Source organism: Saimiri boliviensis, chromosome X (genome assembly GCF_048565385.1).
Source record: "Saimiri boliviensis isolate mSaiBol1 chromosome X, mSaiBol1.pri, whole genome shotgun sequence".
In the NCBI taxonomy this organism is placed as follows: domain Eukaryota; kingdom Metazoa; phylum Chordata; class Mammalia; order Primates; family Cebidae; genus Saimiri; species Saimiri boliviensis.
Window position 1 is genome coordinate 82,688,700 of NC_133470.1, and position 109,998 is coordinate 82,798,697.

The window sequence follows — 109,998 nt, forward strand, 5'->3', positions numbered from 1 at the left end:
CTGTGTATTTTTACTAGAGACAGGGTTTCATGGGCAACATGGTGAAAACTCCATTTCTACAAAAACAAAAATACAAAAATTAGCTTGGTATCATAGTGAAACCCGTCTCTACTAAAAATACACACACATACACACACACAAATTAGCTGGGCATGGTGGTATGCGCCTGTAATCTCAGCTACTCAGGAGGCTGTGGCAGGACAATGGCTTGAACCCAGGAGGTGGAGGTTGCAGTGAGCAGAGATGGTGAGACAACCCTGAATAGAGTGGGCCACAGGAAAAAGGGAGGTCCAAATCCCTCAGAGACATCTCAGGGATCTCATAGTCCCTTATCTAAACCCAGCATGGGTCCAATTCATTCTTCAATTCATTCCTACTTGCCCTTGGGTTGCAGTGTTAAAAACTGACCTCATTTTAACCCACAAACTCTCAAAAAGAAGTGTATAATTTTTTTTTTTTTTTTTTTGTATTTAGAGGTCCTGTATGTTCAGGCCTTTTTGGCTTTATCCCAAAACCAAAAATTACATAAAAATTATCGTGTGCCTGTAATCTCAGCACTTTGGGAGGCTGAGGCAGGCGGATCACCTGAGGTCAGGAGTTCAAGACCAGCCTGGCCAACATGGTGAAACCCTGTCTTTAAAAAGAAAAAAATTATCATGTATGCTTCCAAGGAACTTTCTCGTTCTCTGATTCTGATATCTTAGATGATCCTTCCTTTTGCCTATCACACTCTCCTCAGCCTGCTCCTGCTTTACCCACACCCTCTCCATCTGCCTCATCCCCCAGTTAACCCCACCCCCCATATCCAGATAGTTTATGCCCCTCACATACTCACTTGGGAGTCACATATGCAACTCTTAGATTCCCCCCAAAATTCCAAAAAGGCATTGGCACAGTATTTTTTGTTAGCTAATAAACCCAAGACTCATCCTTATAATATTAACAGAATGGGAGCCTGTCATCACTGCAGGAATCCAGTACTCTGGAGTAGAGAATGTCTCAAACCTCTGCATTACAAGCCACTCCCAGGATCGTTTCCTCATTGCAAACAAGAGGGTCATTAGAAGAGTAAGTGTTCCTCTCTCTCTCATGGTTGTGGGGGCAGCTCTTCCTTCTAGGCTGTTACAGGCACAACTTCACCAACTTATCTGACAAGGGGGTCTTACAGGACAAGGATAAGGGCAAGGGCAAGGACAAGCACCTCTAACTCTATTTCTGGATTATAATCAAGCCTCTGAAAGTCATCCTCTAGATGACTGATAGAGCATTAAGGTCATCGGGGGTCCTATCTTTTCAGTCTCTATGGATGAGCCTCAGGCAAATGTGATTGTGACTGAACCAGAGATAATGTTCCTTATTGATATGGGGCCCAGTTATTCAGCTTTAAATGTTTATTAAGGCCCACAGTCCTCCATTTTCAAGGTATTGCATTAGTCCATTTTCCCACTGCTATAAAGAATTACCTGAGGCTGGGTAATTTAAAAAGAAGAGGTTTAATGGACACACCATTCCACATGGCTGGGGAAGCCTCAGGAAACTTGCAGTCGTGGTGAAAGGTGAAGGGAAAGCAAGGCACATCTCGCACGGTGGCAGGAAAAAGAGCAAATGGGGAACCGCTCTTTAAACTATTAGATCTTGTGAGAACTCATTCACTATCACAAAAACAGCATGGAGATCATCCGCTTCCACGATCCAATCATCTCCCACCAGGTCCCTCCCCTGACATGTGGGGATTACAGTTCGACATGAGATTTGCGTGGGGACAGAGCCAAATCATATCGTTCCTCCCTGGCCCCTTCCAAATTCCATGTCCTTCTCACATTTCAAAATCAATCATGCCTTCCCAATAGTCACCTAAAGTCTTAACTTATTTCAGCATTAGCTAAAAAATCCACAGTCCAAAGTCTCATCTGAGACAAAGTAAGTCCCTTTTTACCTATGAGCCTGTAAAATAAAAAAACAAATTAGTTACTTCCAAGATACAATGGGGGTACAGGCATTGGGTAAATGTTCCCATTTCAAATGGGAGAGGTTAGCCAAAACAAAGGGGCTACAGGCCCCATTTCTGAAACCCAGCAGGGCAGTCATTAAATCTTAAAGCTCCACAATGATCTCTTTTGACTCCATGTCTCACATCTAGGATACACTCATGCAAAGCATGGGCTCCCAAGGCCTTGTGCAGCTCTGGCCCTGAGGTTCTGCAGGGTACAGCCCCAAAGCTGCTTTCATGGGCTGGTGTTGAGTGCCTGCAGCTTTTCCAGGTGCATGGTGCAAGCCCTCAGCAGATCTACCATTATGAGGTTTGGAGAATGGTGGCTCTCTTCTCACAGCTCCACCAGGCAGTGCACCACTGGGGACTCTGTGTGGGGATTCTAATCCCACATTTCCCCTCCACAATGCCATAGTAGAGGTTCTCCATGAGGGCTCCATCCCTGCAGCAGATTTCTGCCTGGACATTCAGGTGTTTCCACACATCTTCTGAAATCTAGATGGAGGCTTCCATGCCTCAACTTTTGCCTTTTACATACCTGCAGGCCCCACACCATGTGGAAGCCACCAAGGCTTGGGACTTTCACCTCTGAAGCAATGGCCCAAGCTGTACCCTGGTCCCTTTTGGCCATGGCTGAAGCTGTGGCAGCTGGGATGCAGGGTACCATGCCTTGAAGCTGCACAGATCAGCAGGGCCCTAGGCCCAGCCCACAAAATGCCCTGGAGACATTTTTTCCCATTATCTTGGCTATTAACATTTGTTACTTACACAAATGTTACTTACTCCTTGTTACTTACACAAATTTCTGGAGCCAGCTTGAATTTCTCCCCAGAAAATGGGATTTTCTTTTCTACCACGTGGCTAAGCGGCAAATTTTCCAAACTTTTATGCTCTGATTCCCTTTTAAGCATAAGTTCCAATTTCAGACCATCTCTTTGTGAATGCATATGACTGTGTGCCATTAGTAGCAGCCAGGCAGTATCTTGAATGCTTTGCTGCATAGAAATTTCTTCCACCAGATATCCTAAATCATCTCTCTCAAGTTCAAAGCTCCATGGATCCCTTAGAGCAGGGGCACAATGCCACCAATCTTTTTGCTAAAGCATACAAAGAGTGACTTGCATCAGTTCTCAGTAAGTTCCTCATATCCATCTGAGACCACCTCAGCCTGAACTTCATTGTCCATATCACTATCAGCATTTTGGTCAAAACCATTCAACAAATCTATAGAAAGTTCCAAACTTTCCCTCATCTTCCTGTACTCTTCTGAGCCCTCCAAACTGTTTCAACCTCTGCCTGTTACCCAGTCCCAAAGTCACTTTCACATTTTCAGGTATCTGATGGTTTTCTTATGATAGTGAGTTTTCTCATGCCCCACATTCCTGGTACCAATTTTCTGTATTAGTTCATTTTGATACTGCTACAAAGAACTACCTGAGGCTAGGTCATTTATAAAGAAAAATGGTTTAATTGGCTCACAGTTCTACATGGCTGGGGAAACCTCCGGAAACTTACAATTATGACAGAAGGCATCTTACATGGTGGCAGGAGAGAGATAGGGTGAACAGGGTAGTGCCACACTTTTCAACCATCAGATATCATGAGAACTCACTACCATGAGAAACCCATCAGATATTATAAGAACTCACTATCATGAGAAAAGCAACACCATGATCCAATCACCTCTCAATAGGTCGCTCCTCTGACATGTGGGGATTACAATCTGACATGAGATTAAGGTAGGGACACAGAGCCAAACCATATGAGGTATTGATGGAAAACACAAACGAGGCTGTTTTACACCATCAATCTCTTGTAAAAGGGAAGGCTATGTCTTTAGCCACTCCTTTTTAGTCTTGCCAAGTTCTCCTGTTCAATTATTAGGTCGTGACTTACTCAAAAAATTACAAGATAATTTATAGCTAAGGCCCTACCTTCTAACTATGAACTCACACTTCACTAAAAGAGCTGCTACAGTCTATAGACCCTCACATTCTAAAACAAGTGCCATGTGAGATTTGCAATAATTCTATTTCTGGCCATTCAATATCAGCTTCTCCCATTATCATTCAGCTTAAAAGTCCCAATAAGTTCCCAAGAACCACCAATACCCCCTGAAACCAGAAGCCCAAAAAGGTTAGAGCCCCTAATACTAAAATGTTTAACTCATGGATTATTGTGCCCATGCAACTCACAACCCACATTGCAACACTCGCATTTTTGCTGCAAATAAACCGGATGGCCCTTATCTACTAGTAGAGGACCTTAGATTTATTAATGAAGATGTTATTCCTATTCATCTTATTGTCACCAACGCTTATGCTCTTTTGGACAAATTCCCTCCACCACATCTTGGTTTACCGTACTTGATCTTAAGGATACCTTTTTCTGCATTCTGTGCAGTAAGATAGCCAATTTGTGTTTGCTTTTGAATAGCAAAACCCAGATACTCATATAACTTAATAATTAACTTGCACCATTCTGTCCCAGGAATTCAGAGATAGCCCCCAACTTTTTGGACACGGCTTAGCTAAAGAACTCTCCATCCTGCAGCTTTTCCTAGATAGCACTCTACTTCAGTATGTGGGTGGCCTGCTAATCTGTAGTCCCAACAAGGCTGTTTGAGAGAAAAATACAGTACTAGTACTGAACGAACTTGCTGATAGTTGATATGAGGTATCTCCTTTCTTTTTGAGATGGAGTGTTGCTGTTGCCATGCTGGAGTGCAGTGATGCGATCTTGGCTCACTGCAACCTTGGCCTCTCAGGGTTCAAGTGATTCTTCTGCCTCAGCTTTCCAAGTAGCTGGGACTACAGGTGTGTGCCACCACACCCAGCTAATTTCTGTATTTTTAGTAGATATGGGGTTTCACCATGTTGGCCAGGATGGTCTTGATCTCCTGACCTCATGATCTGCCCACCTTGGCCTCCCAAAGTGCTGGGATTACAGGCATGAGCCACCACACCCGGCCATGAAGTATCGCTTTCTAAGGCACAAATGTGCACATAAAGGGTTCAATTTGGGGGTATTTTAACCTCTAGTACAGAGAGCCTCTCTAGCACTAGTAAAGATCTTATTTAAACATGACAACTCCAGTAAATAAATAACAGCTCCAGTCCTTTTTTGGGTAGGGCCAGGTTTTGCAGAATATGGATTCCTTTCTTCAGATCAACAGCAAAACCTTTATATGAAGCCCTAAAGGGTTCTTATAATCCTAACCCTACTAATACTAACTCTAACCCCTAACCAAATCCCAACCCTAAACCCTGTAAGCCCAGAATATTTGAGACAGGTCTCAGTTAATTTAGAAATTTTATTTTCCCAGGGTAGAGGACATGGGCCCCTGACACAGCCTCAGGAATTCCTGAAGACATGTACTCAAGGTGGTCGGAGCACAGCTTGCTTTTATACATTTTAGGGAGACATGAGACATCATTCAATATACGTAAGAAGTATGCTGGTTCCGTAGGAAAGCCAGGGACAACTTGAAGCAGGGAAAGACTTCTAGGCCACAGGTAGGTGACAGAAAAAAAAAAAAAGATTGCATTCTCTTGAGTTTCTGATAAGCCTTCCCAAATGAGACAATCAGAATATGCATCTATCTCAGTAGGAAAACGGATGGCTTTGAAAAGAATGGGAGGCAGATTTGTCCTGAGCAGTTCCCAGCTTTACTTATTCCTTAACTTAGTAATTTTGGGACCCAAGATATTTTCCTTTCACAACCCTAACCCTTAACTTTAGCCCTAACCCTAATCATAATCCCTAACTCTGACCCTCACCCTAACCCTAATCTTTGTTTTGACATTCTAACTCTTTAACCCTAATCCCCAACGTCTATCCTATCCTTATCCTTAACTCATAATCCTTCAAAAATTCTCTCTCTCTTTTTTTTTGGTATAACCTCTAACCCATAATACCCTAAATAGTACATCAAGCCATACCTTTTTCTAATCCCAGTCAAGTACTGAATCAAACATACAATGTCACCAGGACAAAAAACTAAACGTTAATAAATCTTATAATTATGGACTTAACGACGTTTAACCAAATCGTAGTAAGTGGAATTTGGTACATAGCGAAAACATTATACACCAAAAAGAGGTACTTTTTTTCAGAAAATCAAAGGTTTTTCAACATACTAAAGCCATTAATCTTCCACATACTATATAATTAAAACGATGGAAAACCACCACGTGTTTATCTCAACTGTTACAGAAAGTGCTTAAAGATAATCAACATATTTAATAAAAACAGCTAGTAACCTAGAGATTCAAATTTTCTTCACATGATAAAACACCTTTATGCCAAATCCATAACAATCATCATCTGAATTGTTGGGACCCAAAGTTTTAAGATCAGGAACACAGCACTGATGCTTATGAAAAAATATATTTCTGTACACTAGCAATAAATGATAGAAAATGAAATTAAGACTACAATTTCATTTCTGAAAAATAAAAGGCTGGAATACCTCCAACTGCCCTGGAACCCATAGGGGCAGGCAGTTGGGGGTGGGGGATGGCCTTGGAGTAGGGGCTGTGGTGCTCCATGGGGACTTCTTCGCAGCAGTGGCTGTGGGGCTAACAAGAAACAACTAAAGTTCCTGGAGAATCAAAGTCGAATTCCTTAAGAACATAATGGATAAAGAGAAGAAAACCTATGGTGGCTGTGAAAGTCCTGATGCAACGATGTCAAATGGATATCTTCTGAGTCATAAATATGTTGTAAAAAGAGAACATGTCCAAACATCAGGAACAATGAAACCCATGTTTAGTGGCCCAGGTCATTTTGCAGAGAATGAAACCAATGAGGTTAATTAGAGAGAGCATGCACGCATTCTGACTAGTTTCGCTATACCTACAGTGCCACAGAGATTCCTACATTCCCATTTCACCTGAAATGACACTAGAACTGCTGAGGCTGTGAACTTCCTAGATTGTTAATAAAATAAATTATAATAAACTGTTAACTCTTTCAGTGTTTAAGACCTGTACTTGGGTTACTATTTTTTTCATGAATAGCACATTCCCTGTAAGGAGCGGGACTATTTTATTGCAAAGAAGATTGTCTTCTGTTTTTTGCATGACAGAGTTGACATTTGTTTGCAACATCAACAAAATAAGGACATTTTCACAAACCAAGAAATAAACAAATATGCCAATTCATAGCTGGTTTTGCCTTATCTTTTGGATATGACTTTTAAAATCAGAGCAATGACGACATAGTAAATGCTGAAAATTAGGCATATATGAACGTGTTCTACAAGTAAATAATGGAGATAAGTGTTTTTATTTATTTAGCATTTTTTTTTTCAGAAAACTGTTTCCATCTTGAAATTTCTTACGTCCTTTGATAAACTTCAGTATTGTTTAAATGTGTTCTGTCATTTTTATTGCCACATTTTAAGAAGTTTATTTAAAAACAATTTTGGAAAGTTATTAGGTACAACTTTTGAAAAAGTAACTGAACTATAGCCAGATGGTAAATAAGTCAACCATACAACTTAGAGTTCTTTTGCATTATGCCTCTTTTGGGCAATTCAAAGTACTATCTTTTCATTGACTATAAAGCATCTTTTGCAATTTCCAAAACAGAAAGCAAAACAAACAAACAAAAAAACAAAACAAAACAAAAAAACCAAGCTGGGTGTCGTAGCTTACACCTGTAATCTCAGTACTGGGGGAGGCCAAGGTGGGAGGATTGCTGGAGACACATTGCCACCTGGGCAACAGAATAAGGCCCTGTCTCCAACAACAACAACAACAACAACAACAACAACAAATCATTACGTTTTTTATGAATAAATTTAACTAAGGTGCAAGACTTAGACATGGAAAATTACAAAATATTGCTGAAATAAATTCAAGAAACCCTAAATAAATGTAAAGTAACAAGCGTTGGCAAGGACTGAGAGAAATTATAGCCCTTAAATACTGTGTGTGGAATATGCAGTGGTACAGGCTATTTGCAACATATTTGATGATTCCTCAAAATTTTAAAAATAAAATTACCATATGATGACAATTTGTTTCATCAGTGTCATTTCGTTACAACACTGATGAGGGGTGACAATCAATTTGTGGCCAGGACCACTGTTTGTGTGGAGTTTGCATGTTCTCCCCACATCTATGTGAATTTTCTCTAGGTACTCTGGTTTCCTCCCACACCCCAAAGACGTGCATATTAGGTGAAGTGCTGTGTCTACATTGCTCCAGTCTGAGTGTGTGTGTGTGTGCATGCTTCCTTACCAAGGTTGGTTCCTGTCTTGCACCATAAGCTGCTGGAACTCAGCAGAGTTCTGGCCACCTGTGACCATAAACTGGATAAATAAATCATGTTACTTGTTTTTATTAATTCTTCTTAAATGGATGTATAGTGTATGTAAATATCAATGTTTGGCTGGGCATAGTGGCTCACACCTTTAATCCAAGCACTTTGGAGGCCAAGGCGGGTGGATCACCTGAGGTCGGGAGTTCAAGACCAGCCTGACCAACATGGTGAAACTCTGTCTTTAAAAAAAAAAGAAAAAAGAAAAAAAAGAAAAAAAGAATATCAATGTCTAACATTAAAAATGTTTCAATCTTTATTTAGCAATTTGGTGATGTTTCTTTGCCCAGAAATATGGAAAGAACTTAACTCTTGCTTATATCAATTATCCTATGGTAAAATTGGTTTTATTCTGTCATTTCACTTTAAGTAACAGTTTCCAAGGACCTATTGACAATGTTAAGTGGAAACTTACTGTATTTCCAAAAAGTTAAAAATGGGTGTCTAAACAAAATTTTGTACAAAAATAGTCACAGCACCATTATTCACTATAGCCAAAAACTGGTAGCAACCCAAGTTTCCATCAAGAGATGAATGGATAAACAGAATGTGATATATCAAATTGACAGCTGGGCATTGTGGCTCATGCCTATAATTCCAGCACTTAGGGAAGCCAAGGTAGGTGGATCGCCTGATGTCAGGAGTTCGAAACCAGCCTGGCCAACATGGTGAAACCCCATCTCCACTAAAAATACACACACACACACAAATTAGCTGGGTGTGGTGGCGTGTGACTGTAGTCCCAGCTACACAGGAGACTGAGGCAGAATTGCCTGAACCCAGGAGGCAGAGGCTGCAGTGAGCTGAGATTGTGCCACTGCACTCCAGCCTGGGCAACAGAGCGAGTCTCTTTCTCAAAATAAAATAAAAAAATAAATTGAGATATCATTCATCCAAAAAGAGGAAAGCAAAATGGTGCAGCCACTGTGTAAATTAAACATGGAGTTAACATATGACCCAGCAATTTCATTTCTGGATATCTACTCAAAGGAATTCAAAGTAGGTACTCAAACACATGTTTGTAGATCCATGTTCATAGCAGCATGATTCACAATAGCCAAAAGCAGAAAGCCATACAAGTGTCCATCAACAGAAGAATAAACAAACACAAGATGGTCCATCCATACAATGGAATATTATGTTATGTATATTTACATTTAATCACAAAGAAAAAAGAATAGAAGTACTGATGTATGTTACAACTTGAGTGGACTTTGAAAATAGCATGCTTTAGGGAAAGAAGCTGGACACAAAAGATCACATATTGTATAACTCTATCTATAATACCCCAAACTGGCAAATCCATAGACACAGAAAGTTGATGAGTGACTGCCAAGCGTGGGGAGTGCCTTCTTAATGGGAACTGAGTTTTCTTTTTCTTTTCTTTTTTTTTAGATGGAGTTTCGCTTTTCGCTCTTGTTACCCAGACTGGAGTGCAATGGCGCGATCTTGGCTCACTGCAACCTCCGCCTCCTGGGTTCAGGCAATTCTCCTGCCTCAGCCTCCCGAGTAGCTGGGATTACAGGCACGTGCCACCACGCCCAGCTTTTTTTTTTTTTTTTTTTTTTTTTTTTTGTATTTTCAGTAGAGATGGGGTTTCACCATGTTGACCAGGATGGTCTCGATCTCTTGACCTTGTGATCCACCCGCCTCGGCCTCCCAAAGTGCTGGGATTACAGGTTTGAGCCACCGTGCCCGGCCGGGAACTGAGTTTTCTTTTGAGGTAATGAAAATGCTCTGGAGCTAGCTAGATGGTTGCACAACACTTCAAATGCACTAAATTCCACTGAATTATATACTTACAAATGGTTATAATGGTAACTTTTTATCAAATAAATTTACCTCAGTAATAAACTTGCGTTTTTTAAAAATTCTCAGTGCCTTGGACTTGTCCCTCAAAGAACATGGAGCCAAATTGCAGCTTTCGTGAGCCCTGGTTAATCCACTTTATATCTGGGACCAAAGCCCAAGGTCATTAGAGAAATAGGTCTTTCTTATAAACCAGGGGCTTTCGCATTTCAACAGCAAAGCACCAAATGGAACCTTGAACTTCACCTCAGAGATAATCACCAAATGTGCGATAGGTTTTGATCCCTAATGCTCTTCCCTCAAAAAATACATGCATGTTATAGCCTCTGTATTTTCAGGTTTGCAGAGTTCATCTCACTTATTCATAAAGCCCTTGGACAGTTTATCCTGTGTTAGAAACAAATAATATAACACTAGGTGAGGCCATGACCCAAGAGCACAGAGTGATTGCAGGAGTAGCCGGGATCTGAACTAAGATACTGCTGAGTTCCCATCGCATTTGTAGAACATGATTAGGGACTCTTGATTTCAAGTTTTAAGGTGAGGCTGGCATTTCAGTTGACATTTATATATATTCCCATGTAAATATATGTATGAGCATTTTTAATACACAGATTTCATTTGCTAAGGGTTTCAGCTAGTCACTTATTCCTGTCTAACTCCACCTGAGGCATGGCCAGGTTGACAGTACTGCTGAGGAGCAGGTTTCCTTGGATAAGAAAAGGAAATACCTGCTAAGAAATGATATTCTGATATGAGGGTTTCCTTGCCAGACTAGAGTTTTGGATAAAGGTGACTCAGTTTGTCCCTGTCTCCATGGGTTTAGAATTTGCCATCCAGCAGGAAGTGATGGAGGAAGCAATTGGGTTCATGGGGTACATGAATATATGCTTGCCCCAAGTCCCATACAGGAGCTCTGACATAATTACACTAGCTCATTGCATTTCAATACTTAAATATTAATAATTTATCTGCTTAAATATCTAAGCTCACTTTACTAATTGTCCATCGTATAGACAAAGATGTTTGCAAATATTTCTATAGGTTTTCAAGATACAGGCTAGGCCTTTTGTCAGTTAACTGTATCTATTGATTACATAAACATAAGTGTTTCAACCTGAAATCCCTTGCAACTGCTGGCATGGGGCTAGGGAATACAAGGTAATAGTCTGTCCTGTAAATTCTTATAAAACTGCAATAATCAGTTGTTCCATTTGTATTCCCTTCAGCACTGAAGTTTTATTTTTCTTTATAAATCACCCCTAACATGGACTTTGATTCCATTTAACTATTTCCCTGATTTATAAATTGAGGATATTTCTCACAGATGATCTAACAAATAATGAAATTTTTTATCTTTAGAAAAAACACACGATCAACTTTTCTACCGCTGTGACTTTACAGAATTAGCTGGACCAAGTCTTAAAAAATTTCATAAGGTTGGGCACTGGGTGCATGGGTTAAGAGAACATGCATAAAATTCCTGAGACACCCATGAGCCTGCTGTGTCCCTGTAATTGAAAGCAAACTGGACTGCAGGTAACTGGGGCTTACTGAATGGGAGAGGGCAGCAGGGAGGAGCATTCATGGGCCAGGAGACCATGGAAAGCCATATGGACCTTGTTCTAAGGCCAGTGGAAATCCATTGGCAACATTAAATCAGGAGAGTAATGAGATGAGATTTTTGTTTCTAAATGAGCATTTTGCCATTATCAAGGTGAGATCACCTGTGGTGTGTGGGTGTATCTGAGTTCCTCCTGGTGGGCTGCACTGAGGAGTGCAGTGTTTGCAACTGCTCAGGAGGAAATGGGGCAGAAGTGAGAAAGGAGAAAGGAAAAAAAAAACCTGGGCAGGCAGGCAGTTAGGGTGGGTCTTCAGACGAATCCTTTTTTTTTTTTTTTACTTTAAGAAGATGAATTTATTACAAAGTTTTACCAAAAATCACTAACTTACAGATATATATGATTATATATACATTTTTTAAATTGCATTTTAGGTTTTGGGGTACATGTGAAGAACATGCAAGATTGTTGCATAGATACACACATGGCAGCGTTATTTGCTGCCTTCCTCCCCATCACCTATATCTGGCATTTCTCCCCATGCTATCTCTCCCCAACTCCCCACCCCCCGCTGTCCCTCCCCCATTTCCCCCCAACGGACCCCAGTGTGTAGTGCTCCCCTCCCTGTGTCCATGTGTTCTCATTGTTCAACACCCGCCTATGAGTGAGAACATGTGGTGGTTGATTGTCTGCTCTTGTGTCACTTTGCTGAGAATGATGGTTTCCAGGCTCATCCATGTCCCTGGACGAACGACACAAACTCATTGTTTTTGATGGCTGCATAATAATCCATGGTGTACGAATCCTTTCAAACAAAAGAACAGCCTCCAGGCACAGATACGGGAAGGTGCACAAGGGGACTTGCCTAAGACATACACACAGCCACACAGATAAGAAAGCCTACACAGGTGACTTGGCCAGACATTCCCACAATGGAAAATTCCATCCCATGACACATGCACAGTAAGGGGAACAAAGCAATATGGAGTAACTCAGGCTAATGGCCAGCAGGTGCACTAGGAAGTTGGGGTGGAGCCACCAGAAATTCATACCTTATGCAAATGAGACACCCAGTCCTCATAGGTTTTTTATAAAAGCCTTTGCATTCAACTGTAAAAACTGCAACCCTTTTCTGGATCCTCTCTTCATAGTGGAGAGCTTTCTTCTTTCGCTTATTAAACTTTCACTCCAATCTCACCCTTGGTTTCTGCGCTCCTTAACTTTCTTGGTCATGAGACAAAGAACTCCAGGTAATACCTCAGGCAATGAGAAACATCTATGTTGTGGTTCATTGGCAAAACTATAACAGAAGCAGTTTGGATTCATCTCTATTCTTTAGATCTGCCAAGGTTATGAAACTGAGAGATAGTCACAGGAACAGTTCCAGGAAAAGAAAACTGGATCCAAAGGGAAAGAGACATTTTTCTCACAGTTGGCAGAGGCAGTAAAGTGAACTAGGTTGGTAGATTGGATTGTCAGGTAGAAACCATGTTGATTTCCTGATTTGGGGGTTATATGGTGGTTACTTGGGAGAGTGTCCCAACTTTGAGTAAAATACAGCAGAGTATTTTGTGTGAAATTGCAAATCTGGTACAGGAATAACCACTGGGGAATCTGAGAGAATAGGTATTTGGAGAAAGGTATTTTGTACTGTGATTATGTTTCCTGCAAGTATAAATTTACTGGAAATAAAATTACTTTATAAAAAAAACCATATCAATACCATACCAGGAAAACAGAGATGACATCAAACTTCATTATAGAGGCTCCATTTCAGCCAAAGCTGTGAAACCAATCACCCTCAAAAGAGTGTGAATTTCATTAGCCGCCACTGTGTGGCCATGATGCCATCAGTAATAGGGGCCAATGAGTGGATATTAACTACTACAGGCCATTGTGTGAATATATATTGGATGTTAAGAATGATCTCAGGGTGCAATGGCAACAGTGGAATTTTAGGGGTATATATTTCTACATGAACCCTTCCTCTGCAGAATACTCTGAAGACTGTCTCCACTATACTCCAACTCGTGGACAGGAAGGTTTTAATTCACCACTGAACAGCATCAAGTTAAGATCTCCCTCCTGGCCAGGCGCAGTGGCTCGCACCTGTAATCCCAGCACTTTGGGAGGCTGAGGTGGGTGGATCACCTGAGGTCAGGAGTTCAAGATCAGCCTGATCAATATGGTGAAACCCCATCTAAAAAAATTTAAAAAATAAAAAAAAATCTCCCTCCTGGAGCCTTGAGGAAAATGAAGTTCTTGTCTCCCGCCTCCCACCATCTGAGGGAAGATGGGTCAGAAAAGGTGGGTTCACCTGCCATCTGGTGGCCGTCAGGACTCAGCACAGGACGCTCTTGCTCACAGTTTATCGGAGGATGTGCGCCCCCTCCTGGCTCTCCTGAGAAATCAATTACATTCAGTATTCGTTTATACAGTGCCATCATTTTGGAAATTCACTATCCCGTGTATTTTTCAAAAATAGTGATGGAACAATTATTTGGAAACCATATAGAATAAAAATTATATACATACAAACTAAAATTTACACAAAATTTCACTCGCAAGAGTCCATAGGCTGAAATTTGAAATGTAAAACTACAAACATTCTAAAAGAAAGCCTGCATGACCTTGGATTTGGCGCTGACGTTTAACACATAATACCAAAAGCCAAATCACAAAAGAAAAAATACTGATAACCGAGACTTTGTAAAACTAAATTTTCAGGCCGGGCGCGGTGGCTCAAGCCTGTAATCCCAGCACTTTGGGAGGCTGAGGCGGGTGGATCACGAGGTCAAGAGATCGAGACCATCCTGGTCAACATGGTGAAACCCCGTCTCTACTAAAAATACAAAAAATTAGCTGGGCATGGTGTCGCATGCCTGTAATCCCAGCTACTCGGGAGGCTGAGGCAGGAGAATTGCCTGAACCCAGGAGGCGGAGGTTGCGGTGAGCCGAGATCGCGCCATTGCACTCCAGCCTGGGTAACAAGAGGGAAACTCCGTCTCAAAAACAAAAACAAAAACAAAAACAAAAACAAAAATCTACATTTTCAACTCTGTGAAAGAGCCTTTTCAGACAACAAAGACAAGACACAGACTGGGAGAAAGTATTTGCAAAATACATATCTAGTGAAAACAATTGTATTAAAAATACAAAAAGAAGTTGGGTTGGGTGGCTTATGCCTATAATCCCAGTTACTCAGGAGGCTGAGGTGAGAGGATTGCTTGAATCTAGGAGTTTGAGATCGGCCTGAGCAATATAACAACACTTTGTCTCTAAAAATAATAACACAGAAAGAACTCTTAAAAAGAAGCAATAAGATAACTGAAAACCCGATTAAAATAAGTAAATATCTAAATGGACACTTAGCCAAATAAAATATAAGGATAGCAAATAATCATACAAAAGAATGCTCAAGATATCATTAGGAAATTGTAAATTAAGCAACAATGAGATAGCTGCACATCCTTTAGAATTGTTGAACTCTAAAAGAGTGCTGACAAACCAGTCGTTGGAGGCTGAAGAATAGGAGCTGTCATTCATTGCTGGTAGAATGCATAATGGTACAGTCACTTTGGAACACACTTTTGCAGTTTTGTTTCCAAAGCTGAACAACTCTCACCTTATAATCTAACAATTGCACCCCTAAATTGCCTGTATTTAGACAATTGCTTTGAAAAGTTATGTTCAAACATATACCAGCATGCAATTATGGATAGCAGTTCTATTCATAACGGTCAAAATGTAATCAGAATTTCCTTCAGTAGCTGAATGCATAATGAAATCGGGATACATCTATGCAATGGATAGAAATAGAAAGGAATAAACTATCTATACATGCAAAGACATGGGTAAATCTTGCATGTATACTGCTAAGTGAAGGAAGTGAGTCTGAAGAGGTTACCCACCATTTCACCCCATTTTATATGATATTTTGGAAAAGGCAAAATTACACAGATAAATGAATCAGTGGTTACATAGGGTGGGAGTTTGAAGTATTCTGTATGGTACTTTAATGGTGGATACCTGACACTATGCATTTTATAAAAAGGATAGAATTTTACGGCCCAAGAAATAAATCACAAGCTATACAAATTAAATCAAACTATTTAGGGTATAGTAGTATCCAATGATAAAATATAGAATGGGACCAAGAATCTCACTGTATTACAAATTTATGGAAAAGTTCACTGCAGGTGATGAGCAGAAAGTGCTAACCTAAGTCACTTTGGAAGTGAGTAGAACCTATAGACTAAAAGCAGAATAGACTGCATATAAATAGTGAACTCTATTTTATAAAGTTCTTTCCCACAGGGGTAATAGTCAATTTTGAAACCACTATATCTGTAAAAAGAAAAAAAAAATGCTGTTTTTCATCTATACTCTCAATACCTCACTTCTGACACCAAATATATGAGGGGTTTTTCCATACCGACCAATTCTCCAATTTTCTGGACACCAGCTGGGTGTCCTATAATTCAATTATGACACGAGTTTATTGGAGTTGTTACATACCTAATAGTTTAAGGGTTGTCCCGCACTTCACATGCTAATCACAAGTAGTAAATCCCCAGTTCACTCACACTTCTGCATGGCTTGGCTGCAAACTGAACAGTCCTACACCTCCTCCTCAGGATTGATAATTTGCTATGATGGCTCATAGAACTCAGGGAAACACTTACTTATGTTTACTGGGTAATATGATCTCAGTATTTGAGTCCCCCCAAATTCAAACCTAACATCTAAAAGGATGGTTTTAACAGGTAATTCATCGTCAAGGCTCTGCCCTCATGAATGGGACAAGTGCCAGTATAAAACAGTCTGTAAGGAGCCTGTTTCTCCATTCTGCCATATAAGGACATGGCAAGAAGGTACTTTCTCTAAGGGATAAGCCCTCACCAGACATGGAATCTTCCAGTGACTAGATCTTGGATTTTTCCAGGCTCCAGAATTATATGCAACAAATTTATGTTGTTTAAAAGTTACCCAGTCTACAATATTTTGTTACAGCAACCTGAAGGACCCCAGTTTATTATAAAGGATATGGTAAAGAAAACACATGAACAGCCAGATAAGGGGTACACAAAACAAGGTTTGAAAGGGTCTCAAGTGTGGAAGCTCTGTCCTCATGGGGTTGGGGTTTCCGTGATCCCTGCACATGGATGTATTTATCAATTTAGAAGCTCTTTAAACCCCATCTTTTAGGATTTTTTAAGAGACAAAGTCTTGCTCTGTCCCCCAGCCTGGAGTGCAGGGGTGCAATTATAGCTTACTGCAGCCTTGAACTCCTGGCCTCAAGGAATCCTTCTGCCTTAGTTTCCTAAGTAGCTGGGACTACGTGTGTACACTACCACACCCAACCGTCTTATTTTCTGTAGAGATGGAGTCTTACTGTGTCGTTCAGGCTGGCCATAATCTCCTGGCCTCAAGTGATCCTCCCACCTCTTTCAGGGATTTATATGGAGGCTTTATCACTGAAGATTGATTATTAACTCAATCTTCAGCCCCCTTTCCCCTCAGAGGTTAGGATATGAAGCTGAAAATTACAAGCTTCTAATCATGGCTTGGTATTTCTGGTGACTGTGCCCCATCCTGAAGCCATCCAGGAGCCCACCAAGAGTCCTTAGCAGAACAAAAGACTTCCTAGCACCAGAGAGATTTTCAAGGCATTTAGGAACTCTGTGTCAGAAACCAGGATCAAAGATCAAATATGAGAACAAAATATGCTCTTAGCACCCTTATCACTCAAGAAATTGTAAGGGTTTTGAGAGCTCTGCACCAGGAAATAGAGACCAAACATATATTTATTATTAAATCACAGCCTATAATTTGGATGAACAACAAGAAATTTAATGTTTATACTAGAACAAGGGATTAAATAAATGGCAGATGGTGGAAGCCAATTCCTTGCTGTTGGAGTCAGAATTTACAGACAAGAAAGGCAGGGGAGGCTAGAATAATTCCTGTGATAATGGATCAGAGTCCATGGATTAGAGACAGCAGTATAAACTCACATGTAGCTTAATATATACACAGAGGATCCACATAGAAATCTTTATAATTAGGGGTGTGTATGTAGGTTAGAACATACACATATATATTTTCTTGCATTGTCAGCTGTGAGGGAGAAGATGCAATAAGTATATTTACCTGCCAGATATAAGCACTTGAAACTATTCTCTAATGAGGGAAATCAGTGCTTTTTGAAGAAATAGCTAAAACTCGGGCCAAGACAGTAAATATATGAGCCAGGATACTCTTGAAGTGTCAGAAAGAAATTGTTAAACAAAACAAGACAAAACATTCAGTTGTCTCAAAGGAAAACAGAAGCCAATGGAAAAAGCTCCCAATGGCCACAGGTAGGAAATCAAAGCAACAAAATACTGTACAATTGGATAATAACCAAACGATTGAAGTAACTATCTGGTTGTCCATACTGGTATAAATAAATGATTAAGTAAATACACAAATGGGTCAAATAGAAATATCTTATACAGATGAATTCCAAATACCGGATGTAGACACTCAGCCATCAAGGAGGTAGAGCTAACTCCCCACTCCTTAAGTGTGGGCTCTGCAGGTTTATTTCCTTCAAAAGAATACATACAGTATGGACATGGGGAAAAAGTAACTTCACAGTGAGAAAAGTGAGAAACCTAAAAACACTACCTCAGCCAGGTGATCAAAATTAACATTAATGGTGACAATGTATCTTAAGACCATGAAGAGACTAGAATAGCACTACAAATCTGATCTGCTTCCCCCAAACCCATAACCCCAGCCTAATTATGAGAAAAACACAAAGTAAACCACAATGAGAGATATTTTACACAATACCTGACCAATCTTTCTTACACTGTCAAGGCTATCAGAAGGAACATCTGAGAAACTGTCACAAGCAAGAAGAGCCAGACATGACAACTAAATGTCCTGTAGGATCCTACATGGGATCCCAGAATAGAAAAAGATAGAAATGAGGGAAACCAAATAAAATGTGGGCTTATTTAATGAAAACATATCAACATCTGGTCATTAATTGTAACAAGTGATGTTAGATGTTAAGAAGACATCTGATACATTTTTCTTCCTAATTCACTTTATTCAAAACATTGTAATATTTTTTCAAACATCTGTTTATTTGTACTAATAATTAAGACTCTACTTTCAGAAATCATTTCTATAGTTAGCTAATTATTTGTAGTAAAAATCATAGTAGTAACTGACACTAACTAGTCCTACATTTAAAAAATAAGAACATTCATGATTCTGTCAAGTATATAATGTGGAGTAATATATAATCCCAGATAAATGCCTCTTTTGCATTTTAATGTTAAAAGAACACATTTGTGTACACTTAGTAATCATTTTTTTTGTGTGTGTGAGTGGTATGGTTCTGTCCTGGGTTCACTCCCTAGAAATCTGGTCAGCTTAGATCAGGGGAAAATTCACATTTTTGAGGCTATTTCAATTCTTGGCTGAACATTTTCAAAAGTAAAACTTTAAAAAAAGTGTGTGTTGGGGGGAGCTGAGTGCAGTTGCTCATGTCTGTAATCCCAGCACTTTGGGAGTCCTAGGCAGGCAGATCACAAGGTCGAGAGATCGAGACTAGCCTGGCCAACATGGTGAAACCTCGTCTCTACTAAAAATACAAAAATTAGCCAGATGTGGTAGCAGGTGCCTATAATCCCAGTTACTCAGGAGGCTGAGGCAGGAGAATTGCCTAAACCTGGGAGGTGGAGGTTGCAGTGAGCCCCGATGGTGCCACTGTACTCTAGCCTGGGCGACAGAGCAACACTCTGTCTTGAAGAAAGAAAAGGTTCAAATGGCAAATTAATTTATTGTTACTGGATCAGTTATTGTAATAAATCTTTGTCTTTATTTTGTTTCCAAACATTCCTTTTAACAGTAATACAACAGAAACAAATATTTGTCCCTGCAAAAAATATTCAGAGAAAGGAAATACGTGAACAGATTTTGTGACCGCCATCATTCAATGTTTTCTTGTGATGTTTTCTAAAATAGAAGAGTTTTTTAAAAATTTTTTTATTTCATTTTAGGTTTTGGGGTACATGTGAAGAACATGCAAGATTGTTGCATAGGTACACACATGGCAGTGCGATGTGCTACCTTCCTCCCCTTCACCTATATCTGGCATTTCTCCCCATGCTATCTCTCCCCAACTCCCCACTCCACACAGTCCCTCCCCTATTTCCCCCCAACAGACCCCAGTGTGTGATGCTCCCCTCCCTGTGTCCATGTGTTCTCTGTTCAACACCCACCTATGAGTGAGAAGAGTTTAAAGGGATATTCAAAGTCAATTTCCTCAGTGATGCTTTAGAGAAATTGATGAAAATACATAAACAAAAGTGGCAGGACATTGTATGAGTGATTTTAGATATTGCTATGTCTTGAGGAAAAATGTAATTTACCTTTTAAGGGATCACAAATAATTATTAGAAGCTCAAGCTGCGACGTGGTAAAAGCCCCATAAAACTGCATACCTAGACCATACCTCGGCTTTCTGTTGAAACTGCTCTCTGTAACCCTAATGTGACAGGTAAGCAGTCCAAACCCAGGCCATCTTGGCCCCTGCGACTTATAATAAGTAACTAAGGTTTGTAATTTCCACCCACACCCAGACAATGTGTAAACTAATGCTTATCTTGACTTCTGTAAACCACTTAAGTAACGATCGGAATATCCAAAGTCCCCTGGCCGTGGGAATGTCTGAAACCCTTCACCCCCACCCTGCCTCTCATCCTCACTCCCAAGGTGCTTTTACGGGTATAAAGGGTCTTGACACCCTCCTTTCGGGGCCACAGGTTGGAGAGACATGAGTCCTCCGTGGCCGCAGGCAATAAAGACCCTGCAATTTGGCATACTTTTGTCTTGGTGTTCACTTTCTGTGCTCGCTCCAGTACAACAAAACTCTGCAATGTTTCTAAATTCAGTTGAAATGATGTCAATATATCTAGTAATGAAGGTAATGATAAAATGGGATCTATGCCTTATTTGTGTAATAAAATCCAAAAGGAGTATTTAATGCTCCTAGGAAAACATGTTAGACTAGAAATACAGTTAATAATATCAAAAGCAAAATATACTTCCATAAACCAAAAATAAAATTCTAAGCACCCCCCCAACCTTCTAAATGGACTTCCTCCTCAGCCAGGGCTGTTTAAAATTTAATCTGAGAGACTGCTTCAGGCCGTGACGGGAAGTGAGGGTCGGATATGCCTCATTATGCCTCTCTGACATTAACATCAACACAGACTTTAGGTCTGATAAGAAACATTTTAAAACATATTCTCTGTGAAGCCTACTGTCTGAAGACTTCCTCTGCAAATAAGAATTTGGGTGTCCACAATCCTTTATATTAATCCAGACATTGCTTTCTATTGATCCCAGGTCTCTAGATAAACTCAACCAATTGTTAACCAGAAAAATGTTAAATCTATCTGTAAACTGGAAGCCCCCCACCCCACTTCAAGCTGTCCTGCCATTCTAGATCAAACCGATGTATTTCTTAAATGTATGTGATTGAAGTGTCATGTCTCCCTAAAATGTATAATACCAAGCTGCACCCTGACCACCTTGGGTAGATGTTCTCAGGACCTCCTGAGGGCTGTGTCTGAGCCATGGTCACTCATATTTGGCTCAGATTAAATCTCTTCAAAGATTTTACAGAGTCTGACTCTTCATTGACACTGCCTTACATTTGATTGTACAACAGAAGTAGCTCATCAGGATCAAATGTACCATGTTAAAGTATACTCATATTGTTGACCTAAAGGAAGAAGATGAGGCACAAAACAGAATTTTAGAGTTTACTTGAGCCAAGATAAAGACACCCACCCAGAAGACACAGAACTAAATATCTGTAGATACGAGCTCCATTCAACTTCTGTTACAAGCAGGTTTTTAAAGCAAAAAGAAGGACAAGAAGTGGGCTGATACAAAGTTGTTTGCCAGGAATTCTCACTGGTTTCAGAAATAATATTGATTAGTGATTGGCTACACACTGTTGAACTATAGAGTATGCTTAAGAGACAAAGTGGTGAAGTATGACCTTCTGGGGATACTCCATCAGAAAAAAGAAGAAAGTCTAGATGGGCATACATACAACTTCCTAAACAGACTGTAAGTGCTCACTGCACATGTGGGCAGCCCACACAAAGGGAAGAATTATGGGAAAGAGGTGAGCCTATAAAGTCCTAGGATCAAGGTTCAATGCTGTATTTGAACTTCAGATGCCATCTTGGGTCTCTTCCAAGAGAATTTTCCTTTCTTTCCTGTTCTAAAGCCTTTTAAAAATAAATTTGCACTCCTCCTCTGAAACTCACCTTGGTTTCTTCTTCCACCTTATGTCTCTCAGTGGAATTCTTTCTCCTGAGGAGGCAAGAACTGAAGTTGCTGCAGATACATATGGATTCACTGTTGGTAACTCAGGGTAACTTGGATAGCTGCCACTGGTAAGAATAACCGAAGAAAGTTTTAATGACTTTACTGAAATGACGTGTTGAGACCAGAAACCAAAATGATGGCAACTGAGAATACTACTAATGTCCAGTGTTTGGGTCACACTCTCACCTAGGTGAGAACCTAACCAAAAGGGGAGAATTATTAAACAAATTATGGCAGGCCATTGTTCTGGACTGGGCTCCTGCAGTAGGTCACAACAGAGCAGGCCAAACCAGAATGGAGTCAGTGATGCTAAATGCCACGCAACCAAACTGAAGCTTTAAGGAAGCAGATAAATTTCCAAACAGGTCACCTTTTCCTGAAAAAGACGACATTCCAGTCTACCTGAGTTAGCACAAGGAAGTCCCCTCTGCTTTAACCCTTACGCCAAAAGTAACCTGAAGTAACCTGATATTAACTGTGAACCCAAAATATCTGAGACTGGTCTCAGTCAAATTAGAAAGTTTATTTTGGTAAGGTTAAGGACACACCCGTGACACAGCCTCAGGAGGTCCTGATAACAGTTGCTCAAGTTGGTCAGGGTACAGCTTGCTTTATACGTTTTAGGGAGACATAATACATCAATCAATACATGTAAGATTTATGCTGGTTTGATCTGGAAAGGTGGAAAAACTCAAGGGGTGGGAGCTTCCAGGTCATAGGTAGATTTAAAAATTTTTGGATTGGCAATCAGTTGAAAGAGTTATCATCTGTAGAAACGAATGTCTGGGTGGATAAAGGGTTGAGGGGATGTAGGTTTTATTATACAGATGAAGCCTTGAAGTAGCAGGCTTCAGAGAAAAAAAGATTATAAACGTTTCTTATCAGACTTAGGTCTGTGTCGATGTGAATGATGGAGGAGTATAATGAGGCATGTCCAGCCCCCTTTTTCATAATGGCCTGAACTACATTTTCAGGTTAACTCTGGAATCCCCTTGGCTGAAAGAAGGTGGGTGGGGGCCTTAGAATTTTATTTTTGGTTTACATAACCAATCAGCTGTTATTTTCCATTGTTCTGTTTCCTTCTTCCCATCTTACAAAACTCACTATTCTGCTATTGCACAGTGAGAACTGAGACCAAATAAGGACTTCTGAACTTTATACTGAGACCAAGTAAATCCATTTACAATGATGACAGAGAGTAGTCTCATGGTGTCAATGCCCAAAGTTTTGGTCACTTTCTCAAAATGGAAAGGCTGACCAAAAGTGGGGAGTTGTTAAATTTGGGCTTATGAAGCCTCCCAAAGAGTTTTTGTAAAGAACTACAACCTAACTTGGCATATAAACAAACTGAAAATCTGACTTAGAAATCTGTCTTTTTAACAAATAGCTGAGGCCCAACCAACCACAGCCACCAAGCGTCAGCCAATGTTAGGCTGCCAACTGTTCAAACTAGGTTCCATAAAGGCAAATCCAGGCTGTAACCAATGGAGCTGTCTCTGTATTCCACTTCTGTTTTTTCTATGTCACTTTCTTTTCTGTGGTTATAAACATAACCTACACATGTCATGTGGCAGAGCATTCTGCACCATTTTTGTTCCAGATTGCTGCCTGATTCTAGAATCTCAAACAAAAGCCAATTAAGATCTGCAAACCTAGATGTGTTGTAATTTTGTCTTTTAAAAGTTGGGTCCTGAAAAAGATAGCCTATTAAGCTGAAGTTAATTAACAATTATTTAAGATCATCATTGGGTCATGAGAAATTATCAAACAGGACAATCCTTCCATTAAGAAAAGCTAAAAAATATATTTTAAAAAATTGTTGCTCATAAAAAGAGAGTGCAAAAGTATATAGAATCAAGAATTCTGTATAAAACTAGTAAGAGAGGAGAAATCAAAGGTCAAATAAGAAACCAACTGTAGGCCGGGCGCGGTGGCTCAAGCCTGTAATCCCAGCACTTTGGGAGGCCGAGGCGGGTGGATCACGAGGTCAAGAGATCGAGACCATCCTGGTCAACATGGTGAAACCCCGTCTCTACTAAAAATACAAAAAATTAGCTGGGCATGGTGGCGTGTGCCTGTAATCCCAGCTACTCAGGAGGCTGAGGCAGGAGAATTGCTTGAACCCAGGAGGCGGAAGTTGCGGTGAGCCGAGATCGCGCCATTGCACTCCAGCCTGGGTAACAAGAGCGAAACTCCGTCTCAAAAAAAAAAAAAAAAAAAAAAGAAACCAACTGTATCAAACTGGAAACCTAGAAGAAACAGGTGATTTCCTAGTAAAAATACACATTAACAAAATGGACTCTAAAATAAGGAAACTATGAATATTAGCATAGAACAGCTTGGAACAGTGCTTAAAGATCTCCCAATGGAAAAGACCCGAGGACCATCTGAGTTCACAGCTTAATGTAAGCTGATGTTTTTAATTAATTCTGATGTTATGGTCACACACCACATACATAGGTGGTGGTCCTATGAGATTATATGGAGCTTAAAAATTTCTGCCTAGCCATCATGGCTCAAAGCATTCTTTTATATGTTTAAATCGATATACGAATACTTCCCATTGTAGTAAAAACTGCATATATTATTTGGTACAGTACCATGCTACACAGGTTTGTACCCTAGGAGCAACAGGCTATGCCATATAGCCTAGGTGTGGCTAGGTGTAGGCTATACCAACCGGGTTTGTGCAAGTACACTCCATAATATTTGCACAATGATAAAAGCACCTAACAACACATTTCTCAGAAAGCAGCCCCTCCTCAAGCGACAGTTGAGTGTATTTTAAATGGCCAAAGCCTAGGAGAAAAGTGAGAACTCAATTCGTGTTACAGTTTAATAACAAGCTTAATAGAGTTAACATATTTCATCTAATCTAAGATACCAGTGATTGTAAGACACATGTTCTTTTACGTAACACTACAAATATGCTGCCAATTAAACTGGCTTTGTGAATAACAACAAAAATGTTGTGAGTTTACTTCTGTTAATGCCAGGAAAGTAAAATGAAAATGAATTATGGTTTTGACATGTTAAAGCAAATAAGGAGGAGGTCATTACACTAAGGTCTTCCCTAAGCAAACACAAACTTAACCTGGATGCATTTCTAGTAACTCACTTTTAAAAAATTAACAAACCAACTGAAGTCAATCACAAAGAGCCCAGCAGTTGGTTGGCTATATGGCTAGGGATACCCACGGAACCATTCTCCAAATCAGGCAGTCATCTAGCTGGAGCCAATCGGGCCATTTCTTCACTTAGCTTCTACCTCTAAAAGCTCTGCTCACTCTGCGAGTGTGCAGCCCAAAACATGTTTTCTGTTTCGGTGCTTCTCAATTCATGAATCATTCTTTTGTACAAATAAACTGTGTTTAAATTTATTTTGCCTAAAGTTCTTTTCACAGACAAAAGTATACTATTTATACTTAAAATAATGTTGTGAGTTTTAAGATACTTACTCTTCAATATTTTCAAGCAGTTTAATACTGTAAGAATAAGCCAATGAGACACAAATAAAAGCAAGTCTGTAGAGTGTGTGTCCTGGGGGCCCTGAGGGGACTCCCTGTGTTGCGCTCAGGGTTTCCCTTTTCTCTGTACCAAGATTTCCCCCAGAAGCAAATCCAAATCTGGAAAAACACACTTGGGCTTGCTGTGATGATGAATATCAAACCCTCAATGAAGGGACACTTTTGTAAAATAAAATAAACGTAACATTGATGGCAGCATCAGGCTGTGCCCTGTGTCCCCTGTGCCCTGAGTCCCAGAGGCAGCCAAACGTGCTGCCCCCAACCTCTTGTGGCTGGGTGGGACCTTCTTCCAGGCCCAGAGACTGCTGCTCCAGACCCTAGCCCTGTGTTGGGGCTCTCGCCCAACACCACTGTGGAGAGGGCGCAGGGAGGAGGCAGAGCTGGGCCTGGGGCAGTGCTGTACTCCATGGAGCCAGCAGGAGCCAGGGACAAGCCAGAGCCCCCCTGGATCCCACTGTCCTGGGAGCTGCCACGATGGGGCTGGGCTGAGCTGCCTGCTGTCAGGGGAGCAGCACTGTCGGGCATGAAGGGGCAGGCAAAGAGGGGCCCAGCGAGGACCTGTAGCCCTCACCCGAAGCTGCAAAGAGGTGCAGTTGGGACTGCCTGTACACTCCATAGAGTGAGTGGGAGCCAGACTCTCCAAGCACAGGACCTGGTCATCTCTGCATTCTGCACCCTCAGGGGCCTGGGAGGGGTGTCCTGCCTGCCCCCAGAGGCTTGGGGGTGTCTGCTCCCACTACCTGGCTTCTGGCTCTCAGCACCTGCTGTAATCTGCATGGGGGTTTGGGGCTGAGCCCAGGTGCTATCACAGCCTGCCTAGGTGTGCATATGCTAGGGGCAGAACTTCCATGCCAGCCCCCTGCCACCTTGGCTCCCTCTGCACTTTGGGCACAGACAAGTGCTGGGGAGAGGCTGAGGGGTGGGCTGAGGGTGGCTTGGTGCTGGCCTGTAGGTGTCCCTTACCAAAAGCAGGGTGCCACGGATGGCAGCAGGAGTCAGAAAGGCTCCTGGGCAGAAGGGGGTAGGTCCCTGGTGAGGTCCCACCTTCAGGCCAGGGAGGGCCTGACGGATGTAGGCTGGGCTGTCAGTTATGCTGGGAACTTGTGGTGCCCATTCCAGGCCTGCCCATGGCCACACACAGACCAACTGGCATCCACTTCCAGCCCTCTGAGGCCCATAAAAGCCCCAGGCTCAGCCAGAGCAGAGCAGACAATGGGATGACCAGCTGCAGAGAGGAGCTACCCTCTCAGCTAGGAGCTTAACACTCTTCAAGACCCCCTAGCTGTGGAAAGGAGTTACCTGCTGTGGGTCTCCTCTGAGCTGTTCTATCACTCATGAAAGCTTCTCTTTGTCTTGCTCACCCTCTTGTCTGTGTACTTCATTCTTCCTCATTGCAGAACAAGAACTTGGAATCCACCAGTGGCAAGGATAAAAGACCGATAACACAAACAGGGCTGAGAAGTGCCCCTTGCTTGCCACATTGTGAGTGAAGAGAAGGAGAGAAGAGCTGCAGTCCTTTGGGGAGCACCAACCTGGGAGCTACCCCAGCCAAGGCTGTGACTTCTCCTTTGGGGCCCTGCAGTTCCTGTCACCTCCAAGCTTCTGGGTGCCACCGTATTCCCTGGTGCCAGCTGTGGAAGTTGCCTGTGGTGTGTCTGGTCCAGCCACAGCCTTGCAGAGAGCCAGCACCCATGCCAGCACCTGGAGCTGCCTGCCCCACTGCAGCAGCTGGTGTGTCTGACTGTGCAGTGACAAGACCCTACACTTGCTCACCCACCCCTCACCATTTCATGCCTGACTTGCCCTTGGCAGGCATGAGCTCCAGGCCGGTAGCATGAGCCAAGTGCAGCCTACCAGGCCAACTGGGCAGAACAAATTCAGCGGGCCAGAGCAAACTCAGGCAAAGGTGCCACTAGCCAGAGAGGTTTCCTGCCAGAAAAATGACACCCCAAGAAGCCTTAACAACATGAGAAAGTAAAACATATGGCAGTGCTCCCTCCTCTGCACTCAGGGCATCTACAGGAAGCTTTTTCCTTACCTTCTGGTGTCCTGAAGCTGCACCAGCATGGCCCCCAGGTGTTCCTTAGCCACAGAGGGGTCTCCCAGGTGGGTCCTGAGGAGAAGGAGATTTGGGTCCTACTTGGGCATGGCCCCCAGGTGTCCTGTAGCCATAGTGGCACCTCCTGGATGAAACCTGAGGAGAACAAAGCTTAATCCTCACTGTGGAGGTGCCAGATATCTGTGTGGGGAACATGGGGGGAAGGTCCAAAAAGGTGGTTTTTTTTTTTTTTTTTTACTGCATTTTAGGTTTTGGGGTACATGTGAAGAACATGCAAGATTGTTGCATAGATACACACATGGCAGTGTGATTTGCTGCCTTCCTCCCCATTACCTATATCTGGCATTTCTCCCCATGCCATCTCTCCCCAACTCCCCACCCCCCACTGTGTCTTCCCTATTTCCCCCCAACAGACCCCAGTGTGTAATGTTCCCCTCCCTGTGTCCATGTGTTCTCATTGTTCAACACCTGCCTATGAGTGAGAACATGCGGTGTTTGATTTTCTGCTCTTGTGTCAGTTTGCTGAGAATGATGGTTTCCAGGTTCATCCATGTCCCTACAAAGGACACGAACTCATGATTTTTGATGGCTGCATAATATTCCATGGTGTATATGTGCCACATTTTCCCTGTCCAGTCTATCATTGATGGGCATTTGGGTTGGTTCCAGGTCTTTGCTATTGTAAACTGTGCTGCAATGAACATTTGTGTGCATGTGTCCTTATAGAATGATTTATAATCCTTTAAGGTTTTGTGTGCCCCCTACAGGCTGTTGGGGGCAGCACAGGATGCTCAAGTGCTCGCTGTATAGTGGTGCCCATGGACCTCTCCTGTGGTCCCTGTGAATCTCTGAAATCCATTGTTCTGATAATCCCATGCCATGATTTTGAAAGTTAAAACTGAAAGAGTCTACCATCCCATGCCTTGACCAGAATGGACAGAGATAAAAACAAAGTCGATGGCCGATGGACAAAAGTCAATTGATGTCCTGTGTATCAGCAATTATGTATGGATACAAGTGGAATTTGAAAACTGGAATATGGTATTTAAAAATATCTATATCATTTGTAAAGTGTCTGTTCATATCCTTTGCCCACTTTTGAATGGGATTGTTTGTTTCTTTCTTGTAAATCTGTTTTAGTTCTTTGTAAATTCTGGATATCAGCCCTTTGTCAGATGCGTAAACTGTAAAAAAAAAAAAAAAAAAAAAAAAGATGAGTTCATGTCCTTTGTAGGGACATGGATGAACCTGGAAACCATCATTCTCAGCAAACTGACACAGAGCAGAAAATCAAACACTGCATGTCCTCACTCATAGGTGAGGGTTGAACAATGAGAACACATGGACACAGGGAGGGGAGCACTACACACTGGGGTCTGTTGGGGGGAAATAGGGGAGGGACAGTGGGGGGTGGGTAGTTGGGGTGGATAGCATGGGGAGAAATGCCAGACATAGGTCATGGGGAGGAAGGGAGCAAATCACACTGTCATGTGTGTTCCTATGCAACAATCTTGCATGTTCTTCACATGTACCCCAAAACCTAAAATGCATTAAAAAATAATAATAAAGAAAAAAATCTATATCATTTACAATGACAGGCCTAAAAATTAAAGTTCTTAAGTATACATTTTTTAAAAAAGGTACACATATGCATTCATACCACCTGGAAACACAGTTGAAAGAAACAAAATGTAAATAAATGGAGAGATATTCCTTATTTACCATTAGTAGACTAGACATAGTTAAGATAAAAATTCTTTCAAAGTTGATTTATATGTTGAGTGTAATCTCAATCAAATTCCCAGCAAACTGTTTCTAAACCTATAATAGACAACATTGTATAAACACAAACTTGAAGAACTCACACATCTGTACCCCAACACTTATTACAAAGCTAAAGTCATGAGGAAAATGTGATAATGATCCTTATCCCAACACTGATCCAGAACCTAATCCTAACTCCTAAACTTAACCCTATGTTGACACTGACCCTGATCAAACCCTGACCTCGATCCCAATCCAAACCATAACCCAGACCCAGATGCCAGCCCCAACCCACATTTCTAACCCCAACCCTGACCCTGACTCAATCTTTAATCCTGACCTTTAACCTGACTCTGACCTCTGACTCTAAACCTAACCCAATTTTCCCCAGTTCAACTCGAGTGTACCTCTTACCTTATTCTTAGCACTAGCTAAGCCTAAGTCTAAATCCAAAAACATAATCAAAACTCAATATTATCCTGAAGTGAAACTCAGCATCAATTTCACCCTAACCTTAGTGGTAACACCTACCATAAGTCCTAAACCAGAATTTTAGCCTGTACCATGAAATTATAACTGACCCCAAGTTCAGCTGCTTGCTACTTGAGACAAAACTCAAGATACAGGAGTTGGTGAGAGGAAAAGCAGGTTTATTAAGAAAGCCAGCAAACCTAGAAGATGACATGCTAACATCCTAAAGTACCATCTCAAGTCACCACAAATTTTAGGTTCCTTTTATGTTAAAGACAAGGGGTAGAGGAAAGAGTTGGGATCCAGAAGGGCCCAACAACTTCAGGTATCTGGGTGCCAGTGAGGGCCCAAGGAGTTTGGGAAATTCTTAGTCCTTGGTCAGGTCAAAATGCTCCTATATATCTTTAACAAAACAGTTAGTTGTTTACATGCGTTTTCTTTAATTCCAGAGTTCCTTTTAAAAGCTACGTGATTGCTGTTTTTCCGTATTATCTCAGTGCTCTAAAATTATCCTAGCCTATGGGCTGGAATGCGTAAAGGCCCCTTAAACAAAAATAGGATTAGTTACATTATTTTTATTTTTATTTTTTTCTGTTTCACTGTTACAAAACCATTCCCGTACCTGAACCCAAATCCAGAAATCTTGACACTTAATCCAAATGTAAACTAGGATCCAACTGTAACCTCTAAAACCTATCCTGAGCCTAAGCCCAAGTCCCAACCACAATCCTAAACTCTTCATGCGACCTATTTGTCAATCATAACCTTGACTCGAATACAAAACCACAAATCCTGTCCACATCTGAACCCTAGTCCTAAACACTAAACCCTAACCCAATTGAGGCCAAAGTCCTATACCCTAAAAACCCAGCCCAAGTCAGAGTCTAATCCCAAACCCCAACCAGATTCCAATCAGACACTGACACCAAAACTGATCCCAACCATAACACCAAGGTTCAACCTGAACTTGAACCAGAAGGTGAACTATGAACATGAACCAAAATCCTGATTCAAACTCCTAAACTCGGAAGTCAAGCTTCAGTCAGAGCCTATGCATAGGCCAGGACATAAACTGTAATCCAAATCTGAATGAAATTCCAACTCCAATTCCAACCCTAACCCTTACCATAAACCTTGACCACAAACTTGAACCCAAACCCAAACTCTGAATTCCAAACACATTATGACCTGACCCCTGACCCCTATACAAATCCAAAATCCTTAACCAGAATTGAACACAAACTCAAACTTTAAAACAAATGTAACCTGACCCAAAACCTAAGCTCTAAACCCAAGTTAAACCTGAAGCCAAACATTGAAGCTGAATAAAACCCTAGTACAAACTCCTAGACTTTAAAACCAAGCTTAAGTCAGGACCCAAACCCAGTCACCTGGACCATACCTTGCCCCAAACTCAAATCCAAACCCAGCCCTAACTCCAATTACAATCATTACTGTACCCCTAATCTTAACCACAAACACTAATCCCAAACTAACCCAAAATCAAGCCCTTAACCATAAAAATGACATCTGGGCCTGTGGCTCTGCTCTCTGGGGGAATGGCTCCTTCTTTTGCTCCCAGCTTCACCCACTGCTCCTCCATCTAAGGATGAAACTCCTCATTCTGGGCCTGAAGCTCAGGCCTTTGCCTATGCTCATGTGGCTCAGCCTTTTGTTTCCACAACTTTGCCACATGGGTCCAGGCTCTTTCCTGTAACTCCAGGGCAGCACCAGCCTTTAAGCTCAGGACTCTTGCCCCCTGTGCTCTGACGTCTGCCCTACTCTGGGCTAAATCTGCCCCCTACCACTGTGATCTTGGCTCTGGCATCTGAAACACTAAACCTGAACAAGCACACTAACTCCCCTCTGCATTGAAACTGAGCATAAGTAAGAGACCAAGTTCAAGCCCAAACACGAGCCCCAATCAAATCCAAACGTGAACCCCATCAAAATCCCAGAACATTACACTTACATGTGAACCAGAAAATGTACTTGAAGCCCTAAACCCTAAAACTAAGCCCTAGAACCCCAATTCTAACCTCGACTTGACAAACAAGCCAAACCCCAAGCCCATCCTAATACTAACTCTAATACCAAATCCCAACTAAAAGTCAAACACTGAATATAAGTCAGAACCTGAATCTGAACATTTGAACCCTAAAACCAAGCCAACGTCAGAGCCCAAGCCTGAACCAGAACACAAGTCCATATCAAGGCCAATGCTCTTCCCAAGTTTGACCTCATGCCACCCTAATCCAACTGTAATCAGGCCCCTTGAGATTTCAGCATCCCAGCATTCTAGTGATTGAAATAATGAAAATTCTGATCAGACTATTGCTTACACATGTTAACTATTCACTTTTCTGCCCATTATTTCTTGTTTCCACAGTCTAATTATAAACTGCTGACATATTACTGTAGCACAGCTAGCCTAAAGTTAGAACCTGAGCAATGCCATTTTATAAAGGAAAAAGCTATTTTTAAAATAAGTTGTAAAGGCTGCCCCATTTTCCTCACAATAACGGCGGGACTTGGCCTCTGTAAATGCAACTGCTAGTTTACTTTGCAAAATGCAAAAGGTAAAGCCGCTTATCAGTAACTGCCAGAGTTACTAGTCTTTGCTTACCGGCAATAAGAAGAATAAGCATCCCCATCTAATTCCATCCTGGCTCCTGCAGCTTGTAATAAGTGACTAAGATATGTTATTTCTACCTTAACTCAGACAATGTGCAAACTAACGCTTATCTTGACTTCCGTAAGCTACTTAGGTAACAATTGAAGTGACAAGTCTTCTAGCCCTCAGAATGTCTGGAGACCCATACCCTCCTCCCTGCCCGGGAAGTGATTTATGGAATCCCCTGGCCCTCAGAACGTCTGAATACTTTCACCTCTACCCCCCACCCCACACTATCACCTCCACTCCCAAGGTGGCTTTTCGGGTATAAAAAGTATTAGCATCCTCCTTTTCCCCGGCCACGGGTTGGAGAGATGTGAGTCCTCTGTGGCCGTCAGCAACAATAAACCCTGCAATTTGGCATACTTTTGTCTTGGTGTTGACTCTCTATGCTCGGTTCAGTACAACATTACTTCTTTGTCAAGCAGGAGGAGATAACTTCAGGGCCACCAAAAAAAAAAAAAAAAAAATGGCAGACAGAACGGATGTTTAGAAGGACTTTGGGACCAGCTGCTGATGCCCAGAAGTCTGGTTGTTCGTGTTACCTGAGATTGAAGAAACATAGACTTACCCTTCAGTTTTCTGGAACACCCCCTCCCTTATTCCCTAGCTGCATAAAAACTCCTTGTTGCATCTTTTTGTTAAGGCAGATTTGACAGATCTTGTTCTCTCGTCTTCTTGCTTTGGCAAAATCTAATAAACCTTTCTCTGTCTCCAAGAACTGGTGTCTCAGTGTTTGGCCTCAGCTGTGCATTGGGTACATGAGTTTGAATTTGGGGTTCCAGGACATAGTCACAATAATCCAAAGCAGCCCCAACTCAATTCTAGCCCAAGTTTCAGTCAAAACCAGCACCCAAACCCTAACCCTAACTGAACCCAAGCCAAGCCCTAGCCTCAGCCCTGGCATAAATCTGAGCATGAACCTAGACATTACAACAAAAACAACCCTGATCACAAGACCAACCCTAAACTTTAAAATCGTACTTGACTCCTACTCAGACCTCACATCTAAACCCTAAAGACAAATCCAGAAAAGAACACAAACATGAACCTTAAACTATAAAGCCAACTCAAATCCAAAGGCAAACTCTCAACCAGAATCTGAACCTGAACTTTAACCCTAAAACTTAATCCTAAACATGAACCAGGAGCCAAACTCTAAACTTGAACAAAACCAAGCCTGAATCACAGCTTGAGCTGAATCCTGATCAATATTCCTGCTGGAATTCCAACCCCAAACTTTGCCCTCAACCACAACCCTAATCCAACCACAATCAGAAACAAGACCCTACTCACAACCTGAACCCTATCCCCAATCCAGGCTAAGCCTTAGCCCCAGTCCATTCACAGAACAGGCCAAGTCCCAGCCCCAGCTCCAGTCCATGCCAAGCCCTAGCCTGAGGACTGAGTCCAAACCCTTACCCCAATTCCTAAATCGATCCTGACTCAAACTCTGTCCCCAACTACAAACCTGAACTAGAACTGAACTCAAATTTCTAAAGCCTGAACCCAAGCTGGAATCCCTAAACCCTAAAACCAAGCCAAGTCAGAACTCAAGCCTGAGCATCATAACAAACCCAATTCAAATCCTGACCCCAACCCCAAACCTAACCCTCACACCCCACATCCACACTTGACATCAACCTCAGCCCCAGCACTAGTCAGAGCTTCAGCCTCCAAGCTAGAGATAAGCCTGAGCTTGAGCCAAAGCCAAATCCCAGAACCCATTCTGAACCAAACAACAACCTGAATCCCAACCACAATGCTGACTTCAACCTGGGACCAAACCTGCCTGTGTTCCAAACCCTGTTCCCAACCACAACTACACCAAACTAAAGTCCTAAACATGAAATATGACCTAAATCCAAACTCTGAAATTAAAGTATAACTTGTTCAAACTCTAAACATTAAAGCCTAACTCAAACTTAAAGATAAAACCTGAACCCCAGTCAAAATCCTAATCCAAAGCCCTTAGCCATAATATTGAAATGGAGTCAGAGACCAAGTCTGGGCATGAATGTGAACTGCAATCCAAACTCTGAACCTGAAACTAAAATTGAACTCCTAAATCCTGAACCTAACTGGAACCTAACTACACTCCAGTCCAAGCCTGAATCCTAAAACCAAACCAAAACCTCAACCCTATGCACGAGCTACACCTGATCTCAAAAGGCCCCCAAAAGGCCTAAGCATGAACCCAAACTCAAACTGGTACTCTAACCCTAAACTCAAACTGCAAACATAACTAGAACACTGCACCTGACCACTAACCTGAATTCAAAACCCAAACCCTGAAACCAGGACTGAGGCTAGACCCAGGAAGAGGGATCATATCATGACTTTATTCCAAACCTGGACTTGATCCTTTACCCAAATCCTGATCCCAACGCTAACCTCAACTTCAACCTTTCCCATGGTCCCAAACTCAAACCCAGCCTCAACACCAGCCCAAACCCCATCCCCATCCACGGCACCAACTCCAGTCTAAGTAGAGCACTAGCCCAAACCTAAGCCCAAAACTCCAAGCTGAACCACATTCTAAACCCAGACACAACCATAAATTAGAACCAAAATTGTTCTCAGCCCAGACCCCTAGATCCAAACTTGAACCAAAGTGAACCCCTGCATCCAAACAGGACTACACCCAAACCTGGAGCTCCATTCCAATCATATACCCAATACCTGACCCATGCCCTGAGTCTGACCTGCAGCCAAATAGAGATTCTAACCTGAATTCGTACCCAAGCCTAAATCCCTAAACATAAAACTATTGCCAGAGTCTGAGTCCAAGCCCATGCCCAAACTATAAATCCAATCTAAACTTAAACTGAAACCAAATCCAATCTAAACTTAAACTGAAACCACAACTTAAACCCTGAACTCAACCCTGACACTAACTGTAATCTGAAACCAAACTCCAATCAAATTTGCACTTGAACTCTGATACTGAATGACAGTGAAACCACAGGCATAACATTTAAAACTTACATGAGTGAGAGCTCACGCCCAAATGTGAATCACTCCAGCACTGACTTCAAACCTGAATCATAATCCTGAACCCAAACCCTAAATTGTAAATCTGCATTCAGAACTGATCATTGAACCCAAACCACTAAACTCCAAACCCAAGTCAGCGCCTGAACCTGAACATGAAAACCCTAAATCCAAATCTGAACCTGAACTAGAATCCAAACCCAGCTAATCCCAATCCTATTACCATTTTCAGCCCACGCCATAAGCTAGTATAAAGCAGGTTCACTGTGCACTGCTTACCAGCTTGTCTGGGTCTGGTGACACAAGTTATATGAAGCAAATTTATTAATTATAAATAGGCAGCAAGGGAAAACAGAAGCCTAGGATTTACTGTGAGCCAGTCCCCCAAGGCTCAGGAAAGCTGCTCAGGACAAATAGATAGAGTCCTGCCTGTGTATGCCTCACTTGCACTGCAACTGAAGGATCCTGGAAAGCTGTCTGCTCTGGAGTTTATACCCGGGGAGTACAGGAACTACTTGTTTAAAGCGTTGTATGACATCCTGTTCTGGGTGAGGGGCACTGGAACAGAGCCTGGGCTGTTCCAATTGGTTCTTCTTATCTCAGGGTGTTGCAGTCCCAGACATTTTACAATTATTCTTGAGAATTATGAGAAAAGAGGAGAACTGGGATGGTCCAAGGATATCTGGAGAACTATCCTGCACCTAGCTCCATCCTAAGCCTCTGCCCTAACCTCGATCTCAGTCAGAGCCCAAGCTCTAGCCCAAACTGAGCTCTGTCTGGTCAGAGCCCCATCATGAACTGGATTCAGAGCCTGAGCTTCAACGCAGACCTCAAACTGAACCAAACCCCAACCTGAAATCCCAGCCTCAGCTCTAGCCCAGAACCAAACCTCATTTCAATCATGTCCCTTCACCCAACCCCAAATCCTAAACCCAAATACAAATCCAAACTCTGAACCTGAACCAGAATGCAAGTGTGCATCCATAAACCCTAAAATCAAATTCAAGTCAGAGTACAAGCCTGAGCCCAAACCAAATTTCAAATTAAGCCCAAAACTCAGTCTCAACATCCACACTAACCCTAACCCAAACCTTATACCGTAAACTCTAACCATAAATATAAACTTTAATTCCAAACTCAAAATCTAACCCAGACTTGAACCCAAATTCTTAAGCCATAAAACTGAGCTAGAGTCTTAACCTGAAATGGAACCCCTACACTCCAGGCCTAAACTCAAACCTGAGCCAGAATCTTACCAAAACCCCTAAACCTGAACCCATGCCTGTAACCCAACCAATCCTAAACCTAACCTATACCCTGACTATGACTTCAATCCTAAATTTGAACTTGATTCCAATTCAAAACCTTTAATCTGGCTGGGTGCGGTGGCTCATGTCTATAACCCCAGCACTTTGGAAGGTCAAGGTGGGTGGATCACTTGAGGTCAGGAGTTCGAGGCCAGCCTGGCCAAGATGGTGATACCCCATCTCCACTAAAAATACAAAAATTAGCTGGGAATGGTGGTGCGTGAGGTTGAGACAGAAGTGCTTGAATCCGGGAGGTGGAGGTTGTGGTGAGCCAAGATCATGCCACTGCACTCCAGCCTGGGCAACAGAGCAAGACTCCATCTAAAAACAAACAAACAAATAAAAACCTTCAATCCGAGCATGAATCCAAACCCCAACAATAATCCCAACCCAATCCCTGATGTCGGTACTAATTCTAAAACAGATGCTCAAGCTTAACTCGAACCCTAACCTGAACTAAATTTCCCAATCCCAAACCTGACACCTGAACCTGAACCTTAGGAAATAAAACACTAAAATTGTTTTACAGCACTGAGTTTTGAGGTTAGGATTATTTTGCACTGGGGTTCAAGTTCTGGGCAAGATGGAGAAAGCATCTTGTCTCTCCCACAACTATAAATCCTAGAATGTATGGAGCAGCTGATTCGAAGACTAAAAATGTGTGTTAACAGGCAGACTGAAGATCAGAATCTGAAGTACCGCCAAGCCTGAAGTATTTCATTTCTTTTTCTTCTGACACCATGTAGACTCCAGAGGAAGCCCAAAACTTAACTCCTAGATTCTCAACTGCTAATCCTAATCCCCAACTTTAAACCCTAAAAACCCTGACACCTGATGAATTTACTCATTTATCATTATGAAACAATCTTCTCACCGGGCACAGTGGATCACACCTGTAATCCCAGCATTTTGGGAGGCCGAGGCGGGCAAATCATGAGGTCAGGCCTTCAAACCAGCCTGGCCAATATGGTTAAACACTGTCTCTACTAAAAACACAAAAAAATTTAGCCAGGTGTGGTGGTGTGTGCCTGTAATCCCAGCTACTTGGGAGACTGAGGCAAAAGAATTGCTTGAAACAGTGAGGCAGAAGTTGCAGTGAGCCGAGATCGTGCCACTGCACTCCAGCCTGGGTGACAGAGTGAGATTCCGTCTCAAAAAAACAAAAAGGAAAGAATCTTCTCTATCCCTGGCAATATCCTTTGCTCTGACATCTACTGCAGTTTTCTCTTTATTACTGTCTGCATGCTATATTTTCCCTCCCATGGATTTACTTTGAGCCTATTTGTATATTAACAGTTAAAGTGAGTTTCTTAAAGATAAGAGTTGACTCTTTCTAAAAATACGTGTTGACATTTAACACTTTATCTTTTAATTGATGTATTTCATTTGGAGAGTTTCTACTGCTTAGTCTTCAAGGTCAGTAATTTCTACTTCTGCAATGTCTACTAGGTCATTAACTCAATCCTGTATATTTTACATCTCAGAAATCCTAGTCTTAATCTCTAGGAATTAAATGGACCTTTTTATTCCATGTTTCTGTTTACCTTTTAGAACATATGGAATACAATGTTAATAGCTGTTTCTATGTCTTTGCTAACATGTCAGTTCTCCATTTATTTGAATGGATACGTTTTTCTTCTTTATCATTGGTCATATTTTCCTGCTTCTTTGTGTGATTGGTAATTTTTGATTTGCTGCCTGACATGGTGAGTTTTTTTTTTTTTTAATTTATTATACTTTAAGTTTTGGGGTACATGTGCAGATTGTGCAGGTTTGTTAACGCAGGTATACACGTGCCATAGCGGTGTCTTGCTGCATCCATTGTGCCGTCATCTACATTAGGTATTTCTCGTAATGCTATCCCTCCCCAATCTCCCCACCCCTGCTATTCCTCCCCTACCCCCCCACATCCCCAGGCCCCAGTGTGTGATATTCCCCTCCCTGTGTCCGTGTGTTCTCATTGTTCAACACCAACTTATGAGAAGATGCTGTGTTTGGTTTTCTGTTCTTGTTAGTTTGCTAAGAATGATAGTTTCTAGTTTCATCCATTTCCCTGCAAAGGACATGACTTCATCATTTTTATGGCTGTGTAGTATTTCATGGTGTATATGTGCCACATTTTCTTTATCTAGTCTATCATTGATGGGCATTTGGGTTGGTTCCAAGTCTTTGCTATTGTGAACAGTGCCACAATAAACATATGTGTGCATGTGTCTTTATAATAGAATGATTTATATTCCCTTGGGTATATACCCAGTAATGGGATTGCTGGGTCAAATGATATTTCTATTTCTAGATCCTTGAGGAATCACCACACTGTCTTCCACAATGGTTGAATTAATATATACTCCCACCAACAGTGTAAAAGTGTTCCTATTTCTCCATATCCTCTCCAGCATCTGTTGTCTCCTGATTTCTTTAATGATCACCATTCTAACTGGCGTGAGGTGGTATCTCAATGTGGTTTTGATTTGCATTTCTCTAATGACCTGTGATTATGACCTTTTTTTCATATGTTTGTTGGCTGCATAAATGTCTCCTTTTGAAACATGTCTGTTCATATCCTTTGCCCACTTTTGGATGGGTTTTTTTTTTCTTGTAAATTTAAGTTCTCCATAGATTCTGGATGTTAGCCCTTTGTCAGATGGGTAGATCGCAAAATTTTTTCCCATTCTGTTGGTTGCTGGCTCACTGTATTGATAGTTTTTTTTGCTGTGCAGAAGCTCTTAAGTTTAATTAGATCCCATTTTCTATTTTGGCTTTTGTTGCCAATGCTTTTGGTGTTTTAGTCATGAAGTCCTTGCCCATGCCTATGTCCTGAATGGTATTGCCTAGGTTTTCTTCTAGAGTTTTTATGGTGTTAGGCCTCATGTTTAAATTCTTAATCCATCTAGAGTTAATTATTGTATAAGATGTAAGAAAGGGATCCAGTTTCAGCTTTCTGCATATGGCTAGCCAGTTTTCCCAACACCATTTATTAAATAGGGAATCCTTTCCCTAATCCTTGTTTTTGTCAGGTTTGTCAAAGATCAGATAGTTGTAGTTGTGTGGCGTTTTCTCTGAGGCCCTGTTCTCTTCCATTGGTCTATATCTCTGTTTCGGTACCAGTACCATGCTGTTTTGATTACGGTAGCCTTATAATATAGCTTGAAGTCAGGTAGCGTGATGCCTCCAGCTTTTTTTTTTTTTTTTTTTTGCGTAGGATTGTCTTGGCTATGTGGGCTCTGTTTTGGTTCCATATGAAGTTTAGGTTTTTTTTTTTTTTTTTTTTTTTTTTCAGTTCTGTGAAGAAAGTCATTGGTAGCTTGATGGGGATAGCATTGAATGTATAAATTACTTTGGGCAGTATGGTCATTTTCACAATATTGATTCTTCCTAACCATGAGCATGAAATGTTTTTCTGTTTGTGTCCTCTCTTATTTCCTTGAGCAGTGGTTTGTAGTTCTCCTTGAAGAGGTCCTTCACATCCCTTGTTAGTTGTATTCCTAGGTATTTTATTCTCTTTGTAGCTACTGTGAATGGGAGTTCACTCATGATTTGGCTCTCTATTATTGGTGTATAGGAATGCCTGTGATTTTTGCACATTGATTTTGTATCCTGAGACTTTGCTGAAGCTGCTTACCAGCTTACGGAGATTTTTGGCTGAGATGATGAGGTTTTCTAAATATACAATCATGTCATCTGCAGACAGGGACAACTTGACACCGTCTCTTCCTATTCAAATAGTCTTTATTTCTTTCTCTTGCCTGATGGCCCTAGCCAGTTTTTGCCCATTCACTATGATATTGGCTGTGGGATTGTCATAAATACCTCTTATTATTTTCAGATACGTTCCATCAATTCCTTTTTAGCATAAAGGCTGGTGAATTTTGTCAAAGGGCTTCTCTGCATCTATTGAGATAATCATGTGGTTTTGTCTTTGGCTCTGTTTATATGATAGATTACGTTTATAGATTTGTGGATGTTGAACCAGCCATGCATCCCTGGGGTGAAGCCAACTTGATTGTGATTTTTGATGTGCTGTTGGATTTGGTTTGCCAGTATTTTATTGAAGATTTTTGCATCAATGTTCATCATGGATATTGGCCTGAAATTTGTTTTTTAGTTGTGTCTCTGCCAGGTTTTGTTACCAGGATGATGTTGGTTTCATAAAATGAGTTATGGAGGATTCCCTCTTTTGGTATTGTTTGGAATAGTTCCAGAAGGAATGGTATCAGCTCTTCTTTGTACATCTGGTAGAATTTGGCTGTGAACCTGTCTGGTCCTGGACTTTCTCTGGTTGGTAGGCTATTAATTATTGCCTCAACTTCAGACCTTGTTATTGGTCTATTCAGGAATTCAACTTCTTCCTGGTTTAGTCTTGGGAGGGTGTAAGTATTCAGGAATTTATCCATTTCTTCTAGAATTACTGGTTTATTTTCAGAGAGGTGTTTGTAGTAATCTCTGATGGTAGTTTGTATTTCTGTGGGATCGGTGGTGATATCCCCTTTATCATTTTTCAATTGCATCTATTTTAGTCTTCTCTATTTTCTTATTAGTCTGGCTATTGGCCTATTTTGTTGATCTTTTTAAAAAACCAGCTCCTGGATTTACTGATTTTTTTTTTTTGAAGGCTTTTTTTTTGGTCTCTCTCTCTTTCAGTTCTGCTTTGATCTTAGTTATTTCTTGCCTTCTGCTAGCTTTTGAATTTGTTTGATCTTGTTCCTCTAGTTCTTTTCATCAGGACGTTAGGGTGTTGATTTTATATCCTTCCTCGCTTCTCTGGTGGGCATTCAATGCTATAAATTTCCCTCTAGACACTGCTTTAAGTGTGTTCTAGAGATTCTGGTATGTTGTGTCTTCGTTCTCATTGGTTTCAAAGAACATCTTTATTTCTGCCTTCATTTCATTATTTATCCAGTAGTCATTCAGGAGCAGGTTGTTTAGCTTCTATATAGTTGTGCAGTTTTGAGTGAGTTTCTTAACCCTGAATTCAAATTCGGTTGCACTTCCCAGTGAGTTTTAATTTGTGTGCTGTGTTGTATTTCCATAAAGTTACCTGGAGTTTGATCCTCTCAGGTCTTACTTTTAAAATTTATCAAGCTGGATGACAGCTGTGTTTAGCCTAGAGCAGTGGTTCTCAATCAGGGGCAATTTTGTCCTCCCAATTTTGTGAAAACGTTCAGGACATTTTTGGTTGTCAAAACTGGGAAGACAGTGCACTGGCATCTAGTAGATTGATGGCCAGGGATGCTGGCAAAATACTGTAACACAATGCACAGGACAGCCCCACATGACAAAAAATATCTGGCTCCAGATGTCAAAGTGCCAAGGTTGAGAAGCTCTGGCCTAGGGCTATTTATTCTCTACTACTGAGGTAAGACATTTCTGGAAACTCTATCAAATACTCTGTGAATCATGAAGTTTTGAATGCATATACAGACACTACTTCTGGTCCTGTGTGAGTGCAGGAAACTCTTCCCTCTAATCTTTTTTTGGGTGGTTCTCTCCCTGCCAATAACTAGTTTCCTCAGATCTAACGTCCTTTCTGTGTAGCTCTCTCCTCTCCAGTACTCTATCCTGCAAAGACATCTGTCTTGATCTCCTTGGAAATCACAGGTCATGTCTCAACCCAGGGAATCTGCCAGGCTCTGCCTGGGTTCCTCTTCATTGTATTATGACCTAGATACTCTCTCAACAGAATAAGTTGGTACAATTGTAGAATTCAACTCTTTGAAATATCGCTGTCCTTTTTTGCCTAGTGTCCAGTGTCTTGAAAATTGTTGCTTCTTTGTCTGTCTGGGGTGTTATTTCAGGCCAGTGGGTAAATGCCGTCTCTGTTACTCCATCTTGGCCAGCAGTGAAAGTCTAAGTTGCAGTCTTGAATTTAATATTCTCTGAGACTTTTTAAAGTTTTCTTTGTGCTTTTCTAAACTTGGAATGGAGATTTAAAAAGAAAAATCACGGTGTCAGCCTGTGCATGTTAGTTTTCTTATACAGAATATTGTCATGATTTTCCTTCTCTTTGGAAAAGAGATGTAAAAAGTCACAGCATATTTTGGATTTAGATTGTTTGGGTTTATTAAACAGCATGAACCCAAAATAATCTTCTACAGCGTATTCTGACCAGAAGAATGCTTTAACTTACCAAAATTGTCTTGATAAAGCAGTAGAGCCAATCCTACGAATGAGTCTAGGAGAAACTGGGTTATACTAGCCTGGCACCATTGCTCTTGCCAGAAGCTGAGAATTTCACAGAATCCCCTTACCCTAAACTGTTTTAGGGTTAGCTTTTCTCAGTGAGATGAACTTATATGAGACTTGGAAAGCAGAACAAAAGTGGAGGCCAGTACCCTCCAAGGTACACAAAGATGCTTAGGTGCCTGGTGTGTCCCAGCTTTTCCTCAATCTTCTCCATTCCATATCCAACTCATTCTGTGGACTGCTATTCATGCTGATCAAGTGGGGCTACAAGTCTGTTACTTGGTACCTGCATCAGATCTACTGAGGCTGTGGCTTCCATAAACCTTTCTGTATGTCTCTCTTCACACACAAACTTTGGCAAGTGCTTTTATGAGTCTGCTCTCACACTACTATACAGATACTACCCAAGATTGGGTAGTTTATAAAGGAAAGAGGTTTAATTGACTCACAGTTTCACATGGCTGGGGAGGCTTTCAGGAAAGTTACAATCTTGGTGGAAGGGGAAGCAGTCACCTTCTTCACAAGGTGGCACAAGTGAGTGTGTGAAGGAGGAACCGTCAAACACTTATAAAACCATCAGATCTCATAAATACTCCCTCACTATCATGAGAACAGCATGACAGCATGTGGGAAATTGCCCCCATGGTCCAATCACCTCCCACTGAGTCCCTCCCTCAACATTTGGGGATTATAGGGATTAGAACTCAAAGTGAGATTTGGGTGGGGACACAGTAAAACCATTATCAGCACACAGACATACAGGGATTCTCAGGTTTTCCAGCAAGCTCTGACCTGTCCACCTGTGTCAACGCCTCAAGTGAAAGCACTCAGGACTGTTCTTCTGGTACCTGCCTTCCAGACCTTCACTTCCCAGTCTGTCATACATTTGTGTAAGCTCAAATCCTATATTAAACTCCTTGTTTTCATAGCACTTATCTTGGCTCTGCTGTCTTCACTGGATTCACACTGATAGACATGCCAACTGTAACCACTACTTTACCCTGTTAATTATACTTGAGAAAATGGCATTGCAAAAAATAGACTTGCTTCTAATGTAGAATACTTTTGTAGGGTCTAGGGCGCTGCTGTTACTGTTTATATTCATTTCCATCAAGATACCCTGGGAAGCAACCCAATATCTTTGTCTATTCTGAGGCCAGAAAAGATAGATACCAACAGAGTCAAGTAAGAAAAAACCATTATCTAAAGGCACACACATTCACTATTAAGGAAACTTTTGGATTGTGACAGTATTTGACTTTTTGCCAAGGGTTAGAAGTAAAGAGAAATAGCTGGTGTCACTTCTTCCTTTATTCATAACAACCAAATAAATAACCATCTCTTCTTTCTCTCTGTTAGAGAATGGATACTTCAGTTGAAACCTGAATGAGCCTTGGGAGAACTTAAATAGGCTGTTTTTAAGTTACTGCAGCCTGTACAAAAACATATTCTATACCTGACTTTAGTCACCTCACATTCAGAGGTCCCAATTATGATTATTTTGTGACTTGTGTATTTTTTACCTGTTTTTCTTTTATTTCTCTTTAGCTAACTCTGTTTGCTATAATGAATTATTCCCTCCCACTGTTATGCCTTTGCTTTGAGTCATCTTTTTCAGAACCAGTCATTTAACTTTAGATAGAAAGATTTTTCAGAATTGTGCTAAACTGGATGAAAATCTCTCGGGTTCTTTTTTAGTTCTGTCTAAATCATGGGCTCAGGATGACAGTTGTGAAGGCTGTGTCATCATTTCAGAATCTTTCATTGGTTTCAGTATGGGCTATATATTTTTAAAGTTCATTTGTGTTTTTTGGTTTTGAAGAAATTCTACACACCTGAGATTATGCTATTGATTTTTTAATGGAAAGGCTCCAGGTAACACTTCTTAATATATTTTCAGCATAAGTAAAATATTTTTGTTCTGTACACAACGGCAAATGTCATCAGAAGAAATTAGGTTCCAGAAAGAACTTTTAAAACAAACAAATCATTGTATTACTCTTACATTTTATTAATGTCCTCAGTTTGTGCATCATTTAAAATGAGACATGTGCTTTAAAAAGCATTCTTATACATAAATAGACCAAGGAACAGTTAGGTAATTGATCCCTAAAACATGCACATCAATTTTATTCAGGTGTGTATAAGAAAGGGAAATAAGCTTTAAACCTTTTTCTTTGGATTAAAAACATTTGGAAATTATTCAGGAATGCCAAATGTTTTTCTGGAACAGATGTATTTTCCAATAGGAAATGCTGATGCAATTAAGAGGCATTAGTGTTGATAAAGAATACTGGAAAAACATTTGTGCTATGCTAGATAAACAAGAAAAGAGTTCAAGTGGGCCTAAGATACATGTCCAATAAGTGAATCAGGTAGCATGAATTGAAAGGTTTGGATGGAAGAACAGGTACGATGAGTGAGATTATGGGACACATATATGTTCAAGGCACATGACTAGGCTAAACAGGTGGCTAGATTCTACAGACTAATTTGTTCATTCATTGCGAAAGTGTAAAATGTAATATAATTTCAATTTAATGGCACTTATTGATAAATAAATGCTATTGGATCTAGGGTAGAAAATGTCTTCCTTTCAGATACACACCGAAAACACATACTAGGTAACAGATGCCAGTAGCCGTATGATTACAGTCCAATTTTCTTACACTGCAGTTAAATGGTTGTTAAACTGTTCTGTCATACTGTCTATTCTCTTTAAAGTTTCACAAAAGAATTCATCAACACTAGGCAGATTTAAGAATTTATTAAACCATAAAGAATGCTCAAACTATTTTTCGACAGGAGTCAAGCCCAAGCCCTGGAGTTGACTGCTGACCGTATTCAGTTTGGGCTTTTCCCAGAATGGTAACATTTCCCCCCACACTACCTCCTTTTGCACAGCTAAAATGCTAGTACATCCACTGTGGTTCTCTTCTTTTTCTTTGGCAAGTCAGAGGAATTTACCTCCCCACCCCCTCTACTACACATTCTATTAGTGACACAATTGCCCCAAATATTCACAGAAGAAAAAGGAATATATTAAAAAAAAAAAAAAACTGCAACCTTCAACAATATTTAAACCTTCATCTTCTCAAATCAACAGCAATGGGAAAACAGAAGATATCAAGCTATCTGTATTGTAAATGATCAGCACACTGAACTTTATTCCTGAAAGTGAATACTAGGGGGACAAGGATAATTCTGTGTGCTTCTAATGGGCTAGCAAAATGTTCCCCATCTAACTGAAATAAGAATGTTTCATACTTTACTTGTTTGAGTTCTTAGAAGCAAGCAGCACCAACATCATTACAATTCCCCAAATAACAACTATCATCCATTTGTATTGTTTTGAAGCACCTAAAACTTCTCAATAACAGAAGACATTAAGATGAGATGTTAGCAATACTATCTCTTGAATACTTTTGTGTGCACATACAAAGTTTCTCCATAGTTTTAGTAGATAGCTCATAAGACTAGTGGCGACAGTTTTGTGCAATTAAAAACAAAAATGTTTCTCTAAATAGATGACACTAGTTAATAAACAAAAAAAATAAACAAAAGCCTTTTTAAGGCTACTGCTGCAATGAATGGTTCAATCTGAAGTTTACAGGAATAAACTGGTTGATAGATAAGACAAAGATAAACCTGGAGGCATAGAACAAGATTTTAAAAAGTGAGAAGAGGGCTGAAGAGACTGGCAGATACCATCTGTCAGTATGTGAAAGGCTTGAGTCACATGGATTGCTTTTAACTCCTTGTTCTCTTATATCCTTAGTTAATGTTAACTTTTTCTTTCTTATTTCTTCACACAGCTTGGCCATGTAAATCCACCACAGAGAGGTGAGACAATGATATAGATGAACACCTGGAGGGAGGAGGCGGGCAATTTTATTTTCTTGAATCATATTCTTCTAAATAACATATATAAGAAAGTAGAATCTTATTAAGAAATGCTTCTGATTCCATTAGAGAAGAAGTTATATAGTAATGAAACACACTAATCATGTATTCTCCAAGACAGAAAGTGTAGTTAGAATTGTCCTTTTTGGTATAACTCACACCCACTTGAATTCTAGCGTTTTCTTCAATGGGAGAGAAAGCAGTGGGGTTGTTGCTCTTCAGTGGTAACTCGGCAGAATCAAGGCTCATTGAGCAACTCTTACTGATGTGCCAGTAACAAGTCATAAAACATCACAAATAACCATAATTCTCCCGAAGTATGATTTCATTAACTATATTTTTAGGTTTTGCACATGAATTTTTGATTAATATGATGATATAATTTTTAATTAATATGATAATATTTTAGAAGCCTGAGTAGAAGGCTTTCATCTGTATCACTTATTGAGCAAGAACATTGCTACAAGCTCTTCAGTGGATAACGATACAATAATTACGATGACCAAATCAAAGAAAAGGAGATGATGCAAGTAACACCATAAAAATGCTGGTGCTATTACAGATGTGTTTGCTTTTTACTTCTAGAATTATAATTTTAAATTATGATATGAAATAGTCACTACTTGTTCATATGATTACAAAAAATAGATTTTAAACATTAGGTTCACTACATTAGTCACTTTATTTTGATTTTTTGATTATTTTTGTAGAGATAGGGTGTCACTATGTTGACCAGGCTGGTTTGAAACTCCTGGCCTCAAGCAATCCTCCCACCTCAGCTTCCCAAAGTGTTGGGATTATAGGCATAAGCCACTGTGTCTGGCTTTGTTTTGCTTTAAATTACAACTTTTTGAGATCTTAAAGTGACTGATTTCATTAATTGCAAGCTTGGAAAAAGATGCATTTATGAATTGCATGCCCTTCACTCTAAAAGTGAGCAAAGCATTGTGCCTTGTAGGGAACTATAAATATTGCCAGGGCTGGGGCAGATTACAGTAGATTCTGTTTATTAATGAAGAGGCCAAACTTCTGACATCATATTCACACACACTCACACATACATATGCCACAAATGTAAAATTTACCAACTTGATACAAAATTGACTATTTGTCACAGCTGTAATATAAGGATTTTTCCAGCTGAAGTTCATCTAGTTAGGTGACAATACCTTTTGGCAAAGATTGATATTGCATTTAGAGCTGTGCTCTGCATGTACTAAGTAATCAGTAAATATATTCTGAAATTAACAATAATTCAGCTGTACAAATCAACCTAAATTTCCAGACCAAATAATAAGAAGCTAAGCTCAGGAGCCTAAAATGTGCTATTAGAAAGAAGAGCCTGAGCAAGGAACCATTCAAGGCCATGACAATTACTTCCGGTATCAAATCTATAGATTTATAACTGTTCTTCTCTTTTAGATAAATCCAGCTGTCTAAGGCAGAGGACCCTCGAGCTGTGGTCAAGGAGGAGGAGGGTCAGAGGTATCTGCTTGGAGGTAAACTCTGGGCTTCTGGACATGACTGGATGATGGGGAGGAAAGGCAACTTTATCCGGCCATGAACTAACACAGAGTAAAGCACCCCCCATCTGTTAGTCATAGTTCTTTAATTTGTGGTTTAGGACCTCTTTACACACTCAAAAATTACTGAGGACTCCAAACAGTTCTTGTTTAAGGGGGATTATAATTATCAGCATTTGCCATATTAGAAATTAAAACTTTAAAAATACACAATTAATTTAAAAATGACAATAAACCTATTACATATAAACAGAAATGTCTTTATTTAAAATAACTACATTTCTGTGAGGTCAGTTTTACGTGTCTCTTTATATATACTAATTCTCAATAGGAAGAAGGGGTTTAAGTAGAGATATTTCTTTTTTTTTTTTTTTTTTTTTTTTTGAGACGGAGTTTTCGCTCTTGTTACCCAGGCTGGGGTGCAATGGCGCGATCTCGGCTCACCGCAACCTCCGCCTCCTGGGTTCAGGCAATTCTCCTGCCTCAGCCTCCTGAGTAGCTGGGATTACAGGCACGCACCACCATGCCCAGCTAATTTTTTTTTTGTATTTTTAGTAGAGACGGGGTTTCACCATGTTGACCAGGTTGGTCTCGATCTCTCGACCTTGTGATCCACCCGCCTCAGCCTCCCAAAGCGCTGGGATTACAGGCTTGAGCCACCGCGCCCGGCTAAGTAGAGATATTTCATAGTGACTTCATAGGAAAGCCACTGCCTGGTCATCTGTTTCACTATTAAAAGACATATGTGGCTCATTTCAGAGTGTTAATCACTGAGAAAGAACTCTAGAACCTACTTTCTTAGAGAGACTAAAAAATAAAGCCATACACTAAAAGGACAAAAACTTACAATTGATACGATGATAATGATGATAGTGAGCTTGAGGTTCTTCATACACATGGCTCGGGCAAGATTTCTGCTAGTAGTTTTGAAGGTGACAGACTAGAAAAGAAGCAAGAATTGTTTTAACCCTGGCACTAACTACATGACTGATTTGCAGTAACAGCATTTTACTTCCATTAATTCTGTTGAAGTACAATGATCTCTCTTTACAAGTAGAGACTGGCCATTTATACTCAATAGTTGCCAAAAGCAACACTCTGCCAGGTCTATCATAAGTAGTATAAGCCTAATGGAAAGGCTTCCCTCTTTTTCTTCTCTAATGCAGCGACATACATGATGCTGGGCACCAGAAGTGGTTCTTCCCTCTAGTGGAAAAGCATTTTCCTCTCTATACTTCCAATAATAAAGGCTCCTTTAAAGTCAGCTGACTGCAAGCACATTCTCCTATTCTGTCCAGTATAATTCTGGGACTTTGAGCCATAAAAACCTGTTTGATTTCCATAGGAAGATATGTATTTACTTTTGTGAGAGCCAAAACCCATAGAACTTCATTCCTTCTGCTATCCATTTTCTTTTGCATAATCAATTTCTCAATATCTACTGAACGATTCCCACCAGGACACAAGGAATTTAAAACAAAAAGGCAACCAACCAACCAACCAACCAACCAACAAAACTCCCTAATAATCCAGCAATTCCACTCTAGGTATGTTCCCAACAAATGTATGCACAAATTCACCAAAAGACATAGAAAAATGTTTTGGACAGCACTACTTTTCGTATCTTAAACTGGAAACCACCCAAATGCCTATCAATTGTATAATGCATAAATAAATTGTAGGAGAGTCATACCACGGAATACAATGAGAAATCACAATCTACGACTACATTTACACATTTACAATCTACATGTCAAAGATAAATCTCACAAACATCATTTTGAGCAATAGAAACTTGACATAAACAGAATACTTGCTATATTTTATTTATTTATAAATTTTTTGAGACAGGGTCTTGCTCTGTTGCCCAAGCTGGAGTGCAGTGGCACAATTACGACTCACTGCAGTCTCGACCTCCTGGGCTCAAACAATACTCCCACCTTAGCCTCCTAAGGAGCTGGGGCTATAGGTGTATGCCACCACTCTCAGCTCCTGCCATATTTTATTAATCTATATGGAGAAATCAGGATAGTGGTCACCTTTGGAGGGGAGTAGTGACGAGAAGAAGGCAGAAGGGAGCTTCTGGGGTACTGTTCATACTCTAGTTCTTAATGTGGGTGTTGGTTCTACATGGTATGTTCACTTTGTGAAAATACAACAAGTCGTATGCTTACAGTTGATGTATTTATGTATATTACACTTCAACATACTGGTTTTTAAAAATCCACATCCTTAACCATACATTCCTCTCCAACCACATTCTCCACAAACTCTCTGCGGTAGAACAACTGACAGCGGCACCAGCCTTTGGGTTTCACTTGAAGAAGACTGCACAGGATGCCACCCAGAGGCACAGACCAAAACTGATTACATCTAGAACTAAATATGTATGTTGAATAGAATATATGCATTAGTCTTCTGAGAAGAACCAGTGGTTAAAGTGAGGAGACAAAAAAAGCAATGGGGTCAAACAGTCCTTAATGGAACTAATAAAAAACTTCTAATAAGTGTCCTCAGAAACAAGACACAATTGCACTAATTTTAAACAAAGTCATCAGAGGACATGAAAAATTAAATAATATTCAAAAAACTGTATTTCAATAAAATGACTGGCATAATTTTTTTAATGCAGAACATAAATGACCAAAAACAGCTTCTGCACTAACAACTCAAAAAATTTGCTCTGAAAACAGGGCAAAATGTCTAAGTTGTAAATTATGAAAGATACAAGATACATGGAAAACTGATCAAGCAAATCCAGGATCAATTTATACAACCAACAGATATTTAACATTTATTATGTGCCTGGTACTGATTTAGGCACCTATTAGCAGTCACAGGAGAGAATACAGCCAAAAGAGACGGATCAATAATCCAGGGACTAACCGAAGAAAATATCCCCGAACTAAGACAGACTTGATTCTTCAGACTAAAAGGCCCTACCTACCATGTGGTAAGAATATTGAAAAAAGTCAAATGTTACACTTTTAGTAACATTTCAGAACTCCAAGCTTTTATTTCTACTATACTTTTATTTTTTTCTGCCTTGAAGTATAATTGGTAAATAAAAATGGTATATATTCAAGGTATACAATGTGATATTATGATATATGTATACATCATGAAGTGATTACCACAATCAAGTTAAGTAAAATATCACCTCACATAGTTACTTTTTTGGGTGTGTGGTGAGAATGCTTAAGATCTATTTATATAACATATTTCAAATATTCATTATTAACTACAGTTGCCATGTTGTATGTCAGATATCCAGAATTTATTCATCTTAGAACTGCAAGTTCATAGACGCTAACGAACAACTCTCCATGTCTCCCACCCCCAGCAACCACTGTTCTACTCTTTGCTTTTATGAACTTGACATTTTTTTTGGTTCCATATATAAGTGAAATTATACAGTATTATCTATCTGTGTCTGGTATATTTCACTTAATATAATGTCCTCTAGTTTCATTCACATTTCAGAATATTTTTTTCCTATTCTTTGAAAAATGCTCTTGGAATATCAATAGGGATTGTGTTGAATCTGTGTACTGCTTTGGGCAGTATGGACATTTTAATATTGATTCTTCTAATCCAAAAACACAGGGTTATCTTTCCATTGATTTGTGTCTTTTTCAATTTCTTTCATCAATGTTTCATAGTTTTCATTGTACACATTTTTTATATCCTTGGCTAAATTTATTCCTATTTTACTCTTTTTGATGCTATCATAAATGGGATTTAAAAATTTTTCCTTTTTTGTTTTTTGAAATGGAGGTCACCCCTCTGTCACCCAGGCTGGAGTGCAGTGGTGTGATCATAGCTCTCTACAGCTCTGAATTCCTGGGTTCAAGCAATTCTCCATCTTCAGCCTCCCAAGTAACTAGGACTACAGGCATACCCCATCACGCCTATTTTTTTTTTTTTTTTTTTTTTTTTTTGGTTTTGTAGAGATAAGGTCTCAATTTGTTGCCCAGGGTCATCTTGAACTTCTGGATTCTAGAGATCTTTCGGCTTTGGCCTCTCAAAGTATTAGGACTATAGGTATGAGCCACCATGCACAGCCTTGATTTCCTTTTCTAATAGATTGCTATCTAGATATTAACAGTGTGACTTAGGGTAGGGGAAAGTCACCCCAGGAAAAAAAAAATAAGTGATTCAGGAGACTTTGGATCACATCCAGTAGAGCTGGAGACTGAGATCAAGCCAGAGGGCAGTCAGTCAATAACGCCTACATAATAAATAAAACCCCAATAAAAACTCTGAACACTAAGGCTTGGGTAAGTTTCCCTGTTGGGCAGTGCTCTGTACATGTTGTCACGTTGATACCAGGAGAGTAATGTGTCCTGACGCCATGGGGAGAGGACAACAGAAGCTCTACATTTGGTATCTTCCCAAACTCCACCCTACGCACTTTTTCCCTTGGCTGATCTTACTATGTATAATTTGCCTATAATAAACCGTAACTGTGCCGGGTGTGGTGGCTCAAGCCTGTAATCCCAGCACTTTGGGAGGCCGAGGCAGGTGGATCACGAGGTCGAGAGATCGAGACCATCCTGGTCAACATGGTGAAACCCTGTGTCTACTAAAAATACAAAACATTAGCTGGGCATGGTGGCGCATTCCTGTAATCCCAGCTACTCAGGAGGTTGAGGCAGGAGAATTGCCTGAACCCAGGAGGCGGAGGTTGCAGTGAGCCGAGATTGCGCCATTGCACTCCAGCCTGGGTAACAAGAGCAAAACTCCGCCTCAAAAAAAAAAAAAAAAAAAAATCCATTAACTGTGAGTATAATAGTATTCATGAAGTACTATAAATCCTTTTAATGAACTATCAAACCTGAGGGTGGTTTGGGGAATCCTCCAAATTTGCTCTGCCCCTGTGTGTTGCCAATCAATTTGGCCCTGAAACCTCACTAAGTTCTTTAAGCCATAGTACCTTTAACTTCTTTCCATCCAACATTGGACAAGAATATCTGGGAATGAGCCTTCCCAACGACATGGGATACACTTACATCTAAAATGCTGATCAATGCTTTCAGAAGAGAAAGATTTTGATCAAAAGGGGGAAATGAGAAAACAAAAACAGCTCAGAGCAGTCTGAGCTATGTGAGGTATATAAAATTTATCAGGCCCAGAAGACACGAGTATGGGACATTAGTCATGCCCCCCACACAATTCCCTGAGGGGCAACTGTTTAAAGGCATTTTGTGGCTGACAAGCTGCCTCACCCATTCTCTTCATTTTCCTGGAATTTGTGATACCAAGAACAATGTATAGCCAGTCAATAGCTTATGTTATTTTAATGTAAATTCTTGGTAAACAAATTAGATACTGCCTCTCCTTTTTTCCTTTAAAAACCCACTTGTAACTGCTGCTAATCAGAGCATACATTCAGGGCAACATAAATCTATGCTCCTGGGCTGCAATGATCAAACTTGGCCCAAATAAAAACTGTGTAAAATGTATAATTGTTGTACTTCTCAGATGCCTAAATTCTTCATGCACTGAAATGCAGCAATTTTCAGAGAATTTTGAGAGAAAATGATCTTAACCCTAGAATTCTACACCAGTCAAAACACTGTTCAAATATGAGACCAAAATAACACTTTTGCTCTTGAAGGGATTATCACCCATAAACTCATATGAAGAAAATGTGTGAGGACGCCAGTTAGAATGGTGATCATTAAAAAATCTGGAGACAACAGATGCTGGAGAGGATGTGGAGAAACAGGAACACTTTTACACTGTTGGTGGGAGCGTAAATTAGTTCAACCATTGTGGAAGATAGTGTGGCGATTCCTCAAGGACCTAGAAATAGAAATTCCATTTGACCCAGCAACCCCATTACTAGGTATATACCCAAAGGATTATAAATCGTTCTACTATAAGGACACATGTACACGAATGTTCATCACAGCACTGTTTACAATAGCAAAGACCTGGAACCAACCCAAATGCCCATTGACTGGACAGGGAAAATGTGGCACATGTATGCCATGGAATATTATGCAGCCATCAAAAACGATGATTTCGTGTCCTTTGTAGGGACACAGATGAACCTGGAAACCATCATTCTTGGCAAACTGACACAAGAGCAGAAAATCAAACACCGCATGTTCTCACTCATAGGCGGGTACTGAACAATGAGAACACATGGACACAGGGAGGGGAGCACTACACACTGGGGTCTGTTGGGAGAAAACAGGGGAGGGACAGCAGGGCATGGGGAGTTGGGGAGAAATAGCATGGGGAGAAATGCCAGATATAGGTGATGGCGAGGAAGGCAGCAAATCAAACTGCCATGTGTGTACCTATGCAACAATCTTGCATGTTCTTCATATGTACTCCAAAACCTAAAATGCAATAAAAAAATAAATTAAAAAAAAAAGAAAGAAAATGTGTGAGGATACACCAAAGACTAAATCACAATAAATAAAGAAAGAAGAAGATGATGTGGATGAGAAAAAGCAGTGAGCAATGAAACTAATAAATCTGAACATAGTTGTGTGATTCAATAGGTTGTAACGGAGATTCCTCCACCATCCTCAGGTCAACATCTGAACACTGACAACCACCTGTTTAAAACAAGTTCACCTATAAAGAACAATTGCTACACTTTGCCAAAGCTTCCCTTGGGGCTGGGCTGGGGGTACGTAGGAAAAAAAAACAAACAAAAAAAAAACAAGATATAAAAGCCCCTGTGAGAATGACAAAGGCAAGCGTAACAACCAGCCTGATGGTCTCTTCACTCCATATAGATAGCTTCATTTCGGCCTTGGGAATCTGTGAGTCCTATACCTTTATAGTGGGCTGAATGGTGGCACTAAAGTTATGCCCGTGTCCTAATCCCTGTGAATATGACATATGTGATATTATCTGGAAAAAGGGTCTTTACGGATGTGATTATGTTAAGAATCTTGAGATGAAGAGCGTATCCTGGATTATCCATATGAGCCCTAAATGACATCACAAATGTCTTTATAGGACAAAAGTAGATGGAGACTTGACACACATGCAAAGGAGAAAGTAATGTGAACACAGAGGCAGAAACTACAATGATGTAGCCACAAGCCAAGAAATACTGGCAGCCACCAGAAGCTGGAAGAGGCAAGGAACAGATTCTCTCATAGAGCTTCTGGAAGGAGTGTAGCCCTGCTAACACTTTAATTTTAGCCCAGTTAAACTGATTTTGAACTTCTGAAATTCAGTAGTGAGAAAATAAATTTTTTGTTTTAAGCTGCCAAGTTTGTGATAATTTGTGACAGCAGCCATAGAAAGCTAATAACCATATATAAAATGTTGAAAACCAAACATAAAAATACTCTTAAAACCAGCCAAAGGGGGCCAGTTGTAGTGACTCATGCCTGTATTTCCAGCACTTTGGGAAGCCAAGGAGGGAGGATCACCTGAGCCTAGGAGTTTGAGACCAACCACAGCAACACAGGAAGACCCCTATCTCTACAAAAAATTTAAAAAACTAGCTAAGTGTGATGGCGCATGCCTGTGGTCCTATTTGGGAGGTTGAGGCGAGGCAGGAGGATCACTTGAGCCTGGGAGGTGGAGGCAACAGCACACCATGATCATGCCACTGCACTCCAGCCTGGGTGAGAGAGAGAGACCCTGCCTTAAAACAAACACAAAAGCAAACAGCCAAAGGTGAGGAAATAATCATTTTTCAAGTAAGACTAAGAGAGATGACAATCTCTTCAAGAACGTATGGAAACCAGAGAAAAATGGAATGGCATTTTTAAAGCACTGAAATGTTTTAAAGCACTGAAAACTGCCATTGTAAAAAACTAAAAAACTATATGCAAACCAAGTATTCTTCAAAAAAAGATTAAACAGATTTTCAGACAAAAGCTTAGAGAATCGCTCATCAGTAGATCAATACTAGAAGAAACAATAGAAGAACTTCTTCAGTTTGAAGTGAAAAAAATTGTACATGGAAATAGAACTGCAGAAAGCAAAAAACAACAGAAAGAATTACAGGCGTATCTCCTTTTATTGTACTTCACGTTATCACACTTCATGGATAGTTTTTTTTTTTAAAACAAATCAAGGTCTATGGAAACACTGTGATGAGCACCATTTTTCCTTTTTTTTTTTTGGCTTGGCCTACACTTTTTTTTTTTTTTTCCTTTTGTTAAGGTTTCTTACGTAGGTATACAACATGCCACGGTGGTTTGCTGCACCCATCAACCCGTCATCTACATTAGGTATTTCTTCTAATGCTATCCCTTCCCTAGCCCCTCACCCTCCAACAAAGGCCCCAGTGAGTGATGTTCCCCTCCCCGAGTCCATGTGTTCTCATTGTTCAACTCCCACTTATGAGCGAGAACATGTGGCAGCACCGTTTTTCTAACAGCATGTGCTCACTTCATGTCTGTATTTTGGTAATTCTTCTACCATTTCAAACTTTTCACTGTTTCCATTCTCTTATGATGACCTGTGACCTTTCATGTTACTATTGTGATTGTTTTAGGGTGCCATATACTGTGCCTATATAAGATGGAGCTAACTGACAAATGTTGTGTTTTTCTAACTGTTCCACTGACTGGCTATTCTCTCATCTCTCTCCCTCTCAGGCCTCCCTATTTGCTGAGACACAACGATCTTGAAATTAGGCCAGTTAATAACCTTACAATGGCATCTATGTATTCAAGTGAAGAGTCACACATCTCTCACTTTATATCAAAAGATAAAAATAATTAAGCTTAGTGAGTAGGGCATATCGAAAGCTAGCAGAAGTTGGTTCATGAGGTTTAAGCAAAGAAGCCATCTCCATAACATAAAAGTATAAGGTGAAGCAGCAAGTGCTGACAGAGAAGCCACAGTACGTTATCCAGGAGACCTAGCTAAGATCACTGATAAAGGTGGCTATACTAAACAACAGATTTTCAATGTAAACAAAACACACTTCTTGTGGGAGAAGATGCCATCTAAGACTTCCATAGAGAGAAGCCAATGCCTGGCTTCAAAGTTTCAAAGGATAAGCTGACTTTTATTAGTGGCCAATGCAGCTGATGACTAAGTTGAAGCCAAAGGTAATTTATCATTCTGAAAAACTAGGGACCTTAAGAATTATGCTAAATTGATTTTTTGAAGGGTTTTTTGTGTCTCTATCTCCTTCAGTTCTGCTCTGATCTTAGTTATTTCTTGTTTTCTGCTAGGTTTTAAGGTTTTTTTGATCTTGCTCCTCCAGCTCTTTCAATGTTGACAATAGGGTATCGATTTTAGATTGCTCCTTGCTTCTCATGTGGGCATTTATTGCTATATATTTTCCTCTATACACTGCTTTAAATGTGTCCCAGAGATTCTGGTATGCTGTGTCTTCATTCTCGTTGGTTTCGAAGAACATCTTTATTTCTGCCTTCATTTCATTGTTTATCCAGTCAACATTCAAGAGCCAGTTGTTCAGTTTACATGAAGCTGTGCGGTTCTGAATTAGTTTCTGAGTTCTAACTTGATTGCACTGTGGTCTGAGAGACTGTTATGATTTCCGTTCTTTTGCATTTGCTGAGGCTGATTTACTTTTAGAGTAGGTGCAATGCAGTGCTGAGGAGAATGAATATTCTGTGGATTTGGGGTGGAGAGTTCTGTAAATATCTATTAGGTTTCCTTGATCCAGGTCAGAGTTCAAGTCCTGGATTTCCTTGTTAATTTTCTGTCTCGTTGATCTGTCTAATATAGACAATGAGGTGTTAAAATCTCCCACTATTATTGTGTAGGAGTCTAAGTCTCTTTGTAAGTCATTAAGAACTTGTCTTATGTATCTGGGTGCTCCTGTATTGAGTGTGTATATATTTAGGATCGTTACCGCTTCTTGTTGCATTGATCCTTTTACCATTATGTAATGTCCTTCTTTATCTTTTTTGATCTTTGTTGGTTTAAAGTCTATTTTATCAGAGATGAGAATTGCAACTCCTGCTTTTATTTTTTTGCTCTCTATTTGCTTGGTAAATCTTGCTCCATCCCTTTATTTAGAGCCTTCGTGTATCCTTGCAGGAGCTGGTTTTTCAAAAAGATCAACAAAATAGAGTACTAGCCATATTAATAAAAAAGAAGAGAGAGTAATCAAACAGATGCAATAAAAAATGATAAAGGGGATATCACCACAGATTCCACAGAAATACAAACCATCATCAGAGATTATTACAAACAACTATATGCACATAAACTAGTAAGCCTGGAAGAAATGGATAAATTCATGGACACTTGCCTCCACCCAATCCTAAACCAGGAAGAAGTCAAAACCCTGAAGAGACCAATAACAAGGTTTGAAGTTGAGGCAGCAATTAAGAGCCTACCACCCAAAAAAAGCCCAGGTCCAGATGGGTTCACAGCCGAATTCTACCAGACATACAAAGAGGAGCTGGTACCATTCCATCTGAAACTATTCCAAATAATCCAAAAAGAGGGACTCCTTCCCAAATCATTTTATGAGACCAACATCATACTGATACCAAAAGCTGGCAGAGACTCAGCAAGAAAAGAAAACTTCAGGCCAATATCCATGATGAACATAGATGCAAAAATCTTCACTAAAATACAGGCAAGCCGATTGCAATAGCACATCAAAAAGTTTATCCACCATGATCAAGTAGGATTCATCCCGGGGATGCAAAGCTGGTTCAACATACACAAGTCTATAAACGTAATTCACCACATAAACAGAACCAAAGACAAAAACCACATGATTATCTCAATTGATGCAGAGAAGGCCTTTGACAAAATTCAACAGCGCTTTAAGCTAAAAACCCTCAATAAACTACGTATTGACGGAACATATCTCAAAATAATAAAAGCTATTTACGACAAACCAACAGCCAATATCATACTGAATGGGAAAAAACTGGAAGCATTCCCTTTGAAATCTGGCACTACACAAGGATGCCCTCTCTCACCACTCCTATTCAATATAGTACTGGAAGTTCTAGCCAGAGCAATCAGGCAAGAAAAAGAAATAAAGGGTATTCACATAGGAAAGGAGGAAGTCAAATTGTCTCTATTTGCAGACGACATGATTGTATATTTAGAAGACCCCATTGTCTCAGCCCAAAATCTCCTGAAACTGATAAGCAACTTCAGCAAAGTCTCAGGATACAAAATCAATGTGCAGAAATCACAAGCTTTTCTATACACCAATAACAGACTTAAAGAGAGACAAATCAAGAACAAACTGCCATTCACAATTGCTACAAAGAGAATAAAATACCTAGGAATACAACTAACAAGGCACGCAAAGGACCTCTTCAAGGAGAACTACAAGCCACTGCTCAACGAAATAAAAGAGGACACGAACAGATGGAGAAACATTCCATGTCCATGGTTAGGAAGAATCAATATCGTGAAAATGGCCATACTGCCCAAAGTAATTTACAGATTCAAAGCTTTCCCTATCAAGCTACCAATGACCTTCTTCACAGAACTGGAAAAATACCACCTTAAGCTTCATATGGAACCAAAGGAGAGCCCGCATAGCCTAGTCAATTCTAAGCAAAAAGAACAAAGCAGGAGGCATCACACTACCGGACTTCAAACTATACTACAAAGCTACAGTAATCAAAACAGCATGGTACTGGTACCAAAACGGAGATATAGACCAATGGAACAGAACAGAGGCCTGGGAGGCAATGCCACACACCTGCAACCATCTGATCTTTGACAAACCTGACAAAAACCAGCAATGGGGAAAGAACTCCCTGTTTAATAAATGGTGTTGGGAAAAGTGGCTAGCAGTGTGCAGAAAGCAGAAACTGGACCCCTTCCTGACACCTTACACTAAAATTAACTCCAGATGGATTAAAGACTTAAACATAAGACTTAACACCATAAAAACCCTAGAAGAAAGTCTAGGCAAAACCATTCAGGACACAGGAATAGGCAAGGACTTCATGACTAAAACACCAAAAGCATTGGCAACAAAAGCCAAAATAGACAAATGAGACCTAATCAAACTCCACAGCTTCTGCACAGCAAAAGAAGTGGTCATTAGAGGGAATCAGCAACCAACCAAATGGGAAAAATTTTTGGCAATTTACTCATCTGACAAAGGGCTAATATACAGAATCTACAAAGAACTAACACAGATTTACAAGAAAAAAACAAACAAGCCCATTCAAAAGTGGGCAAAGGATATGAACAGACACTTTACAAAAGAAGACATACATGAGGCCAACAAACATATGAAAAAATGCTCATCATCACTGGTCATTAGAGAAATGCACATCAAAACTACATTGAGATACCACCTCACGCCAGTTAGAATGGCGATTATTAAAAAATCAGGAGACAACAGATGCTGGAGAGGTTGTGGAGGAAGAGGAACACTTTTACACTGTTGGTGGGAGTGTAAATTAGTTCAACCATTGTGGAAGATAGTGTGGCGATTCCTCAAGGACCTAGAAATAGAAATCCCATTTGACCCAGCAATCCCATTACTGGGTATATATCCAAAGGATTATAAATCATTCTACTATAGTGACACATGTACACGAATGTTCACTGCAGCACTGTTTACAATAGCAAAGACGTGGAACCAACCCAAATGCCCATCGATGATAGACTGGACAGGGAAAATGTGGCACATATACACCATGGAATATTATGCAGCCATCAAAAACAATGCATTCATGTCCTTTGTAGGGACATGGATGAACCTGGAAACCATCATTCTCAGCAAACTGACACAAGAGCAGAAAATCAAACACCGCATGTTCTCACTCATAGGCGGGTACTGAACAATGAGAACACATGGACACAAGGAGGGGAACATCACACACTGGGGGTCTGTTGGGGGGGAAAAGGGGAGGGACAGTGGGGGGTGGGGAGTTGTGGAGAGATAGCATGGGGAGAAATGCCAGATATAGGTGAAGGGGAAGAAGGCAGCAAATCATGCTGCCATGTGTGTACCTATGCAACAATCTTGCAAGTTCCTCACAGGTACCCAAAACCTAAAACGCAATTAAAACAAACAAAGAATTATGCTAATTCTACTCTGCCTGTGCTCCTGAAATGGAACAACAAACCTGGAAGATAGCACATCTGTTTACAAGATGGTATACAGAAGATCTGTGGAGATCTGCTGCTCAAAAAGAAAAGATTCCTTTCAAAGTGTTACTGCTCACTGACAATGAACCTAGTTACTCAAAAGCTCTGAAGGAGACTTACGAGGAGATTAATGCTGTTTTCATGCCTGTGTGAAAGGAAAAGAAATCTTGAGGCCCCCAAATCACTAAGCTAAAGGGAAAAGTCAAGCTGGGAACTGCTCAGGGCTAACCGGCCTCCCATTCTATCCAGTCACCCCTCTGCTCACTGAGATAAATGCATATCTGATTGCCTCCTTTGGAGAGGCTCATCAGAAACTCAAAAGAATGCAACCATTTGTCCCTTATCTATCTAAGACCCAGAAGCCCCCTATCCACTTTGAGTCTTCCCACCTTTGCTTCGAGTTATCCCTTCTTCCCAGGCCAAACCAATGTTCACCTTGCATATGATGACTGATGTCTCACATCTCCTTAGAATGTATAAAACCAAACTGGACTCTGACCACCTCAGGCACTTGTTGTCAGGACCTCCTGAGGCTGTGTCATGGGTGCGTGCTCTACTCTCTAAACTACTTTCTAAACTAACTGAGACCTGTCTCAGACTTTCAGGGTTCACATCTGCTAATACAACACCTATTCTGCTACCCATGAATCAAGGAGTGATTTCAACGTTCAAGTCTTATTATTTAAGAAAAACATACATTTATTATAGCTGCCATAGATAATGATTCCTCCGATGGATCTGGGCAAAGTAAATTGAAGACCTTCTAGAAAGGATTCACCATTCAAGATGCCATTAAGAACATTCATGATTCATGGGAGGAAGTCAAAATATAAGCATTAACAGGTGTTTGGAAGAAGCTGATTACAACCTTCACAAATGACTTTGAAGGGTTCAAGACTTCAGTAGAGAAAGTAACTGCAGATGTGGTATAAATAGAAGAGAACTAGAATTAGAACTGGAACCTGAAGACATGACTGAACTGGTGCAATTTCTTGATAAAACTTTAATGGATGAGTTGTTTCTTATGCACAAGCAAGGAAGGTGATTTCTTGAGACAGCAACTACTCCTGCTGAAGATGCTGTGAACACTGTTGAAATGACAAATATTTAGAAAATTACATCAATTCAGCTGATAAAGCAGTAGCAGGATTTGAGAGGACTGACTCCAATTTTAAAATAAGTCCTATTGTCAGTAAGTTGCTATCAAACAGCAACACATGCTGCAGAGAAATCTTTTGTGAAAGGAAGAGACAATCAACGTGGCAAACTTCACTGTTGTCTTATTTTAAGAAATTGCCACAGCCACCATGACCTTTGGCAACCACCAGCCTGACTGATCAGTCAGTAGCCATCAACATCAAGGTGAGACGCTTCACCAGCAAAAAGATTAAGACTCACTTAAGGCTCAGGTGATCATTAGCATTCTATTTGTGAAATAAGCCAGACACAAAAAGGGAAATTTTATATTATCCCACTTATATGATATATCCAGAATAGGCAAATTCACAGAGACAGAAAGTAGATTAGAGTTACTAAGGGCTGAGAGTAAGGGGAATGGGGAGTTATGGCTTAATGGTTACAGAGTTTCTGTTAGGGGGTGATAAAAAAAGTTTTGGAAATAGATAGTAGTGATGGTTGCATAACAATGTTGATGTAGTTAACACCACTGAATTGTACAGTTTGAAAAGGTTAAAATGGCGAAATATATGCTATATATATATCTTACCACAAGTTTAATAATGTAACAGACTAAATTTCATGGAAGTGTACCCTTTAAATGGGCAATTTGTATGGTCTGTGAGTTATTTCCCCATAAACATGTTAAGCCAGAAACCTGGCTGGATGGAACTACCTGCCTCCCAGAAAGGAGAACTGAAAGCAGGGAAACAGGCCATACAGCATGACGAGTCTCCCCAGCACAAAGCCTAGCAGGCTAAAAAACTCTCCCTTCAGAGTTTTGCACCCAGAACATCAGTTAGAGAACGACCAGGAACAATCCAGCTCGGTGGAGGGAAGGGCAGCTGCCATTGCAGAAGTTGGCCTAATTTTCCTGAGTAAATAAAAGACGCAGGAGCTCCACTGAATCCGTGGCAGCCCAGCAGCACCTCTGCAGGCAGGCAAAGGAAAGGCCGCCTCCCCAAGCAGCTACCTGAGATCAAAGCTATATAAATCCAACAAGATGGGAAGAAACCAGCACAAAAAGAATGAAACCAGATTGCCTCTCAAAAGCCAGATTCTGATTGCCATCAAAAACCAGATTGCTCTCCCCCACCATGAGATCACAACTCCTTACCAACAAAGGAACAAAGCTGGATGGAGAATGAATTTGACAAATTGACAGAAGCAGGCTTCAGAAGGTAGGTAATAACAAACTTCTCTAAGTTAAAGGAACATGTTCTAACCCAATGCAAAGAAACTAAAAACTCCGAAAAAAGGTCACACAAAATGCTAACTAGAATAACCAGCTTAGAGAAGAACATAAACGACCTGATGAAGCTGAAAAACACAGCACAAGAATTTCGTGAAGCATACACAAGTTTCAATAGCCGAATAGATCAAGCAGAAGAAAGGATATAAGAGACTGAAGATCAACTCAATGAAATAAAACGAGAAGGCAAGATTAGAGAATAAAGAGTGAAAAGAAATGAACAATGCCTCCAAGAAATATGGGATTACATGAAAAGACCTAATCTACACTTGATCAGTGTACCAGAAGACCCAGAGAATGAATCCAAGCCAGAAAACACTCTTTAGGATATTATACAGGAGAACTTCCCCAACCTAGCAAGCCAGGCCACCATTCAAATACGGGAAATACACAGACCAACACAAGAGCAACCCTAGGCACATAATCAACAGATTCACTAGGGTTGAAATGAAGGAAAAAACACTAAGGGCGGCCAGAGATAAAGGTCGGGTCACCCACAAATGGAAGGCCATCAGACTCACAGCGGATCTCTTGGCAGAAACCCTATAAGCCAGAAGAGAGTGGGGGCCAATATTCAACATCCTTAAAGAAAAGAATTTTCAACTCAGAATTTCATATCCAGCCAAACTAAGCTACATAAGTGAAGGAGAAATAAAATCCTTTACAGAAAAGCAATTGCTGAGGGATTTCATCACTACCGGACCTGCCCTATAAGAGCTGCTGAAGGAAGCACTAAACACAGAAAAGAAAAACCAGTACCAACCACTGCAAAAAAGAACAAAATGGTAAAGACCAACGACACAATGAAGAAATTATGTCAAACAAAGAGCAAAACAACCAACCAGTAACAAAATGGCAGGATCAAATTCACACATAACAATATTAATATTAAACGTAAATGGACTAAATTCCCCAATCAAAAGACACAGATTGGCAAATTGGATAAAAAGCCAAGAACCATCAGTGTGCTGTATTCAGGAGAACCATCTCACATGCAAAGACACACATAGACTCAAAATAAAGGGATGGAAGAAGATTTACCAAGCAAATGGAGAGCAAAATAAGGCAGGGGTGGCAATCCTAGTCTCTGATAAAACGGATGTTAAACCAACAAAAATCAAAAGAGATAAAGAGGATTACATAACGGTAAAATGATCAATACAACAAGAAGAGCTAACTATTCTACATATATATGAACCCAATACAAGAGCACCCAGATACATAAAGCAAGTCCTTAATGTCCTACAAAGAGACTTAGACTCCTGCACAACAATAGTGGGAGACGTTAACACTCTACAGTCAATATCAGACAGATCAATGAGACAGAAAATCAACAAGGAAATCCAGGACTTGAACGCAGATCTGGACCAAGCAAACTTAATAGACATTTACAGAGCTCTCAACCCCAAATCCATGGAATATGCATTCTTCTAAGCACCACATTGCACTTACTCTAAAATTGACCACATAAATCAAAGTAAATCACTCCTCAGCAAATGCAAAAGAACAGAAATCATAACAGTCTCTCAGACCACAGTGCAATCAAATTAGAACTCAGGATTAAAAAACTAACTCAAAACCGCACAACGCCATGGAAAATGAACTACTGGCTTCTGAATGTTGACTGGATAAATAATGAAATGAAGACAGAAATAAAGATGTTCTTTGAAACCAATGAGAATGAAGACACAATGTACTAGAATCTCTGGGACACATTTAAAGTGGTGTCTAGAGGGAAATTCATAGCAATAAATGCCCACATGAGAAGAGAGGAAATATCTAAAATCAACACCCTATCATCAAAATGCAAAGAGTTAGAGGAGCAAGATAAAAAAACCTCAAAACCTAGCAGAAGACAAAAAATAACTAAGATCAGAGCAGAACTGAAAGAGATAGAGACACAAAAACTCTTCAAAAAAATCAACAAATCCAGGAGCTGGTTTTTTGAAAAGATCAACAAAATAGACTGTTAGCCAGACTAATAAAGAGAAAAGAGAGAATAATCAAATAGATGCAATAACGAAAGATAAAGGGGACATCACCACCAATTCCACAGAAATACAAACTACCATCAGAGATTACTAGAAACAACTCTATGCACACAAACCAGTAAATCTGGAAGAAATGGATAAATTCCTGGACACTTGCACTCTCCCAACACTAAACCAGGAAGAAGTTGAAACCCTGAATAGAACAATAACAAGGGCTGAAGTTGAGGCAGCAATTAATAGCCGACCAACCAAAGTAAGTCCAGGTCCAGACATGTTTACAGCCGAATTCTACCAGATGTACAAAGAGGAGCTGGTACCATTCCTTCTGAAACGATTCCAAACAATACAAAAAGAGGGAATCCGTCTCAAATCATTTTATGAGACCAACATCATCCTGATACAAAACCCAGCAGAGACTCAACTAAAAAAGAAAACTTCAGGCCAACATTCATGATGAACATTGACGCAAAAATCTGCAATAAAATACTGGCAAACCGATTGCAACAGTACATCAAAAAGCTTATTTATCATGATCAAGTAGGCTTCATCCTGGGGATGCAAGGCTGGTTCAGCATATGCAAGTCTATAAATGTAATCCATCACATGAAGAGAACCAAAGACAAAAACCACATGATTATCTCAACAGATGTAGAGAAGGCCTTCGACAAAATTCAACAGCCTTTTATGCTAAAAACCCTCAATAAACTAGGTATTGATGGAACACATCACAAAATAATAAAAGCTGTTTATGATAAACCCACAGCCAATATTATACCGAAGGGACAAAAATTGAAAGCATTCCCTCTGAAATCTGGCACAAGACAAGGATGCCCTCTCTCACCACTCCTATTCAAAATAGTATTGGAAGTTCTAGCCAGAGCAATCAGGCAAGAAAAAGAAATAAAGGGTATTCAATTAGGAAAAGAGGAAGCCAAATTGTCTCTATTTGCAGAGGACATGATTATATATTTACAACATCCCAACATCTCAGCCCAAAGTCTCCTGAAACTGATAAGCAACTTCAGCAAAGTCTCAGGATACAAAGTAAATGTGCAGAAATCACAAGCATTCCTATATACCAATAACAGACAAACAGCCAAATCAAAAGTAAACTCCCATTCACGACTGCTTAAAAGAAAAGAGAATAAAATACCTAGGAATACAACTAACAAAAGATGTAAAGGACCTCTTCAAAGAGAACTACAAGCCACTGCTCAAGGAAATAAGAGAGGACACAAATAGATGGAAAACCATTCCATGCTCATGGTTGGGAAGAATCAATATTGTGAAAATGGCCATACTGCCCAAAGTAATTTACAGATTCAACACTACCCCCATCAAGCTACCAATGACCTTCTTCACAGAACTGGAAAAAACCACTTCAAACTTCACATGGAACCAAGAGAGCCCACATAGCGAAAACAATCCTAAGCAAAAAGAAAAAAGCTGGAGGCATCATGCTGCCTGACTTCAAACTATACTACAAGGCCACAAGTAATCAAAGCAGCATGGTACTGGTACCAAAACAGAGACACAGACCAAAGGAACAGAACAGAGGCCTCAGAGGCAACACCACATATCTACAATCACCTGATCTTTTGACAAACCTGACAAAAACAAGCAATGGGGAAAGGATTCCCTATTTAATAAATTGTGTTGGGAAAACTGGCTAGCAGTGTGCAGAAAGCAGAAACTGGATCCCTTCCTGACACCTTATACTAAAATTAACTCCAGATGGATTAAAGACTTAAACATAAGACCTAACACCATAAAACCCTAGAAGAAAATCTAGGCAAAACCACTCAGGACATAGGCATAGGCAAGGACTTCATTGGTAAAACACCAAAAGCAACGGCAACAAAAGCCAAAATAGACAAACGGGATCTAATTAAACTCCAGAGCTTCTGTACAGCAAAGGATACAATCATTAGAGCAAACCAGCAACCAACAGAATGAGAAAAAAATTTTGCAATCTACCCATCTGACAAAGGGCTAATAGCCAGAAGCTACAAAGAACTAAAGCAGATTTATGAGAAAAAAACAAACAAACTCATTCAAAAGTCGGCTAATGATATGAACAGACACTTTTCAAAAGAAGACATATATGAGGCCAACGAACATAGGAAAAAATGCTCATCATCACTGGTCATTAGAGAAATGCAAATCAAAACCACATTGAGATACCATCTCATGCCAGTTAGAATGGCGATCATTAAAAAATCAGGAGACAACAGATGCTAGAGAGGATGTGGAGAAATAGGAAAACTTTTACACTGTTGGTGGAAGTGTAAATTAGTGCAACCATTGTGGAAGACAGTGTGGCAATTCCTCAAGGACCTAGAAATAGAAATACCATTTGACCCAGCAATCCCATTACTGGGTATATACCCAAAGAATTATAAATCGTTTTATTATAAAGACATATGCACACGTATGTTCATTGCGGCAGTGTTTACAATAGCAAAGACTTGGAACCAACCCAAACGTCCATCAAAGATAGACTAGGTAAAGAAAATGTGGCATATATACACTGTGGAACATTGTGCAGCCATAAAAATGATGAGTTCATGTCTTTCATAGCGACATGGATGAATCTGGAAACCATCATTCTCAGCAAAGGCACACAAGAGCAGAAAACCAAATACCGCATGGTCTCACTCATAGGAGGGTTTTGAACAATGAGAAAACATGGACACAGGGAGGGGAGCATGACACACTGTGGTCAGTTGGGGGGGACTAGTGGAGGGACAGCGTGGAGTGGGGAGGGTGGTGAGGGATAATGTAGGGAGAAATACCAGATATAGGTGATGGGGGGATGAAGGCAGCAAACCACCTTGCCATGTGTGTACCTATGCAACAATCCTGCATGATCTGCACATGTACCTCAAAACCTAAATTAAAAAAAAAAAAAGCTTAAGATACTTACACCCAACTCTATAAAAATTTGCATTACATCTAAGGAGAATAAGCACTTCAATTATAAATATACTTCATATATTCAAGAAGGTCGAGGAAAGTATGCACATGTTAAGGAGACACATGGAAGATATAAAAAAGATCCAGAACAACTTGTAGACTTGTTCTGTCATACACAGAACAGAAAGAGCAGATTCCAAACTGCAACAGAGAAGATAAGTACACTTGAAGACATAGCAAGAGAAACTATTCTAAACGAAACACAGCGGAAAAAAGACTCAACAATGAACAAAAGCATCAGTGAGTTGTGAGACAGCTTGTAGTGGCTTAATATAGATGTAACTGGAAGCCTAGAAAGAGCTCAACATTTTCATAATTTGATGAAAACTACAACAAACTCAAAGCCAAAGAAATATAAAGAAAACTATACCAAGGCATGTATATTACAACCAAATTTCTTAAAACCAATGATAAAAAGAAAAAAGCACAAGAAAAAAAATACACCCTATGTATGTAAGAATGACAGCAGAATTCTTGTCAGAAACAATGTAAAAGACAGTGATGAACTACCGTTCATCAAGTATTAAAAGAAAAAAAAATCACTAACCTAGAATTCTACACTCAGTAAAAATATCTTTCAAAAAAAAAAAGGAAGTGAAATAAAAACTTCTCTGATATACCACACCTGAAACAATTCATTTCCGGTAGACCTACACATCTGAACAATAATGGAAGATTATATGTTAAATTAAAGCATTCAGGCATTAAGAAAATAGCATCAGATAGAAACTCACCCTACACTGAAATGGCAGCTACATGGGTAAACAGAAAAGACTTTCCTTATTATTTAAATCTCTTTAAAAGATGATCAACTCTCTAAACAAAAACAGTAACAATGTATTTTGTAGTTTTTAATATATGTGTAAATAAAAGCATGTCAACAACAGCATAAACACCAGGAAGAAACAGAAGTATACTATTGTAAGGTTCTTACCTATTTATGAAGTGGAAAAATACCACGTGAAGGAAGATAATAAGTCAAAGACATACTGTAAACCCTATAGCAATCAGAAAATAATGAAATGAAGAGCTATAGCTAATAAACTGACAAAGGAGGCATAATGAAAAAACAAATATACTAAATCCAATGGAAGGCAGAAAAAAGAGGGAGAAGGGAACAAAGACTAGATGACACAGATAGGAAACAAATAGCAAGATGGCAGATTTTAAATTTTCCAATGAAGAAAACTCCAGGCCCAATCGGCTTTACTAGTAAATTCTTCCAAACATCTAAGACAGATAATATCAGTAGTACCTAAACTCAGAAGACAGAGAAGTAACATTTCCCAACTTGTTTAATGAGGCCAGCAGATTCCTGATACAAAAACCTAAAAAAAAAAAATTACAGACCACTATCTCTTATAAATGTAGATGCCAAATTCCTGAACAAAACAATAGCAAATCCAATAAAGTGTTATATAAGAAGGGTAAGTCATGACCTTGAAGGAGTGTAAAGTTGGTTTAACACTAAAAAATCAATGTAATTTACCACATTAACTGAATAAAGGAGAAAAAACTAAACAAGCATCTCAATAAATGGAGAAAAAGCATTTCACAAAATCATGAATCAAACTCTCAAATGAGGAATTAAAGGGAATTCTTCCACCTATTAAAAGGCACCTACAAAAAAAATCTAGAGTTAACCACAAATTTAACATTGAATTTATTTTTTTCAAAAAATATTGAATTTTCCCCCTCAAGATGGTCAACAGGCAAGGATGTCCATTATTATCACTTGTATTCAGTATTATGTAGAAGGTTCTAGCTAGAATAAGGCAAGGAAAATTAATAAAAGGCAGGAACGTACAAAACAGTAACCTCAGGTAGTTTTTGCAAGGTTGCAGGATACAAACAAGGTCAATATACAATAACCAAGTTTATTTCCATATACTAGCAATAAAGAATTAAAAATGAAACATTAAAATTTGTAACAATACAAAAGCTTGAAATTCTCAAGTGCAAATTTAACAAATATGTGCAAGATCTGTACATCAAAAACTAAAAAATACTGCTGAGAAAATTTTTTAAAATTCTAAGCAAAAGCAGAGATACGTCATGTTTATGCACAGAAAAAATCTATACTGTTAAGATATCAACGCTTCCTAAATTGACCTATATATTAAACGCAGTCACAAAAGATACATGTTGTTCTGGGGCTTTTTGAGAGATGGAAAATAAGCCTATTCTAAAACATATATAGAAATGCAAAGCACCTAAAAGAGTGAAGACAATATTGGAGAACAAGAATATAGTTGGAAGACTTATACTACTTAATTTTAAGAATTTTATAAAGTTATAGTAATCAACACAGTGTGGTACTGGCATAAAGATAGAGAAAGTGACCAATGGAACAAAACGGAGAATCCAGAAATAAAGCCCCACAGAGAAGAACAGGTAAACAAATTGTGGTAGATAGATTCTATAATGGAATAATACAAAACAATAAAAAAGAATAAGTGATTACTATAATCAAAAACACGGATGAATCTCACAGGCATAATGGTGAGTAAAAGAGTCCAGACACAAATAAATTGTAAGAACAGGCAAAACACTATCTGTGGTGATGTAAGTCAGAAACATAACTACGTCTGTTGGGGATTATTAACTGGGAGGGGCGTGAGAGCAGCCTTCTGGGGTGTTGGAAATGTTTTATATCTAGATCTGGGTGGTGGTTACATGGGTATAGATATACATGAAAAATAATTGAGCTATACACTTAAACGTAGTACACTTGATGCACTTTGCTGCATGTATGTTATTCTACCATAAAGAGAAATACCTGTTAGTTCATTAGTACCTTCTGTTGTTTTCAGTCATGAAGTCAACAAAATTAAGGCTTTTATTTGGAAAGTACAGATTATACTAGTATTGGTCAAAGACAGACCATTCCAGCTAAGCAGAATAATCTTCAAGAATTAAGAATAACTAAGAGAACCTGAAAGTATCAAAGAAATTGGTCTGCAGCTCTGGAATCAGACACTTCTGTTCTCTTTGCCCCCCAGCAATGGGTCACAAAGTGAGATCTAGAACCCAGGTGTTTTGACTTTCTGTATGGTACCATCCTTCCTCCAATTACCACATGCTTTGATGAAAAAACTGTTTATAAACTCCTAGGAAACCTAATAGTAGCTTGCATATCTCAAAACACGCTGCTAATAGATGTCCCTGTAAAATTAACAATAACGATGAACATTTAAATAGCTCTTACTATGTATCAAATACTGTGTTATGCACTTTTCATGTATTATCTGATTTAATCCTTAAAATACTATCAAGTAGGTACATCTCCATTTTACAGAAGATGATCACTGAGGCACAAAGAGGTTAAGTCATTTGCCTAAGGTCACGCAACTAGTAAGTAGCAGAGGTGGGATTCAAATCCAGGCAACCTAATACTAGAGCTTGTGTTTTTAACCACTACTATCTAGCTGTCAGTCACAAGGAACATAATCACTATTTTGTTTCAAGGTGTAAACCTGTACTGTACATTTAAATTTATAATTGCATAGATCCAAATCGTAACTGATCTCTGCCGTCCTTCTGTTCACCATGTATCTACCATCTTTCCTTAAAACTTTCATCCACTAAGTGCATTGAAAATGTGAGGACATATGGAACCGTAGTATAAGCAGCTCACAAGGACACACTGTCTCCTTTAAAGCTTATTAGCTCTTTCCAATTCATGTCTCTTGATTGATACAAGGCAAGATCAAACTATCAGTGTAAGCAAGAAAGTGAACTGTCCAGTTTTCAGGACTCATACTGGGCCACAAATGGCGTGCACATCTGTTTCATGTTTTACAAATTTGTAAAGTGGTACATGCAGCTGAGGTGCTAAATTTATATAGGCATCAATCCAAAGCTTTAGAAAACTGTTTCTGTATATTGAGCAAGTTTTCCAAACCAAAGCTACCTTAATGGCTATTAGGGGATGATGGTTGTTTTTTTTTTTTTTTTTTCTATGCCTCATTGTTATCCTCATTATTACAAAGTAATCACATAATGGAGATGAGAAAGGAAAAAGAAAGCACAGTTATTGAATGTAAGGCATTTCCCAATTATGTTAGCTATCATCCATAGTTTCTCCACTTTACATCCTGAATAATAATATCAGATTCCATACTTACAGAATCCACGAGATTTTCTGTTTTGTCAATCAATAATTCCAATCTTTCTCCTCGCTGAGCTACCAGATCTGAAAATATTGGAAAAATAGAAAAGATCAAGTTTTGCAATACATATTTTCTATCATTATCTTTGTTATAATTTAAATCTGATTTTAATTACAACTGGTATTTTTGACAGGTCATATTTACTACAGAAGTACTTAGGCCTTCAAGTATATGCATGTTGAATAAAATAATTCTTTTTTAAAAAAGTAACATAACTTAATGAATACACTGTCCTGGGGCTAAAGGACAGGCGGGCTTTGCCCACTGGTGACACCACTAGAAACCAAGGACTAGCCCACCTGGAGTTCCCATGCCCAGCAAAACTTCACCACAGCCTCCAATAACAATGGCACCCTAAGCGACTGATAAAAATACAGACATGGCTGATGCTGTTTACAGCTGAAGAAATTATACACAGACTACACTACTGCATGTACCCATAAGCAAAGTCAAAGTGCCCTCCCCAACCAACACTACAGATATATCCTCAGGAAAAAGTCCTTGCGTATTAAAGCAAACCTAAAAATTGGAAGAAAAGACCATATTATTAACAACTATATGCTAATCAACTGGAAAACGTGGAAGACATGGATAAATCCCAAGATACATGCAACCTACCAAGACTGAATCAGAAAGAAACAGAAAACCTGAACAGGCCAGTAGTGAGTAATGGGATTCAATCAGTAACAAAGTCTCCCAACAAAATCAAAACAATGCCCAGGATCACCTGGCTTCACTGCTGAACTCTATGAAAGTTACAAAGAAGAACTAACATCATTTCTCAAACTATGCCAAAAAATTCAAGAGGAGAGAATTCTCCCTAACTAATTCTACAAGGTCAGCATCACCCTGATACCAAAACCTGACAAGGACTCAACAAAAAAGCAGAACTGCCGGCCAACATTCCTGATGATCACAGATGCAAAAATCCTCAACAAAATACCAGCAAACCAAATCAAACATCACATCAAAAAGATAATACGCCATGATCAACTGGGATATATCCCAGGGATGCAATGATGATTTAACCCATGCAAATCAGTAAACATGAAACATTACATCAACAGAATGAAGGACAAAAGCTACATGATCACTTTAATAGATGCAGAGAAAGCATCTGATAAAAAAGTGTATGATAAAATTCAACATCTTGGTGTGGCTGGCAAGATAGTTGAATAGGAACAGCTCTGGTCTGTAGCTCCCAGAGAGATCAATGCAGAAGGTGGATGATTTCTGCATTTCCAACTGAGGTACCCAGTTCATCTCACTAGGACTGGTTAGACAGTGGGTGCAGCCTATAAAGGGTGAGCTGAAGCAGGGTGGGGTATTGCCTCACCTGGGAAGCTCAAGGGGTTAGGGAACTCCCTCACCTAGCCAAGGGAAGCCATGAGAGAGTGTGCCGTGAGGAAAAGTTCACTCCAGCCCAGATACTATGCTTTTCCCATGGTTTTTGCAAGCCGCAGACCAGGAGATTCCCTCTGGTGCCTACGCCACCAGGGCCCTGGGTTTCAAGCACAAAACTGGGCGGCTGTTTGGGCAGACACGGAGCTAGCTGCAGGACTTTTTCTTCATACCCCGGTGGTGCCTGGAATGCCAGCAAGATAGAACCGTTCACTCCCCTGGAAAGGGGGCTGGAAGCCAGGGAGCCAAGTGGTCTAGCTCCACAGATCCCACTTCCACAGAGCCCAGCAAGCTAAAATCCACTGGCTTGAAATTCTCCCTGCCAGCATAGCAGTCTAAAGTCAACCTGGGACACTTGAGCTTGGTGATGGGAAGGGTGTCCACCATTACTGAGGCTTGAGTAGGCAGTTTTCCTCTCATAGTGTAAACAAAGACACTAGGAAGTTCGAACTGGGTGGAACCCACAACAGCTCGGCAAAGCCACTGTAGCCAGACTGCCTCTCTAGATTCCTCCTCTTTGGGCAGGGCATCTCTGAAAGGAAGGCAGCAGCCCCAGTCAGGGGGTTATAGATAAAACTCCCATCTCCCTAAGACAGAGCACCTGGGGGAAGGGGTGGCTGCAGGCACAACTTCAGCAGACTTAAACGTTCTTGTCCGCCCGCTCTGAAGACAGCAGCGAATCTCCCAGCACAGCATTTAAGCTCTGATAAGGGACAGACTGCCTCCTCAAGTAGGGTCCTGAACCCTGTCCCTCCTGACTGGGAGACACCTCCCAAAAGGGGTTGACAGACACCTCATACAGGATAGCTTTGGCTGGCATCTGGCAGGTGCCCCTCTGGGACGAAGCTTCCAGAGGAAGGAACAGGCAGCAATCTTTGCTGTTTTTCAGCCTCTGCTGGTGATACCAAGGCAAACAGGGTCTGGAGTGGACCTCCAGCAAATTCCAGAGGCCTGACTGTTAGAAAGAAAACTAACAAACAGAAAGGAATAGCATCAACATCAACAAAAAGGACATCCATACAGAAACCCCATTGGAAGGTCACCAACATCCAACACCAAAGATAGATAAATCCATGAAGATGAGGAAAAACCAGCACAGTAAGGCTGAAAACTCCAAAAACCAGAATGCCTCTTCTCCAAAGGATCACAACTCTTCGTCAGCAAGGGAACAAAACTGAACTGAGAATAAGTTTGATGAACTGACAGAAGTAGGCATCAGAAGGTGAGTAATAAACTCCTCTGAGCTAAAGGAGTATGTTCCAACACAATGTGAGGAAGCTAAGAACCTTGAAAAAAGGTTAGAGAAATTGCTAACTAGAATAATCAGTTTAGAGAACATAAATGACCTGATGGAGCTGAAAAACACAGCACAAGAACTTCCTGAAGCATACACAAATATCAATAGCTGAATCGACCAAGTAGAAGAAAGGATATCAGAGATTGAAGATCAACTTAATGAAGTAAAGTGTGAAGATAAGATTAGACAAAAAAGAACGAAAAGAAAAAAACGAAGTCTCCAAGAAATATGGGACTATGTGAAAAGACCAAACCTACATTTGATTGGTGTACCTGAAAGTGACAGGGAGAATGGAAGCAAGTTGGAAAACACTCTTCAGGATAAGAAAAACTTCCCCAACCTAGCAAGACAGGCCAACATTCAAATTAAGGAAAAACATGGACCACCACAAAGATATTCCTCAAGAAGAGCAACCCCAAGACACATAATCATCAGATTCACCAAGGCTGAAATGAAGGAAAAAATGTTAAGAACAGCCAGAGAGAAAAGGCTGGTTAATCCACAAAGGGAAGCCCATCAGATTAACAGCAGATCTCTCTGCAGAAACCCTACAAGCCAGAAGAGAGTGGGGGCCAATATTCAACATTCTTAAAGAATTTTCAACCCGGAATTTCATATCCAGCCAAACTAAACTTCATAAGCGAAGGAGAAATAAAATCCTTTACAGACAAGCAAATGCTGAGAGATTTTGTCACCATCAGGCCTGACTTATAAGAGGTCCTGAAGGAAGCACTAAATATGGAAAAGAGAAACTGGTAGCAACCATTGCAAAAACATACCAAACTGTAAAGACCATCAACACTATGAAGAAACTGCGTCAACTAATGGGCAAAATAACGAGCTAGCATCATGATGATAGGATCAAATTCACACATAACAATATTAACCTTAAATGTAAATGGGCTAAATATCCCAATTAAAAGACACAGACTGGCAAACTGAATAAAGTCAAGACCATTGGAGTGCTGTATTCAGGAGACACATCTCATGTGCAAAGACACACATAGGCTCAAAATAAAGGGACGGAAGAATATTTACCAAACAAATGGAAAACAAACAAACAAACAAAAACTAAATAAACAAAAAAAAAACCAACCAGGGGTTGCAATCCTAGTTGCTGATAAAACAGACTTTAAACCAACAAAGACCAAAAGAGACAAAGGGCATTAGTATATAATGGTAAAAGGATCACTGCAACAAGAAGAGCCAACTTTCCTAAATATATACGCACCCAATACAGGAATACCCAGATTCATAAAGCAAGTTATGAGAGACCTACAAAGAGACTTAGACTCCCACACAATAATAATGGGAAACTTCAATACCCCACTGTCAATATTAGACAGATCAATGAGACATAAAATTAACAAGGATATTCAGGACTTGAACTCAGCTCTGGACCAAGTGGACCTAATAAACATCGACAGAACTTTCCACCCCAGATCAACAGCATATACATTCTTCTCAGCACCACATCGCATTTATCCTAAAATTGACCACAGAATTGGAAGTAAAACACTCCTCAGCACATGCAAAAAACCAGAAATCATGACAAACAGTCTCTCAGAACACAGTGCAATCAAATTAGAACTCAGAATTAAGAAACTCACGCAAAGCCACACAACTACATGGAAACGGAACAACCTGTTCCTGAATGACTACTGGATAAATAATAAAATTAAGCAGAAATAAATTAAGGTCTTTGAAACCAATGAGAACAAAGACAATATACCAGAATCTCTGGGACATAGCTAAAGTAGTGTTTAGAGAGAAATTTATAGCACTAAATGCCCATAGGAGAAAATGAGAAAGATCTAAAATCAATACCCTAACAACACAATTAAAAGAACTAGAGAAGCAAGAGTACACAAATTCAAAAGCCAGCAGAAGACAAGAAATAGCTAATATCAGAGCAGAAGTGAGGGAGATGGAGACCCAAAAAACCCTTCAAAAAAAGTCAGTGAACCCAGGAGCTGTTTTTTTTTTTTTTTTTTTTGGAAAAGATTAACAAAACAGACCACTAACCAGACTAATAAAGAAAAGGGGGAAGAATCAAATAGACACAATAAAAATGATAAAGCAGATTTCACTACTGATCCCACAGAAATACAAACTACCATCAGAGAATATAATAAACACCTCTAGGCAAATAAACAAGAAAATCTAGAAGATATGGATAAATTCCTGGACACAAACACCTTCCCAAGATTAAACCAGGAAGAAGTCGAATTCCTGAATAGACATTGCAATAACGAGGTCTGAAATTGAGACAGTAATTAATAGCCTGCCAACCACCCACTCCCCCCCAAAAAAACACCCAGGACAAAATGGATTCACAGCCGAATTCTACCAGAAGTAGAAAGAGGAGCTGGTACCATTCCTTCCAAAACTATTCCAAACAATAGAAAAAGGGGGACTCCTCCCTAACTCATTTTATGAGGCCAGCAGCATCCTGATACCAAAACCTGGCAGAGACACAACTAAAAAAGAAAATGTCACACCAATATCCCTGATGAACATCAAAGTGAATATCCTCAATAATGGCAACCAAATCCAGCAGCACATCAAAAAGCTTATCCACCATGAACAAGTAGGCTTCATCCCTGGGATGTAAGGCTGGTTCAACATATGCAAATCAATAAACGTAATCCATCATGTAAATAGAACCAAAGACAAAAACCACATGATTTTCTCAATAGATACTGAAAAGGTCTTCAATAAAATTCAACACTCACTCATACTAAAAACTCAAAAAACTAGGTATTGATGGAATGTATCTCAAAATAGTAAGAGCTATTTATGACAATCCCACAGTCAATATCATACTGAATGGGCTAAAAGCAGGAAGCATTCCCTTTGAAAACTGGCACAACACAAGGATGCCCTCTCTCACCACTTCTATTCAATATAGTATTGGAAGTTCTGGCCAGGGCAATCAGGCAAGAGAAATAAATAAAGGGTATTCAAATAGAAAGGGAGGAAGTCAAATTGTCTCTGTTTGCAGATGACATGACTGTGTATTTAGAAAACACCACTGTCTCAGCCCAAAATCTCCTTAAGCTGATAAGCAACTTCAGCAAAGTCTCAGGATACAAAGCAAATGTGCAAAAATCACAAGCATTCCTATACACCAATAATAGACACACAGAGCTAAATCATGGGTGAGCTCCCATTCACAACTGCTACAAAGAGAATAAAATACCAAGGAATACAACTTACTTACAAGGGATGTGAAGGACCTATTCAAGGAGAACTACAAACCATTGTTCAGGGAAATAAGAGAAGACACAAACAAATGGAAAAACATTCCATGCTCCTGGAAAGGAAAAATCAATATTGTAAAAATGGTCATACTGCCCAAAGTAATTTATAGATTCAATGCTATCCTGATCAAGCTACCACTGACTTTCCTCACAGAATTTGAATAAACGACTTTAAATTTATATGGAGCCAAAAAAGAGCCCATATTGCCAAGACAATCCTAAGCAAAAAGAACAAAGCTGGAGGCATCATGCTAGCTGACTTCAAACTATACTACAAGGCTACAGTAACCAAAACAGCATGGTACTGGTACCAACACAGAGATACAGACCACTGGAACAGAATAGAGGCCTCAGAAATAATACCACACATCTACAACCATTTGATCTTTGACAAACCTGACAAAAACAAGCAATGGGGAAAGCATTCCCTATTTAATAAATGCTGTTGGCGAAACCAGCTAGCCATATGCAGAAAACTGAAACTAGACCTCTTCTTATATGCCTTATACAAAAATTAACTCGAGATGTATTAAAGACTTAAATGTAAGACCTAAAACCATTAAAACCACAGAAGAAAACCTAGGCAATACCATTCAGGACACAGGCATGGGCAAGGACTTCATGACTATACTACCAAAGCAGTGGCAACAAAAGCCAATATTGACAAATGGGATCTATTAAACTAAAGAGCTTTTACACAGCAAAAGAAACTACACTGGAGTAAACAGGCAACCTACAGAATGGGAGAAAATTTTTGCAATCTATCCATCTGACAAAGGGCTAATATTCAGAATTTACAAGAAACTTAAACAAATTTATAAGACAAAAACAACCCCATCAAAAAGTAGGAAAAGGATATGAACAGACACTTCTCAAAAGAAGACATTTATATGGACAACAACAAATGAAAAAAAGCTCATTATCACTGGTCATTACAGAAATGAAAATCAAAACCACAATGAGATAACCATCTCACACCAGTTAGAATGGTGATCATTAAAAAGTCAGGAGACAGCAGATGCTGGAGAGGATGTGGAGAAATAGGAATGCTTTTACACTGTTGGTGGGAGTGTAAATTCAACCACTGTGGAAGACAGTGTGGTGATTCCTCAAGGATCTAGGGCTAAAAATATCATTTGGCCCGGCAATTCCATTACTGTGTATATACTCAAAGGGTTATAAATCACTTACTATAAACACACATGCAGATGTGTGTTTACTGCAGCACTGTTCATAACAGCAAAGACTTGGAACCAACCCAAATGCCCATCAATGATGGACTGGATAAAGAAAATGTGGCACATATACACCATGGAATGCTATGCAGCCATAAAAAAGGATGAGTTCATGTCCTTTGCAGGGACACAGATGAAGCTGGAAACCATCATTGTCAGCAAACAAACACAGTAACAGAAAACCAGACACCTCATGTTCTCACTAACAAGTGGGAGTTGAACAATGAGAACACATGGACACAGGGAAGGGAACGTCACACACCAGGGCCTGTCAGTGGGTGGGGAGCTAGAGGGGAAATATCATTAGGAGAAATACCTAATGTAGATGATGGGGTGATGGGTGCAGCAAACCACTATGGCATGTGTATACCTATGTAACTGTATATCTAACGTTCTGCACATGTATCCCAGAATTTAATGTATAATAAAAGAAAAAAGAGCAAATGTGTAACAAAGAAATTCCAATGGGTCAGGTTGAAACATTTCCATTTTCATCCATAATTTTAGCAGTATGATGACATAGCTCAAAAGGAAAATAGGATATTCTACTTTTACACATTCAAACAGAAATATACAGTTCAAGGTATCAAAAAAAATTCGGCCGGGCGCGGTGGCTCAAGCCTGTAATCCCAGCACTTTGGGAGGCCGAGGCGGGTGGATCACGAGGTCGAGGGATCGAGACCATCCTGGTCAATATGGTGAAACCCCGTCTCTACTAAAAATGCAAAAAAAATTAGCTGGGCATGGTGGCACGTGCCTGTAATCCCAGCTACTCAGGAGGCTGAGGCAGGAGAATTGCCTGAACCCAGGAGGCGGAGGTTGCGGTGAGCCGAGATGCGCCATTGCACTCCAGCCTGGGTAACAAGAGCGAAACTCCGTCTCAAAAAAAAAAAAAAAAAAAATTCAACACCTCTTCATGATAAAAACTGTCAATAAACTAGGCATAGAAGGAACATCCCTCAACATGATAAAAGCTATTTATGACAAACCCACAGCTAACATCATACTGAATGGGGAAAAATTAAAAGCCTTTCCTCTAAGAACTGGAAAACTCTTACCACTCCTATTCAACATAGTACTGGAAGGATGCCCACTTTCAGTACTCCTATTCAACACAATACTGGAAGTCTGAGCCAGAGCAATCAAGCGAGAGAAAGAAATAAAAGGCATCCAAATTGAAAAACGGGAACTCAAATTATCCTTCTTTGCAGATGATATGCTCTTATATCTACAACACCCTAAACACTCCACTAAAAAAACTCCTAGATCTGACAAACATATTCAGTAAAGTTGCAGGATACAGAATCAACAAAAATCAGTAGTTTCTATGCACCAATAATGAACTTGGTGAAATAAAACTTTATGAAGAAGGCAATCCCATTTGTAACAGTTACGAAAAAATAAAATATCAAAGAATAAATTTAACAAGGAGGTGAAAGACTCATACAAGGAAAACTACAAAACACTGAAGACAGAAATTGAAGATAACATAAAGATATGGAAAGACATTTTATGGTCATGGATCATAAGAATGTATTTTATTTAAATTACCAAAAGCCCAAAGCAATTTACAGATTCAATGCAATCTCTATCAAAGTACCAATGCCATTTTTCACAGAAACAGAAAAAACAATCCTAAAATTAGTATTTTAGGAACCAAAAAAGAGTTCAAATAGCCAAAGCAATCCTGAGCAAAAAGAACAAAGCTGGAGGCATCACACTACCTGACTTCAAAATATATCAGAAGGCTATAGTAACCAAAAAAGCATGATTTGGTATAAAAACAGATAAAAGGTCAATGGAATAGAAAAGCCAGACATCGATCCACGTATGTATAGCCACACATGTATGCCAACTGATTTTCAACAAAGGTGCCAAGAACGTACACTTCGGAAAGGACACTCTTTTCAATAAATGGTATCAGGAAAACTGAATACCCATACGCAGAAGAATTAAACTGGTCCTCTGTCTTCCATCATACACAAAAATCAACCAAGACAGATTTAAGATTTAAATTTAAGACCCATAATTATAAACCTACTAGCAGAAAACATAGGAGAAAAACTTCAGAACACTGGTCTAGGAAAAGATTTTATGGCTAACACCTCACAAGGACAGGCAACAAAGAGATAAATGGACAAATAGGACTATATTCAACAAAAAAGCTTTTGTACAGCAAAAGAAATAATCAGCAGAGTGAAGAGACAACATGTTGAATGGGAGAAAATAGTTGCAAACTATTTATCTGCTAAGGGAATAATATCTAGAATGTACAACGAACTCAACAGGAGATATACAAATAATCCCCTTAAAAAGTGAGCAGATATAGGTGAAGGGGAGGAGGGCAGCAAATCACACTGCCACGTGTGTACCTATGCAACAATCTTGCATGTTCTTCACATGCACCCCAAAACCTAAAATGCAATTAAAAAAAAAAAGAAAAAAAAAAGTGAGCAGAGGACATGAATAGCCGTTTCTCAAAAGACATACAAATGGCCAAGAGGTATATGAAAAAAATGCTCAACATCATAGAAATGTAAATAAAAGCTACAATGAGATATCATGTTACCCCAGTCTGAATGGTTACTAAAAAGACAAAAAAATAGCAGATGCTGGCTAGGATGAGAAAAATAAACACTTATACACTGTTGGTGGGCATGTAAACCAGTGCAGCTACTATGGAAACCAGTGTGGAGATTTCTCCAAAAACTAAAAATTGAACTGCCATATAACCCAGCAATCCTATTACTGGGTATTTTTGAAAAGGAAAAGAAATTAGTGTATCAAAGGGATACCTCTTGCAAATTTATTGCATCCCTCTTCACAATAGCAAAGATATGGAGTCAACCGAAGTGTTCATCAATGGATGAATGGATAAAGAAAATGTGGTATATAAACACAATGGAATGCTATTTGACCATGAAAAATAACGAAGTCATGTTTTTTCAGCAACATGGATTAACTGGAGGTTTTTATGTTAAGTCATACAGGGCAGACACAGAAAAACAAATATCACATGTTCTTATTCACATGTAGGAACTAAAACAGTTGATCTCATGGAGTTAGACAATAGCGTAATAGATAGCAGATGCCAGTAAGGGTGTGGGTATGGGGGACAGGGGAGGGAATATGAGAGGTTGGTTAATAGGTGCAAATATACAGTTAGATAGAAGGAATAAATTCAAATGTTTGATAGACTAGGGTGACTAAAGTTAACAACAGTGTATTATATATTTCAAAATAGCTAGAAGAGAGGATTTGAAATGTTCCTATCACACAGAAATTATAAATTCTTGAGTTGATGGACACCCCAAATATCCTGACTTGTTCATTATACAGTCTTTGCATGTAACAAAATATCACACATATCCTATAAATGTGTACAAATATTATGTATCAATTAAATAAAAGATACTAAACAGCTAGCTCTCTTTTCCCTGCCCCATGGGAGAATAAAGGGAGAAGATGCTGTCTGCAAGCCAGGAAGAGAGCCCTCACCAGAACCTGACCACGCTGGCACCCTGATCTTGGACATCTAGTCTCCAGAAATGTGAGAAAATAAATTTCTGTTGTTTAAGCCACTACATCTATGGAATTTTGTTACGGCAGCCTGAGTTAAGACAAATGATCTCAAATTAATAACCTAGTTTAGTAACTTAACTTTCCACCTTATGGATCTAAAGTTAAGTTACTGAGTTAGGTTATTCAGATATTAAACCAACCTTGTGTTTCTGGAATAAATCCCACTGCATCATGGTATATAGTCCTTTTTGCATATTGTTGGATTCATCCTGCTAGTATTTTGTTGAGGATTTGTTAAATGTAGGTAACATTTAACAAATGCTAAAAAAAAAAAAAAAAAAAAAAGAAGGGTAAACTAAATGCGAAGCTAGCAGTAGGAAGGAAATAAATATTAGAGTGAAAAAATTAATAGAGAACAGAAAAACTATAGAGAAAAAAAATTTATGAAACCAGAAGTTGGTTCTTTAGAAAGATCAATAATATTGACAAACCTTTACACAGAATAACCATGCAAAACAGAGAGAAAACTCAAATTAGTAAAATCAGGAATGAAAGAGGAGACAATACCATCAACCTTACAAAATAAAAAGGATCTTAGGGGAATACAGGAGTATGTAAATAAATTAGGTAATTTAGATGAAATGCATAAATTCTTAGAAAGATACAAACTGCCAAACAGACTCAAGAAGAAATTACAAGTCTGAATAGAGCTACAGCAAGTATAGAGACTGAATCAGTAACTTCAGGCTGGGCACAGTGGCTCACACCTGTAATCCTAGCACTTTGGTAGGCTAAGGCAAGTGGATTGCTTGAGCCCAGGAGTTTGAGACTAGCCTGGGCAACATGGTAAGACCTTGTCTCTACACACACACACACACCACACACACACCACACACACACATACACAAAAACAAAACAAAACAAAACAAAAATTAGCTGGGCATGGTGGCACATGCCTGCAGTCCCAGCTTCTTGGGAGGGTGAGGTGGGAAGATCACCTGAGCCCAGGAGGTAGAGGCTGCAGGTGACCCTCCCACCAAAGGAATGAAAGAGGAATGAGACAGAATCATGTCACTGCACTCCAGCCTGGGTGGCAGTGAGACCCCCCAACTCAAAAAACAGAAAAAAACAAACTTCACACAAAGAAAAGCGCAAGCTCAGGTGGCTTCAAAGGTGAATTCTACCAAACATTTCAAGAAGAATTAATACAAAACTTTCACAAACTGTTTCCAAAATGGAAGAAAAGGGGAACACTTCTTAATGCATTCTATGAGCCCAACATTACCCTGGTATCAAAACCAAAGAAAGACAACACAAGAAAATGACAGACCAACACCTCTTATGAATACAGACATTTAACAAATCCTCAACAGAATAACAGCAGGATGAATCCAGCAATATGCAAAAAGGACTATAAATCATGATACAGTGGGACTTCAGAAACACAGTGGGTTGGTTTAATATGTGAAAATCAATTATTATAATACATCATGTTAATAAAGAACAAAAACCATCATTTCAATAGATGTAAAAAAATTTTTGACAAAATCCAATACTGTTTCATGATAAAACCACTCAACAAATGAGAAAAAGAAACTTCCTCAACCTGATAAAGGACATCTATGAAAAAAACACAGCTAACCTCATACTTAATTGTGATTCTTCAAGATCTCCCTAAGAGTAGAAATAAGACAATGATGTCCATTCTTACCACTTCTATTCAACATTACACTGGAGGCTCTAGCTAGGGCAATTAAGCAATAAAAAAAAAAATGAAAAGCATCCAGATTGAAAAGCAAGAATTAAATCTATCTCTATTTCCAAGTAGCATGATCCTATATATAGCAAATCCTAAGGAAACTATTAAAAAGCTATTAGAACTAATACATGAGATAATCAAGGTTGTATGACACAAGACCAATGTACAAAAACCAATAAGATTTCTGTACACTAGTACTGAACAATCCAAAAATGAAAGAGAAAAATTCCATTTGCAATACCATAACAAATACTTAGGAACAAGGCAAGAAGGATGTGAGAAGAGATATTGTTAAAGAAAAATTATTCTGACACTTGTTAAAAAAAATGGTAAGGCAGATTTTGAGATTACTGCAATAGGGGTCAAGGCTATCACAATGGAGGAGAGAGATTGAGCTCAACTCCTAATACAACCAGGACCAGTGGGGATTTGTGGCCAATGAACAGAGTGAGGAGCTTGATCAGATATCAAGGGTGAGGTATTAGCAGGATTCTTTGCTAAGACTTCCTTAGGCAGGTCAAGAACAGAGCCCAAGGATGAGACCTAGTTTAACAGAGTGCTCAGAGGAGCTTATCTATAATTTGGTGAAACAGAGTCTTTGTCATGTAAGACTTACACACTGAAAACCACAAAACATTGTTGGAAAAAATTAAAGAAAACCTAAATGAATAGAAAGAAAGTCCATGTTCAGGCATCAGAAGTTTAATATTGTTAAAATGGCTCCCCTTATTGATCTACAGATTTAACAAAATCCCTATCAAAATCCCAGATAGCTTTTTTGCAGAAATTGACAAGCTCACCCTAAAGTTCATGAAAATGAAAGGCACCCAGAACAGTCAAAGCAATTCTGAAAAAGAATAAAGTTGGAAGACTAATATTTCCTGATTTTAAAACCTACTACAAAGCTATAATAATCATGACAGTGTGGTACTGGCATAAAGATAAACTGAACAGAACTAAAGGTCCAGAAATAAAGCCATACATCCATTGATAATCAATTTTTGATAAGAATGCTAAGATCATTCAACAGGGAAAGAAAACCTTTCCAGCAAATGGTTCTGGAACAACTGTATATACATATTCAAGAGAATTAAGTTGGATCTCTTTATCCCACACATAAACGTTAACTCAAAATAGATCATAGAAATGTAAGAGCTAAAACTAGTCTTAGAAGAAAATACAGAAGTAAATCTTCATGATCTTGGCTTAGGCAATGGTTTCTTAGAAATGATATCCAAAGCAAAAACAACTGAAGAAAAAAACAAATTGAATCTCATAAAAAACAAACTGAACCTTATTTTTTTAACATTTTAATTGAAATACAATTCACATATCCTACAATTTATCCATTTAAAGCATACAGTCAATAGTTTTTACTATATTCATAGAAATGTATAACCATTGCTGCAATCAATTTTAGAATATTTTTATCATCCCTAAATGAAACCATGTACCTGTTTGTAGTTTCCACATTTTGATTATTAATCCCATTTCTAATAATTAATCTCAAGAAAATAAGGAAAACATACTAGGCACAAAAACATTAACAGTATTGTTACTGTAGCACAAACTTCTAAATCAGTCCTACTTAAAGAGTGTTTGCAACTGACTCAGTCTATAAGCATACTGTTCAGTCCAATTGACATTATTTTCATAGCAAGAGGGTCTCAGTGAAGGAAGCACGAGACTGACCTTCTTCAGCAAGCTCCTTATCTAGCTGCAAAAGAGCACTCTGAGTAACACTGTGCTACAGAACCTACACGTCCAAAATTCAGGCATGGTTAGGTAACTTGTGATACATTAACTCAGTGAAATACTGTACAAGCATAAGGTAGACTAATATTAGCTAACAATTATTTGGCTCTTACTATGTGCCAGGAACTCTGTAGTATGTACAACATCTTCATATATATTACCTCTTTTATACTGGTAACCTTAAGTTCTGTTATCATCTCCTTATTGCAGACTAGAAAATAAAACTTGGGTTAGAGGATGCTTAAGGGCTAACAGCAGGTGGGAAAGGAAAATGAGACTCGAACTCAGGCACAGAGAAGTCCAAATCTTGATCACTGTACTAGATTGCCTCTACAAAACTGAATATAAACTATGATTATAACTATGTATGTATACATGTGGATACAAACTTAAAGGAAAGAAAACAGAAAATAATCTTTAGGATGGTGAGATCAAGAGTAAATATTTTAAGAGGTCTTTTCATGATTTGTAACTGTTCTAGGAATAAATGTAAAAGTACTTCAAATAGTAAATTCAAGATCATACATTGACATTTGTGAAATTTAACAATGTCTCAATTAAACATTTTATTAAGCAATTATGTAATCATTTTCATTCAATTTTGTAAAAGTTTTGCCCTTAGAAGATATATTTAAAAGAGTTATTTTCAAACTCAAGTATGCACTGGAATCCTCTGGAGAACTCCTGAAAATAGATTGGTGGGTCCCACCCCTAGTTTCTGACTCAGCAAGTCTGGGGTAGGCCGAAAATTTGCATTTCTAAGAGGTTCACAGGTGATGCTGATGTTGCTACTCTAGGAACCACACTGTGAGAACCAGGGCTTTTTGAAAACTAGCACTGGGTGGGTGAGGTGGCTCACATCTATAATTTTTGCACTTTGAGAATCCAAGGCAGGAGGATGGCTTGAGGCCAGAAGTTCAAGACCAGCCTAGGCAACATACTGAAACCCCATCTCTCTCTCTATATATATTTTAAAATAAATAAATAGAAAATAAAATTTAAAAAACTAGCAGAATCCTAAATCTAAATACCACTGCACAAACCAATTGAAAATACACTTGAAGCATTTTTTCTGGATTATTTTAATGTGCTAAACAGGCTCCTGATAAAATGAATCTGGGCCATTAGATGGAAATTATAACATAGTTTATTTTTTTTTGGAAGTATACAACAGTTTTTTGGTCCAATTATTTCTTTTAATCAAGAACCACAAACTTTCTAAGAAGGTCAAAAAGTTATATTTTAACTAATGATAGTATCAGCTATCTGGGTATCTCCAGCCAAAACTGACCAAATTACTCTAAACTGCTGAACCATCATAAGGTTCTTAAACATTAGTCTTGATAAGCAAATAATAAATTTAGAATGAAGAACAGTTGCAAATACTAAGAAGAAATCATCTGCACAAGCAGACAGCTGACAGTCTCAGCTGACAATTAACTTCCAATGGTAAGAATAAGGAAGTGCTATTTCGGCTTCTCTAGAATAATTTGACCTCAGTCAAGTGATCTGTTATCATTTTTGCCCACATGCATGAAATTATGCCATGAAACATACCTATGTTTCTGACCATAATTCCTTTCAGTTCATCCACTTGGGCTTGAGTCTCCATCACTTTGTCTAGGCCCTTATTCTCGGAGTGATGCTTCTATAAGAAAATAAATTTTAACTTATGGTATCCAGACATTATTTACGATAGGAAAACAAAAATAAGAGGAATGACAATTTATACCGAGGAATGCTATAAAACTACGTCTCTATTGATATAAAAGATATATGTCACTTCCCTGGAAAAATGTTATAATACCTAGAAAAAATATGGGCAGCATAAAAAATGCTTCCATATAAACTATTAGTCCAAAAAAATTACCTTATTTTAAATAAATTAAAACTAAATATTATATCAAATATATATGTGACTTGTGGGGCAGAGGTTGTGGGGGGGACATATAATCTGTGCTCGGACAAGGAAGAAAGGAGAAAAAGAAGACTATAGTTGAGGCAGTGGAGGAAAGAATGCTGCAAAATTGTTCCCCACTTCTTGAGCATGATGAGGTAGGGGCTGGCCCAGCTTCTTAACATCTGTTCTCGTATCTGCTAGGATCACAGCATATAAACTATTTTTATTGGCTTATCACAGGATCTAGAATCTAAGACAGACACAGAAAATACATATTTTGAAATTATTATCCATAGTTAACAATTACAGGGTGCTTAATACACAATCTTCCAGTCACTTTACTGTGTTAAGTGTTTCAAACAGGGGATATTATTTAATCCACCCCAAAACTCTATGAAATGATGCTATTATTATCTCAATTTACAGCTGAAGGAAAAGGCAGAGATTCGTTCAGAGGGTCACAAAGATCTGGAGCTAATGACAAATTGATTAATTTGAACGTTTTGTTTCTAGCTGACTCTTTACTTTTGACTAAGCACTGGTATTTTTGTATAGTTTTACATAGACGAACATTTCTCTGTGGGGAGTATGAAACAAACCAACTGCTCGAATAATAAAGGTTTATAAGTAACCAGTTTAAAGGAACTTTATTGCCAGAAGTTGTGTGTTTGTGTGTGTGTGTGTGTGTGTGTGTGTAAAATTTAGATATGTAATACTCAGAAAATTAAAAACACAGGAGAAGCTAAAGTATTCAATTACAATGCATCTTTTTTTTTTTTTTTTAACTCACAACAAAATCATAGCTAGAGCTTAGGTCTTTATACTCAAATAGTTTCATTGATAAAAGGAAAGCATTTTGAAAGGTGTCTGACATCATGAAAATATAAATTAAAACCACAATGAGATACCATTACACATCGACTGGAATGGAAAAACTTAAACAGACCACAACAAGTGTTGGCAAGGATGCAGACACACTGAAACTACTGGTGAGAATATAAAATGGTATAACCACTTTGGGAAAAAAATATGATTTTCTAAAAAAATTACACATTACCTACCATATGACCTAGCAATTCCATTCCTAGGTATTTATCAAAGAGAAATAAGAACATATGTCCACACAAAGACTTGTACTTGGAGGTTCATAGCAGCTTTATTTATGACAGCTGAAAACTGGAAGCAACCCAAATATCCAGCAACAGGTGAATGGATAAACAAATTGTGGGACAAGCATATACTACTACTCAGCAAAATGGGGAACAAACTACTGATTTATACAACATGGAAGAATATCAAAAGCCTTACACTGAGTGAAACAAGACACAAAAAAGTATATACTGTATGATTCTATTTACAGAAAGTTCTATAAAAGACAAAACTAATTTATAGTGAAAGAAAACAGATCAGTGGTTGCCTGGGGCAGAGTGTTGGGGAGGGGACCAACTGGTAAGGGCTTTTCGAGGGAATTTTTAGGGTGATGAAAATGCTGTCTTGCGTATAGTGGTATTTCACAGGTATATACACATGTAAAACCTCACTGAGCTGACAATTAGGAATTCATACAGGTGAAGAGAGTTTCAAATTATTAATTTGGGTTGTTGGAAAATTAAATCTGCCTCATGGAAGGGTAGATAGGTTAAAAGATCATTTGGCATGTTGAACACATTTAAGCATTAGATGGTTAGTTGAGCTAGATGATCTTTAATGTTCTTCCAATCATGAGATACTCTAACCACTATTAACAGAGAATATAGGGAATATCACTGTTTTCTACCTTAAAATGGTCCCTTTACATTTTTTTTTAATCAGAGAAGTTTTACTATGTTGACTTACAGTAACACAATCAGAGAACTATATTGCAGGTCAGGGGCCCCTATATTCACAGTGTTTGAAGATAATGAAATATGAATCAAAATACCTTAACCTGAGAAAGATCTTACCAGCTGTGCAGCCAAGACACTTGAGAACTCACTATTCATGGCATATGGAAGTGCTGTCTGTGCTCTTGAACCATAAGTAGTCTGGAACCTCTTCTTTATCTCATTCAGAAAATTAAAGGCTCGGGAACGTTCAAAATCCTGAAAAGAGATCAAGGAAGAATTCACCTTTAGAAAATAAACAAAGATGATGTAAGTGATTAAGAACAACAATAAAAACAGATAACATTTACTGAGCAATGATTCTATGAGGAGGAACTAGCATTGAGCCTGTCTTAAAGATAAGTAAAGAATGGCTCTGAAAAAGTAACTAACTTGTCCAAATGTCCAACAACTAGTAAATCAAAGAGCTGAGAGTGAGTCCAGATGTAACAGGTCACTGACAATGGAAGATAATGATATATAGGTTATCAACTTCTTAATGTCAGGAATTGGGTTTTACTTCCTCCATACATTTCATAGGATCTATTAGAAGGCCCAACACAAGAATATGTTTAAAAAACCCATAATAATCATACAGTCTTTCACACACACAGATAATATGAATGACATTAACTTCGAATTGAAGTTTTTCATAGTGGTGGTCCATTTGAAAAGATCAAGTAACATACTCATGTCTAATCCCAGCCAGTCAAAAAGCATGTGTGTTCTCTAGAAGAATGCCTGAGAGAAAAAAAAATGAATGTCTATATGTTTATTTATGTATGTGTATGTGTACATCAATTATAGCTCGAGATATATGAGGCTCAAATCTATCCCAGATTTCATAATTTTTTCATCTACTCCAAGCTCTTTCACATCAGTCATTTCACATATAGCTGGATTTTTTCCTACTTTTAGAAAATACTGTGAAGCCAAAGATAAAAATCATTGTGATGATCTCTGGTTGACATTCGTTTCCCTTTCATCCAAGGTGCTTAGTCTAAGCCAGGGGTTCTTAAATTGGGGTCAATGGTCCAAATTCAAGGGGCCTTTGTACTTGGATAGAAAAAAAATCACATCATTGTTTTTATCAATCATTAACTTGTATTTCAATTTTGAATATAGGTAGTATGTTCATAACTAGAGTAATATTAAATAGTACCTGTAACTGTCACCAACAGAAATATTTTTTCATATACCATTACAGTTATAGATATCTCAAAATACTGTTTACACCCATCACATCAATTATTAGTTCTTAGACCCATGACTAGATCTTACTGAGTTCATAAAGAAGCATATACATTACATCAAGTATTAAAAATATTTTGAATATTATACATATTTCAATATAATTGGTTTTGTTAGAATCATGTGTGTTTTATACATTTAAAACCATTCTGGAAAAGGAAAATAAAAAAAAAAAAAAGAAAATAAAAACATTCTGGGAGTGTCCCACAAGTGATGAGTCTGTGATACAACAAAGATTAGGAACGCTGATCTATGGCAACAATGCCAATTCCATGTCTCTTGTCGGTAGGCACTTTAGAAATGAGCATGCAGCCAGTAAGACATGAAAGGAAGTTCACTTTGAAAGCAGGGGGAGGGGAGGGCATGCAGCTGGGAAAAGCTTCCTCATTCGTACAATAAGACACTCAAGAAGATATAGTCCCTCTTCTTTGGACATGAATAAGTAAGTATGTAGCTCTGTGTAACCATAATGGCAACCTGTCTGGGAAGAAGGAGATATTGAGGAAAGCAGAGAAGAGAAAGGACCTTAATGACATCATTAAGTTACTGAGAATTTTGGGCTGAGAGCCGACAAATAGTCAAACCTAACCAATGTAAAACTACAGGTTTATATAGCTGATCATAATGTATTGTAATTTTGTTTTTCCAAAGTTCACATACATTAAACAAATCATTAACTATTGACAGGAGTACTGACACTGTCCAGTTAAATATTCCAGGTAAACAATTTTTGAGAAGTTTTGACATCAAATAATTGTAATTAAGAACACAATTCTCACTACGCAATAGGATAAATGTAGAAGCTGGAAGAAGCTAAAACTTTACCAAAATTGAGCTGATTTGCAAATACCCCAGTATCAAGTTTTCTTATCATTTGCTGCTCTATATGACAAATGCAAAAGATAAAAAATTCCAGATATGTAAGGTTTGCATCACCTCTACCCACCATAGGTACAGATCAGCAGTCCCCAACCTTTTTGGCACCAGGGACCGGTTTTGTAGAAGACAATTTTTCCATGGACTGGGGGAGGGGGAATGGTTTGAGGATTAAACTGTTCCATCTGAGATCATCAGGCATCAGTTAGATTCTCATAAAGAGTGTGCAACCTAGATCGCTTGGATGCACAGTTCGCAACAGAGTTCGCATTCATATGAGAATCTAATGCTGTTGCTGATCTGACAGGAGGCAGAGCTCAGGTGGTAATGCTTGCTCATAGGCCGCTTACCTCCTGCTGTGTGGCCTGGTTCCTAACAGGCTACAGACCCGTACCGGTCTACAGTCTGGGGGTTGGGGACCCCTGGTATAGATAATTAAGAACTGACTATATTAACAGTACACATAGTTAAACAGCAATATGTCTTCAAGTTACTTACATCATCAGTGATACAAAGATATACAATCCTGTCTTGGCAGATGTAATGAAACAAATAACTGTAGAATAAAAGATATAAAACTTACTGTGGTTATAAGCAACATCACTTTTACTTCTATCTTCTATCTATGTATAAGCAAGTTCAGTATTGCCAATGTTGCCATATCATTTATGGATACAGTCTATTCTCCCTCTTCCCCTTCCCAATATACCTGTTTCTTTCAAGTCAAACTGATAGGAGTAAATAAGAAATAAAAAGAAGATCTCTATTCTGGCTTCATAGCACAACAGCATGTGTATTACCCATTACAACAATAGCTGCAAAAGCATAATTGGACTCCTAAGGCATGAACAAGAGATGACATCTTAGGAGGAACATGTAATTAAGAATACCCCCCCAACAGGCCATATGGTTTTCTTTGCTTTTTCCTAAGTACTTAAAGCAAACATCTTTTCTACCAAATTCTCAACATTTAAGTATCTACTTTGAGTTAGTTACTGTGCTGGATGCTCAGGATACAAATAAGTGAAAACCACCAAGTCCCAGTCTTCACAGGGGTCATAGTGCAAGGAATTACAGTGCGGCATGGCAAACAGTATGGCAGGAAAGTTAAAAGCAGGGTACATGGTACTCTGGGGACATATTAATAGATGAGGCATGAAATGAAGATTTGCCAAAGGGTAACCAGAAAGATTTCCTGCAACAAGTGACGTCTGATTAAGGACCTGAAGAGTAACAGAAGGCAAGGTAAAGAGTGAGTCAAAGGTCAGGCATGGTGGCTCATACCTGTAATCCTAGCACTTTGGGAGACTGAGGCAGGCAGATCGCTTGAGCTCAGGAGTTCAAGACCAGCCTGGGCAACATGGCAAAACCTCATCTCTACAAAAATAGAAAAATTAGCCAGGTGTGGTGGCACACACCTATAGACCCAGCTACTTGGGAGGCTGAGGCAGGAGGATCATTTGAACCCAGGAGGTTGATGCTGTACTAAGCTGAGATTGTGCCACTGCACTCCAGCCTGGGTAACAAAGTGAGAACCTGTTTCAAAAAAAAAAAAGTTAAGTAAGCAAAGACTTTTTCCAGAGAGGAGCAGCAAGCATAAGGGCCTAGAGAGAAAAGAGTGTGAAACAGATTTAGGAAAGTAAAATTGGTTCACATAGAAAAAGTAAATTATTTGGATAGACGAGGCTGGAGAAGTAAGCAACAATCAGGTCATACAAGACTTTATAAACCACACTCTGCATTGTCCTAAGAATAATGAACAAGTATCTGAAGGTTTTAGCCTAGGGAGGCTGTGATCAGATTTGCACTTTAAAAAGGACACATTGGCTAGAGTGTGGAGCACTGACTCAGAGGAGGACTAGACAGGAGACTACTACAGTATACCTACCGGGTAAGAAATGAGGAGGGAAATAAACGAAAGTAGAATGGGTAATAAAGAAAAAGGAACAGAGAAGAGAGATAGGAGGTAGCATTTATAGAACTTGGTGACTGGCATGAGACAGGTTAACTCAATTTTGCCTCCCAGATTTGTACCCTGGGCAAGTGGATAGATAGATAGGGGTACCTGTTGAATTAAATTAATGTTCACATAGAGGCCTGACATGAATTATAAGAAGATATAGGAACTCAGGCAAAATCTTTTCCTCTAATATTTTAAAACTATTTGCACCATTTCCACCAATGACTTCCACATTGCCATATTCAGTAGCTTAGTCTGAAACATGAGTGTTGACCACTTCCTTTTGGAAAGTGTTTTCTCTTCACTAGATTTCTTGACATCAGGCTTGCCTGGTGCTATAGACTGAACTGTGTCCTTTCAAAAATCGTATGTTACGGTGTGACTATATTTGGAGACAAGGCCTTTGGGAGACATTTAAGGTTAGATGAGGTCATGAGGGTGGGGCCCTCATGATGGGATCAGTGGCTTTAAAAAACAGGAAGAAAGAGATCACTCTCTTTCTACCACCTGAGGACACAGCAAGAAGGTGGCCATCTGCCAGCCAGGAAGAAGGCCCTCATCAGGAACTGAATCAGCTGGCACCTCACCCAGTCTCCAGAACTGTGAGAAACAAGGTATCTGTTGTTTAAGCCCGTCACTCTATTTTGTTACAGCAGCCCAAGTAGGCTAATATACCTGGTTTATATCATAGTCTCCTTCCCTCTACACTAATGTTTTCTAGCTTCCTTAGGCTCCTGCTTTTTTTCACACTTACTCCCTGGAGAGCAGCATCCACTTTTATGCTTGGTTGTTTGTTTTCAGCTATCACAATTAATGCTAATAATTCCCAAGTCTCGATCTTACCTAAATCCTGAGCTCCAGGACTACCTACGCTACTGTCTACTAGACATAGCCAACTGGACATACCACAGATAGCTTAAACATGACATGCCCAAAATGAAAGTCATCCCTTTCCCCATAAAATGTATTTCTCCTAAACCAGACTTGTGAGTCACTCAGTGCACATGCCACAAAAGGTAACAATGTATAATCCCTGCCATCAAGAAGCCTACAGTCAGGAGACAGAGACAAATAATCATTTCAATTATAATACAGAGAGAAGCCAGGCATGGTGGCTCACACCTGTATCCCAGCACTTTGGGAAGGCCAAGGCGGGCAGATCACCTGAGGTCAGGAGTTCGAGACCAGCCTGGCCAACATGGTGAAACCCCATCTCTACTAAAAATACAAAAATTAGCCAGGTATGGTGATGCTCGCTGTCATCCCAGCTACTTGGGAGGCTGAGGCAGGAGAATCGCTTGAACCAGGGAGGTGGAGGTTGCAGTGAGCTGATATCGTGCCATTGCACTCCAGCCTGGGCAACGAGAGTGAAACTCCATCTCAAATACTACTACTACTACTACTACTACTACTACTACTACTACTACTACTACAATGTGATAAGTGTTACAATATGAACAAACTAGATGCTACGTAGACATATAAAAAGAGTGTCAGATTGGGGTACCTGACCCAGTCTTAGTGTTCAAGGGTTTCTGGAAAAGGAAACATCAGGAGTACAATGTGAGATTATTTTTAAAAAATCAGGTAGATAAATATATTCCAGTAAAAGGTAACAGCTACTGTAAAGGCTAGGAAGACAGAAAGAACCTAGCATTGAACTGCAAATGGCTCAGTATGGCTAGAAAGCAAAACTGAGGACTAAAACAGTGAAAGATGAGGCCAGAGAAGGAAAAAGTGGCAGGTCTTGAGGAATCTTCCAAGTCCCGTTAAGAAATTTTACCCTGAGGGCAGAGAGTATCTGTTGAAGGAAGGAACATAATCGGAATTGCCCTTTTAGAGGCATTAAAGTATAAATTAATAAAGTATTTTGTTTGGGGCCTGTAAAGTGAGCAAAAGTTTACAAGGAGGCTTAGGAAGAGAACAGCATTCCTAGAAGACAACAAAAGCATGAAAAAGAAAAAGTACCAAAGCCCAAAATAACACAGACGAGAGAACTGCAGAGTCTTATAGAGATAAGAACAGAAAGGTCAGGAATGTACAAAATGGTGAAGTATGAGTTTGATTTATTCTAAAAGCAGTGGATTTTAGGCAAGAAAGTATCATCAAAGGGATGTGAAATACAGACTTAAGGCGGGAGTAACTAAAAGCAGGAAGAACAGTTAGGAGGGTGCTATAAGAAATGAGAAGTAATAAAGACCTGAACTAACACTGTAAAAGTTGGGGTAGAGGAGAGGAACTTAATTGAAACACTTCTTGTATAAGAATGGCAAGGATTTGGTGAAGAAGTATGATTCTGAAGTTTTAGGCTTAGCCAGTCAAGTGGCCAGTGATGCTATTAAAGATAGGAATAGCAAGATGAACAGATTTCAAGGGGGAAAAGTGTTTAATATACAATAAAATGGAATTAATTACTTTAGTATACAGTAATAAGGTATTTTTTACTGGGATAAAAAATGATTATAGGGAAGAAGGTTAAAAAGAAGAAAAAAGCATCTTGGTGATGATGGAGTCTCATTTCAGAAGACAGAGGCGGGGCACTAGGTAAGGACACAGGGAGAGAGGCATGGAAGACAGATAACATCTCCTTCTGCTATAACTGCATTTTTTTTTTTTTGAGACGGAGTTTCACTCTTGTTACCCAGACTGGCGTGCAATGGTGCAATCTCGGCTCACCACAACCTACGCCTCCTGGGTTCAAGCAATTCTCCTGCCTCAGCCTCCCGAATAGCTAGGATTACAGGCACGCGCCACCATGCCCAGCTAATTTTTTGTATTTTTAGTAGACACGGGGTTTCACCATGTTGACCAGGATGGTCTCGATCTCTTGACCTCGTGATCCACCTGCCTCAGCCTCCCAAAGTGCTGGGATTACAGGCATGAGCCACCGCGCCCGGCCCCTATAACTGCATTTTAATTGTATTATGTATTGTAGCCTCCCTTAAGGTCAGATATGGCTGTGACTAAATTCTGGCTCATAATAGATGAGTGGAAGATATATGCCCTATTTCCCAGTCTTGCTTCTAAAAGGACTGCATGTGCGTGCTTTCCCTGGACATTTTCCCAGGAACTGCCTAGAAACACACAGATTGTAAGTCTAATATATTTTTAGAGAAAGTATAAAGCCAAAATCATAAAAGGCTGGGATTATTTAACCCCTAACCTCTAGGCCTAAGAATCTATGCTGGCAGGAAGAGGACTACAAAATGTGTACAATTCCCAAAGATGATATGCTCTCTAATTCCTATTATAGATGTGGCCAAAAAGGAGGAACTACCTGGAGAGCAAAGCCAGGAGTCAGGGAAACAAGGTGAGGGAGTTCCTCCAAGAAAGCAGAATCACTCCCCAGTCAGAACAGGGAGACTTTGAAATTGCGTGGGGCACTAATTACTTGATCATCACTTGAAAGCAATGACTTCTACATGTTTCTCATTTCTCCCTTTTCCTAATGGGAATTTGTAACTCTCATTGAGATGATCCTTTTCTTATCTCCCCCATTGTCTACTGGGTGAGGCTGGGACAGCAGGGAAAACATATGACTTGCTTTTTAGTTTATGGTCAGTGGACCACAGGAGCCACACCAGGGCCTGATGGAGAGAACTGTGTACCACCTAGACATGCTGGACTTGGAGCCAAACACAGTGACTACATAGGTCTTTGGAGCTACCTCCTCAGAGAATAGGCATATTCTATGTCTGGGTGGCCAGAAGAGTACACCAGCGACTGCAACTCATCCTCTGATATCCTGTAACTTCCTCCAGAGTAACAGAGTTTTAGTTGAGCCTACGACTACAAAGCCAGAGATGACAATTCCTGGCCTCCCTTCTAGTTAGGATGTCTAAATGACTGCATAGAGAACAATAAGATGTAAGTGGAAACTTCTCAACAATAAAATATCAGGCCACTTCTGGGCCCTGCCTTTAAAATTATTAGACAAACACTGGGACATAACAAGCACCAAAGGAGCTGCCTTGGCCAGAGATGGAAGATGCTAATTGCTCTGGGAATTTGGGAATTGGAAATGGCAGTCACCCCAACATCCCAAACCACTCATCTCTGGCATGGTGGCGCATGCCTGTAATCCCAGCTACTCAGAAGGCTGAGGCAGGAGAATTGCCTGAACCCAGGAGACGGAGGTTGCGGTGAGCCGAGATCGCGCCATTGCACTCCAGCCTGGGTAAGAAGAGCGAAACTCCATCTCAAAAAAAAAAAAAAAAAAAAATACTGTATTTTGGGTCTCTCTCACAGTAGCTTAGAGTGGATCTTAAACTGTATAAAGGGTTAGCCATAGAAAGTAATAAGGACCTCCTTCTATAAAGAAAACTAAGGAAGTAAGGCTGGGATAAGAAACAAAAGATTTTTAAGTGTCAATGGGTAAGGTTGAGGCACTTTTTTCCTTGTTTTTGAGACAGAGTCTTGCTGTGCCACCCAGGCTGGTGTGCAACGGCACGGTCAAGGATCACTGCAACCTACGCCTCCTGGGTTCAAGTGATTCTTCTACCTCAACCTCTCAAGTAGCTGGGAATACAGGCGCCTGCCACCACACCCAGCTAAGGTGGAGGCACTTTTAAAAACTAATTACTAAGATTTCCCATCTATGCTCTCTCTAATAAGCCACCAGCATGATCTTTCTAAAGCAAAACCTAACTGTGGGCTGGGAGCAGTGGCTCATACCTGTAATCACAACGTTTTGGGAGGCCAAGGCAGGCGGATCATCTAAGGTCAGGAGCTCGAGATCAGCCTGGCCAACATGGTGAAACCCTGTCTCTACTAAAAAAACAAAAAAATTAGCTGGGCATGGTGGTGCACACCTATAATCCCAGCTATTCAGGAGGCTAAGGCACGAGAATCATCTGAACCTGGGAGATGGAGGTGTCAGTGAGCTGAGATCACACCACTGCACTTCAGCCTGGGTGACAGAGTAAGACTCTGTCTCAAAATAAATAACTAACTAAATAAATAAATAAATACAAACAAACCAGACCATGTCATGACCTGACTGAAAACCTTCAACGCCTTCCCACTGCTCATAGGGTAAAGTCCAAATTCTTAATATGGCCTACAAGGCCCTACACGACTTTTCTTCTACCCATCTCTCTAGCTTTATTTTCACCATCCTAGGCACCAGTCACAGAGAACAGTCTGCAGTCCCCTAAATATGAAGTTCCATACTTCTCTACCTGCTGTTCCTTCTACTTGGAATACCATCTTCCTATGTACTACTTCCCACCCTCATACCCTTGACCTCGTGGATTTGACTGTCTACCCTCATTAAGCTATAACCCTTATGAGGGCGAATATTACATTTCTTGTTATATCCCCAGCACCAAGCAAAGTACCTGGCAATAGTTAAGTGCTCAGTAAATATTTACTGAAAGAATAAACAAAGAAACATTATCTATCTTGTCTGAATCATTTCACATATCATAGAGCTCTAGAGAAAAGTCATTTTTACATTTAACATTTCCATATCTTTCTTCAAAATAAAATAATAACACTTCAATAATAGAATAAAATAATTACAAGGTATATCTCTAAGCAATAAAACCAAATATTTTCTAAGCTGGCGAATTTACTATTCTGTCAGCTTATTCAAATTATGTACCTAGAAGCTTGTTTTCTACTTTTCTACCATTCTGATTACAATAATAGAATTCCTTTCTTTCATTCCATACCACATCCAGAACAGGACTCACTTGCCATGTGAGTATGTTAGTTTGTTATTTTCAGAAGGTATCTTAGCCAGAATCTGCTCTGTCACCTCCAGGAAGTTTCCTCCACACCAAGCATGTTTGGCAAGGATAGTGGTCCCCCTGGCAACAACAGCAAAAAGAATGGCCATGGCTTCAGTCTATCAAAAGGAAAAAGACACAGATTTAGAATATTTATTTGACATAATCTTTCGAAAGTAACTTAATGTCATTTATAAACATCTACCTGGAGATAGTATCTAACAAGGTACTGTAACATGAAACTTAACAACCAACTGAAGACCAGGCTTAACAAGAAGGTGAAAGTTTTATACAAAACTTACAACCTAAGGCATGCTTGTATGCATACATATAGAGACATACAAAACACACACACACACACACACACACACACACCCCATTGATAGACTCCATTTACAAATTATTACAGCACAAACAGGTATCACCCTTTTGAAAAGCAAAGGGACACAAAGATGTCTTCATTCTTTAATGTAGTAATTCCATCTTGAAAATTTATTCTAGAGAAATAGTTCAACAGAAGACTCTAGATTCACAAAGATAACTATTAACAATAATAGCCTATATTTATTGTTTACTACGTGCTAGGTACCATCTTAATTACTTTATAATTATTAATCCATTTAAAACTAACAACTCAATGAGATTATACACTATTATACTTCTGTTATAGATGAGAAAACTGAGACGACTTAATAAATTTCCCCCAAATTACAGAGCTAGTAAGTGTGGAGCTCCAATTTAAACCTAGGCAGTATGAAACACAATAGCAAATTATAAACTGCTTGAGATCAGCGAATGTGCAGATTCCTTATTGGAATATCAGCATGGAACAACAGCACACATTTCTACTGTCTAAATGAAGTTGTTCCCCAGGGTTGTGATCCTGATCATCTTTCTAGAATTCTCCTTACACATACGTAACAAGTTATAGTTTCCAAATTGCTGTCTTATACCTTATTTCCCTTGATACGAAAGCCTTCCTAACTAAGGATCCTACTGTTCTTCTTTTTTTTTTTTGAGACCAGGTCTTGCTCTGTTGCCCAAGCTCCAGGTTAGAGTGCAGTGGTGTGATCTCAGCTCACAGTAGCCTCCATTTCTCTGGCTCAAGCGATCCTCCTACCTCAGTCTCTGAAGTATCTAGGACTACAGGTGTGTGCCACCACGCTTGGCTATTTTTTTGTATTTTTTTTTTTGTAGAGCCAGGGTTTCACCATGTCACCCAGGCTGGTATTGAACTCCTGGGTTTCAGAGATCCACCTGCCTTGGCCTCCCAAAGTGCTGGCCCTGTTCTGTTTCTTCAAAGCATTGTTACTTACACATTATCTCTGCTCATCTGCCTCCTTTTAACTCTTCTACTTACTATAACCTGGCTTTTGCGCTTAACACTCCAAAAAATCATGCTTCCTAAGGTCACCAACAGCCTCTATGTTGCAAAATACAGTGGTTGCTTCTCTATTCTTACCTTACTTGACCTCTCAGGAACAGTCAACACTGCTGACCAACCCTCCTTGAAATGCTCCTACATACATCTTTGGCTGCTCTTTCAGTCTTCTTGCTGACTCTTCCTCCTCCACCTGACCTCTAAATGTTGACTCTCCTCCGGGACTGATTCTGTGTCCTTTTATTTCCAGATGAGCTCAGTTAGATCTGCCATTTTAAACATGATTTATTTGCTGAAGATACATTGCATACAGGAAAAAAAAAAAAAAAAAAAAAAAAGAATAGTGCCACAGATAAAACCCAAAACACAACCAACAGTTGAGGGAAAGGAATATAAAGACTGAGGAGGACCAAATGGGAAACCCAGAAGTGTGGTGGCCCAGAAGTTGAAAGGAAAGAGAATGAAGACTGTAAAACAACCAGTGACATTTTATAACAAGGAAGGAGGTCATTACTTAGGGTCAAAGAGACATACAGTAGTGAGGAACGAACACAAAGAGAAACAGATATAAGAAATCATATGCTCCCTGAAATACAGAGATGAAAAAATAGCAGCCTCAGCCCCAGTGCAGGTTCAAGAAGAAAACTGAACTTGGCAACAATTAATACAAAAAGATCTAGTGTTTTAGTGGACTGTAAGTTCATTATGAACCAACAGTATGAGATATTGCTTACAAATGCTTACATCATCTCAAAGTACATTAAGAAATACGGTGTCCTACCAGTTTAAGCACTAGTAACATTACACTCTGTACTGGTGAGAACACATGAAATACTGAATTCAATTCTGGGTAGAATATTTAACGACTGGACTAAAGGGAGAAAATACGGGTGAGAGACATGGAGATTGTGTCATTTGACAACTGGATGGAGGAACTAGAGACATGTAACATGAAAAAGAGACGACTTGGAATGTGACAACAGTTTTCGAGTTTATATAAAGTACAGTCACCTTGAAGAGACAGCACATTATTCCAAATACAACTAGGAACAATGGATATAAGTTATAGGTAAATAGTGTTTTGTTCCATAAAAGCAGTCCCCAACTTAAAAATGACTGTTAAACAGTGGGTACGAAGCAACAGAAACTTTAATTTCCTTCCAGATGTCACTAATAGGAATTCCTTCCTCTCTCCTATACTGCTAAAAATCCCACCTATGAAGTCTTTTTTTTTTTTTTTTTTTTTAAAAAAAAAAAAGATGGGGTTTCACCATGATGGCCAAGCTGGTCTTGAACTCCTGACCTCAGGTGATCCACCCACCTCGGCCTCCCAAAGTGCTAGGATTACAGGCGTGAGCCACCGTGCCCAGCCCCACCTATGAAGTCTTACCTGCCCTCATTGTGTCTTGTCATAGAATCCATAACGTCTTGATGACTACTGGAATAACAAAATAACTGCAGCACAATGAACACTGCACTTCAAGTTGGAAAACCTGGCCCTGCTAATTATTAGCAGTATGTAAATGTCTAATAAACCATAAAGTGCTATATAAAGATAAGACTCAAGAAGAAAAAGAATGGGAAGATAAACTAGAGAGAGAAGGGAAGAAAAAGATAATGCAATATAAAGGAAAGCCCTATATCAACACTGTTCCTTTTTGTTCGCCTATTCACTTCTCACTTGGTCCCACAGCCATCATTCCAATTTTACTTCATTCCTGCTAAGAATCCTGTATTAGTTTCTTGTAACTGCTGTAATAAAGTACCAAAAACTTGGTTGCTTAAAACAACAAAATGTATCGCCTCCCAGTTCTGAGGGTTAAAAGTCCAAAATCAAGGTGCTGGCAGGGCCATGTTCCCTCTGAAACCTGTAGGGGAGAATCCTTCCTTATCTCTTTCTAGCTTCTGAGAGTTTGCTGGCAATCCTTGGCATTTCTTGGCTTGGAGGTGCAGCACTTCGATCTTTACCTCTGTAGTTACATGGTGTTCTCTGTATCTGTGTCTTCACATAGCATTCTCTCTGTGTCTCTTCTCTTCCTTTATATGGACCCCAGTCATACTGGATCAAGGGCCCACTCTACTCCAGTATGACCTCATTTTCAATTACATCTTAATTACATCTGCAAAGATCCTACTTCTAAATAAGCTCCCATTCACAGGTACCACGGGTTAGGACTGCAACACAGCTTGCAGTGGAAAAGGTCTTCAGGTCCACTAAATTAAAAGTTAATAAAATGATACTAGTTGGTATAACAACATAAATGTTGTTGTTACATAGGAATTGCCTGTATAAAACCATTTGATAATAAAATAGTAACAGCAATGATGAAAGTGCTCCTCCTCAGAGGAAACATCTTCAAATAGAGGCTGAAGAGAGTTTCAGGTAACTGAGTAAGAGGAAAGGCCAAGTCCAGGTGTTTTGAGAAATCTTTTAATTCTGCATTTGTATTTTGAAGAAGGTTCAAGAAGAAAACTGAGCTTGGCAATTAATACAAGAAGATCTAGCATTTCAACGTAAGTTCATTATGAACCAACAGTATGAGATATTGCCTAAAAAGGCTTACATAATCTCAAAGTACATTAAGAAATAGGGTGTCCTGACCTATTTAAGTACTAGTGCCATTACTCTCTGTGCTGGTTAGAACATGCATGAAACTGATTTCAATTCTGGGTAGAATATTTAATGACTGAACAAAAGGGAGACAATGTGAGTGAGAGACATTGAGACTGTGTCATCTGTCGACTGGCTGGAGGAATTAGAGATAAGGTAACATGAAAAAGAGAGGACTCAGAGGGAATGTGACAACAGTTTTTCAGTTTATATAAAGTACAGTCACCTAGAGCAGGGAGCACATTATTCCAAATATAACTAGGAACTCATATCACCCAACTTGCCTCCCTCTCTAAAACCTCTATCCCCTCTTTTTCCTTGCTCATATTGGAGGACTGTCCTTAGAGCTAAGGGCTAGAAGTCACCCACAATAGCTTGCAGGTAGAAAAGCCTATTTCTACTGTGTTAAGGTACTAAAGAAAGGATATTTTTGTTCTAGTTGTTGGGATTCCAAAAAAAAATGCTATAAGGGAATTCAAATGAGAATTATAAATACAGTTTATAATTGGAAGACACAAACTAACAATAAACCCCCATTTTAAACTGCTAAGAACAGATACTACACCTGATCTTAGCCAAAAGGCTGACAAGCAATACAAATCTCCATTTTAGAAACTCACTGTTCATCCCAAATAAATCCTACTCTTCCCTCTCCAGATACTCAGGTCACCCAATTTGCCTCCCTCTCTGAAACCTCTATCCCTTCTTTTTCCTTGTTAATATTGGAGGACTGTCCTTAGAGCTAAGGGCTAGAAGGGTCACCCACAGCAGCTTGGAGTTAGAAAAGCCTGCTTGTACTATGTTAAGGTACTAAAAGAAGGATATTTTTATTTTTTTATTTTTTATTTTTAATTTTTAAAGACAGGGTTTCACCGTGTTGGTCAGGCTGGTCTTGAACTCTTGACTTCAGGTAATCTGCCTGCCTTGGCCTCCAAAGTGCTTGGATTACAGGCATGAGCCACCATGCCCGGCCGGAAGGATATATTAATTCCAGTTGCTGGGACTCCAAAAAAAAAAAAAATGCTATAAGGGAATTCAAATTAGAATTATAAATGCAGTTTTTAAATAGAGGAATTATTGTAAATTGTGGGGAAGGTCTTGAGGTCCACTAATAATAAAATGATACTGGTTGGTATAACAACATAAATGTCATGGAGAGCATTATTTATAGAAAAAAATGCATCCAACGTTCCAAACAATAAGCTTACAATGGTACTTGCAGAATATACCCATTTGTAAGTAAGGAATTGCCTGTATAAAACCATTTGATAATAAAATAGTAACAGCAATGATGAAAGTGCTCCTCCTCAGAGGAAATATCTTCAAATAGAGGTTGAAGAGAGTTTCAGGTAACCGAGTAAGAGGAAGGGCCAAGTCCAGGTGTTTTGAGAAATCTTTTAATTGTGCATTTGCATTTTGATAACACTGAAAAATGTATAAGAATATTCTGGATCATCTACATATAGATCTTATACATGAGCAATGGGACACAATTCAGTGCTGCACTTGTATTCCTGTCTATAAAGCAATAGATGTCAATAAATCACCTAAAATGACAATGCTTAATGTTTACATCTTAGAAGCATCTGGCTGATCTTAGGTTGGCACATCCTAAATTCATGACAGTCATGACTCAAGCACTCTTATACTGCTGTTGTTTTAAATAAGTTATAAAGACAAAATTTGTCTTTTGCAGCAATGATTTACAATTGAAAGATATCTGTATGGAATAAGACTTTAACAATTGAGGCTTTTATCTTACATCCTGAAAATGACAATGTGGCAGAATAACATCACCACTTAAATTATCTCAGACTAAGGAGGAAATAATACTCAAAAATGTGTTTCTACCAAGTAGAAACCAAATGATACCAAAACATGCTGTATGAACAGAGGTTATACAACTATTCAAATAAAGTAGTAGAATTAACTCACTACCTGGCACATAGTGATAGTGAATGTAAAATTTTTTTTTTAAGTATTCTGTATCATTATTTATATTACTGCAGGATGATTTATTATGTTAATTCTTGCAACAGTTCATTGGCAGAATGCTTCATAGGAAATATACAAAGGAAATAAATTTTTTCCATTCTTGTTTCATGAGCAGACCATTAAATTAACTGGCCCACTCAAGTAAGGCAGTACAGAAGGTGCTTGGGAAGAGATGGGAGATCATTTTAGGACGAACGGATGAAACAAGAGACGGCAAAGAGGTGAGAACAAGGTAAAGAAGGTACATAATCTAGCCTGATGAGATGGAATGGTCCACCTTTGGTGAATGAGAAGAGAGAGGAATACAACTGATGGCCTTATATAGAAAAGGTTTTGTATAAATCACGTCATTTAAATTTGATCAAATAGGGAGTTTTTCTATTTCAGTTCAACACATATGTACTGAGGGCTTACTATATGCTAGCCAAAGTAGACACTGGAAGTATAAAGTTGAGGACGAAGGGACTCCTATACTTGAGGGAGCCATGGTATACTTGAGGAAGACAGATAGATATAAATAAACGCGATAAAGTGTAATAAGTGAATAAGAATGTCCACAATTGCTCAGGAAATTTCTTAATGCTTTGTGATGATCTCACCTTGGACAAATAACAGGAATGCAGGTGTCAGCCTATGCCTTAGGAATTTCCTCAGTATACTGTTAGGATTGTTTCTCCTTGGAAGAGAGGCCAAAGTGTCTATTTTACCCTACTTTCCCAGTGCTCAGCACGGTGCCTAGCGGTTAACATTCCCTCAAGTATTTGTAATAAATAAGTGAACATTGAGCATATTTTAGTTTTAAATATACTATAAATGGTAGATAACTTTATATTCAGAAGGACCTGGTAAGAATAATATTTTCATAACCAAATTACCTTTCTAAGTAAGATAAAGCAGTTCAGCTAACAGTAATCCAATCCCCAAGTCTTCCCTCTGGATCTTAGAAGAAATAAAGTAACTACAGATAAACCATGATGCAATGACCTTGGAGGAGACAGAAAAATGAAGAATAAACACTGCTTAGAAAGAGCAAAAGGAGAGGTGTTTATGAAAAGTCATGTTACAGATCAACATTATTCCTGTTGGTATTACAACTATTCTTTCTGGACGATGCTCTGAGACCCAATCCAATCCCTCTGACTTTCTTAGGATAGGATCCCACCCTTTCAAGTCAACCACCTGTTTTATTTCACATTAGCCAATAATAAACAAACATAATCCTATTTGTTTTCCCTTCTAGACACAAACATGTAAGTTCCTGAAAGTAGCAACTGAAGTCTTGTTTACAGCTGTGTCCCCTGCACTTAAAATGAGTGTCAAGTAGCTGGGCGTAGTGGCTCACGCCTGTAATCCAAGTACTTTGGAGGCCAAGGCGGGCGGATCACCTGAGGTTGGGAGTTCAAGACCAGCCTGACCAACATGGTGAAACCCCGTTTTAAAAAAATAAAATAAAATAAAGAGTGTCATGCATAGATCAGCCACTCAACAAATATTTGTTAAACATACGAATGGATCTGTTCTCAGCCACAAGTATTCAAAGGGAATTAATATCCCAAACATGACTGTATCTCTGGGATCAAGGGAGGGAGAATGGAGATACAGGTAGTTGAAAGCAATTAATGAGGAAGAATGAAGAAAGCTGATGATGAAAGTTATGGGAGAGGCAGATGTAAAGCATTTACCAAAGACGCCAGCACGTGGTCAGAATTTGACAAACATTGGCCATTAATGAAAACACCAAACAGGTCTGAAGCTGAGGAAACAGGTCTAGGCGGAGACATAGTTCCCAGCTGAACAGAGGAAGAGGTGGACTGTCCATAAGCAGCGGAGGAAGGGCGAATAAGGGGCTAGGAACCCACGAAGGAGCATAAACAGCCAGAAGTAGGTGAAGCAGAAAGTGACGTCATCGAATAGGAAAGTGACGTCATCGAATAAGGACGTAGAGAGTTTCTGAAAGACTCGGTGGATCTCAACAGATTTAAATGCTACAGAAAGGTCTCGTAGAATGCAAACTGAGAGAAAATTAACATTCCCCCCCCCCCGTAACGGCAGCTTCAGTGACGCGTTCTGATACTGTTTTTAACGCGAAGCCTTTCCAGCGGCAAAAGACGCACCTCGCCGAAACCGGACCTGCCCGACAACCGGTACTGTGTACACCGGAGAAGCCCAAGTCACCCTTGCACTGCCTAGTCACTCCACCCCAGCACCTTTCCGTCGACACCTCCGCCCTCCCTTCGCAGTTGTGTCCCCGCCTCCCACAGAGCGCGCCCCACTCCATTTACCTGTCCGGGCACCTTCTGAGGGGGCGCGGGTCAGCGGAAGGTCGCCAACTGCCCGCTTCCAGAGGCTGGGACCGGAAGCCGCTGACTTCCGCGTGAGGCGCCCCGCCTACGCGTGGCCTCTTGGGAGTGGGAGCTCTCCTCCAATGGCAGCAGACGACAGGGTTACGCCTGCTACGTTCCCAGCCCCCCCGCCCGCACGTCCCAGGAGCCGTAGTGCATTCTGGGAGTAGTAGTTCCGACTGGAGTATCACTGAGCGTCACGTTCCGTGGACAGCCCTTGTAAACAATGTCAGGGCCCTGCGCTGTGACTCACGCCTGTAGTCCCAGCACTTTGGGAGGCCGAGGCGGGTGGATCACGAGGTCAAGAGATCGAGACCATCCTGGTCAACATGGCGAAACCCCGTCTCTGCTAAAAATACAAAAAATCAGCTAGACATGGTGGCGTGTGCCTGTAATCCCAGCTACTCAGGAGGCTGAGGCAGGAGAATTGCCTGAACCCAGGAGGCGGAGGTTGCGGTGAGCCGAGATCGCACCATTGCACTCCAGCCTGGGTAAGAAGAGCTGTTACCCAGCTCTGTTTTCCCCTCTAGACACAAACATGTAAGTTCCTGAGAGTAGCAACCTAAGTCTTGTTTACAGCTGTATCCCCTGCACTTAAAAAGAGTGTCAAGCATAGATCAGCCACTGATCTATGAAAAAAAAAAGAAAAAGAAAAATCAAACGCCGTATAGGGATCCACGCAAATGAGAGAATGCAGGCTAGATATTCTACCAGCAATGAGTAGGCGGCATAAATGAAG

The 109,998-nt window shown here is 39.6% G+C and overlaps 1 protein-coding gene and 1 pseudogene across 4 annotated transcripts; both read right to left on the reverse strand.

Moving 5' to 3' along the window:
• Window positions 1-19,920: 19,920 nt before the first annotated feature.
• VAMP7 (vesicle associated membrane protein 7) lies at window positions 19,921-109,313 on the reverse strand. 4 transcript variants are annotated; one of them, XM_074391818.1, is made up of 10 exons: window positions 109,200-109,308; window positions 102,393-102,577; window positions 100,895-101,049; window positions 93,737-93,794; window positions 91,193-91,330; window positions 88,907-88,997; window positions 73,073-73,140; window positions 49,348-49,440; window positions 27,661-27,735; window positions 19,921-22,160 (listed from the first exon to the last, which is right to left on the reverse strand). In XM_074391818.1, exons 3-9 carry the CDS (start codon window positions 101,038-101,040, stop codon window positions 27,706-27,708), a joined length of 624 nt encoding a protein of 207 aa, XP_074247919.1. In that variant the 5' UTR covers window positions 101,041-101,049; window positions 102,393-102,577; window positions 109,200-109,308; the 3' UTR covers window positions 19,921-22,160; window positions 27,661-27,705. The 4 variants fall into 4 exon arrangements, with proteins under 4 accessions (XP_074247919.1, XP_074247917.1, XP_074247918.1 ...); XM_074391816.1 differs by lacking the exons at window positions 19,921-22,160; window positions 27,661-27,735 and adding an exon at window positions 30,079-37,212 and having other exon boundaries at window positions 109,200-109,312; XM_039464114.2 differs by lacking the exons at window positions 19,921-22,160; window positions 27,661-27,735 and adding an exon at window positions 45,065-46,942.
• On the reverse strand, window positions 105,342-105,517 carry LOC120361980 (U2 spliceosomal RNA; annotated as a pseudogene).
• Window positions 109,314-109,998: the final 685 nt, after the last annotated feature.

Bases quoted from the DNA above. Each gene is read 5' to 3' on its own strand.
- VAMP7 (XM_074391817.1), bottom strand. From the start codon at position 101,040: ATGGCCATTCTTTTTGCTGTTGTTGCCAGGGGGACCACTATCCTTGCC. The intron at 93,795-100,894 runs GTGAGTCCTGTT...TTTATTCTACAG, and splicing joins CTAACATACTCACATGGCAA to TTATTTGTTTCATTACATCT. The intron at 73,141-88,906 runs GTATGTTTCATG...CAATATTTTCAG, and splicing joins AATTATGGTCAGAAACATAG to ATCTGGTAGCTCAGCGAGGA.